General features: G+C 41.2%; 1 protein-coding gene across 1 annotated transcript; it reads left to right on the plus strand.

Annotated features, from left to right (window-relative positions):
- The first annotated feature begins 9,164 nt into the window (after nt 1-9,164).
- On the plus strand, nt 9,165-114,756 carry MBOAT2 (membrane bound O-acyltransferase domain containing 2). Its single transcript, XM_054978934.1, has 13 exons — nt 9,165-9,381; nt 33,168-33,313; nt 37,880-37,957; nt 80,939-81,034; nt 84,437-84,492; nt 85,312-85,366; nt 86,384-86,567; nt 99,538-99,730; nt 100,869-100,972; nt 102,262-102,326; nt 103,101-103,233; nt 106,771-106,922; nt 108,359-114,756. The coding sequence occupies exons 1-13, from the start codon at nt 9,310-9,312 to the stop codon at nt 108,582-108,584; spliced, it is 1,560 nt and encodes a 519-aa protein (XP_054834909.1). The 5' UTR covers nt 9,165-9,309; the 3' UTR covers nt 108,585-114,756.
- Nucleotides 114,757-141,003: the final 26,247 nt, after the last annotated feature.

Below are 141,003 nucleotides of genomic sequence, written 5' to 3' on the forward strand. Positions count from 1 at the left end.
GGGGCCCCTCCAAGCGTCCCCTCCCTCTCTGGGAAATACCGAGTGGTGCACCAGGACCTTCTCTCCAGCCTGGAAAGTCCTCATCCGTGCACCCCGGTCGTAGGCGGCTTTCTGCTTCGCCTGGGTGCGAGTCAGTCTGCGGTTCGCCTCGGCTTGGGACTGTTGCACCCGATCACGGAGCTGGCTCACGTACTCCTGTGGGGTGGGCGCAGGGTTGCTGGCCTGGGGCCCCCAGCGTTCTGTCAGCCGGGAGAGCATCCCTCGTGGCTTGCGCCCATATAGCAGCTCGAATGGGCTGAAGCCAGTGGAGGCCTGCGGGGTCTCCCTGAGGGCGAACATGAGCGGGTCGATGTACAGGTCCCACTGGTGAGGCTTGTCCCGTGTCATCTTCTTCAGGGCCTCCTTGACAGTCTGGTTCAGCCGCTCTGCCAAACCATCTGTTTGAGGGTGGTAAGCCGAGGTGAACACCTGCCGGATCCCCAAATTCCGGCAGAGTTGGCGCATGGCTGTGGCACGGAACGGGCCCCCTCGATCCGTCAGGATTTCATCTGGCAGCCCCACCATCGCGAAAAACTTGGACAGGGCCCGGACCACCCCCGGGGTCTGCATGGTTTTCAGCGGGATGACCTCGGGGAACCGCGTGGCATAGTCCACAATCACCAGGGCAAAGCGATGGCCCCGGGGTGTGCGTGGCAGCGGTCCAATGAAGTCCATCGCGATCCGTTGGAAGGGTGTCTCCATGACGGGTAGCGGGGAGAGGGGGGCCTTCGGTGGGCGGCGGGCTGCCACCCGCTGGCAGGTGGGACACGAGCGGCAGTGGGCCTTCACATCTGCATTCACGGAGGGCCAGAAGAACTGTTCAAGGATCTTCTTCAGGGTCTTGTGGTGCCCCAGATGCCCGGCCCACGCATGCTCATGGGCCGTGCGGAGGACTTCGGCCCGGTAGGCCGCCGGCACCAATAGCTGGCGGACCTCCCCCTGGCCACTTGGGGCACGAGCTAGGTGAACCCAAACCCCTCCTTGCTTCTCGATGCGAGGGAGCCGCTGGGACCTCCGTTCATCCCGCACCTGCTCCTCCTCACGAGCGGCTGTCTCTCGCAAGCGCTGCAAGGACTCATCTGCCCCTTGGGCATCGCGGAATGGGCGGTCTGCCGGGGGTCCCGTTGGGTCTTCAACCTGTGGTTCTGCCCCTGGTCTGACAGAGGGACCCTCGCCCGGGTCGTTGGCCTCCTCCACTTGCAGAGCGGTGGCAACTTGAGGGCCTGCCAATTCCCCTGCCGCCTCCAACAGCAGCCCGGCATTCCCGGGGGCGTCTCTTCCCAATTTCTCCATTGCCTGCTTGAGGAGCCTGAAGAACCCTGGGGCGTCTCTTCCCAGCAGCACTGGCACGGGTAGGTGGGCTACCCGGGCAACTTCCATTTGGTGGCAGACCCCTAGGTACTCTATTGTGATTAGGGCCGTAGGGTACGGCTGGGTGCGGCCCATCACGTCCGTCACCGGGATCCAGCGGTGCACTGGGGTGGCAGCTGGGAGAAGCTGGGGTTGAATTGCTGAGACTGCACTCCCGGAGTCCAATAGGGCTTGTAGGATCAGCCGGCCTATCCTCACGGTGGCGCATAGACTCTGCACCTGCTTGCCAGGCGGTGGGTTATTTTCCCAAACGAAGGCGCAAACCCTTGGCAAGGCCTCTGTGAGCGCGCCGGCTTGCATCTGCGTCTCTGCTGTCAGTGTTAGTTCCGCTGGAGCAGCTGGGTAGGCTGCCTCCAGCCTTCCCCACATCCTATCCTGGCGTTCCTCCAGCCACAGTCCGAGCTCCACTGGGGTGGCGGCCTTGGGAGGCCGCCCCTTGACTGGCGCCTGCGTCGGAACGTCTCTCCCCGTACGGGCCACCAACTTGTCAGGGCTTGCCGCAGCTGCCGCTGGGCGTGGCACTGGGCGGTCTGCTCCTGACGTCACAGGGGGGCCAGGGACTCTGCAGGACCCTGCTCTGTGGAAGGAGGGGCGGTATACCTCACCCAGACTCCCTCTCAGTCCACTCGCTGGCCTGCTCAACCTGGCCTGCTTACCCTCTGTGTCCTCCATCTCCTCCTTCCAGAACTCTCCTCCAAGCCTCCACCCTTGCATCCTACTGCTCTCACTCCACATCATCACTCCTCACTCACACCCACCACCGCAGAGCTCTTCCCAGCCACCCTTTATAGGGTTTCCTTTCTCCACCCCGCCCTCCTTCCAGGCTTGTTCCCTCTCCTGACTGGGCCCAGCTGTGCATTCCTCCAGGTGTTTCCCTCCAACCACTAATCCCTCCTGGGCCCTTTTGCCATGCCGGCAGGGTGGGGTTGAGTGCGAGCCATCCCCAGCTGAGGGCTCCTTGGCCTTGCTCACAAGGAGCTGCCCCAGCCAGCCCTTGTGCTATTGGGCTTGCCTGGCCTTGCTCCCGAGGAGCTGCCCCAGCCAGCCTCTGAGCTACTGAGCTTGCCTGGCCCTGCTCACGAGGAGCTGCCCCAGCCAGCCCTTGTGCTATTGAGCTTGCCTGGCCTTGCTCACGAGGAGCTGCCCCAGCCAGCCTCTGTGCTATTGGGCTTGCCTGGCCCTGCTCACGAGGAGCTGCCTTAGCCAGCTTCTGCGCTGCCTGCTCAGCAATGCTGGGCGGGGTTACCCATCTCTTCCCCCAGAATGCCTGTGGCAGCCCCCCCTGGAGAGGCTTGGCTTCTAGCAACTCCTGAGCCAGGCTGCTGTCTTCTAGCCATGGTGTGGCTCTGGGCTGCAGCGGCGGCGTCCTCTCCCTGCCAGGTAAGGGCTCTGCTTGGGTTGCTGCTGCTGCTGCTGGACCCACCTTCTCCCTGCTGTGTCCCTTTCCCTCCGGCCTGCTTAGCCCCCTCTCTTCCCCCTGGAGGGTGGGGCTGGCTGGTTTCTCCTTGCCCCCTCCACCCCTCTGAGGTACTGGCCTTTTGCCCCTTCCCCATGGAGTAGGTAGGTTCTGGCCCTGGTTGCCGGCTTGGGGGGTGGAGTTGCTGCCACCCTTTTGTCCCCTGCTGTTCCCTCTTGTCAAGTCTGGGGGCTGGGGCTCAGACCCCGGACAAACAGATTGGATTCTAAATCAGAACAGAAAACAGAACATTGGAGACAATTGATAACAAGGAAGGAATTCATAACTGTTTATGGGTTAAGAAATCACTAAAAACGATTCAAAGACAAAACGGCACTTATGTCTTGAGAGATGGACTATTAAGAATATGGTTTCAATATAGAAACAGACAAGTCCACCAACTTCACCAATGACATCACCAATAGACGCCTACTATGATATGACTACAAGAAATAGAATTGATCATATAAATTATGAATATATGATAAGACAAGAATGGAAAAATAAAAACATGGCAAGAAATTCAAGCTCAAGGGGAAAACACCCCATGGTTGATCAAGTGGTGTCCAAATTTAAAGAGCAACTATACAAAGAAGGTGGTCAACTAAGATTAAAAGCAGTATTTGAACAACTAATCAGCAGTGATCCAAAACACTTGTTATGAAAAGTATATAAAATCTTGTTGCAGTATGAAACACAATCAGAGCAAAATAAGAACTGTATGATAAAATGGATGCAAAACTTTGAAGAAAATATATCTATGAGCCAATAGGAATCTTTATGGACAAAAGAAATTAAATTTATGGATTGTCAAATATTAAGGGAGAATTGGTATGTTTTTTAGATAGTATATTACTCATAAGGAAATTGGAAAAACCAATAAGGACTATAGTGGAAAGTGCTGGTAATGTCAATGTATGGATGCAACATTCAATCACATGTGGTGGACATGTAAGAAAGCGAGAAGATATTGAATAAAAATACATGAAGAGATGCAAAAGTTCTTAAAGCTCCACTTCGTGCTAGACCCCCAAAATATGTTATTAAATATTTTACTAAGTTATATTGCAAAAGAACACAGTGAACTCTTTAAATATACAGTTACAACAGCAAGAGTAGTATATACAACAAAATGGAAGGCAGAATTTTGTACAGACATGATTGAATGGATGAATAAATTGTATGTTTATGTTATAATGTCTAAATTATATGCTTAACAGGCCAATTTCAGGAAAAATGGAAAGTCTTTTTTGACTATGTGGCTAAAAGATAAGTTTTTTCTTAATATTTTAACATAAATAAGCAAAGGAATGGAGAAATGTTATGCAGTTTTAATAATCTGCTACACATTGTTTTTGATATTATGTCTATTCTTTAATGTTACTTTCTGTTATATTTTGTAGTTATAATATTTGTTACATATTTTGTTTTGATATTATGTTCACTGTCTGTTACTTTCTGTTATATAATCTGCTTTTGATATTGTTTCTACAGTCCAATGCTATTTTCTGTTTTAATAAAATATATTTTTGAAAAAAATATATTTTGATATTGGACTCAGAAATGAAAACTCCATGCACAAACACCGCCCGAGTCCTGACTCACTTCCAAGCAGCTATTCACAAGCTGTGGCTGGAGCTGATCAGCAGGAAGCAGACACAAAGGATCCCTGGGCCTTGTAGTTTAAATACTTCACTGAAACACAATAATGCAAACAGAAATAGCCATGAATACCACAGAGAAGTTCAGCACGGTGTCCACTCTTCACAAAACTCTCCATTTCTGTTATTGCTTCAGTTAAAACTTTTCACATTTGTAGTAGCATAAAAATAAAATTGGTTATTTCTCTATTTAAATACCCTATAAGATACAGCAGCCCTATAAGACAGGCTGGTATCAGTCTCATACTGGAAATGGTGGGCTTCAGTTCAGCAAATAGTTACTTGACTATGGCCATCTAGTGCACTGGTGGCTGAAGTGATATTTGAATGAGGCACTTCTATCTTCCTCTTAGAGACAATGAATTGTGGTGATACTTCTTTCCCCTTATATCTCCAGAACAAAAGGGCTAGCGGATTGTTTTTTTTAAAAAAGAGAGCTGGGAAATTAGAACAACTAGTACACTTTGGCTATAGGTTGTAATAACATTTTAGAAATGTAACAAATACTAATTTTTTTAAACCTAAAAAAGCCCTCTGGTGGCATGGGGGTAAATGGTAGCCACAGTGGGGGGGGCTGAAGCAAGGAAATGGTGCCAATATGGATGGGACGTTCAAAAATATGTACCTTCCATAGCGTGTGCAAACGTGCTTTGACTGCAATCTTTATGGAACCTACTTTGGGAAAGAGCACAAAGGGGAACCCAGAAAATGTTCAGGTTGTGGATGTCCTCCTCCCTGACTAAATAACAAACCCTGGTTTTGATGCCAAACCAGACTAAAACCTACCTCATAGGGGTTGTTATGAGGATAACATGGGGGAGAATTATGTGAGCCACCTAGGTCTCCATTGGGGAGAAAGTAGGCCATAAATGAAGTAAATAAATCATACAGCAAATCCAAATGCTATATCAGCTGTCACTGATATTATTGCATGGACAGAAAGATGCATAGGATCCATGTTTTATTCCAATTACTAATGTGACTCAAAATCACTGATGCAGTGACATATAACTGATACCCTGTTTCTGGTGAGGCATATAGAAATAAGTGGATATATGAAAGCATCTGTAATGATTTTGCTTTGTTTTTATAACCTTTGTCTTTGGACCTTTAACTCAGCTCCCCTTTATGTTACTTTAAACCTTTACTTTGGGAGGGCTGTGATCACCACCGATACTCTTTTCCACTCACACAGAGCTTCAGGCTTTCTCTACCTTTTACCTTGAGAATACCTTCCCTTATTTGTTTCTGTGACCTATATATTGCTGCTTCCCTGACACCCTCAAAAGGTTTTAGCTGCCACCAAAGACTTTTTTGCCTTAGACCTCCTTGGTTTAACTGGTAATATAGGAAGGCTTGTTATAGATAGTAGTGTGACAAAACAGTGCGTGGAGGTGGATGTGAGACAAAAAAGAAATCCTTTTTTCTTAACCAAAAGTAGAATTTATTTATAAGACAATTAGCATGATGGTTACAGAGTTTTGATAAACATATTGGTTTCAGAATAGGTCTTAAGCTTGGTAGTTTTTTTAAAAAAGTATCTTCTTGAAAGTATTTTCACAGACTCAGTCACACAAAGTAATTTTCCACACAGGTCTTCACTAACAGAATAAACTCTTTTCACAGCCACACAGATAGTTTCACTCAGGCTTTTCTACACAGCTTGCCTGACCTAGATAGAGTAAGCCAGTTTGGTGTAGTGGTTAAGAGCGCAGGACTCTAATCTGGAGAGCCGAGTGTGATTCCTTACTCCTCCACGTGAAGCCAGCTGGGTGACCTTGGGTCAGTCACGGCTCTCTGGAGCTCTCTCAGCCCTACCCACCTCACAATGTGTTTTGTTGTGGGGATAATAATGACATACTTTGTGAACTGCTATGAGTGGGCATTAAGTTGTCCTGAAGGGCGGTATATAAATCAAATGTTGTTGTTGTTATTCTCTCTCGCTCAGATATACAGATTGCCCCAGGCACACACAGTTTGTCTGAAAGACAGAATTAGGCTGTCAGACTTCCATACCGTTTATCTGATTTAGCCAGGATAAAATCCCTTTCAGGCTTCCTCATAGGGTCAAGCTGAAAGAGACACCGGGCATGGGTTCAAACCTGTGGCTGATGATGCAATTTTACCTGGGAACTGTAGTTTTCAAAGACAGAGCCACATGCTGGCGGACAGGAGAGGAATTCCCACATAAGCTAGTAGAGGCAGCAGCCAAGCAGAGGGTTGTGAGGAAATCCCTCCCCTGACCCCAGCAAAACTATCCTAACCCCTAAGAGTTCCAGTGGTGCAGGATACCAATCTGAGCATATATAACATGTATTAATGGGAAACATGATGATCCAATGTCATTTCTATATTAATGGAATCCCTATTTAAATAATCCTTTTTACAGTCTGAATTTATTGGCATGCAAAATTGCCTAATACGTGGGCTATTTGTGACTTTCTGTACCATAGACTGATGATTCTGTGTGTGATATAATAATTAACAATCTAGTTTGATCAGAATGATTGAAAAGTATATTTAAACCTGGTTTCAGAATGTTGTGCTCTGAGGGCTGTTCAGAGAGATGTATTAAAAAAAGGATAGGGATTGCACACGATACTACTATGAACTGACTGCTGCTGTAATCTACTGCATCGTTTATAGGAAGTTTCAACCATAATTCATATTAATTTACACTATGTAATCTGTCTTGAATCTCACTGAGAAAGGTGGACTATAAATTAAAGTTTATAAAAATGCAAGAAATCATTGCCATTTTTAAAAAAATGCCATGAATGGTAATTTGTCTATGTTACTATGTATGTCACTTCTGTGTACTACAAGTATTATGTAGGACAGAATTTGTATATAGGACAAAACTAGAGAGCCAGTTTGGTATAGTGGTTAAGAGCAGCAGGACTCTAATCTGGAGAACTGGGTTTGATTTCCTGCTCCTCTGCTTGAAGCCAACTGAGTGACCATGGGTCAGTCACAGCTTCTAGGAGCTCTTAGCCCCACTCACCTCACAGGATGATTATTGTGGAGATAATAATAACCAGGGCTTTTTTTCAGGGGGAAAGCAGGGGAACAGAGTTCCGGAACCTCTTGAAAATGCTCACATGGCTGGTGGCCCCGCCCCCTGATCTCCAGACAGAGGGGAGTTTAGATTCCCCTCCAGGCTGCAGCAATCTAAACTCCCCTCTGTCTGGAGATCAGGGGGTGGGGCCACCAGCCATGTGACCATTTTCTCCAAGGGCAACCCACTGAGTTCCACCACCTCTTTTCCCAGAAAAAAGCCCTGATAATAACATACTTTGTAAACCACTCTGAGTGGGTGTAAAGCATATAAATTGAATGTTATATTATTATTACAGAGTTCCAAGGAGTATTCCAAATACAGTCCTCTGTTCTAAGTCATATCTCCCTAAGCACCCTTTCTCTTTAATAATGTGTGAAGTTTCTTTCATGTATTTTTACATGTAAAATTTAATTAAGACATTAACACCTGGAAGCAACCACACGTGAAGTTGCCATACGAGATATACCATATCAAGGTCTACATTGCCTCCTCTGCAGAGTCTCAGACAAAGAGAGGTCTTCCACATCACCTAATACCTGATCCTTTTAACAGCAGATGCTTGGCAGTGAATCTGTGACTTCTCTGTACAAGTATGTATTGCCATTGAGCCACCCCTCAGTATACCTCTCTGAAACAACCCTATTCCCTGGCAGATGTCGAGCTATGTTTCTGAGAACTTACAAGGTCACTTCAATATACGCATCATCAACTCACAGTGAAATTCTAAGCAGAGTTACTCCAGTCCAAATTTCAATGGACTTAGACTGGAGTAACTCTTCTTAGGATTTCACTGTCAGTCACCCTTAAAAAAAGATATATGGTGATGAGGATCAGAGAAGCATCAAGGTTCCATATATATAAATACGTGCATGACAACCGCAGAACCGTGAGATATTTATTTGGAAGGAAGTTGCACAGAATCCACGGGGGCTTACTCTCACGTAAATATACAGGCTTTGCCAGTGCAATCCTAAGGAAAGTTACTCCAGCCCAAGCCTATTGGGACAAGGGACAGACTATCTGAAAGAAAGACTGGTCGAATACCTCAAACTACTCTCGGCTTCTTCCAAAATGCACAATATTGAACATTTTAAGATCATTTCGCGCGCTCACTCGGTTGTAAATGATGCTGCTGAAAATGCACGCAGGCATCAAGCGGCGGGACAAAACTGTATACGGTTACAGGCATAGGAACGGTCCAGAGACATTTTTTTAAAAAAATTGAAGCCCCCAAACCCACCTTTTCTTCCCCTCTGCACCCCCCTCGGGAAACTGTCGCTGACACCCTCATCACCTCAGCCGCCTTCCCCGAGCCGCCCCAGCTCCACACCGAGAACGCGGGCCGCCACCTCAGCCGGGGCCGGCCGGCGATCTGCGCCCCTCCCTTCCCCTCTCGCCCGCCCCGGCCCAGCTTCGGCGGCGGCCTCAGTGGCCCCGCGATTGGGCTTTCCCCGCTTGTCACTCAGCGGCCGGAGGCGAGCGCCAATTGGGCAGGGCGGCTGTCGCTCACCGGGCCTCCTTGTTGTCACGACGCCGCGCAGGGCTGGGCTCCCCCCCCCCCTCCCAGCCGCCGCGGCCGCCGCCGCCGCTGCTGTGACTGATGCGCTGGGCATAAGGGCGGGCGAGCGGGAGGCGGCGGTGGCGGCTGGCCTCTCCCCGCTTTCCTCCTCCCCCCCATCCTCCTGGGCCGGCTCCAGAGTTGGGGAAGCGACTTCTTCGCCATGGCCACCAGCACCACCGGCTCCACGCTGCTGCAGCCCCTCAGCAACGCCGTGCGGCTGCCGATAGACCAGGTAGGAGCCCGGGGCGCCCGCAGCAGCCGCCCCTGCAATTGCGGAGAGGGGGGAGGAAGGAAGAGAGGGCGAGCGAGAAAAAGAACCGGGGGGGGGGCCTTCCTCGTGCCCTCTCTTATCCCCTCCCCCCTTCCGAGCAAGCGTCCCCTCCTCCCTGCCACCTCCTCACGACCCCACCCCACGATGCATCTGGAACATTTAATCCGCGGATTTGATGGGGGGGGGGAAGAAATGTGTGTGCAGAACTAGTTCTCGAGGGTGCGCGCGCGCTGAGGGGCTACCTTCTGCACAAAGGTCTGAGGAGGGCGTGTGTGGATGAACGGCAGGCGGTGGGGCTTTTCGCATCCACCCTTTTCTACGGGCGGTCATGTTCGTGAGGGTGTGTGTGTGTGGTGGCGTGCCTGTGAGCAGCCACCGGGGCTGAAAAACGCTATGTGGCAAGCGAGTGTGCTTTGAAACGTGCATTTGAGCACCTCGAGAGGCTATTGTGGCTTTTAAAAAATGGTAACAGGTGTGTTATAGTAATAAACAGTATATGTATATATATATATATATATATATATATATATATATATATATATAATATGCTGTTTCAGAAATCACAGTCAAGGTGTATGCAGACTTAAAGTAGTTAAAGTGCAAGCCAGTGCTTGCTCACAAGGAAGTATCATTTTATTTAGTGGGGCTTGCTCCTGGGTAAGTGGTTTTAGGATCGTGGCCTTAGTTGCTTCCTTTGTGCCTATCGTTTTAGAGTAGAAAATAGATTGGTAGCTAGAATCTCTGCCTGTAGTGAAATCTCTGGGTGAAACTCTTATCGATCTCCCTGGGGGACAAGGATTTCCTCTTTTCCAGTGTATCTTCAGGAAGGTGTAATACTGTCACCCTTTTTTTGCTAGCTGTAGGAGGGATTTTGGTATGCAGCGAAGCTTTAACAGTTTGCAGTTAATAGGTGAGGTATGCTGTGGACCAATAGCAAGTATTTATTTTATCTCTGTGTCTTAGTGAATACTGTGTATCGGGATAACTTTGTCTAAAAACAGTGTAGTACACAGCATTGTGTCTTGCCAGTAAAGCTGAAACTATTTTGAGTTATGTGAATGTTGTAAGTAAGGTACATATAACAGGAAGGTGCACAGTGCCTATGTAGAACCTTAAGTGTACAAATTAAATTATTTGCCTGCTATTTCTATATATAAAATATGAGTGGCAATATGGCTTCAGTGTACCAGCTGCCTGGTGAACATGCTTTCCTATATGTAACAATGTTAAAGACTTATTCAAACGGTACATCCCATCATACAGTAGGTGGATGAAGGCTTGGAACTAACTTGGTTGTTAGCCCCACCTAAGTGCCTTCAACATGCATCCCATTAAAATGCTGTAAGCAGGCTGTATAAACTTGCTTTTAATAGAAAATTAAGAAATAAAAAACTACCCAGTGCTGAAGTCAAGTCTTCACTATTACAGGGAAGTACCCCCCCCCCCCAGTGTTATAATATTTACTGAAGAGCAGTAGTAGTTTAAAACAACTTTTTATGATATCTTCTCTGTAGAGTTTCAGTAATTTGTAAATTCAATATAGGAGTAGGTCAGCATGATTACAAACAACATTTAATTAAGAGATCAAAGCTGGTGCTGTGAGCCTGATCCTATTATATGCAGCTCCTGCTTTGCTGGAAGGTGTTTGGATAGATCGAGGGCTTTGTATGGCTTTTTTGAATACTGCTCCCTCCTTTAGGGTCAGAGTAATTCTGTTCTGTGCTTGCATTATGGTTTTGCAAGGTCTTTTTAATTTCTGTTAATTTCAGTGGAAAAGAATTTTTTGCACTGGAACCAATGAGGCACAGGTGAATTAATTTATACCCCTGTCCTTCTCCTCAGTGGACACCCACAGTGGCTTATGTGGTTCTTCCCTTCTTCATTTTATCCTTACAACAACCCTGTGTGGTAGATTGGGCTGAGTGTGTCTGACTGGTCCAAGGTCACCCAGCAATCTTCTATGGCAGAGAGGGGATTCACCTGCCTCTCCCAGATATTACTTCAAGCACTCTTACTATTATGTATTGTCGAAGGCTTTCATGGCCAGAAAGTTTCTTGTCCAAGTTTCTTGGACTGGTGGCAAGTTACATCACTCTGGAATTGAATGGGGAACTTGGCAGTACTTAACTTTGTGTGAGTTGATATCACTAGGTGTAAGCTACAGTCCATTAACCCCCTTCAATAGTACTGGTGTTTAAGCAGCTGAATGCATATGGTCACTTCTCACTTTGTGCTGTGGGTATGTTAGTATTACACCAATGTGTTCTGAAGCAAACACATCAGTATAAAGGGCAAAATCCTGGTTGGCTGTTCTAACCTGTGCCTATTGAATGTTTAGGAGCATTTTTGCTGCAATAAATACTGGTGTAGCATATGTGTACCCACAGCAAATGTGGCTGCTATGTAGAAGTATGAAATCATTCCATCTGTGAAAGACAAGGAGGTTTCTTAGCAGAGGAGAGAAGGCTGGGCTTGTGACCTGTCATACTTCTGCATGAGAAATGCATAAGAAGTGCTAGTTCTGTTTTGTTTTTAAACTGAGGGCACAACTGTTTTCAGTCAAGAATTGTCAGCATAGCATTTTGAAATATTTACAGAGCGTACACAATTTCCCCCCCTGTTATTTGGACCATTCAGAAACATATTTCTTTTGTATTGGTGGTTGAGACAGAATTGTGCTCTTTGGATGCTGAGTGCAATACAGTACAGACAGAAGATTATCCAATTGAAACAGCTTTATTTTCAGAGTACCTCTAAAAGAAAACACTTAGAAGAGAAGATCTTACAGATAACTCTTGGATGGCAGAGTGCTGCAGATTTGGAACTATAAAAATAGAACTGAGTATGCTTGTAAATGGAAGTTCCTGAAGCATATTCCGCCTGCTTGGACTTTCATTGATAAATTGGTGCTCTGAGTGGATTAATAAGACAGCATAATGTTGTCCTGATGTTTCTTGGACTGGTGGCAAGTTTCATCTGTACCACAAGCCTTTGAATTAAGAGTGTGAAAGCTTTGCTGAATCAGACCATAGTCTATCTAGTCCAGTATCCCATTTCACATGCCCCAAGGCTAGGCAAAAAGGCAATGGCTGTCCCACCAGCGGGTGACCAGTAGCATAGTGCCTTTGAGCAAGTCCCCTACACTTCACTTCATTTTTGGTTCATCCAGGCCCCCCTATGGTGGTATCTGAGGGCCAAGCTACAAGTGATGAATGACACAAGTTGGACACTTGTCAGCTTCCCTCAAGTTTTGATGGGAAATGTAGGTGTCCTGGTCTTGCAGCTTGGCTCTCCGACTGCTGTCCAATGGACTTTTCAACTGTCACTTGTCCAACATTCCGCCAAGCTGCCTACATTTCCCATCAAAACTTGAGGGAAGCTGACAAGTGTCCAACTAGTGTCAGGCGTCACTTGTAGTTTGGCCCTCAGGCTCTTTTCTGGGGTCTTTCTATGAAATCATCCTTTACTGATTTCTATATGAACCTTAGATCCGGAGGAATTAGCTGTGTTAGTCTGTAGTAGCAAAATAGTAAAGAGTCCAGTAGAAACTTTAAGACTAACCGACTTGTGAACCTTGTGCCTCTGTGTGTGGGTGAGCAGCGGAGGCCCATACTTCAGACCCCTGATCTTGGGCCCACAGAACTTGGTCCGCATATCCTGCTTCAGGGAATCTCTTGAGTGTTGTGTGTTTACTCTTTGCTTTCCTTCTTATGAACAATTTCTTCACTATTTTTCTCTCCCTGCCTTCTCTGTTCTTAAGAATCAGAATCTCATGTATTGATGGAGTGATTGCAGCTGGTGTTGTAACTTGGGTGGTTGTGATTATTCTAGTCATATACTATAAAGTAAGAAAAGGACTTGTGTTGCTATTTCACATTCATCTCCAGATAGATAAAAATAACTTTTGCCATTCATTTGGTGAAAAACAAAGGTGTGTGCCTTATTATATTGTTTTCTGTGTTGTTTGACATATCATATCTTTTTTTTTTTGCTTTGTTTGTAATCCTAGTCTTACTACATTGCTGGTTCAATGCCTCATCCTGTCAATTGCATTGATTTATACTGTGTGATCCCCTTGAGCCTCAGTGAGAAAAGTGGACTATAAAATAAATTATGTTTAACCAGATGATTTTGGATGCCAGGACCATTCTGTGAATTCATATTTCCATTAAAAAAACCCTTTTCAACCCGTTTGGTTAGAGAACTCTAAAAATGCAGACAACATTGTATGCAGTTTGTCACAAATATGTAAACTTGTTCCTGCTTTTGATTGGCCAGTGAGTTCTGAGGCACACTTGGCACTTAATTTTTAACATTACTGCAATAAAATGTGGTTTGGGTGTTTTGTGTTAATTTGGTGTGTCCTCCATGTTAAAATTTCCAGCTACAACCCTGGGGCTTGAATTCATTGGCTGAAAATCAGAGCCCAGTAACACCTTAAAAGACCAACAAAATTTTCCATAGTAAGAGCTTTCCAGAGTAAAAGCTTGATTCATCATTGAGGAAAACAGCAGAAATACGAAAGTTTGTTAGAGTTGGTTTTGGAATGTGCATGGAATTGAAACAAGTTCTGAATTCATATTCCTCTTCCGCTATGAACTTCAGTTAGTACATTGCAATCTCACTAAAATGCAAATAAGAACAAATGACCACCTTTTCTAGGAGACTATGTGGATAGACAAAGTAAAGATTATAAAGCATATTTGCACACTAATAGCACTATATGGAACAGTCATCATATTGACCAGCAGTAAAGACACTGAAATTTTCATTGAATTGTTGGAATATAGTTTGAAGCGGGCACCTGAAATAATTTTTAATTCATATGGAACTGAATTGTCTGAAATTTCTTTTATTTGTATTGGTGACCAAGGGTCACATTCAAGAGTTGTCGCAGTGGCTAATTTTTTTAATACATGAACTGACTTGTCTTGGGTGTTGACTATTGGGAAATTTCCCACCTAGTATTCAGAGTTATCTCTGTTTGTTTTTTGCCCTCTTCCTGCCTTTTTCCTTTGGGTGGGGCTTCCCTGTTTGTTCAGAAGGATCCATAGCTTTTTGCTTTGCTCATGCTTAGTCTGACCATGATATCTGTGGAAGATGGAAATCCTTTTCAGTACTGCTCTTTTATGGTTGGCATAGAAATGGGCAACTAGTTGATATACAAGAGGTGTTGTATGGCTTCTAAGTGGAGAAGAAAAGCTGCCATGTTAGACTCAAGAGACCAGGCCAAAGTGGAGAGCAGTCTAAATCTTCAGCATCATGCCTGGAACAAATTGTTTTAATTCCATATCTGGAGACTTGGGAAAGCTTCCAGCCCCAGGTGACAGCAGCTGGCAATAACCAGGTGTAATAGCAGTCACTGGAGGGACAATTCTGTAAGGAATAAACATATCCCCTGTAATTAAAGGATTGAGCCTTCACTTTGGTAGATGCAAAGCAATAATAGGTGTATAAATACAGATGTGTGGTATGCCTGCAAGGAGGAGACAATTCAGAATGTAGGTTACTCAATGAAACATAGTAGATAGTTGTGATAACATATGCAAGATGCAAACTGTGTTGTAAGTTGGGTGTTTTTGTGGACCGCCTTCAATTTAATCGCTCTTTCTCTACTGAAAACAGATGAAAATCTCTGGCTATGTCCAAATGGCAGCCACTGCTGAGTTAAAACACAGTTGCTAATCCTGAACAGGGTCATCATGGAAGAAATGTAGTACAAAAGACAATGTCCCAACTGTCACAGTTTTGCGCCATCATATGGCCTTGCCTGTTTCACTTCACATTGCCACAATCCCCGAGTGACTTGCGGGTGCTGGGCTCATTGAACTGGCATGCCTGCTGCTCAAGAAGTCTGGCAGCACCTGTCTGGCTTTCCATTTGAAGGTCATATGTTCTGTTTATCTAAAGCCTAACAAGAGTCTCTTGAACCTCACTCAAGTGCATGGAATGTTGATCACTTAAGTGTTGGAAATCCTACCTTTCTTGCCATTCTAAGACATGCATTGTGATGCTGCGTGCAGCAGCCTATGCATCTTCTAAAAACATGTCTCATTGCTCGGCTGGGTGGCAATTCTTTTTCAAATACTTTTAAGTGCTGCCCTTTATATGGTGCCAACAACATGCAGTTTACAGAAGTATCATGATGGTGGTGGGGAGAGACTGACGCATAGGATGATGTGGATAATATGTTGAATGCTAACTTTTGCTGAAAACTGGCCATCGTTTTTTTTTTAATTGAAAGTAGTTTGAGAAGCTTTACATGGTGTGTTTATGTGTATTTCTTCCATTCTAAAGATGGCTTGGGTCAGGCAGGTTTTTGAAAGAATATGGGAACCTGCAGGGACTGTTCACTCTTTTAAATAGCCAGACTGAGTTTGGGAAGGGAGCGTAACAGATTCTGTGGAGCTGTTCTTCAATATAATATAAATCTGTTTTTGTACATTTTAAAGTTCAAAATAGGCAGCAACAAATTAGCATAGCATATTTAATTTACTTAATTCTTTGGTAACCATAGCAGTTCAGGAAGCAAGTTGAAATTTCAAAATTTAACACTGCTGCCCATTGTTATGAACTTATTTTGGGGGCTTATATGAAACCATTTAAAAGTTGCATTGGAAGGAAATATGGTGCTTAAAAATATTAGAATTGCGTAGTCTTCCAACGTCTAAAGCTCATTTTAAAATCTTTATCCTAATGAAATTTTATTTTCAAAAGCATATTTTTATTAATGTATCCTTAGAGAAGTTTAGAGACTGATGTCTTTGAGTTTGTCTTGAGAATGTTATCTACTACTTGGAGAAACAGTGAAGTATTCACTGCTTTGTGTATGAGGAAGACATGGAATGTGTTGGAGGCATGTCAATCCAAGAACTCAGAAAATGAGAAATTAAAAAACAACAACAACCCCACCTGTTCTAGGTAACACATAGTAAAACATTCCAAAATACATGGCACATGATAACAAATGCTGCTTTATGGGATTATTCAATGATTACATTATAATTGCACAATTTAAAAGTAAGGTGCAATCCTAGTTCACATGCCATCTGTGGTTTTGAATTGGAGGTCCAGGAATCAAGCAGGGTCTTGCATAGCAATCAATACTTTGGCTTATTTATTTATTGTCCCTAATTTTATATTTCACCTGTCTCCTCAGTGGGGATCTGGGGTGGCTTTTTCTTTTCCTCCAGTTTATCATTGTAACAATATTGTGAAGTAGCTTAGGCTGGCATTGTGTGATGACCCCAGGATCATCCAGCACTCTTCTGTGACAGAGTGGGCAATTCAAATCTGGGTCTTCCAGATCCTAGTCTTACTCTTTAACCACTTCACAATGCTGTCTTATGGTTCACTCTGTCGCATCAGTGGGCGTGAGTGTCAGTTATTTATTACGATATTTATAGTCTGCCTTTTTCTTCTTAACTTCAGTGTAACAACAGACCTCAGTCTAGCTGGACCCAAACTGTTCAGCTGCCTTCTTTGCTAATTCTGACTACATTTGTTACCTTTGTGAAGATTGCTCTTCCATTTTTTTTTCTGTTTAGATTATACTTACTGGAGGAAAGTAAAGGTTCAAAAGAAGGCAATTGAGAAGACCTATGTAGAGATATAGAGAGAGTCAGTTGTACATTCTCTGGGCTTGTTAATGAAGGGCACTGTTTGGTAGTAGATCCAGAGGAGCTAGCCATGTTAGTGTGTAGTAGCAAAATAGTAGAGTCCAGTAGCACCTTTAGAACCAACTTTATTGTAGCATACGTTTTTGAGAGCCACAGCTCTCTTCATCAGATGCATCTGACGAAGAGAGCTGTGGTTCTTGAAAACTTATGCTATAATAAAGTTGGTTAGTCTTAAAGGTGCTATTGAACTCTACTGTTTGGTAGTCAGCTTCTTGAGTTTGAAACTGCCATATTGCAATGCAGTTTATTGTGAAGTATGCATCTTGCATCACTTTTCTTCACAATGTTAAGGAACAGATGCCTGATTTCTCCCCCAGTGCCAGAATCCACAAGTGTGCGCTTTTCGTAATTGACAGATAAAATAATCGGTCAGGAACAACTCTAAGAAGCTCTGAGGACAGAAGCAAACTAGACTGCGGAGACAGAAGGCATACTTTAGTGCCCCCCCCCGCCGAACAGTTGTGAAGGTGGAATCTGGATTAATGTGGGCATATATATTTTAAAAAGCAAAATCATCTCAGTGGTTTGATCCAAAAGCAGTGTAGTAATAAACATGTACACAGACCTTGTAGTTTAAAGGGTCATATTTTTTCTTGTGCAAATAACACAGAATGTTGGTAGGGAATACACTTTGTCATTGCTTTTTTTAAACAAGTGCAGATGAGCGGTATTCAAATGGGTAGTACTACACTGCAGTCATTTAAGCTTAATATAATACACGTGCTTTTATGATGTTGCTGAACAGAGGAATGTTTTTGCACGGCAAGGTTTTCTCTCTGCAGCTTTTTTTATGTGCATGTGCACAAAAAATTCCAGTGCACCTGGTTATATGGGTGCTTAAAAATTTGTTGCTAGCCTAGAGGAACCTGGAAACACAGTCCCCCACTTTTTCACATATATTCAGACTTGTAAGGAACTGTACCAGTTCATTATAGGTAGTAAATTAGAGAGTGCAGTTGCAGCAGCAGATGTTGAAATGTACCTTGAAGCATGGGTGGCTGCTTGTTCTGTGGCTAGAGAATGGAATATTAAAACTACTTTGTGATTAGAAGAACATGTTGGACTTCAGTCTGAGATTGACTTGGGCATTCAGGAAATTAACATTTGAATTGAAACTAGAAAAGAGAAATAAAGCGCATTCGCTCTTCAGGACTGTGAAGCTCTGCAAATTCGTAACAAATATAGCCAGAGCAGTTTTACACTTTCCATAAACTGGGTTGATTTCATTGGGCAAGGTTGCCCCACTCCATCTAACTTGTGAATTTTTGCAAGAAGGATCAGTCTGTTTTAGAGTTTGGGCACAGCAGAGCTCCTGAATTGAGAGACTCAGTAGAGGAGAATGGCAAAGATTTGTACATGTTTGTAGAAGTTCATTGAACTCCAAAACTTAATCTTGGATGTATTCATGGTTAAGTAGCAAAAACTCCCACCTTTTAAAAATAATAAAACCATTTTTAAAAACTTAGCATTAAGAACACAAGAAAAGCATGCATATTGCCTCTTTTTTATTTTAAGAAAAGGGTTTTGTGTCCAGGCACATACCTTATAGAACCAGAGGAGTTAGCTGTGTTAGTCTGTAGTAGCGAAATCAAAAAGAGTCTAGTAGCACCTTTAAGATGAACCAATTTTATTGTAGCATAAGCTTTTGAGAATCATAGTTCTTTTCGTCAAATGAGAATGGTTACAGTAACTACTCAGTCACTACCATGCGGAAGCCAGTCAGAGAGATGTAAGGGACTCTGGATAGTACACATGCATTCATGCAACCCTTGTAATTGTGCATAAGTCTGTCCTGATTCATAATGTATTAATGATCTGAATTAAGGCGGGCTGATGTGTATGCCATTGGATATTTGGGGCCCTTTTAATGCAAGAAATGTCAACAGAATTATGATCTTTGTTTTACTAAGTCAAAATTTCTTCCTTTCCCCCTTCGCTTTGAGAATAAGAAGCAACCCTGTGGGAAATGGAATTGCTCTTATAAAATAGTTGTATTTTGATATCTGAATTTCCCCTCCTCGTACGGAAGTTCTGTGGATGTTCTCTGTCTTAAGCCAGTAGGAGGCAAAAGAGGAAGAGTTAGAAGGAAAACAGTGAGCTAGAGGATATCACCCCTTTCCTGTCTTAGATTCAGCCTGTATAAGAGAAGGAAGCAGACGTTATTCTGATCTACTATCCAGTTAACAAGAAGGCTTAGGGCTTTCATTGAGGAGGACAACCTACTTCACTTCCTGGTTTCATGATTTTTTTTCTAAAGGTTTCTTGGGGTTTTTTCATGGGCTGCGAGAGCAAACTCTGGGAGGAGAGGAGCTTTGAGAGTGCGGAGTAGTAGTGGTATAGCAGCATCGTGTTCACTTAATCAACAGGCCTATGTTCTAGCTTCAGGTCCTGCTTTTATTTTTCAATAACATTTTCAGTATTGGGTGTCCAATGGTGACACCCAATGGTTATTTTAAACAAGCTTTATGAATACGGATTCTTATCTATGACATAAATATGGCTTTGATTGCACTGATTAGTATTACTCGTGATGACTGTATAATCTGTTTTATAGTCCATGGATGCTGTCTCATGTACCATTTCTTGTGCAAGTAGTTCTTCTGAAACTACTGGAGCCATTTTAGTCAATTAACCACTGCAACATTTAATTTTATATAAACATCCAGCTAGGCATGTCAGTTTTAGAATTTTCAGATTTGTCAAGCTGAAGTCCATGAAGGTTCTCCAGGGGGTCCACAGGTCTCTTGGAAGGACAAGGGTGAGCCCTTTTCACATCCATTTAGCTAATGTGATTTTCTAGGAATAGTGGCAGGTACACCACTCTGCTGCAAGGGGCAGATTCTCTTTCCTCTAGTTTTGAAGGCTTGAAGGTCACAGAGTTGCTGCCCATAATCAGCTAGCTTCCAGATCACTTCATAGTACTAGCTGGGGAATGCACTGATTTATCACTGGGAAGCAAGAACTGCCTTCTAGAAAATCTGGCTAAGTGGCACAAAAGAGGTACAATCCTAATGCAGTCATTACTTCCAGTATAAAATTGAACTAATTTTCACCCTTTTTTCCAGCGCATGAGATTTTAGCCTAGATAATCACCATTCTTGGCAGGATCTTTTATAAATTGTTTTTACAATCTGGTTCTAGCCTGAGGACTGTTGAAGTTGCCAAATGCTTTATGACTGAGTTTAACTGGTTGGTGTTTAATGGCTATTAATTTGAATGATTTTATCTTGATCTGTGAACTGCCTTGAGCAGGTCTCTGGAGAGGCGGCATATAGACTCCGATTTCAAAGACAGTAATAACTAATCAGTTCTAAATTGAATATTAGAAATCCAGGATTTGTGTGACGTTTCTCTTTCGGTTTCTTTTGTTTTGAGTGCACAGGACTCCCTGCAGCGTGCCTTGCTTGTGGAAGGAGGGGTGGGTTTTGAAGTCCATGAAAAAGTAGGATGGGAGTGGGTGGGTTTCCTTAGGTTGCTAAAGTTTCCGAATCGCTCGTACTAATTCTGAATCACATGGGTACTGAACAAAGTATTTGGATAAAATGCACTTGAACAACAAAGTATAATTAATGTCATAGTTAAGCTATTTCAATAAACAGTAAATTCTAAATGTGTTACTCCTAGTCCTATTTCATTGCTGAGGCTTATGCTCTCCATTTTCTATATTATTTATAGTTTACCTGCCGTAGTTGTTTGGATTTTTCCTAGGCCTATTGCATTGTTCATTGGTTGTCTCATGCTGTCAATCATGCTGATTGTACTGTTTTTATCCTTTAATCCTTCATGAGTCTCACTGAGAAATGTGGACTATAAATAAAGTAATAATAATGATTTGAAGAAAACTTTCTTTTGCCAAGCAAAATACATAAAACAGCCTCAACAGAAGGGGGAAGAACTACAAAAGCGCAGAATAAAGACATTTATATCATTCCATTTTGAAACTTCCTTGAATGTAAACAGTGGGGTGAGAATTGTCTTAACGAGAATTGTCTTAACGAAAGTGAATCATCTTAGACAAAAACTAAATAAGGTAGCAGGAGATTTGCGATCAATCTTCAGGCTTTTTATGGGTGTCTGTATGCCCCCCTCAGCAAATGGCCCCTTTTGTGGAGGTGATAAAGATAGCAAAGAGAGGCAGAGAGAGATTTCTTTCATGTTACCAGTCTGATTTGTACCCGTTTAACTTTAAAAAGTAGCTTCAAACTCAGGTATTCTCTTGTCATCTAATTTAACCCTTAGAAAGGAGGCGGAGAAATAAATCATCTAATTTAGCTCTTAGGAAAGATGAGAAACAGAAGCTGGGTTGAGTGAAGTATGTCACTGTAATCCCTTAGATCTAGTAGAGAAAACTGCTTAACAGGTTTAGTCCCTGAGGGTGTTCAGACTATTTTGTCCTCATGATGTTTACCTTCAGAAAGGGCTAGTTAATTCTCTTCATTTGAAGGGCAGTAATTAGCTTCTCCACTGCTTTTTTTTTTAAAGTTTACTTTTGTAAGGTGCTGAGGACATGTAAGAAATTTGACTTTCATGGCAGCAACTGTCTTCCCCAATAGAAAAGCCTCCTTAAAAAAAAACTGTTAAAGTCTTTGTTTTCTGGCCTAAGGTGATAAAACATACAGAAGAAAAATAAAATTGACAACATAGGGGGAAATGCTGTGATTTTGAAGTTCAAAAGGTTCCTTTTCCTTCAGTATTTTTTAAAAAGTGGCTCTGGTTCAAGTCATTGGCCTGTAACCTGCTCAGACTAATCCAACCTGGGATTAAGGATTGTGCAACAGTTCCCCTGCCTTGAGGTCTTCAGGTACAGAACAAGTGACTCTATACAAAGTCAGTCTATGGGTCCATTTAGCTCAGTGCTGTCTATTTCTAGTGGCAATGACTTTTGAAAGAAGAGCTTCCCAGTACCCGCCACCAGAGGTTTTTTTAAATCACTAACAACAGAGATTGATTGTGGAGGGGAGGCTTTCAAATTAAAAGTTTGTATATTCCTGAGCCTCTGCCTTCCCTCCTAAACTCTAATCCAGCATTTCATGGCTAGTAAAATAACTGAAAATGCTCCTGCTGGCATGGAATATTAAAAGAGAAAGAGTTGAATGAGAAAGCTACCTGCTCAAATTCACAAGAGTTCAAAGAATTATTTCCAAGGTGCCTTTCTAATTGGTTCCCCCATTCTGCAGTTCCTTTTGGTTCTCTAGCTTGTAATATATGAGAGAAAAAATCCTTTTGGAAATCCTGTTGGTAAAAATGGTATGGAGCCAGTATGGTATTACCATTTGTGCTCCCTGTATGGCACAAATTTATATACGACCTTAGTAGAGCTGTAGCAGAACTGGGTCAAGTCTGGAATTAATGTCTTCCTATCCTACAGTTCGGCTTGAGATGGGAAAAGCACCTGGTGTATGGATTTGGGAGCAATTCTGAAGGGAACTTCTGTTCTTATTAATGGGAAAGCTATAGGAGTAAAGGCCAAAATCTAAGTATGTATTCAATGGTAAAATAATATAGCATTGTCATGAGAAGGTTTTATTTTTTATCTTACATTTTTTTAATTGATGGATGTAAAATTTCCCTATTGAGATGAGGTGGTCTTTTTAATATACTTATATTTTCTATCTCTGATTTCAGAGAATTTTTATTAGGAAGTCATATGTGGTTTTTCTTTGGCAGCTAGCATTTTACGAGGCTTCTCATTCAGTATCCTCAGTAAGTGTCATCTTTGAATTTTGCTGCTTTGCATATGTTTGTGCCACTGGAGATGCAAAAACAAGAACTGTCAAGATACCTGGGCTCAGTGGGATGTGATTAATTAAACAAGTTTCGTAAGAACAGCACTTGTTCTAGGAAACTGCTAGAATAGTTTTCTCACATTTATTAGGCAGACTGCTTTTGCAAGTAATTTGCAAACTATGTACAGCTTCATTTAAAGCAGACTTGGAATGTGCCAGACAAATTGGATTCAGTAGTTACAGCAGCCAATATTTCTGCTTCTATGCATAACACAGAAGTTTAAATAATGTATAATGTCTTTATTTTGATGCTGCATTTCTACAAAGGAGGTACTCCTTTGCTTGGTGCTCCTCTAATGCCACATTTCTGCCTTGTATTGTCGCTCTTAAGAGCACATGCAGTTTCCTCTGTGCTGCCTCTTCCAGTCTAGTTTATTGTGGATACCTTTAGGAAGTGAAATGGGTATCCATGGCACTGTTGGGATGGTAACTGAGGGTGCTATGCTAGTGTGATCCTCTGTCATCATTCACTGACATTTTGTTTCCTTCTAGACCTTAAAACAGCAGTTAAGAAATGTGGATCTTGGGCTGCAATGCCGGGCAAGGTTTCACATTGTTTTCCCCCTTCATCCTCGCCCACAAACCACTACCAATATAACAATAGTTGGCAAAAGTACAGAGTTTTAAGATGGTATGTACCCTTTCTTGGGTAGGTTGCAGACACTGCAGAAAACACATAAGCAGGATATTTTTTGCAGAAATTCAGTAGGACAAAGGGATGAGAAACCAAAAGCAACCCTTTTTTCCTGTCAAACCAGTTGCAATATTACTCCTTTGCCCAGGAGTTTCAGGGAAAGTGACATTTCTGAGAATTTATTTCCTTCCTCATGCGCCTTAAATAATCAGAATTTTCAAACAAGGGTGCTATCATTGGTGATGTTACAGCACCCCCATTTTTATTTTTTGCATGCTTATACTGCTATATCGATATAGGGCTGAATTTTAAAATAGATAAAAATGAACACACTGCCAGTCTTTTCATGGGGAAGCCTAGAAGGGGAGTGCCTCTGCCAGCCATACATAAGTGCCCCGCCTGCAGTCCAAACTGGAGCGCCCTACCTGGGCTGACTCAGAGCCTGGAGATGGCGGCTGGCACTGGTGGGATAAGCACTCTGTTGGGACAGAGCCTGGAGCAACAATGGCTATGTGCTTTTCAAACAGCACTACTTTTTCTGATGCTAGAAATGGCCACCAACGCTTTTGCATTTTTTAAAAAATTGTCAGTTTCATATCACTATTGCGACCTGCCATTGTAATAATGGGTGCAGCAGGTTCTCAGAATTCTGAGCTTTCATTTAAAAAATAAAGTAAGCCTCTAGCGCTTCCCTTGTGGAGATATAAAGAAAAATGCATATCTCCGCGTAGAAGACTGGAGACTTTTTAAAAAAGAAAGTGGATAATTCAGAGAACCTGCTGCAATTATTGTTACAATGTTAGGTCCATATATTGTTATTGAATTGACAAGTCTAAAAAGAGATCAAAAATGTGAACAGGAGGGAGGGAAATGAAGGTGAGGGAGAGGAGTGGTTCAATGGTGATCAGTATCCAATCATTGAAAAATGGGTTGGAGGTGGGTGGGAGTGAGCAGGACAAACAAAACAGAAATATTATGCCCAAGGGGGGAAAAAAAGTCTCAAAATTGGCTTCCTGAAAGATTGCGGTAAAGGGGAAGACAAGAAAACAAAAAATTGAAGTAAAAACTGACAACACAAAAGTGTGCAGAAATCAGGAAATAAACCGAAGCAGTACGGGGACAAAACTTATGCAGACATCCTGTACATTTCTCTCCCATGTTTTTCCACCTAAATACTTCAGCCCTGTTCACAAGTTACAATGAAGACACATACATCTGTGTACAAGGTACACTTATACGTGTATTGAGTAAGTATCATGTTACATTCAACACATGCACTGCTGAATGTGTTACTTAAACCCCAAATTTATCTAGGTACTGGTTCCAAGTTTCATTGGTCAAGTAAACATGCATTGGCTATTTCATAAAATCAAACGTTCACACAATTCAGCTTGTACGTGTGTAACATGTGAGCAGGAATAGCATCTTACTGATTTCAGTGGGAGAATTAAACATATGCTTAACTTGGTCTTAGAGTGGAACTACACGAGACGCGCAGGCACGTGTTGTCTCCCTCTCCCACGCACCCACCCACCACACAAGAAGGTATCATTTTCAATTTCCTACACTACCCCAACTCATTGCATAAGTTCAAGCCATCTCATTACACGTTTCCTATCTGTTATAAAGATTGCCAGGCTGTGGCTTGCAATCCCAGGAGAAATTGGGGGCAAGGCCTAATGTACTGCTGGCCTACTTACATCACTTCTGGTAAAAATCGAAAGTGATGTTTGTGGATGCTCTAGCACTTACTATGGTTTCATCATAGAGTTTTTGTAAAATGCTAAGGTGTCCCTATGTCACTTGTGCTTTTTAATGGAAGTGACATAAGTGTGTGCTGGCATGCAGTCCACTCTCCCATTTCCTCACTAGTTCCTGAGGTAGTGGTGGAAAGAGGTGGGAGGCCTGCTGTTTGTATCATCTATGTCAATGGTATTTGCTGGTAGGAAAACTTGTAACATAATAATCCCGCTTTCACGAGATGGGAAACTCATCATTTTGATGCTGACCTTTGTGGCAACTGTAATGTACAGAGCTGGTCAAAATGAAGGAGTTCTTGAGGGAAGATTTTTAGAAATGGTGACGATAAGCGGTACTCATTAACTAGTCTTTTTGGCAATTCCACCTGCTGTCCAATGTCTTGCTTACTTCAAAATTTGGATTGTAAACTGCATTGCTTCCTTATACAATTGTGTATATCACAGAATCACCGAGTTGGAAGGGGCCATACAGACCTTCTAGTCCAACCCCCTGCCCAATGCAGGATGAGCCTAAAGCATCCCTAACAAATATTCATCTAGCATCTTCTTGAAAACTGCCAGTGAAGGGGAGCTCATCACCTCCTTAGGCAGCTGATTCCACCTTTGAACTACTCTGACCGTGAAAAAGTTTTTCCTAATGTCCAGCCGGTACCTTTCTGCATGTAATTTAAGCCCATTGCTTCGAGTCCTATCCTCTGTTGCCCACTTCTCCAAACTAAACATTACCAAGGCCCTCGGCCTTTCCTCTTAAGGCTCAGTCTCCAGACCCCTGATCTTTCTCATCGCTCTCTTCTGCACCCTGCCAATTTTGTCCACATCCTTTTTGAAGTGAGGCCTCCAGAACTGCACACAGTACTCCAGGTGTGGCCTGACCAAGGCGGTATAGAGAGGGACTATGACCTTCTGCGATTTCGATGCAATGGCCCTTTTGATACAACCCAAGACTGAGTTTGCCTTTTTTTGCCACCACATCACACTGACTGCTCATATTTAGTTTACAGTTCCCTCTTACCCCAAGATCTCTTTTGCATACACTACCACCCAGAAGTGTATCCCCCGTCCTGTATTTGTGCATCACATTTTTGTTGCCCAGATGTAATACTGTGCACTTATCTATGTTGAATTGCATCCTGTTCACAACCATCCACTTCTCCAGAGTATTCAGGACTTGTTGAATTTTAACTCTTATCTTCTTGGGTGTTTGCCACTCCTCCCAATTTGGTATCATCAGCAAATTTAATGAGTAGCCCATTTATCCCTTCATCCAGATCATTGATAAAAATATTGAAAAGTACCGGGCCCGAAACCAAGTCCTGTGGCACCCCACTAGACACTGGACTTCTGATATATATTGACTTCTGATATATATTGACTTCTGAAAGTATTCCTCATCAGTTTATGTGAATTCTTCAGTCATGAAGAGAAAGGGAAAACGTAATTTTCTAAAGTTATACATCTCAAGGGAATTTTTTCTTTAATACAGGCAAAAGAGTTTTTGTGAAAATATACATTGAAACTCCAGTCCCATAAAATCACATTCATCAGCATCTAAAAGAAAGGACAGTTGTTTTCTAGTAATACAGTCTCTCATGTTCTATGTGCCTCTCCTAATTTTCATGTTCAAATGTTATCTTGTTCATCAGTAGATGTTGGTCCATTTAAGTTTATTTACTTTATAGCCTTTTTTTTTTTTTTGCTGAGACTAAAAGTGGATTACAAAACTGCAGTCAGACAGCTTGCAGCATCCGATAAACAGTGCAATAGTATGGTTTTTGTGGGTTTTCCGGGCTGTACTGCCGTGGTCTTGGCATTGTAGTTCCTGACGTTTCGCCAGCAGCTGTGGCTGGCATCTTCAGAGGTATAGCACCTCTGAAGATGCTGGTGCTACACCTCTGAAGATGCCAGCCACAGCTGCTGGCGAAACGTCAGGAACTACAATGCCAAGACCACGGCAATACAGCCCGGAAAACCCACAAAAACCATCGTTCTCGAAAGCCTTCGACAATACATAGTGCAATAGTACTTGGATTACAAAAAATTAGAAAACTGCAAAAATTATACAACATGATACATTAATAATTGAGAAAATAGAATTAAAAAATAGAAGACTATGCCCTAAGAACAAGATAATACATACAACAAACACTGGAATAGACTACAATCCTATTCTTTTCATAAAAGTGCCCTCCTGATTCTACCATCCTATTCTCTTTTATAACAAATTCCTCTTGAACAATTCTGTTTTACACAGTCTATGGGAAAATAGAAGTATAGGAGCCATTCTGACCTCCCGACAGGTCACAGTGGCATAGATCCACATGGCCAGATCAGCTGAGTCAGGGTAGGGGAATCCTTTTCCAAGCTAAATGAAGGTGGAAAACATTTTTTGCAGCTGCATCAACTTCCTTCTCCCGTAATAATACTGGGTTCAGTATAAACACAAGACTCTTAACCAAGTCTGGCGTGGTAAGCTTGCTCCCATCAAATGTGGAAAGCACATTGTCCTTCAAGACTCAAATCTTCCCAACCGACATTTCTTCTGTCTTGTCAGGATTCAGTTTCAACTTGTTCATTCCTAGCCATGGAAGCACAGACAGTGATTCAAGGTCTCTGCAGCGTCAGCGGGCAAGTTGGATAAAGAAATGTTGCCAGTAGTTCTCATAAGGGTTTAACAAACAGAATAACATGCGGGCTAGGACTAAGCCTTGTGGAACCTCACAGGACGAGTTCCACACAGATGATACATGCTGTTGGCTTACGCCTTTTGTAGATATTTGAGTTTCTAGCCTTTCCTACCGTGGATAGTGACGGCATATTACTAAAATTAATCATTGTGAATGAAAAGAAGCCCCTGTTACACCAGCTGGCAAATATATGTAGAAAGATAACTTTTCCACTTGTTTTGAAGCCTAGACCAGCTGTTCTCAAACAAAGGATCCCAGTTTTGATTTAACAAGTTTGGGATACCCTCTTTTAGGATGTTCACAGGAAGAAATGCGTGTGCCACATGGAGGCTTCCGTTCTCTCATGTGCTCCAAACAATACAACAGTAGCGGTTCCATTTCATCATCATCATTTTTATTACAGTACCAAGACCAATATACAAAAATTATGTTACCAAACCACTTGTCGAGCGGTTCCATTTGAAAAGCAAGTTTTAAGTAAAATGTTGGTATTTTCTGTATTTGGAAGTTACTTTGTGTGGCAGCAGTTCTGTGAGTTCCTGTCTTTCAAAAGAGGGAGATTTCTGTCTCTTTGCCCTAAGACAGACTAAAAATATATTTTTCAAGCTTTTGTCAACTTCAATGAACACCCTTTTAATACTAAAAAATGTATGTGGAAGAATACTTTTATATATGAATTAACTTTATTGTCAGTGATAGGTGACAGGGAAGGTAGTCGCCAAATGCCATATAATGAAATACTCCGCATTCTTCATACATTGTTGAGGAATGCAGAATTTTTTCAATAGGTATTAAGCGATGGAGGAATTGTAACTCTTCCTTTTTGATTTACTTTAGGGCTTTGCTGTTGTAAATTCCATTGTCTTGAAATAAATAGCAGCTTACAGTATTGCACTCACATTGAGCCAGCGCTAGCACTAAGTAGCATTTAGTCTTAGCCAGTGCCATTTCCGTGTGGTATCCTGAGCTTGGAAGGACAGGAATTTGTTTCTACCCTTAAACACTTTGCAAGAATAGATGCCACAGGAAATACTGTCTGTAGTTCTTTTAATGTAATTTAGAAATTATGTTGCTTGAGCATGTTGTTAGTCCTGAAAGAGGATATTAAAATAAAATGGTATAGGTAGTTTAAAAAGTGTTGTCTGTTTCTGCATCTAAATCAGTGGGAGAAAATAATTTGGCTGGAATCATTCTTGGGAAAATAGCTTCCTTTGGGTACAAAATTGTCTAGAGGATCAACAAATTCAGCTACCGCCCTGCAGTACTGAACAAGATGTTGAGTTCCACCTTGACACACCTAGGGATTACGGTTTTGGCTTCTTGTAGTCTTAGATGAATCATTTAAGAGGAAGAAGAAATCCTAAATAGCTCAATACCTGGGATGGGCCATAGGCTTATTCGGTTATCAGAGCAAGACATCAGTGTCATCCCGGGTAGGCTGTAGCGATTTTGATGTTTTTTCTGGATGCTCAGACTAGGAACTTTCATTCTTGTTTGTCCATATAGGTGGCAGTTGCAAGAGCTCATTGCTGAAATGCCTGACTCAGCAATGGGCCACTAGGGTACACATTATCTTTTTAATGCAACACCAGTTTACCACAGGTGACAATACGGTTAGTGTACACACCCCAAGCAACCGTCTCTTTCTGATTGCTTCCAACTCTTTGCAGGGTCAAATCCACATTCACCCATTACCTGCATGTTTATCGGATACCTTCCGTTTGCCTCCAATCTGCAATTTTTTCCTCTTCGTTCACACTCCTGCTTCCAATCTGTCTTTCTCACGCGTCCCTCCGGTCACACGGCCACTCGAAAACTGCTTTTTTGGGCGGGACCTTTTTTCCCCGCCCATTTTTTAAAAAAATTTTTGAGCGCACTTTTCCATTATTTCGATCTTGCCTTATAAAGAAACATCATTGAAGATAATGATGCCTCTCTTTCCCCCACTGACAGCACTGATGGCTCTCTCCCGTTTCTTTTTTGGAAATTTGGAAGCATGTGGGAAGCTTTCGTGGACATTTCCTATGCAGGACAGTTCAGTGCCTGAATTTTACTGAAGTTTCACTTCCTTGGAGTGTCATTATTTCGATATTTTGTAATTTTGATACTACAGTAATATAAAATAAAAAAAATAAAAAACAGTTAAAAAGGAAGTTTCGCGAGTCTGTTCTGAGGATGGATTCACCCGAAAATGATTTTTCAAACTACCAGATTTGATTCAGAAACAGCATAATCAATAAATCTAAGCCATGAAGTCAAAAACAGTCTTTTGCAGACTACGGAGCACTTGCAAGTTGAATCAGCCAATAGGAACTCTCGGAACGGCCGGAGAGACAGGAAGGGGGGTGGTTTTTAAAAAAACCGTGTAAATTGCGCATTGGCCCGTTCACGGCCACCGTGAAACTCCCGTTGAATACCTGTGACCACATATTCGGGAGAAATGCAAATGAAATGCGTCTGTTTAATGAGGTAATGTGACCGGCACTCGGGAATGCGGGGAACATGCGACTTAGAATGAGTAATGTGGATTTGCCCCAGAAAGCAAACAGATGACAGAGCTTAATTCTTAAATCTGTTAATTCTTAACAGATGACAGAGCTTAATTCTAGGTTTGTGCAGTACCAACAGGGGGACATTGCTGCTCACATAAGGAAGGGGACCTGTCCTGACCTGGATAGCCCAGGTGAGCCTGATCTCGTCAGATCTCAGAAGCTAAGCAGCGTTGTTGGCCTTGGTTAGTAATTGGATGAGAGACTTCCAACTAAGACCAGGGTTGCAGAGGTAGGCAATGGCAAACCACCTCTGTTAGTCTTTTGCCATGAAAACCCCACCAGGGTCGCCATAAGTCAGCTATGACTTGAGGGCACTCTCCACCAAGGAAGGGGACAATTTCTGGGCGTCATCCTGTATACAAATTTGGTAGCCAAGAGACAAAGCAGGCTCTTGAAGATTTCCTCCCAAATAGTTGGGCAAGGATAAATGGATCTAATCATGTTAGCTCATTTTCTGGGCCAAGATAAGGTGTATGTAGTAGTCCAAGTTTCATGCTGGGCTACAACAGAAGCTTTTCAAGAGAGATAAGTTTCTGGTACAGATTCCACCTATCACCTCTGCATGTCAAGATAGTACTTTGGTGGACTGCTTCTCACAAGGCACTTATAGGGAATCCTCCCAGGGTTCTTCTAAGTGCCACATCCAGGAAGGTCTAAAACCACTGTGGGTTAGCTTGAACCATCATATTTGGCTGAGACAGAGTGGGCCTTGCTTGTAAATTTCCTGTGTTTACTCATGGATATAGAGCAATCTGCACCACTTAGGGTATAGAATACTTGAGGAGCTATACTGATTCGGCGTGATCTAGGTATATGAGGCCACTCCTTGAAAATCCTTTTGTGGGCTGATTTCAATGAGCAGGCTACTTGATATCATGCCAGAAAGAAAAAGAAATCTACAGGTGAGGCCAGATTTCTAATATTGAAAAGGTGTCCTATCCTTTCTTGGAGATGTGGATATGAAGCAGTTCCCGTGTGTGTGCTTATGGAGGCACATTTATTTTTTTCTTGAGCTGAAATTTTCTCAGTAGAGGGAAGGTAGTCTAAGCAAATCACAACCACGTTAATTTGAACTGGGCTTTCTATAGTGCAACTGCTGTAGTCAATGCTAAAGTATTACTCCAGTGAATAAGATGCTGTTGTTAATTATGTCTGCTGTCATTAAGGAAAAGGGGAAGCAGAGGAGGCTGGAAAGAAACATTGCTCTTTTAAAACTCTCTTCTTCGGAGTCAAATGTGGCATTTATCTAAATTGGATGATTTATAGTGACTGGCACAGAACAATAGATAACTTTTTGTGAAGAAGGGAAGGAGATCTGGACTCAAATAATGATCTTAATCTCATGTTCATATTATTTTTTCCAATTTAGAACTCTCAGATTTTAAAATCCTAAGGAATGCCTTGTGTTTGTTCTAGAGTAGTAGCCATGTTATCATATTGTAAATGTATGAATCGGCTATAATTCATTGATTGCCAGCTGTTTTCATGAGTGACTGCGTATGCCTTTGCATCTTGATTCAGTACTGATGTGGGAGCCTAATCCAGAGCCTGGTGTTACTATCAGTGCACAGTTCAACTTTTTATCCTGCTCACTCAAGGACAAATTTTTGTGTGTGCTTGCAACTCCAGAAGCAGCTTCAGATTTAACTATTCAATTGTGTATGTCTAAATCAATATGTGCACTTAGCAGGATTTGTCAGAAATTATTTTGGCTTGCATACACAGTATATCTTGGACACAAGCTTTATATTTATCCAGTTTTGGAAATATTCCATATGCAGGTTGCAAGTGTTTCTCTACTGTCTAGATCTTAATTGCCCTTCAAAGGAAAGCTATTACTAGCAATCATTTTTATTACACTTCATATAAAGGTCTCTTCATTTGCACAATGTTTATCCTGTTTTGCCCTTACAAATAGCCCTGTGTGGGAAGTCCCTGTTAGCACTTTAGAATATGCATTTACTCATTCTTTCATGTATTTGTTTATGATAAATACGGGGGCATGCCACTAAATCTGTTGAACTGTGCAGGGTTTCCTTTCCTTGCTTCTTGCATTGCAGTATGCTAAAAGAAAACTTTACATTCTTTAGGTTTTGAGGTATTCTAATCATTTGAACCTCCTGTCAGTGTTCTTCCAGTTGTTTTTTTCTTAAAATGTTAGATTGTCATCCATTAGCTGAGGGGAATATTTTTTGAAGTGTTAAAGAGGTAATGGACATGTGATGGTTATGGATTATACCAGGGCTTTTTTTCTGGGAAAAGAGGTGGCGGAACTCAGTGGGTTGCCCTCGGAGAACATGATCACATGGCTGGTGGCCCCGCCCCCTGATCTCCAGACAGAGGGGAGTTTAGATTGCCCTCCATGCCACTCAGCGGCGCGGAGGGCAATCTAAACTCCCCTCTGTCTGGAGATCAGGGGGCGGGGCCTCCAGCCATGTGACCATTTTCAAGAGGTTCCGTAACTCCGTTCCCCCTGAAAAAAATCCCTGGATTATACCAACTTCCATGGCTCTCATGGTTGATTTTTAAAATGCTGAGGGCTCAGTTGGCTTACTGCCAAGCAAATGGAGAGAATGAAGCAAGTGAACATGATGTTGTATGGGGTGAGAATCTTACCTATCATGTGAATAATAGATTCTTCTTTCTCTACAGGTCAACTTTGTAGTGTGCCAACTGTTTGCCTTGCTTGCTGCTGTTTGGTTTCGAACTTATCTTCGTTCAAGCAAAGCTAGTCCATTTATAAGGCATGTTGTTGCCACCCTTTTGGGCCTTTATCTTGCACTTTTTTGTTTCGGATGGTAAGTAATTTGACACACACACCCCAGCAATATACAGCTTTTTTTCCCTCAAGTCAATTTGACCACTGAATTTTTATTACTACAGTGTTAGTAGATATATTTCTTGTTTAAGGAGTAGGTGGGTGTAGGGAGTATTTGAAGCCCTCAAATTACCACATTCAGAAGAATGATATGATGGATTCCAAACTGTAAAACAAATAAAGCCTTGAGTGTTTCTGTTACCTCATGCATCTGACGAAGAGAACTGTGGTTCTCGAATGCTTATGCTACATTAAAGTTGGTTAGTCTTAAAGGTGCTACTGGACCCTTTTCTGCTACTACAGACTAATGTGGCTAACTCCTCTGGATCTGTCACCTCAGCATACTGTAGGTAAAGGCATAAAATTATCCAAGCTGAAATGCAACATTTATTCATTCATGTTTTCTCTTGATCTCATTCCCCGCCCCCTTTCATTCAGAGATCTCAGTGCAGCATGGATAATACTCCTCTTCATTCTGTCCTCACAAAAGCCCTATAATGTAGATTCTCTGAGAGATATTAGTGTCTGGCTTGATAACTTTATGGCTGAATTGGAAATGTGAGCTATGAACAGAGATTACATGCTTTTAGTAAATTAGCATTTGGCTTCCTGGTCTGAAAGCGATTGTCTTCCATCTCTCTGCCCCTCACCTTTAGCAATGTGCTATCAGCCGTAGAGGTGTTTGTGCTTTCTCATAAATCTTGGTCCCTCATCCCTGCCCCCAGTGCAATATGAGGATGGTAATACTAACTTAAGGACTTGCACTCCTATTTTTAGTTCCCTAAAAACTTGCATGACATCATTTTACACATAATTACTGCTGCAAGAATAATTTTTGCAAGACATTGGAAACAAGGAATATTTCCTTGAGCTCAAGAATGGATTGATCAAAGTAAGGAGACTTATAAATTGATCCAATTTACAGGATTAAGAAATTGAAAAGATGTGCAGCAAATAGAGATGTTGTGGCAACCAGTTATTCAAAGATTGACTTAATATGCTGGTTAGGGCCATTTTTTCTGCATGTATAATCAGTGATAGAAATAAAAAATAATATTAAATACGTTAGTCCTTGTTAAAAGTGTAAATAAAAAGATAAAATGGGGGAAGAATAGCAGCTTGGACCCATTGGAACATGTCTGAGAATAGGATGAGTTCTGCTTGTAGAAAATGATTTCCTTAGAGCCGGTTTGGTGTAGTGATTAAGAACAGCAGGACTCTAATCTGGAGAGCCAGGTTTGATTCCAGACTCCTCCACTTGAAGCCAGCTGGGTGATCTTGGGTCAGTCACAGCTTTCTCAGAGCACTCTCAGCCCCACCCACAGGGTGATTGTTGTGGGGATAATAATAACACACTTTGTAAACCTCTCTGTGTGGCATTAAGTTGTCCTGAAGGGTGATATATAAATCAAATGTTGTTGTTGTTACCTTTCCCTTCCTGCTGAATCCCAAAATGTGCCCCCCCCGCAAGGCTGGGGGCCCTGTCCCCTTAGGAGCTGAGCTGAATTTTTGGGGTGGGCATTTTGCAGTTTGAGAGTGGAGGCAAGAAAATCACACTCTGCTAGTCAATGGAAACATTCCATTGGGTCCAAGACCCTAAAAGAACTCTTTTCCCCAATAGGCTGGATCTCCACATACATGATGTTCTTAATGTTTGAAAGTATTCAAATGTTTGTCTTAGTTTGCATGCTGAAGTGGTAGAATCTTGCTTATAGGACAAACTATATATTATATGAAAATGAGAGCTAACATTCCCCTGACTCTCTGGATAGCTGTGCTGGAAGCAGCTTTTTTTATGAGAGAGGTGGCGGAGTGTGGGGGTACTTAATTCTCTACCCACTCTAAATCACCCTATGTTGCTTTATCCCTGTGGAGTTCAAAGTGTGTGTGTGCCAGTTTGCCTGAATTTGGAACTCTGTGAGAAAAGCCCCTAGTGAGAGGAAATGAACTAATTATTCCCCTCCCACCCCCTTCTCCATTCCAAATTCACACACACTCATAGAACGCATGGATATGATTATTATATATAGTTTGGATCTTATCACACATAAACACAAGAAACTGCTTTGTGATTCACACCACTGATCCCTCAAGATCAGTATTGTCTGCTCAGACAGGTAGTGGCTCTCCAGAGTCTCTACCTTATCCTTTTAACTGGGAATGTTGGAAATTCCTGGGCTACATGCCAAGCAGGTGCTCTACCACTGAGACACACTTGATCCCTGTCAGTTTCCTCTCTGGTTTCTGGCATAAGTGGGGGTACACCTGAAAAGGCTATGCAAGGAACTGTGGGGCCCAAGTGCACAAAAAGCCACACAGAATGGTGATACAGTGAGACAGGGAATTGAGAGAGGGCTTCCTTTCTCCTTCTTGTGCCAACAGAAGGGCTAACAGGATCCAATGCTGCCTAACCAAAAGAGAGAGATCTCCGATACGCATTGTGCATAACATGTACTTACGTTACATACCTCGCACCTAGCAAGTAAACAAGCTACCCTGTTAAGGTGCTACAGACAGATGGTGCTAAACCTTGCTCAGAGCAGGCTAAAATGACATAATTAATACAGTGATTTATTCTCCAGAGCAGCATTTCTGATGCTGCTGTTGCTTAAGAAGCTACATGCATCTCAGCAGTGTAGAAAGGTTGGAATAAAAGCCTTGAATATAGAACTAAAAAGTTGTTTCCTTGCTTTTTTGTGGTCTAGAAGTTCATTTTTTTTTTAAACAAAGCTATCATCTGAAAATAGAGCTGCTTTCTCATATTGGGGTCATTGAGTCCACAAGTCCTTTGTAAGAATAGGGGACGATTCCTTTTCATGGCCCTCTGGCTAACGTGAAAATGGAGCCCAGGGGCTCTTTGCTTCAAGGAAAAGGGACAGAAACATCCTCCCCTTCTCTTTATTCATTAATTTATACCAAAGTGGACTGATTGGTTGCTGGGATTCAGTGGCTCAGAACTTGGAACTTCTAATTGGCTGACTGGCCAGTGCTCTAATTTTCAGTGGCAAGGACTTCACCATAGTGACAGACAGTAAAAGCCAATGGCTATTTTCAGTTAAATACCAGAAGTTGCTGTTTTGTAAAGCGCCGGTCTCTTTCTGTTTCCATAAGAAATTCTGATTTCCCCCCCCCCCCAAGCCTCATTTCCCCTTGTTTAGCTGCCCTTTAGACATTATTTATTTATCAATAAGAATATTTCTCCCTGTGCTTGGTGCAAAGTCTGTTCCAGTTTCAGGATGGGTTTGATTAGACCTTAGATCTTTTGTAGTACCTGGGCTCATAGTCTACATACAGACGACACACATGAATTCAGTTGTTTAAAATATAGTTCTTACTGTGTTTTATTTAAGGATAATGGAGGAAAGAGTCCTCCATAGGGTATGCACACAAACTTTGACAGGGTAGTAGTGAGGAAGGAGGGGGATGGGGAAAAAATCAAACTGTACATGGTTCCTCAACTTTCATTACGGGTCAGTGGAGTGATAAAATTGATGGACTAATTTTCAAGTAGCTTCTGGTTTTGGCAGTTCCACTAGAGAGGGAGGATTTTTTTAAAGGGACAGTATTTATGGAAAGAAACCATTTCTTCGTGTTCTTGAAACATGTTGTTGTTAAAAAAAAAACTTTTCAAAGAGTGTAGTGTGTGGGGGATGTTACCATGGGTGCTGTGCAATAGATATACAGAATCACAGAGATCTTTCTAACAGTACTGGTTGCAGTTTCAGCCTGGCCAGGATATGATTTGAATTATTACAAACATGGAAAACATGGAGTGTAACCAAGTACTGTGGCAAGGTACAGAATAAACCCGGGGCCTATAAAAGTTCAAAGCTGTATGGCACCTAGGGCTGCCAGACCCCCGGTGGGGGCGGTGGATCCCCCGCCCCTACTCTCCCACCCCCGCCCCCACTTACCTGGCCAGCGGAGGGGCGCGCACCTTCCATGCGCCCTTCCATGCGCTCCGCAGGGGCCCACAACGGGCCCAATCCACGCCCGTTTTGGCATGGATCGGGTCCGTTTTGGCGCGGATTGGGCCCGTTGTGGGCTCCTGTGGAGCACAGGAACGCTCCACAGGGGTCCAAAATGGGCCCAATCCGCATCAAAACAGACCCAATCCGTGCCAAAACGGGCACGGATTGGGCCTGTTTTGCCGCGGATTGGGCTTGTTGTTGGCCCCTCTGGGGCGTGGGAGCGTTCCTGCGCTCTGCAGGGGCCCACAACGGGCCCGATCAGCGCCCAAAAGGGGGCTGCATGATGACGTCACTCCCAGAAGTGACGTCATCACGCTTGCAGGAGCACGCGCGCACATGAACTCCTCCAAGGTAAGAGCCAGGCCCCAGTCTCCTGCTGGCAGATCAAGGGGGCCTGGCAACCCTAGTGGCACCACCTCCAAGTATCTAAAACTTTATACACAGACTTTGTAGAAATTAATGAATGAAGAGAATTTTACCATTTAGGAATGAATTAATCAGGAAAATATATTTTTATTGTTGAAAACCGAAGGACTACGTGTTCTAACAATATGTAACATTTTTGTCCCCTTTAGGTATGCCTTACATTTTGTTATACAAAGTGGAATTTCCTACTATATCATGATCATTATAGGAGTGGAAAATATGCACAAGTGAGTATGAGACTGCAATAAGTGTTCTAAGTGAACTTTACAGACAAACAAGTGGATCAAACTTTAGAAGATCAAATTGTCCGAATTGAGTGAAATAGTGTGACTGAAAGATGAGAGTCTTCTAGACCTGTTTTTCCAAGGAGTTGGAAAAGCCTTTGCTGACTTTTTTGGATGATAATGCTTTGTCTAAATAGAGAGATTCATAATTAATTTAGTGAAAATATGATTTGTTGTGATATTTATAGAAATGTATGGTCTAATTTGCATGTCTTGCATTAAGAAAGCCAATTGAATGAGATAAAATGGTAAATAGGTTTATCCTGGTACTCCACCAGTGTAATCCTAAACAGAGTTACATCCATTGAAGTCAGTGGGTTTATAGGAGTGTAACTCTGTGTAGCATTGCGCCATACAGATTTTATATCAAACTGAATATATTTTATTAAGTACCTTTTAGGATCGTTTCCAGTGTCTCAACTCACCTGAAGAGGGTAGTATCTGTATAAAAAACCCCGACCTAATACAATAAGTCTTCTCTACTGTTCAAAGTACCAAGGCTTGTTGCACCTATTGTTTACAAGAATGAGCCTTGGGGAGGATGCTGTAATTCTTAATATTTAGTGCTTAACATGTTTCCATTGCTTCATCATAAATTGTTTGATTTGAATGTTGTAATACATCTGAGTGCAGAGTTCTGTGACAGGTGAGCATGTAGTATTTTGTTTCCCTATCATGTTTTAAAGGAATAAAAAAAATTATAAGGCACTTCTCTTTATCCTTGAATAGTCATGGCATGCATGCTTTGATTTAACTGGGTTTGTTTTTATTCAGCCTGTTTGATACCATCAAGGGAATTCGTCGTGTGTGCTTGTCTTTTCCTTCCATTCTTTTTGTCACACTAGAATATGTATTGTCAGATCCTGGACTGTGTGCTTATATATGGCTGGATATGATTATGAACATTTGGGGGAAGCTGTCCTTGTGGAAGAGGATGTTTGAGGGTTCTGTATGCGGAGGGGAGAGGCAGGATGACACAGTCAATAAAAAAAAAACTGTAAATGTAGCATTATGTAGCTTTTGCCCATAATGGAGAGAATATTTACAGGAGAAATCACTTTTCTTTAAAAAATAAAATGGTTGATACTGGTCTGTAAAATCCACTAAATGGTTTTGGCTTGTCTGTTTACAGCAGATTTCTACAGTTATTGGTCTGAACAAAAATAATTGGTTTGAACAATTAGAACTATAAATGATATGGATGTTGAAGAAATTTTTAGGTAGTATAAATGTCAAACTATGTGGTTAAATATTTTTGTCTTGGCATGATTTCAGCATGCGAAGTCTAATTGCCAATTTGAACCTTAATTTTGCATGTTTTTGTGAGCCTGTAGGACAACACCATATGGACAAGATGCTAGACTACATCAGGGTCTTCTTAGACTGCTAGCTTGATTTTGTGGTGTTCAGAAACTTGTGCTTCTGTCTGTTAAAAACCCCAGGACCTATGTTAATCCCTAGATCATAGCATGGGAACTGCAACCACATGACAGGAAGTTGAGGAATTTGAGTCATATGACAGGAAGTGTGGAATACAGAGTTATAACCTCAGTTGTTTCAAGACTAGAACTGGGGGTATCAGACCAAGATGTCCAAAGACAGAAAGCACCAGAAAGAGCAAACCAAGGAGCGGAGCCATGGAAGAAATACTGTCCATCGGTGTGCTTCTTTCATCCTCCTCAGCATATCTGCAGGAAGAGGCAGGAGGCTCTGTGTATGCAGAGCAGAACCAGGGTTTTCCCCGTGTGTGTGTGTTGTGTGTGTTGTGGCATGAGGACCCACAGCTATGGAGAGCCCGTGGTGTAGGGCCATGGAAATTAATTCTGCTCATCTTAGAAGCCTCTGGCAGTCTGATGCTGCTAATTTTGCTGGCACAGCATTGCACCAATCCTGCAGAAATGGTTTTTCTGACTTTTGGAATACAACACGAGGCTTGTTTTTGTTTGCGTAATATTTTCTGGGATGGTTTTTATAACCATGGGAAAAAGCAATTAATCCTAGCCTAAGATATTAATACTTGCTTCAGTTGCGTTGCAAGTTGCAACATCATCACTGCATGATGGCAGTACTTTATGTGTAGTTTGTTGGAGAAGCCGAGTGAGAGATTTATGTGGGCTTGAAAGAAAGCAAGGAAGTATTGTCAACTTGCTGTGTATGAAAGGCCTGTCACGTGATGAGAGTTGGTATGCACAGTCATTGAAAGCAGCTTTCATATGGCAGCTTTGACATGTAGGTCAATTTTTAATAGAGTTTTTAACTTGGATGTACTCTGGGTATGTTTCACAGCACTGGCACCCAGTTTCATTGTGTCTTTTATTCTTATGTTAAATCCTGATAAGTTTTCTCTCTCTTCTGTCAAACTAATAGCGCTTGAAAGGTTGCAATTAACTTAAGAACGTTGCAAAAACATGAAGCTGCCATAATGGGGAGTAATTTTATATATTGTATTGATGCAAACCAACTTTCCTCCTAAACCATAGCTTGCATATCCAGTTAATGCTATGTTTGCTTTGACAAGGGAACTGACTTGGCCTCTTTACTATGATTAATATCTGAGAGGGTGAGAAATCATTTGGGAAAACGGAAGGGGAGGCAAGTCCCTCTAGTCATTTCTGATCCATTAAGTATAGTTTGTAGGGAGTGTTGTGTCTGCACTGGACCCAAGTAAGAGTAATTGAGACTGTGAGCAGAACCACAAGTGACAAAAGGCACAGATTGGACACTTTTCCGCTTCCCTCAAGTTTTGATGGGAAATGTAGGCATCCTGGTCTGGTGGCTTGGCTCTCTGACTGCTGTCCAATGGACTTTTCAACTGTCACTTGTCCAACATTCCGCCAAGCTGCCTACATTTCCCATCAAAACTTGAGGGAAGCTGACAAGTGTCCAATCTGTGCCTTTTGTCACTTGTGGTTCTGCTCTGTATTATGTGCAAACTATATTGACACCAGTAAGAGCCCCATGGTGCAGACTGGTAAGCTGCAGCACTGCAGCCCAAGCTCTGCTCATGATGACCTGAGTTCGATCCTGGTGGAAGCCGGGTTCAGGTAGCTGGCTCAAGGTTGACTCAGCCTTCTATCCCTCTGAGGTCGGTAAAATGAGTACCCACTTTCCTGGGGGTAAAGTGTAGATGACTGGGGAAGGCAATGGCAAACCACCCTGTAAAAAGTCTGCCAAGAAAACGTCGTGATGCAATGTCCCCCCATGGGTCAGTAATGACTCGGTACTTGCACCTTTACCTTTTTCAGCTGTGTGAAGATTTGGTATGCTTCATGGGGGTGGTGGAACGTTGATTGCCAATGCTGAAATGTGCACAGTTCTGATCTCTCACCTCCCTCCAATTTTTAATTCCTACATAGGAAAAACAAATTTGTAGCCACATAAAGTTTCCTAGGCAACTTTGCTTTCTTAATAATTATTCAGTTGGTGGTCACACTGCCTATTTCTGAGTAAAAGTGGTATTTTTTACTGCATAGGATCTGCTCTGTAAAAGACAAACAGTGACTGATGCTTATTTCAGTTTGGCCTTAGTGCTTTCTTGAAACGTATCATGTGAATTTGACTTGGAGTGGTCTTTAAAACTAAAAGTGCATTTTATTGATGAAGCTACACATTCAAAGTGGTGCTAGAAATAAGATTGCTAATAGTCATGTTATCTATGGATGCCAGATTTGCTGAGGTTTGATTTTGGCTGCTTGCTGTTCATGTATTCAGCCTTGCATTAAAAAGCAAAGCACAGCCCATGTAATGCCTTTACTGGGACCAGCTGCAATGACACAACAGTGTGTGCAAACTTTTGCGTGCACTTCCTCAGGCTAGACATTACAAAATAAAAAGGCACTGATGTATTTTTTTTCTAGCCCCAGCATTCAGCACAAAGATGCCATGGAACAAGGCTTTTAAAATCATGGCCCAGAATATCTTTTTCTTTCTCGCCTTCATTTTTATTTTGTAACATCTAGCCTGAGAAAGAGTTCTGCTGAACTTGAAAGTTTGCACATTCTTTTGTGTCATTGTAGCTGGTCCTAATAAAGATATTATGTGGATAGTGGTTTTTACTGGATTTTTGATTGCATGCCAGAATTTGGGTATGCTGTGTGAAATGTTGGACTATACCTGTCCAGGGTTACCATTTGGAACAAGTTAAAACCTTATTTGTCAGTTTTAGCAAAGCTCCCACTAAAGCGCTTTATTATATGTTGTGAGCTCAACAGTACAGAACTTTTAACAGTCCAGCAAAATGGAATTAGATGGCTGTGAAAGTCTGCTTGAGAATATTAATGATTGTTCAAAGGCGCTGCAGAATAGGTGATGCAAGCTTTCTTTTGGGAAATTAGAAACCACTCAACAAAATTGCTGACAACAAGGGAAACTCCTCTTCCTTAATGATATATATTAAAATCTTTTTTTTTTTGTATAATGTAGATATAACACAGCTAGATTGTGACTCACTCTGCTATGGAAGATTTTTTCAAAGTGTAGCACTTTGTAGATTTTCTGATTGCCTGGGATAAGGTTTGCATTAACATACTTAATGTGAACGCAGTAAATTTTGCTATTGAGTTCCCAGCACGCCATACAGACATGTGTCAAAGATGTCTGTTAAAGAGTGCTGGGGAGACATCCCAGCTTTTTTAAAAATGAAAAACAAGCTTGTGATCTTCAGCTGAGGAGTGAGGGAGGAGAGGCTTAAAGGTGCTTTTCCTTTGTAGAGTTTCCAGGTAACCATTTATAAGGGAAATTACAGATCCGGAACCCTGGGAAAATGGGGAAAGAAGCAGTTGGTAAACAGGTTGTGTGGAAAGGGTTAGCACTCCCAGTCCAGTTTCTCCCAAACCCTTTTCTATGGAGGAACCCCAAAATTCTTCAAATCCCAATGAACCCGTCCCTACAAAAAACGTTTACAGGCCAGAAAAAGTTGATGGCAGGGAGCACAATTCAGTTACTGCTAAATGGTTAAGAAAATTTATTTCTAAAGAGCCTGCCTCATAGACCCTTCATGCCACAGATGCATTAAAGTTCAGGTTGTACCCAGCCTCTCTCCTTGCCAGAATGCAATTGCTGAACTGAAATAAAGGCCATTTGCCTTGCCACTAAGCACAGGGTTCCTGTATGAGGGGAAGGGGAAGACTTCAGCGTCAGCGGATGAGCCGTACAACAGATTTACTGTGGCGGTCATTTTTTGTGTGGAAAAGACCCCACTTGCATCTAGTGAAGCAGGCTGTCGTCCCTGGAAGCTTGAGCCACAATAAATGTGTCTCTTTTTGGAGGCTCCAGAAGACTTTCTCCTATTTTTTGCTGCAACAGACTATCAGGGCTACCACTCTGAAACATGTCACAGGGGTCCCTCTAAGTTATCATTCCTTCTCTTTCTGCTCAAGGCATGACTGACCAAACAGCAGTAGAGGAGGCAGTGGGCTGCAGGTGGTGAGCAGGTGCATAGCCCTGAGGTAGAGCAGTGAAGCCTTGGGCACCTTGGCAGGGCCACCCCAGGCCCAGGTGCATGGCCCCAGAACCACAGCCAGAATGGGTAGAGTATGCAGAAGGGCAGCACGGTACCCCGCAGCAACCACAACCACTGCTAGTAGGGGATCTACACCAGATTGTCTGTGCTCTGGCATTGGCTTCCACTGCCACCATCTTATTTCCAGAAGCCCCTTCCCAGCTTCCACCAGTCAGTGCTGCTTCCAAGGCAGGCAGTGGTGTCGAACTCCTTGAAAGAGTAGGGGGGAGGGAAGGTGGTTGGGAGGCTGTGGGGGGGGGATTCCTATGAAACCCCTGTTTGATGGAACTCCAGGGTTCTGTGGAACACTGTTTTGGAGACTGGTTTTTTTCCAAGTTTTATTACAGTTGTATGGACTATATAGTTTGCTGCTTACTTATACTTGAAAAAATGTTGAAGAAGAATCAAGTACCATCCATTTCCTAATTGCAGGAAGTCTGAAAAGATGCTTCTAATCATTTAAAAGAAGTTGTCAATATTTGCCAAATATTCAGGTCTTTGAAATGATGAATAATAGAAACTTTTTTTTTTTTTTAGTCGAACATGTGAGACTAATAGGCTTCTGTGGCAGATCTCAGATATCCGTGTCACTAAAAGCTCTCAGATTTCCAGCCCTGGGAATTTCTAGACCCTTTTATTAATGGTTTGTATAGTACTACTTTATGGAGTATCACAGGCTTTGATAAACACTGATGGTAATGCTGAACTTTATATAGCAGTTGTGGTCTGCTGTAGGTGCACTGAGTGTTGACCTGAGCAAAAGTGAGAAAGGGAGTACCCTTAAAACCATGGCGAGTGTTGACCAAATTGCACTGGAAGCACCCAGTTGCATCTGCAACACATGTAACCACTGCCTTTATTTGTGCAAGTTCATGAGCATAAACGATGTACTTGAGAATTGACAGCATACGTAGATGTGCTCTCATGCACAGTGTCATTGCACCATCAGTGCTTTTCAGCTGAACCTTAAAATCTAAAATGTGACCTGTGGTTTCTCATAGGATATTCTGATGGAATCAGGGCATTGTTCAAGCTTTTTGGCTGGTGGGAAGCCAGTCGGTAACAGATGTGTGCCAGGTTCTTTAAACCCTGGCCCCAACTGTCAAAAGGAAGCTGGACGGCAAGTAGGAGTGGCGACGGCCTTGCTTTGCCAAGAGGAGGGTATCATGTATGCAAGCATCCATGCCATTGTGTTCTGCATCTTATGCTGAGTGCATCCATGTCATTGTTGTCAGCTTATACTGACAGTGATATAAGCATCAGTGCTTATATCAGTGCCATCATTGTGCTTTGCATCTTACACTACATCTCATTCTTATGCTGATATGATGCCAAAGTTAAATACTGTATTGTATGTATTTTATATAAATCGCCTGAGGGTGTCTACACTACTAATACTAATTTCCAAAGGAGCCAGTGGCCCCTTTGTTATCTCTAAGAAATACGCGCTTTCACTTCTGAGTGTCCTTGGGATGGAGCTGCAGCTGTGTACTGAAATATATCTTTTTTTCCACAGGAGGGAATGATTCCACTTTGTGCTTTGTCTAGACTAAACTAATTTGTTCCCATGTAACTTTTTAGGTTTTTGCGCCTGAATGCAAAGGGCGGGAGAATGTCCCCTATAATCAGTAGCCCTATTGTTTGAATAATCACTTCTGCCAACTTCTACCTATGAGTGAACACCTGAACTGAATAGAGCTCTAAATAAAATTTCTTCATCCATTGCACCTGCCTGCTTGTTGTGAGGGACTTGGGGATCTAACTGCCGGGGACTGCCACCCTAGGACTGACAGAGAGGGTAGGACTGCTGTCTCCTGGCTGGGGGAAACTGATGCCAAAAGGGCCACTCTTCCTTTTCAAAGGCCCATCACCATCAATAGCTGCAGGCAGTGGGATGATGTCACTTTTGGAAGTGATGTCATTGTGCCAGGACCAGGAGTGCATGCATGAAGATTGTTCCTCCTGGGAGTACTAGGGCCTCTCCTCTCCCCTGCCTTCAGTATTTTTCTGGAGATCATCTAGCAATCCTAAATCTGGGTTGGGAAATTCTTGGAGATTTAGGGATGGAGCTTGGAGAGGGAAGGGTTTGGAGGAGGGAAGAAACTTTAGTGGGGTATAATGCCATAGAGTCCCTCCTCCAAAGCAGCCATTTTATTTTTCTGCCTCTGCTGCCAGGCAATAGGACTTGCTAAGGGGGGGGGGCTCTTGCCATAGCAGGAGGCCTGGCAAGCCTAAATAACACCCATCTTGATAGTCTTACGAATATGGTATTTATTTTGTAATGTTTTGGTCACTGAAAAGGGATTGTCCTCTCAATGTCATTTAAAAAATTTCTGGAAGACCAATATGATTGAAAAGATTAGGCCAATTAAAGGTTTGTATTTCTGGCCTTTTCCACTACAAAATCATGAACTAGCATCCCTCCCCTCCTTGAGTTTCTCTTGCAAGTTCACACTTACTAGGCAAGATGGCTAGATGGCTTTAACTGTTCTTGTCCTGTTGTAGAATACCTGCAGTTTTTGACGAGTGCTAGTTTGCTGAAATGTCTTTCAGCTTCTTCCACAGCCACTGACGGTGTGTGAAGAACCTGTAGGGCAATATACACTTTTCTGAAAATTAGTTGCAACAGATTCAGTCTCTATATTAAAGTCATTTTCATCTTGATTTTATTCATCACCTTCCCTAGTTACTGTGTTATTTCCTAACTGCAGAAAGGTTTGAAAAATGGGAGAATAGATTGGTTTCCCTTAGCTTCTTTTTGTTCCTTTTATTTTACCTCCTTAGGTTTCCAACTGCCTAATTTGTATTTATAGCCACCCCCAAATATGTCAGCATGGAGTTTATCCTCAATACATTGTCTATATTTTATCCTCATTCCCCCCCCCCCCACACATGATACTGGGGATTATAGCCTGGATCTGGTCCCTCTAGACCTCTGGGTAGGGTTATCAGGTCTTTTTGGTGACTGGTGTGAGGGCTCAGGGTGTATGTGGGGGAACGGGACATTGCACTTACCTGCACCATCCTTGTGTATGCTCCCGGTCCCACATGATATGATGTCACTTCTGGAATTGACATCATCATGTGAGGCATGGGAGTGCACTTGCCTACTTTGCACAAAGGCCGATTCCAAAATGCTGTATGTGGGGCTTTGTGTAATGACACCACTTCTGGAAGTGACATCATCTCTCATGCCCCCATTTGCCTGGGCTGCCGGCTGGTGATCGCTAGGTGGTCTGCCTCCTCCCACTGATTGACAGCGGGCAAAGGGGAAAACTGCCAGGAGTTTGCCTGTCACTGGTGGCACCTGGCAACCCTACCTTCAGGCCCCAGTAAAGTGTACCCCTCCCCATGTGGGGGCCCTGGATGGAACTTGTGTATAAACAAACTTTTTTCATAGCATGAGTGTTTTTTTCTTTCTTAGCTAATGCTGGAGCATATATTCTACCCCTTTTGACAGGTTTTTTTTTTTAGTTTGTTATCGATGACTGAGATAGGACTTGTTGTCCATAAATAGGTTTTTCTCTCTCCCTCCTACTTCAAGTCTGTGCTTTGCTTTGTGAGGAATTTTGAGAAATGAAATCTGGCAAAACTCATACTACAGGTTTAAGTTGAAAACTACATCACCAGGACACTGAATGTGAATTCAAGGTAATTTCCCACTGTGAGGTATTTCTTTAAGCTCTTAAAATGAGATCCATGCTGAACAGGAAGGCTCAGCATGTTTCTAGTTTTCTTACTCAGTTTTGCTCAGCTTGAATTGGCTGCTTTATGATGCCCAAATCCACTGAGGTTCTAGATACACGAGAGGAAAAAATCATCTTAAAAGAGGGGAAATGGCCTTGTGATAGCTGGTGCTGCCATTACTGAAGCAGATATTGACATCAGTATTTGCCAGGGTTTTTTTGGTTGTTGTTAAATAAAAGAATGCAGTTAAGGACATGCTGGGGTGTGCATTTATTTCTTTAGTGTTTTTGTACACTGCCTTTCTATCAAAACATTCCTGGTGGTTTATAGTTTTAGCTCTTGTATATTGAATAGTAAACAGGAGAAACTCACAATGTTGCTTCTGGAGTTGATGGTTTCAACTCTCTGACTTGGGTCTTTGTCTCTTCCATCCCCTGGGAGGATACATGTCCTTTCTGTAGCCCCTGGCTGGAATTGCCTTTATTTGTATTCAGTTAGTTAACAAGTATTATTTGGCTCAACAAGAGTGCAGTTGGGGATGAAAAAAATCAGGTGTGGCCAATCCCGTTCCCTTTGAGAAGTATGTAAACATTCTTGAATTTACTTGAAAGAACAAAGGCTTGAACGAATAGGTCATGCGGCTTTCTCAAAAGACCATCGGTGAGGAACGCCTTCTGCTTGAAACCAAGAGGCACCTTCTTTATACTCGCCAATAAGTTTTTAAAAAAATCTGTTAGTAAAATAATTCTAAATATATCTTTTGCTTCTTCATGTGTTTCATAGCTTTGGTATGTACTGTGTCACTCTTTTGGTTTTGAAGGATTGCTGTTTATGTAGAAGATGTGCACTGTTCCAGAACAGAGATGCACCAGCTGGAAAGACTGATCCTAGGTAGGACGTAGATTGTCCCTGTACTTCCTCTTACGTAGCAGATCCTTTTGTGCCGCCTTTTAACTCCACCTGGAGGTTGTGGGACCTTAACGGACAAAAGTCACGTGTGTTAGAAAGCCGCATTAGTAGTAGCAAGAAGGGGGGGGGATTGGGCAAAACTACTCCTTCTTCTGCCAAGCAAGTAGGTGGCTGTACTGGAGGATTGCAACCCATTGAACGAGCTCCTGGGCATGGTTTGCTGTAGCAGGTATTCGCTGTGTTCATTTGGAAGGAACTTGAGTTTAAATATGCTGAAAGCATCTCTTTGATTAAACATCACTGATCTTTTATTAAACATTACTCTTCTGGCAGCTGTACTCTGCTAGTCAGACGCATTCTTTTTGTACAGCAGTGTTCTCGTCAGCTGTCTTGTCAGTCTGGTTTCAAACTGAAAAAAAAATGACAAGGCTGAGCAGGTTCTGAATTTCTATATTAAACTATTCTTCTCACTGACCTTCACCCAGCTAGAACATATTTAACTATAAACATCAGTTGAAGATGAGAGTTGTTTATCTCTGAAAAACAAGATACGCAAGCATTTTTCGCTTTTGTTAAATTATAAATAAGAAATAATTTTATTAATTAGTAAGAATTAAGCAGTGGTTTAGTTCTAGTAAGCAAGAATGGAAAATAGGGAGAATCTCCCCTTTTATTTTTTGTGCATGCTTAAAGACTAATTTTAAAAAAAAAATCAAAAAGGACCACAATGCCTGTCTTTGCATGGGGAAGCCTAAAATAGAGGGGGAGAGACCCTGCTATCCATCTTTAAGTCCCCCTGCCACAGTCCAAACCGGAGCACCTCACCTGAGCCCGATGACCTAGAGCAAGGATGTAGAAGGCATCAGCTGGCAATCTGACCTCTGTAGGGGTGGTGCCTGGAGTAGCAGGGACTATAAAACAGTACTACTTTTCCGAGCACTGGAAGTGCCTCCTCCCCACAACCAGGGCTTTTGCTATTAAAAAAAAACCTGTGCTGAATAATATAAATATACCATTGTAATGATAGGCTTAGTAGAATCTCTGAATTCCCAGTTTTCATTTTTAAAGAAAGTAAGACTCTAGCCTCTTTCTTTAATAACAACAACAATAAAAACAGCATTCAGTTTGTATACAGCCCTTCAAGACAATTTAACGCCCACTCAGAGCAGTTTATAAAGTGTATTGTTATTATCCTCATAACAACCACTCTGTGTGGTGGGTGGGCTGAGAGAGCTCCAAGAAGCTGTGACTGACCCAAGGTCACCCAGCTGGCTTCAAGCGGAGGAGTGGGAAATCAAACCCGGTTCTCTAAATTAGAGTCCTGCTGCTCTTAACCGCTACACCAAACTTGCATTTCTTTGCAAAGGAAGGGGCTAGAGACGTACTTTTTTTTTCCCTTTAACCGAAGCTGGGAATTCAGAGAACCTGCTAAACCAGTCAGTCTTTTTTGGTGCATGTTTATATGTCTGTTGATAAGGGCTGAATTTTTAAAAAAGATTGAAGATGAACACATGCTTGAGGATGAAGAGAAGGGGGGGCTTCATTGACACATGCAAGGCTGCCGATGGGGTGGGAAGCATAGCATTCCCAGGTGAGTGGGGGGTCTACAGGTGACTATTGGGGGGCTTGATGTGAGCCCCCTCATCCCAGCCTGTCATTGCATAGGGAAGCCTGAAAGGGGAGCGGCTCTGCCACCCATTTGTTAATCAACTGTGTGAGAAGCTTTATGCCCCTTTCAAATCAGTTTTTTTTTCCCTTCTGGCACCAGAAGTGCCAGATATGCCTTTTGCTTTACATCTCTGTGAGGAAAGGGGCCAGAGACTTAATGTTTAAAAACCAGTGCTGGGAATTCAGAGAACTTGCTACACCTAGCAATGGTTTTTGTGCATGCTTATATTGCTATATCAATATGTTAAATTAAAAAACAAGATTGAAAATGAAACTGCTCGTCTTCAGGGTGGAGGGGGGGATGTAAGGTGAAAGAGTGATTTGATGACGATGATATTCCATTCGTTACAAAGGGGGTTGGAGGTGGGTGAGAGTGGGTGGGACAAAGAACACTGAAAGAAACATTATGCACAAGAAAATCAGCTTTCAGAAAACAAACAGGGTAAAAGTAGTTTCAAAGAATCCAGAAAAAAAAAGCACGCGTGTGTGCACGCACGCGCGCGCGCGCGCACACACACACACACACACACACACGGCAAGTGAAAGCAAAAAACCAAAACTGCATGCAGAAAATGGGGGATAAACCAGGCAGTGCTCCCAGGGTTCGGGCTGGGCATGGTACAAAGCTCAGGAGCCCTCCCGGGACCTGCATGATGATGTCACTCCATGAAATGATGTCATTGTGCTATGTCGGGAGCATGTGCACATGTGCAAGGAAGTCGTAGAGGAGTGTCGGGTCGCTAACCTCCCGCTAGGAAGGTAAGGGGACCTGGCAACCCTAGGTTTCATGCAGAGGGATATTCTGTGTATATATAAATATTCTTCTACCATGCTGTTTGCAGTATCATTGTCATGTGAAAGCTTTTTTTGGCTGCTACTTGACTTGCATAATATATAATGCAATGTCAACATGACTAATGCTGGAATGCAGTTGGCCTGTAAACCTGTGGCAGATCTAGAGAAGTCACTTCCCTTATAAATGTAGTCATGTGCAGAAGACTCAGTGAAATCTCACAAATGTGTACGTTTGAGAGCACAAATAATGCTACAATTGCAAACTGATTAGAACAATGACAGTGCCTTATTGTCAAGGGCAGACATACAAATTGCTACTTTGGTTCTCATGGCGAGGTACTTGCTTGGTAGATTTTCCTTTAAAAAAAAAATTGATGCCTGTGCCATGTTGTGCAGTGCTTTTGAAATTAACACTATTTTCAAAATTATCTTGCCCTATAGCATGGAGTGAGTGTATGTGTTACGGTGAGACTTAAAAAAAAAAAGCGTATAGTCCTTTTGGTTTCATGGCTTCCCATCATTCTGTGGAAAAGAAACGTTGAACAAGATCCAAATAGTTTCTTACAGAGATTATATCTACTTCAAAGTACACTTTCATCTGCTGATATACATGAGCGAGTTAGGTTGATTAAATCAGCAGGCTAAGTGTTTCATAAATCTTGTATGGAGTACTGTACTGCTTTGTTCTTAAAATGAGAAAAATAAATGTCAGAAGATAAAATCATATATCTTTACCTCTTAACTCTTCAAATTTCTTTGAGGGCTAACTTCCTGATGTTTCTGTAATGCTTGTTACTCTACATGCCATGCTGCCAAGTGTTTTGGCTGAGAACAAATGAGCTCTGAATCAGTATTATTATTATTATTATGCTGTATAATCTCAGCAAAGCTACTGGTCAAATCAGGCTCTCCTGCCAAAGAAAGTGGTGAAATCTGATGCATCTAGAGAAAGTCAAATGTATGCTCCTTTTAACCATCCTCATTGTATAAAAAGGCTGCTCATAGGATAGGATTAAGAATTCTTGGTGTTGGGCAAGTTGTAAATGATCTTATTGTTCTTTGGAATGTTGATGTGTCGACTTTAATGTTCTTTCAATGAAAAGACTTGATTTGAGTGTTTAGACTCGGCTAATGCCAGCTAGAGTGGGTGTTGTGCATAGCTCTTAAAATATGCCTTTGTTGAGTAGCTTCTTATTAGGACAAGCTTAACATGACTGGCATGAGTCATCCAGTAAATATATTTACTACAGCTGTTTAATGTGAATATGCAAGAGTCTTGCGTTAAGGAAACAAGACAAACAAGGATGTGCAATAGGACATGAAAACACAGCATTCAATAGACATGTTTTTTTTCAAAAAAGAATAATTAGGGAGAGAGATCTCTGTCTTTTGGTGCTACACCTCTGAAGATGCCAGCCACAGCTGCTGGCGAAACGTCAGGAACTACAATGCCAAGACCACGGCAATACAGCCCGGAAAACCCACAACAACCATCGTTCTCCGGCCGTGAAAGCCTTCGACAATACATCAATTAGGGTATTTATTTATTTATGTCCCCTTTTTCTCCCAATGGGGACCCAAAGCAGCTTACATCATTCCCTTATCCACCATTTTATCCTCACAACTCTGTGAAGTAGGTTATGGTGAGAGTATGCGACTGGTCCAAGGGCACCCTGCGAGTGTCCATAGTAGAGAGGGGATTCTAACCTGGGTCTCCTTTGTCCAGCACTATAACTGCTACGTGACACTGGTTCTCAAGCATGGTGTTGCAGTAGTTGCTCTCAAGGGTAGACCATATTAGCACTCCTTTACGAGGATATCATCATCTTGATGCTCCATGTAAATGAATTTGTTTGTGAGTTTTGTTGTGAGATACTTTGAGCTCCTCTTGCAGTAGAGGAGTGGGATAAAAATATTTTGTGTAAATTGTGTTTACATTTTGAAGTAAACACTTTATACTCATTTTAGGAAATTAACGGGTCATAAATGCGAAACGGTTAACTAACTTGCATTTTAATCTGTGTTTTGGAACAGAATTGATCATTATGGAGTGTTGAAATGAACTGTGATTCCTTAGATTAAGCTAGGGGAGGTACAACCCCCCCCCCCCCAAAAAAACTAGATTCCATCTTAGCCATCATATAACTGATGTCTTCAGTGCTGGCACTGTCACAAAGATCTATATTTTATGGATACTTGAGGGATTGTTTCTAAATAAAACTGAGATCATAAAACAAACACCCGGATTTGAATATTCTTGTCTTTTTAAAACTAACGTGACACTATGCCAATAATCTTTGGCAATATTTTTAAAAGCTGTAACAATTATGGTGTAGCAAAATGGCATGTCAAGAACTGTTTCCCCTAAGTCTAAATGTATACATTCAATTCTATTACATTGTAAATCTCTCAGTTTTTTTAAAAAAATTACAAAATCATCTGTAAGCTTTGGCTTTTAAAAATTAATTTACTCATTTAGGATTCATTTTGTACTTCTTTTCCAGTTCTGTTTTTCAAGAATGTAAGTTGTATAAGCACAGTAAAATAAAAAGCATACAATCATGGAACAGCCCTGTTATACACAAGGTAAAAAAAAGCAACTCTTAGCAATAAAAGCCATTCACAATTAAATTTGGTAATTTAAAAATCAGAGTAGCAATCGAACAAGGTTAAACATCACGCAGGGATTAAAACTGTTCACATAAAACCAATAGATAAAACCAACCAAAGCTAACAACATAATAAAAAAGAGCTAAAAGTCTAAAAACCTTTCCTGAAAGAAAGCTGCCCCCAAATAACCTTTCCCAAAAGCCTCAGTACATTAAAAAAAAATGATTTCACCTGACATTGAAAAAATAACAAGCTTGGTGATAGGTGGAGAGCTAAGGAAAGGGAGTGATACACACCAGGCACCACAACAACGCCCCCCCCCCAGTACTCTTTGTGGCTTTAATGGTATGGGGCGGGCGGGCTGATAAATACCTTAGATCTCAAGCAGGCCTTCAGGTAGGGTTACCAATCTCACAGTGGGATCTAGAGTTCCTCTGGGATTACCAGTGATCTCTAGATCACAGAGATCAGTTCCCCTAAAGGAAATGGCAGTTTTGGAGGACAGACTCTATGCTATATCATATAGTCTAAGAAAAACCAAAGAACTAGAGTGACATCACATCCCTGTCAAACTTCCTTCCCTCTCCAAACTGTACCTTCTCCAGTCATTGCTGAAATTACCCCTACCTTCAGATTGTTTAGAGCTCTAAAGGCAAAAAATAAGTACCTTGAATTGGCTTGGAAATATAAATACTTACATTGTGAACATTTTGTATGAACTGGAGATCTGTGTTGACTAAAGCCTGTGGATGCTTAGTAGCTGCTGTAGTTTTGGAGTAGTTGAAGTGCTTGAATGATCTTCAAGGGCAGGCACCCCCATATAGAATGTGTTGCAGTAATCTAATCTGGAGGTGACTATGGCCAGATAAACCTGTTGGAGCTAAAAAAGGGCACCGTCCTGCAAATACCACCCAGGCCTCCATCTACAGAGGAGGATCTAAGAGCTCTTTTTATTTTTTTCTACTCTTGTTACAACATCCAGTGCACATTAATACACCTGTCCCTTTTAGGATACTTGCACATGGTGCCTGGGAAAGGTCAGACGTTGAAGGGGAAGGTTGTGAATGATATACACATGTACTCTTGGTGTGCTTAATATTGTACTTGGGGGATGGAAATGAGTGCAAAACATATGGTTAAAGAGCAGCTCTGAGAATTAGTGAGTCAGGGCCAGGGGCTTTAAAAAATTTTTTTTATTTAATTTAATTAACTGAACAACAATAATAATATAACATTGTAACAACATAGAACAAATTAACAAGCATATATACAGAATGCCTCTCATAAATATTAGAGATTTAACATGTTACAAGTGTTAATAAAGAATTATGTAACCTTTAAAACTAGAAAAACTTAACATTAGTTTAGGGTAACCGGAGAAATGATAGATATTTAGGAGGGCCAGGGGCTTTTGACCAAGAAGCAATATGGTCAAAAAATGTCTCGTGGGAAGATAAGGGTAAGCACATGTTGCAAAGAGAGAATTTATGATAATGTGGAGCTTTTAAGCTTGCTCCTTGATCCACTTGTCATACAAAAACCAAAAAAAAAGTTTGTGAATGGATGCAGTTGCTGCAATATTGTGAGCGTTTCATTTGCAGGTTAATCTTGGATGGTGTCCAAGTAGAGAAGCTCCAGTGAGAGCTGCTGTGTTGGCAACTAGAGACTGGACTCCTTGCATGCATATAGAGCTTGTTTGATCAGGGTATATATATTTTGGCCTCTAAACCACTAACGGAAAAAATTCTACCATTCAGACTGATACGGCACATCGCCTTATATTGTAGAGCATAATACAAAGTAATAATACAAGGCACAGTTGCCTTGCTGTTCTTGATTTTGAGGGTTTTTCTAATTGTAGTAGCGTTTGATATGCAACTTTTTAATATTCAAATGATTAATGTAAGATTGCAATACCTTTTGATATGTAGGTTTGGCAAAGTGGTTTCAGTTTTTTAAAAATGCTACTTGCAGCTTTGCTTTCCTAGCCAATTTTTGTTCTTGCAGAAATTTCAGCAGTTTTTCACTAAGTGATTTCTTTAATCAACTCTTTTAAGGCCAGTCAGAGGTAAGAAGTAATGTGTTCATGTTCACATTATACATAGTAACTTTTGCTTTGCTAATCAATATAGTCAACAATTAAATCTAGTTTTACACTTGGAAACCTTCAAAGATGTTCAGGGTTAGAAGTGTGCTTTTGGGTTGTCTTTGTGGATATATGGAGGTACGTTTCAGACATTAGGATAAATTTCAGGTGTATTAAGGGTATAATTCAATATGTGAATGATGGGATAACTTATGTTTGTAAGCACATGTGTTAAATGTGGATCCCTGATTAGTCACATATGGTTGTTTGACATCCTTCACTGCTGCTGTTTGCAATGTTAATAAACATGCCTGCTTACAAATCGAATTCAAGATCTGAATGAAATTTTTCTATCAAATCCAAATACACAAGCAGGGAAGCCTCAAGGACTAGTGGGGGGGGGTCACTTCATTTCCCCATGCATTCCCATCCCCACACCATGTTTTTCTTTCCTCTGGAAGCCCCTCTATCCTCCTTTCTAAGCTTCCTTCTCACTCACCAACCAACCTTTTTTTCCTGCTCTCACAAATCTTCAGCTTTCTTTAGAATTTATTTACTCCATTTATATCCCACCTTTCTCCCCAATAGGGAACCAGAGCAACTTACATCATTCTTCTCTCCTGTCCTCTATTTCACCCAGCAACCTTCTATGGCAGAGTGGGGATTTGAACCTGGGTCTCCCATATCCTACACTACACTAACCTTGAGTCTCCAGTGTTGTGCCCATGGGTACCATGGCACCCACTGACACCTTTCCTGGTCTCACAAGTGTTTCTAGAAAGTGGATGGGGCCAGCAGGATTTCTGATTAGCCAATGCAGATGTGATTGGCTGTGGAGATATTGAAAAAGTGGAGTGGTGGTGGTGGATCCAGCACTCACCTTTTGGATGTCCTTGCATGCGTACAAAGCACGTGTGTGCTCCTGGCGCAGGTGTGCTCCTGCGGTACCAGTGCCAATTTAACAAAGTAAATAATGGTATGGTTGTTGTGGATTTTCTGGGCTGTATAGCCATGGTCTTGGCATTGTAGCTCCTGACGTTTCGCCAGCAGCTGTGACTGGCATCTTCAGAGGTGTAGCACCAAAAGACACTAAGAGATCTCTGTCTTTTGGTGCTACACCTCTGAAGATGCCAGTCACAGCTGCTGGCGAAATGTCAGGAACTACAATGCCAAGACCATGGCTATACAGCCCGGAAAATCTACAACAACCATCGTTCTCTGGCCGTGAAAGCCTTCGACAATAAATAATGGTATATTTACAATAGTATGATACAAACAATTGATGACACAAACAGATGAAAATACGGCGGGCTTCCGATATTAATTCCATTTCTGAATTCAAACTCCTTCAAGTAAAGTGTAAAGAAATCTTCAACAGACGTTGCATTCATTTTTCACATGTAAATAGAGATGGTCATGAACAGGAAAAAACCCCCGAACACTATGTTCATTGTTCGTTGCCATCCACGAACAGGGATTCATGAACATCGATGGACATGACATGTTCACGAACATGTTTGTAGTTGGAGGTTCGTGGGAGCAAGAATGCCCCCTTGGGACTTAGCTGAACTTGAGCCAGGGAAAGGAGAGTCCATGGATTTCCCCCTTTCATGTCATTTTCTCTTCACAGTGACAAAAACGACTGTGTGTTAGAAGCTACTTTGAGGGGTTACAAACTGACCTTTCCAATGTCCAATACCCACCAAATTTGTAGGGGACATAGTCCTTGCTGTTTTCTGAAGACCCCCCAAGTTTCAGAGAGATTGCACCCTGGGAAAGCCATGATCCATGGGTCCCTCCTTGTCATTTTCTTTTCACAGTGGCAAAAACTGGACTGTCTGCTGGAAGCTACTTTGAGGGGTTACAAGCCAGAAGGAAAGCCAGAAGGAGTTCAGACAGAGTTCAGACAGTCCATGCCTATGTTGCCAGGGGAATTGATTGAAAGGTGCCAGACTGTCTGGCTTTACGAACGGCTTACGAATGCCATGAAGAGGGCTTGGAACGAACGTTTGCCAGGAATGGGGCCTCATGAACAGCTTGCTTGCGAACAGCTGATTGGGCTGTTTGTGGCTTTTTTCTGTTTGTATTGCTGTTTGTACCCATCTCTACATGTAAACATCTTCAGTCATTAATTGTTGCCAAAATACAAAGGGCAATACTATAACAAAATACCATATGCAGACACTCAGTAACAATATCATGTCAAAATGTAAATATAAATTAAATTAAATCCAAAAATTTCTTATCATGTCTACATATGTTAATACCAGTTAGAAAGTGTTCTCAGTTACACTGTAGCTTCTGAAATACAAAAAATATAAAGGACATCTCAAAGTCAAATGGTAATTAATAAAATCACATAGTCCCAACAAAAGCCAAAAGGAGATATCAAGTGTTAAATATCAAAAATTACTGCATAATGTCCCTATACATACCATTTTGCCAATATTGCCACTCTTAGTTAAATCAGCAAAAGCTTCATCAGTCTTTCCAAAGTGGGTGGCTGCAGACTACTGCAATCTGCAGGCGTATAAAGAGTTCACAATACAGCCAACATTTCTTAAAGGGGCAGATGTCAAGAGTTCAGATTCTCCGTAACAGGTCAGTTAATATAACATTTGGAGGGTGTTACAAAAAAGGCATAACAACCAGAGTAGTTGACCAAGCAGCTTTTTGTGTACGGAGTATCTTTTTTTATTTGAGAGCGGAACTACAAGTGACAAAAGGCACAGGTTGGACACTTGTCAGCTTCCCTCAAGTTTTGATGGGAAATGTAGGTATCCTAGTCTTGCAACTTGGCTCTCCGACTGCTGTCCAATGGACTTTTCAACTGTCACTTGTCCAACATTCCGCCAAGCTGCCTACATTTCCCATCAAAACTTGAGGGAAGCTGACAAGTGTCCAATCTGTGCCTTTTGTCACTTCCGCTCTGAGTCAAACCTCTTGATTCTTTCTTGCAGATTTCTCATGTGGTTGTTTCCCCATATCCAGATTTAGACAAACCTTCTGGTTTGAGTGTGACTGTTGAATTTCTGAGTATCTCTCTATTGTGGCTGGTGTTGTGAGTTTGAGTATATGGCAGATGTATCCAAATTACAGTTCTTAGCACAGTTACACAATGCAATAGTTTCAGGAGGGTAGATGTGTTGATCCACAGTAGAAGAGTAAGAATTGAGTCCGGTAGCGCTTTAAAGACCAGCAAGGATATAAACTTTTGACAGTCAAAGCTCCCTTCATCAGATACTGGTGAAGGGAGCTTTAACTCGCAAAAGTGCAAACCCTGGAAATTTTGTTGGTCTTTAATGGTATTGGATTCATGCTACTGGACATGAAACTTGCTCACGATGCAATCGTGTGTATGTGTGTGTTATGCCCCAGTAATGTGCATGCTCCAGTATGCAAGGACCAACCTCATTTTGTGATTTTTCTTACAGGACTCCGACTATCTAAAACGACTTTCTTCCCACAGCATCTGAAAAAGTAATCTCTGACTCACAAAAGCTCATACTGGAATAAATGTTAGTCTTTAGGGTGCTGCTGGATTCGTGCTGTTTTGCAGCAGTAGACTAAATGGCTACCACTCTGTTTCAGGAATAATTTCTCTGTCTGGTTCCATTCTTTCTCCATATTGTGGATAACTGCTTTTAGGTTTTGGATACTTACTCCAGGTTTCTTTGTGTGGCTTCCAGATAGCTGTCATGGATAGTTGAATGCAAGGTGTGATTTACTATTTTGTTCTTAGATCTATCTAATACTCTCTGTATTCTGTCATGTTTGAAACTGGCTGCTTTTCAAAAGCATGTATTTATGGAAAGGCAATAATAGAACACAGGAATTCCAGGTTGCTTTTGCAAAAACCCATTTAAAGCTGCAATAAACTTGAGCTCTGCTATTTTGGCTTTAGTACAACCATATTTATGTGACCGGGGCAAATCAGTTAATGACTTCAGTATTCTTGTTTTGTTTGAATAGCTGTAAGGATTAATTACTGTAGATGTGACTAATACCTTAAAAGATTAATACTTGCTTTGTGCACCATTTTACTAATCAGTTGAACTAGTTAGATTATATATGCCATATATTTATGTATATAAAAATGTTTGTGTATATATTTGTGCAAATATGTGTATGTTGGAATGTAGACAACACATTTTAAGAAAATTCTCCCATCCATGCCTGTGCAAATCATATGTGAAGTGAATTTTCTGACTCTTTGAAGCTCTGTTGTTTGATCCAAGATAGATTATTTTCAGGCTTTGGCCACAAAGAAATATTTTACCTGTACAGAGGAGGTCAAAAACAAGTGCTAAACTGATCCCATCACAAAGATGAAAGGAAACGATCAGATAATGCTGTAAGAAGTCTGCTATTATTTTCAGAAAGGGCTTGCTGTATTTTGGGCTCGTTTCCCAAGACTATTTTTCCTTCTGCAACTCTTTCTATAGCAAGGGTGGTGAGGTTAGTTTCTTCCCATTGCTGACAGAAATTGATTGGGGGACACAGAGACTCATCTGGAAGGATGGAAAGGAGTCAAGGCACCTTAAAGGCTTTTGGCATAAGCTTTTGTGACTTTGGCATTCTTCATGGTATCTAAGAAGTGTCTTACTCAGATGACTAACAGGCGTGTGGAAATGTGTGAAGAGTTACAAAAAGGTAGAAAGCCTAGCATGTGGTGTTTTGATTCTGCTTACTAGAAATTATTAATGGAGGGGTTTTTTAGGTACATATGTAATCCCTCTCCTGCACCCTTACATGGTACTTTCTGTTATATTTCCTCAGCATTCTATTTAGGGTTGCCAGGTCCCCCAACCCCGTGGGCAGGAGGTTGGAGGCCCAAGACCTACCTTAGGTATTACTCTCATGTGCTCGCAGAGCATGCATGCTTCTGATTTGTGTGATGATGTTACTTCTGGGAAGTGATGTCATCATGCAGCCCATGTGCCACCCAGGGAGTGCTTCTGTGTGCCGCAGGGGGGCTAAATCAGGCCCAAGTTGGATCATTGCACTGCCGAGGAGCGCATCCCAAGAGGCACGTTCCCCCTGCCAGCCAGGTAAGTAGGGGCTGGGGGGGGGGGGTCGTGGAGCAGGGATCCTCTGCCCCCAGCAGGGGACTGGCAACCCTAATTCTACTCCTTCATTATCACTTCCATTCTGCTGCATGTAGGGTTGGCTACCTCCAGATGGGACCTGAAGTGCTTCTGGATTTATAAATGATCTCCAGACAGCAGAGATTAGTTCCCTTGGTAGAATTATCTTCTCTGGAGAGCACAATCTATGGCATCACCTGAAGAAATGAGCTGTCTATCATGATAATTCATACTGGAATAAATGTTGTTAGTTTAAGGTGCCATTGAGCTTCTGTTTCATTTTTCCCCCTCCAAAACTCTGCCCTCCTCAGGCACTACCCCCAAATCTCCAGGGATTTCCCAAGCTGGAGTTGGCAACACTATCTGGATGACAAGACTAGCCCTGACAAACTGCTGTTAATGTTCTTGGTCTTCTGGAGTATTTAGTCCTCATCCAGCTGTGTGTGTGTGTGTGTGTATTTCTCCCCTCCCCCTTTACTTAAATCTTTTAACTGTTATAGGTGTAGAGGGGAAAATGTCAGCCATGAGGGAAAAATGTCAGCAGTAGGGTTAAAAGGCAATAAAATGCAAGTGGTGCAAAGAAGCTTATGTCATAGTAAATCTGTCAGCCTCTAAGGTGTCACAGTGTTTTTTGTAGGTTGGGGTTTTTTTTGTGGTAAAACACATGTCTACCTCTGCGGAAGCAGTTTCCAGTACCCTTTGGGAAAGAGCTGTGAAATATAAACATGTCGGGCCATTTCTGAGAACAAAACTAGTCTTCTGCAGCTCCTTCGGAGATTTTTCCTCTTGTTTTTTTGAGTATGTGGAGAAGAACCATGCTGTGTTATTGCAAAGGAGAACAGCAGCGTGTTCAACACTTTATAAGTTAGGATCAAGTTTTTCTTCCCTTACAAGTACAAAATTGAGAAGTATTTGGATGTGTAGGTAACTTTTGAAAAGGTATATTAAGCCTATGCTTTACATGGTAGAATAGCACTTCTAACAGAGGAGCCCATCTGTGTTAATCAGAGGTTCAACAACCCCCACTCTTTTTTGGATTACTGCCATAAGAGCCCCTCTAGCTCCTACTTAGAACGTTCTACGTTCTCTGGGCTGTTTTACACATGATAAGTTTCCTACATGAGTATTATTTACATGCAACCATCATCAGTTTCCACCATCCTAAATGTGAAAGATTCTGCTAATGTTGATAAAATCTTCCCGGTAGCAGGATATTTAGCAAAATTCTGGTCTTTGCTTTATTTAAAGAACTGTTGAAAGTGTTTTAGATTGATTAACAACGTGTTTTGCAGACAGCAGTATTATGAGCAGCTAGGCTCTTTCTGCTGTAAGACCAGTGAACCAATTGGATGCTTCCGTCAATTTTATGGAAGTTTTAAAAATATGACCCAGCTGTTTTATATGCAGTCAGCCTGGGGCCAAATTGTTTTTTTTTTTAAAAATGAGGACATTTTAAGCAGGTGGGTAGGAAAGCTGAGAGGAAACTAGGATGGAATGAATGGAGAGCTAGATAACTAAAATGGTAGGATCCTGTCTCATACCTCAAGTCTTGAACAGCACCTGTTCCTTTTAAGCAAAAATTGCTTAAATATTCAGCACCATGGCAATGACCCTTGGGAACATAGTCCAAGCACTGATGACATTTTAATTTAACAATAGTAGGTCCTGAACGTCCAACTGCAATTCTCCCAGCTCTCCTACGTTTCTCTTATCTCACTTAGCTGTCTGGATGTAAACAGTTTAGAGAACAACCAAGAAGGGGGAGCTATTCATTTGGGATGGAGAGATAAATTTTGAGGAGGTACAAAAAGGCCCAATACTGTTGGTTGGCATCCACTATGTTTTGAGTCAAGACTCTTCCTCTGGGAAAAGTTAGTGTGTTTCTTAAGAGCTGCTTGTAAAATAGTCACTCTGTAGGTTAAAATAACTTAGAAAACTGCTAAGGCAGAACAATGACCTCTGGGTCTATCCTGTGTAGGGCTCTCAGTGTGATGCAGGTTGTGCTGAATTTTTGGTCAGAACTTTTATACAATGCAAATGTGGCATTAATTGTCCCCCCAAAGGCTCAGACGTCTACACATCAGTTTCCTTAATTAGGTAAGGGCACTGTCTTTCCAGTCTGTACTGGAGTTTAATTTCCCTGTCACTGAAACAAGATGGATTGTTGGCCTACTTACTTTGGCAATAGACTTGTACATTCCCAAACAACCTCTTGCCTTTCATCTCTAAGATAATTGTCACCAAGGGGAGATACGGGCGTGAAAATACTTGCAGAAATCTGCAATTGAGGCTCAGTTGCTGTGATGCTATGACACAAGCTAACTCCAGTGGTAGCCAGTGGGATGGCAATGGTTCAGTCTGAAGACCCTTGTCCTTGTGAGAATATGGCACCATCGTTCAGAGAACTGTGGGAATTGGAAAGGAAAGACTGGAGAAGTCAGAGGGCAACAGAATGTGAGGTGAAAAATACAAATGTGACATATTGTTACTTTGCTTAGGAATGCGGAACTGAATTAATTCACTTGCTCATAAGTTGTAGAAAAGAATTATTTGAAGGATGAATGCAACAGGGAGTGAATTAGTCTCGGTTTTGGTTAGATTTGCTGCAGAAAGCATTCTTTTTAAAGGTAAAAAAGATAGATGAACAAATGAATAATCCAAACCTAAGTTTGGATTCTCATTTTCTTTTCTCATTGGTGAGAAACCGTGAAGAAAACAGGTGTGATTTTTTTTTTTGTAACTCAGATTCAGAAAATGATGGTGCAATTTAGGCTAGTCTGACAAGCACACATAATAAAGTTCCTTGTTTTCCCTTGGTGTTTCCTAAGGCAATAATAACAATGGTGCTCTGTTATTACTGCCATTATTGTTGCTCACTTGCTTTCCTCGAAGGCATAGAAAAGCTGAGGGCTTGCAAAGAAAGCAAAGCCTTGAAAACTGTACAATATGATAAGGAGAGGAATTCTCCAGATAAAAAATACTGCTCCAAAGAACCATTGTTGGCAAGTAGCTTAGCTGGGTGCGGCACTCAGGTCAGAGAGGAGGAGGTGCACCTGCCCCAGTCTAATTTTTTTCAGCAGGTAACAACCCATTAGCCTCTGTTTCCCCTTCTGTAGAATGGGGAAAGTAAGAATCACAGAGGTGTTGCAAGAGCAGCTTAATAGAAGGCGCTTTTGCAAACTGCTTGTGGTGCATAAATAAATAGTTCCACTTGTTAACACTGGCTCCAAAGAAGACTGGCAACCAGCACAAGATGCCACCTGATTTGTGTTTAATGCATACCGCTTAAAGTTATGCATAAAAACAGGAAAAGGCTGCTGAAACTCTTCTAGCATATACTGATTTTACTGGTGTAACTTGACAACATTTATTAATTCAATGCAAATGTGATAACTGAGGGTAGGAAACTGCCAAATAATCCTTTATTTATTGATTTTTATTTTATTTACAACATTTTTATCCTGCCTTTCTGCCCCATAAAGGTGATCATGGTGGCTATCAACACAGCATCATAAAATATATTATAACACCAATTAAAACACAGCTAAAATACATATACATAAAATAAAGAGGGCAGCAAATTTAAAATACAAGTTAGGAAGGGGAGAGAGGGTACAGCAGATGAAACAAAAACACCTTTACTCACTGACTGAAGACAATGATAGAGGGGACAAATGAAAGTAGCTCGTGTCTCCTTTGTGGCATTAGTTATTATGTCTTTTATAGGCTTTCTAAATTGCTTTTCTTCTAAAAAATAGTGTAAGAAAATAACAAACAAATTGACAATTCAACAACCCCATTAAAGCAAGTAATAAAAACATAGTGGTGGCAACTTATAGTCCACAAGCCAGTTGAAATATGCCATGTAATTACTGTTGAGAGAAGTTCTGTATTACTGTGGCACGTGGTCAGGCATTCATTCCCCTTTGGTGCAGTGTTCTTTTCAAAGACTTCATTCCAAGCGTGTCATGTATAATGGAGGCCAGAATGGTAATGGTCATGCCTTGTAACTTACCGAAAGGCGTTTTGAAAAGCTCAAGTGACTAAAAAGCTGTCGGCCCTTTATGCAGTGAAATGCCATTTCATGCTTATCCATTAGGTGAGCATGATACAGGCTAGATAACGAACCTGAGACTTTTATGAAGATGCTTTTCTCCAACAGGCTTTTTCTTCCAGTGAAAGGATTACGTGGAATTAATTGAAAACTGGAAATGTCTCTGTGGTTGGTAGTGTGCAGTCTTTTCTAAGACAGGGAAATAACTGGCATTTCCATTTCAGGGAGGTAGCCATGTTGGTCTGCAGCAGAACAGCAAGGTTTGAGTCCAGTGACACCTTAAAAAGACCAACAAGATTTTCAAAGTATACCTAGTTACACCTGGTATTTCCTGAAAATCTTGTTCTTTAAGGTGTCACTGAACTCGAATCTTGCTGACTTTCTTGTGGATCTCTACCTTCTCTGCTGCTAGTAGTAAAATATATATGTTACAACGTTAGATTCTTTAGGAAGAATACTTCAATGAACTATCTGCATTGTGACGTATGTATTACCTGAATTTTTAACTTATTATTGAAATACCTCTGATGCATAATTCTGCCTGAAAATAGCTCGAACATACTGCATTGAAATTACTTTCTAAAAAAACTCATGACTGTGCTTCTGTGGTATAACTTCACTGGTGGCTGCTTCCCTGTTCTAGCATACGCAAATACACATATGGGTGTGCAGACTAACATTGAGATTTTGATTATATTTTCCCTTACTTTATACCTAATGCTGACTGAGTGAGACATTACTTTATTTAGTACATTGTTATCCCACTGTTCCATCAAGCGAGCTCAGGGTGATATACTTGGTTCCTCCCCTTCCACTTTATCTTCCCAACAGCCCTGTGAGGTGGGTTAGGCTGAAAGAATAACTGACCCAGGGTCACCCAGAGAGACTCATGGTAATTAGGGTTTTGAACTGGGGTCCTGAAGTGTACACCGATTACACAGCATCCTTTGTAGTTGTAATGGAGTGAATTTAAAAAAAAATCCTGGCAGGGAGAACACTAGGAGTTAGTTTATTTGTGGTCAGTACAGTCTGTTTTAGCTCTCCTCCCTCAGAAACTATTGCTGAATCTTCCAGTGAGGAAATAAATAAGTTGATTGTTTGATGCAAGGCTATAGGTTGGATACAAAGAACTGCAACCTGTGCTTCTACTCCAGGAAATGTGTCTTTGCTTCCTACTCCAGCCACCTACCTATTCCTTCCACAAAGCTACTCTTGAGGGTCAAAGTGCTCTCATGAGCAATACGGGAGGCAGTAGGGGTGATGAATTGGCAGAAACCATCCTTGCCTGTTATGTGTGCATGTGGGAGTTTGGATTTAACCCAGCCCAGCAGGTTTTCCTTGCAAAACGTTGGTTTTGAACATCGTCTTTTTATTTCAATGCCAGATGTATTGTGCTTGCAGGCAGCCTTGCGAATAAGTTGAGAAAATTTATTGCTCGAAAAACATCACTGCCAGCACACGCAACTACTTAGACTAGTCATTTGGAGTCCACTTGCTTGGTAACAGTTCTTAACAAGTAGTAAGGTAACAAGTAGTCAGAGCTGCTTGCAGTTGTTCTGCATGGGGATTTTAAACAACGTTGCATTGCTGTTTCTCCCCAAAGGGGAAAAAACCACATCTATTTTATGTACATTGGTCATTTGTGTAAATGGACTAATTTAAAATACATAATAATAAAACCTTAAGAAGCCTATATTGTAGCCTTGGTATCAGAGTATCAAAGGATCTACCACCACACGATCTATTAATAGGAATATGATATGAAGAATCAGGATCGTTTGCTTTGTTCAGAAGCATCTCTTTTCTCCTGTGGTCCCTGTTTCTTTCCTGCCCAAGTTTTGCAATAGTTTCAAGTGAATCACTTGGTTTTTATTTGTAGGCTGCCTAATTGAGCTGCTTTGCAGAGCAACACAGAATACTGTATAATATCTGTGTATTTCTTAAGATCACTTCCTAGAAAATCTTAAGAACTTTTCACATAAGCCTTAATAGTTTCATTCAGCAATCTTCAAACTTTCCTCTGCTGCACTTTGGAGAAATGAGTCAAAGTTGACTAGGCTTTGTTTTCTTCTGTGCCAGCTGTGCTTTTCTTTACATTCATTCTGTAATATTGGGGCAGCTGTTGTCTAAACTATTAGATACTGATGAATTCTTTTAAAGTAATTATTAGAGGTTCGGTTCTCCAGTTTTGTCTTGATTTCCAAAAATGTGGAGCTGTGTGTTTATATAGAATAATTTTAAGGTACTGACTAGGCATGTCCTAAAAAGTTCCAAGATCAAGAACCTTTAGGCAAGTTGGGTAGAATGCACACAAGTTTTGTTTAGATTAGACTCAGGTTGGCTATGATACCTAGCTATATATTACCCTGAATAAGCCACCACATTCTGCTGTCTCTGTCTTGCCCAGTATCTGAATGTGTTAGTCAAGTGCCTGAGGGAGCAAACAAGTTGAATTCAGATAAGATGGAAGTGATACTGGCTGGAAGAGCCACTGCTTCAAATGAGATTGTTCTTCTTATCAAACATAGCATGCAGCTTTCAAGTGAAATACACTAACAGCTTGAGAGTCTTGCTGTATCCTGATCTCCTGTTTGAAGAAACAGGTGTCTATGACAGCTGAAGAGGCTTCCCCCCCCCTAGCTACACCTCATTAGGAAGATGGCCCCCTGTTTGCAGATATCTGGCCACATGGATCCATGTTTTAGTAACTTCAAGGCTTGAATACTGCAGCACCCTGTACATGCAGCCAATTTGGTATAGTAGTTAAGAGCAGCGGGACTCTTAACTACTACTGTTCTTAACTACTCTTAACTACTACTACTATGTGTGTCTACTGTTTTGTTACCTGCTTCACGTCTCAGGATATCTTAGGGGAAGGTGAGTATAAAATTACTTCAGATAAATATGGATGGCCTGTGGCTTCATTCTGTACCCCCAAGGGTTACCATCCGTTGGCCTCTAATATGTTTGCCATTGTTTTCTTTAGTTTCTGTTCTCACATCTTGAAATATCTCGAAGTATAGAAAGATGGATAAACCAGTAGCCAGGGAAAGGAATAAGGGGGCCATCTACAGATGGTAACGGTAAAGGTAGTTCCCTGTGCAAGCACGGAGTCATTACTGACCCATGGGGGGACGTCGCATCACGATGTTTTCTTGGCAGACTTTTTACGGTTTGCCATTGCCTTCCCCAGTCATGTATACGTTACCCCCAGGAAACTGGGTACAGATGACCAAAATGAAAAATAACATTTGCACTAAGTTTGTATATCAGCTTGAACATGGAGACATGAGAAGTTACGTTAATTAGAAAGACTTTACAGGTAATGTGCACATACACATAATATAAATGGAAGAACAATTTCCCATAGTGCTAGATGTCTGCTATGTAGATTCTAACTCTTAAAGGGAAGTTTGTCCCCTGCTTTCCTTTCCTACAGTTCATCGTGTTTAATTCAAGCCAAACTGCCTTTAGCAGCCCTTCTTCTAGCCATACTAGCTGCTCTGGAATCTAGTTTGGATATTCACTTCAGCTGACTTTAGTGAATGACAGTAGAACTTGGAAACACTAAAAAGTAGTGTTTCTCCTGCTCACAAAAATATGCATGTTGTCTGGGAATTAATGGGTGGCAGAGAGACCAAGGCTTCTTTCTTTCCTGCATAAATGAGACACTCGAACCCTCAGAAAGGGAAGCACTCCCTTGGCAGTAGTAACTAGGCATCAGTTCTACTGCTTGGCAGGCTGCCAGAGGCCTACATACTCTTGCTTCCCTCAAAGTGGTAAAATACTTGTTTGGAGTCTGCTACCTGCCCTGCTCAGCTGATCAGCCTCTGGGTGAATCCAGCCTCACCTCTATGGCTGAGCTGCTGATGGCTTGGAGTTGTGCATTTCCTGGTGCTGGCCAAGAATGCTCATCAAGCCTCACTACGGGGGGAGCAGGAGGCAAGCGGGAGAGGGCAGGCGCAGCCATAGCCTGGAGGATGACTGCAGCAAAAAGGGATGCCGAAGCCATATATTGGGTTAATCTCTGGGGAGCCAGAGGCAAGACAAGGCCAGGCAGCCTCACTATATTTCATTGCAGTGGTGGGGCTTAAGAAGGTCGCCTAGGGGTTTAACAGCACTGGGAGCCCAGAGCAGAGAAAGAGGCCTAGGTGGTCCCCGGAGCACCCAGCGTGAGAGGGGGGAGGAACTGGAAGGGGGAAAGGCAGAATTGAAGCCTGAGACTCGCGTCCTTCCCCCAACAGAGTTTTCTCAGAGAGTAGGCAGTAGTACAGGCTGTCACATTGCGCTCAATGCCAGTTTCTTAATATTAAACGTCACCTTTTTATACAGAACTATTATTTACACTCTGTGTATACTGATAACTTTCCATCCAGGATTTTAGCATTTTCTTTACAGGATGTAAAGGGATGTGTATGAGTTTATATTGCTGCATTGGTACTGGTTTAAGTACATTATTGTCCTTTCATATAATATCTTTGATAGTTGCACTCCTTTTTTTAAAAATAATATTTTATTAAAACTGTAAAACACAACTATAAACTGTTAAACAATAAGCACACAATTTAAAAACATGCATAAAGTCAAAGCAAGTAATAAGTAACAATTAAATATACAAAGATTTATAACTCACAAGAAGTCTATGTTAATAATGAGTAGTAATTATACTAAGTGATGCTTATTACAATATAAGGAATTATAGTTGATCTAGTAAAGAGAGGGAATTCTTACAAAGTACACCAGATATTCTATGAAACTAAGAGGTATTTTATATATTTGCATATGTATGAAAAAAATTTCGGCCGGGCACGGAGCTGTTATATTCCAGATATTCAAAAAATGGAAACCATTTCTCCTAATAAATAATTGAAACGTGATTACTCATTGTACCATCGGACTGCAATAGTCAGCAGAGGAGAGGAGAAGGAACCTTAGGAGGACATCATGTGGATAAGGGAACAGCAGTCAGAATCCGGCTGAAACTCATCATTTGCTTCGTGGGGCCAGTAGCAAGGATTCTTTTGACTATTCAACTCCTTGTATAAATTTTAATTCTGCCATAGCTCCATTGACAGACCTTATTCTTTATTATTTCTGTTTAACTCTCAGATATGCTTCTAGGCTTCAGGGGACCTTCTAAAATTTCTGAATAGTTGGGAACAGCCTTGCATATTTCTGTTTTATTGCCAAAATAATTTACTATAAACAAGAATTTTAATTAATGCAGCTTATTAATAACTGTTACAAGCAAGCAGATGCTCAGTGCTGCAACTGTGGATTTTTCATAAACCATGCTCTTCCATATTCATTGCTACAGCAGATTCTGCTGTGATAAGGGAATACTAATGACTGTGTAAAGTTTGTGCGTCAGATTATTATTATGCATGTTGTGCATGGATTCATTTTCTGTAGTGCTAATTATCTGAAATGCCATCTTCCGTTTATTATTTTCAGAGTTCTGTCCTAGCGGAAACAAGTTTTGTCAATATCAGTTTTTGTATTACTTGGTGAAACAAAGTGGGGAGGGAAAGGGGAGAGGGATGTGTGTGAAAAGGATTTAGTTGTAGATAGGGCTGCAGCGCAACTGTTACAGCTTCTCTCTTTTGCAAACCCAACCTGCAACGATGAATACTAGATCTCAGTTATTTTTCAAATAGTTCATTGTCCGTCTTCTGTTCAGTCCCACATGGATTTGCGCATGCGCAGGCCTGCAGATAAGGCAAGGATTCAAAGCTAAAATCTGCTAGGGGGCGCTCGGCCACCCAATGCGCATGCGTGGCATTTCCCACCGAACATGCCACTGGGAGGCGGCGCCCCTTCCACCCTCAGTTTGCTGCCAGCTAGGAAGGTTCACACTTTTTATTCGCTTTGTTCTGAAAGTGAAAGGAAAATAAGGATAAGTGTTAAAATGGCTGATAAAGCTTTATTTAAATGCTGTTCTACCTGTGCTACTAAAATGACCAGAACAGATAGCTATTCTGTCTGTCTGGAGTGCTTGGGGAAGCGCATAACGTTCAGACTTGCGAACATTGCCGCAAATTCACCCCAAAGGCCAAGAGGGCCACTAGGCTGAAGATGCTCTTCTGGGAGAAAGCTATGAGAGCCTCTGATATTCTGAAGACCTCTTTCCCTTCAGCGGGTAGTGGAGACCAGATGGTCCCACAAGTACAAACTTCGACCTCGACAATAGCAACCTCTTCTTGGTGAAGCCCCTTGAGCCACTCGGCTGTCTCTGTCCTTTTGACCTCGGATCCATCTCATACTTGACACCGATCACTTGAGACCCAAAGCCTCACTGGGGTCCCTTGGATTCGACATCCTCCTCCTAAATCACCTTCAAGATCAGAGCCTGCACCGACTCCGATAACGAAGTTGAAAAAGAAACGCCCAGATTTTGCTCAAGAGTAGGTGTGGGCAAAAACTCTCTAGGAGACACTTTTCAGCTGACTTGGAGAGGGAACCTCTTTTACGTCTTTCCCCTTATTCCCTTGTTTGCCAGAATCGTCAGCAAGATACAGAGAGACAGACCGGACTTAATCCTGATAACACCTTACTGGCCCAGGCAACCCTGGTTCAAGCATGTACTGCACCTCTCCAGAGGTTCTCTGTTTCATTTCAGGTTGGAGCCAGACCTTCTCAGCCACATGGGGATATGGTATCATGACCCACCAAGACTGATACTGGCTCATACTGGGACAGGACAACTCTCGGACAGAGTAGCAGAGATTATTTTCAACTCTAGATGTGAAAACACTAGAAAATACTATGGTTTTAAATGGGACAGATTTGCCAGATGGGCTACTCTAAAGGGGCTAGATCCTTTTGAATGCATGCTATCCCAAATTTTGGAATTCTTATTAGTATTCAGTTAATCAGTTAAGGTATATTTGGCAGCCATTTCTGCTTTTCGCTCTAGAATAGATGAGAAGACATCCATTTCTCACCATATCTCTAAGTCATTCCTTAGGGGGTTGCAGAATCTCTTTCCACCAGCCAAGCAAATTGTACATCAGTGGTCGCTTCAGTTAGTGCTAGCCAAACTTGCTAGTTGTTCTCTAAAAATTTTCTCTCTGAAAGTCTCCTTTTTTGGTAGCCATTACATCTACTAGAAGGATGAGTGAGATGGCGGCCCTCAGATCCGACCCTCCTTTTCTCAGAGTACATCAGGGCAAAGTGGAACTTCGCCCATGTACTAGGTTCAGAACTAAGGTTGCTATTTCTTTCCACCTAGATCAGGACATAGTGCTCCCCATGTTTTTTCCATCCCCTTCCAGCGATTCAGAAAAAGCACTACTCACGCTTGATGTATGCAGAGGATTGTTGTTTTACTTAAATCGTACATCTTCACTTAGAAAGGACAAACAGCAGTTTGTTTGCTATGTGGGCCCCAGGAAGGGCAAAGAGGCTACAGCTCAGTCTATAGCTATATGGGTCACACTTAGAATTAACGAATGTTATATAGCACTTGACAAGATCTCAGGCTTCTTCTGCAGCTTGGATGAGAGGAGTGCCTCTCCGTGATACCTGCAATGCAGCAACCTGGTTGTCCACAGACACCTTCACAAAACATTATGCCCTGGACGTAAGGGAGAGAAGACAGGCAGCAATAGGACAGGTGGTCCTCCACTCCCTCTTTCAGTAAGAGCACACCCATCTCCAGGTAAGAAGCTTGTTAGTCTCCTTTGTGGGATTGCACAGAAGACACACAATGAAAACAGAGTTGCATTTACCGTAACTGTTGTTCATTGACATCTTCTGTGCAGGCACACGTGCCCTCCCTCCTGCCCTGCTGTGCCTGAACTATACTTACTTTGGGTCTGCGACTCAGGAGAACTGAGGGTGAAAGGGGCTCCGCCTCCCAGTGGTGTGTTTGGTGGGACATATTGGGTAGGTAAGCACCCCCTAGCAGATTTTAGCTTTGAAACCTTGCTGTATTGGCAAGCCTGTGCGTGTGCAGTCCCATGTATGCCTGCATGGAAGACATCAATGAACAACAGCTATGGAACTTACGGTAAGTGCAACTCTGTTTTAATTTAGGTGGTAAAGGTTTCTCTCAAGACAACCAAAAATACTCCTGTACAAAGAAAATGGCACAGTTATGGTTATTTGGCCTTCTTAAGGTTTTAGTATGAAAACGGCAGCGTATCCAGTTGCATAACCCGAACAATTATTAGTCCCTCTAGAACTGATATGATGTATGTAGATGGTACAATGTATGTAGAATCACTGACAGTAAAATCCTAAACAGAGTTACTCCAGTCTAAGCCCATTGAAATCAGTGGGTTTAGACTGGTGTAACTCTGCTTAGGATTTCACTGCAAGTAGCCTGTCCTTTCAGACTACTTAAAATTGCCCCACAGACCTCTGCTCAGATAGAATAAGAAATATTGGCAATGGTATTTGGCTGCACCAAGTATCGTTCTTGAGGGGAGGGACAGTAAATGGAGGCATTTTCAAATGCAGCTTCAAGAAGCTGAAGACAAGTTGCTATTGCAATAATAAATATCAGCTAAAATGGTGCGTAGTGTGAAAGATTGTATTATATTATATTTGCCTGTAATATAGTGTTGCACTCACCAAATAAGGAATGATTTCTATATCTTGGAAGAACAGCCTTTAGTTGTTCGTGAAAGATAAGAATTCTAGAAACAAACCTCTCTAATTCTCAGTTTTCCATGTGATACTGGCACCTTACATTTGACCATGTCCAACATGTTTACTGTATCTCTTATTCCATCCTTTAAGGATAGCTTTTTCGGGGCTAAATTTGCCTTGATACTATACCATCTTCTTTTGTGGGTGGCAAACTTTTTAAAAAATCCCATTTGAACAATTCTTCTGAATTTGTGGCTAGATAAGAATAGACAGTGTTGAAGATTTGTCCATTATATGAGGATCCAAGAACCAGATGACTGTCCAAGCTGCCTTTGCTTAGATCTGTCTTATACTAACAGACCAAGATAAATATTATCTATTTTTGTCTGTATATGTTTAAGTAATAGGTCAAATAACAGTTCCTCTTGGAGACAAGATTGAGAAAATGGCGCAAGGGAAGGCTTGTGGCCCCAGTCTAAATCGGGTTCCTACATAACTGACTCTTATAGGAAAAAATGCTCGGAAATCTGTGTATGGTTTTCCCAGGATCTTTTACATCTGTGCCCCTTGTGTCTGTGAATGACCCTGTTCTCCTACAAGGAGAGATAATTTTTATGTTCCTGTAGCTTTTTGCTGATGGAATGAGTATCATGGAAGAGTTTTGAGGTGATGGAAAAGCAAGTTGAACCAATGATCTTAGACTGAGGTATTTTAGGTCCAAATAGTAAAGCAAATGTTTCTACTACGAGTCAGTCTGTTATGGGGGCTGAAAGGCTTACGACTCCACGACAAAGGGACAAACTAGAAAGTAAAGCTGATTATAAAAAGGGGAGAAAAGATTGAGCTGACCAATGTAGTGACTAACCAGATGTTCATTGCCTTGGGAAAAAAAATCTTGATCTAAGAGATTTAAAAATGAGACATGAAAACACCAGTATAGGTAGTGTAGACTAATACTGCATTTAGATTTTATTTTTATGATCTAGCTTTTATGTGTAACTTCTTTAATAATAACAACAACAATAATAGCATTATTTATATATACCACCCTTCAGGACAACTTAATGCCCTCTCAGATTGGTTTATAAAGTGTGTTATTATCATCATGATAATCACCCTATGAGGTGGGTGAGGCTGAGAGAGCTCTGAAAGAGCTGTAACTGACCCAAGGTCACCCAGCTGGCTTCAAGTGGAGGAGTGGGGAATCACTCTCCAAATGAGAATCCTGCTGTTCTTTTTTTTTTTTTTGACATTTCAAATAACATACAACAGATCAAATTATTGTTTCATATGTTTTACAGTATATTTGGGAAAAGATTACAGCCGCTTTTAACCACTACACCAAACTGGCTTTACTCAAAGCTTTAATTTATCCTTTTAAAAACTGGAATGAGTAGTTTTGGGGGACTTGTCAACATTATACCTATACCAATATTAGACCTGTAACTTCCAGCCATATAAAGATTAGCTCATATAAAGATTATCCACCACGTGGATCAGCTCCTCTGCGTCTCTCCAGGGTATGTTGGAATGAGTCAGCATCAGGTGAGCCACTAGTCCCTGAGGAAGTTGTCCTGACGAAAGCTGCCACTAAGCCAGTTGCAGTTAGGACTGTCAGTGGCTGTTTGACTTCTGTACCAGCTTTGGGAAGATTTTGTAAACATAAGAAACAACATGAATTACAGAAGACTTTTATGAATGCACTTACCATCATACCATCCTTTTCGCCCTTGGAGTACTTACCTTGCTCAAAGAAGAAACAGAGTGGGGTGTGGAGCCCCCTGTGATTAATGAACTGATTCAAAGAGTTCTGGAGATTCAATTAGTACTATGTACAATGATTGTATTTATGAGCATGATTGTATTGTTTGTATAAACAACATATTTGTATTTTGACATTGAAGAGAAATAGATATAGTAGTTTTGTTAGAAATTTGGGTGTTTTTCACTATGTGTATTGTAATAGAAAGATTATAGGCTGGGAAAATTCCAGAGTACCTAGGTAGAGCAAAGAAAGTTGACCTGTGTATAAACAATATAATTGGTGTGAGAGGCTGTTTTACATGATACCAAGCCTGAAGTGAGCTCAAACAGCTACTGCAATAAAGATTTTAAAAATGCAAAATGCTATTTTCCAAGGATGGCCAGTTAGAAGAGCGGATGGGCTAATAAAAAAAAATCACATTTTGAAATTACAGGAATACTTTAGTGAAACTGAGAATGAGTATTTGAATTACAGGGAAACTATCTTGGTTGATTGCTATTTAAAATATATGGAAGCATATTTGCTTAAGGACATCAAAGTAAATAAGTAATAAAATACTGCAAATCTGTGTTTGCAAAGCATGGAATATGTTTTTATCATCTACACTCTTGTGTATTAGGACAATTTATTTTATATAACATGAAAATTGTATTGAGTGTAGATCCTGCTGAGAATTTCTGCCCACAGAAGGATTTATGTCAACAGAACATAACCTTTTTGCCTCCTTCCCTCCTGCAACCCCAGATGCCCCAAATACTGTCCCCATCCCCTCCGGAACAGCGTGAGCTGAGAGTTTATTATTTATTTATTTATTTGATCACATTTCTAGACCGCCCTCCCCGTCAAACAGGCTCAGGGTGGTTTAACAACAGCTTGAAACAGTAAAAACATTATAAAAACATTAAAACATCATATCAAAACAATTAAAATTGGCAGGTATAAAATATTAAAATACAGCATTGTCCTGCATGGGTGGTCACCCCTCGCCCCTGCATGAGTTGGTCACCCCTCCCCCCTGTGCATGTGTGGAAATGATTGGTAGGCATTTCCTTGATTTTATCTTCCATTTTCCATTTTTGTATACCTTATTATCTGTTCCAGTGTAACTTTCTGTTAAATTAAAACTCATTTTTGCTTTTTTATGCATACTTAGCATCTTCCACCAAGCTAGTGAAAGCCTGTGTATAAAAGAAAAACTCTTGTTCTCATAATTGACTAAAGAACCTCGAAGGTTCCAGAATGATAGAGTATATATAACTTGAATGTCTTTAATACATGTCTAATGTTAATAATTTGGTTTTGAAAACGTAGTGGATATTACTCTGATAGCATTTAAAATGCTAAAAATAACATCACTGCCCACTGCCCACTGACAATGAAGCTGGCATTGCCTAGATTGCATTTGCCAAGAACGTTGACTTAAAAAACAACAACAACTGGTATATTGGAATAGCTCAGAAGAACAATACCCCTGCATTCATTATACCACTACCTGGCAGCAGCACTTCATTTTACATGTTCTTTAATTTGTTTCATGATAAACTTTAGCTTGAAATTGGTAGTGCAGAGTTTAATTGATTAAAAGCAGCTATTGTGAATTCATTGTACTTATAAAAAAAATGTAGTAATGTGAGTCAAAATGTTAAGATATTATGAACAATTATACACCAATGTGTTTTATGTTTGCTAATTTTGTTAGGGAAGTATTGTGTGAGAGAGGGTGAGATTTTGCTGTGGGGAAGCAATTTGGTGGAAGGGAAAAACGAAAATGGGGGCGCATTGGAAATAGATAATGTGTTAAAAGAAGTGCTAATAGTAGCCAAGGGAATGATACCTTCTGTAGTACCTTAAAGACTAATCAGCGCATACAAATCTATACATAAACATTGAGATGAAAAAGCCATAAAATACATGAGGCCATAGGTAAGTCTGTGACATTTTATGCCAAGCAAAAATACATACATGATGAGAACATTGACCCTGTCACAACCAGGAACTGGTATTACCCTCTTTCTAGATCTGCTATGATAATTTTATGCTTCAAATTGCAGAGAAACCAGTCCACATTGAATAGAATAAAATTTGCTGATAAATTCTAGTTCATTTCAAGTGTGGTTACGTTGAGGTCGGCAGTAGAATGTTCTGTGAGGTTGGAATGCTCTTCCAGTGACTTCTGAAAGCAGCAGTTTTTGAGTTCAGACTTGTGTCAAGTTTTCTCATCTATGGATTGACATTCATCCTGGCTAGACAATGGCAGGGTACATTGTTGGCAAAGGATGGCATTTAAGGATCAACTGGTGAATGAACTGCAGCTGCATATAGGTTTTGTAATAGTGTTTGCCAGAGCAGATATGGGGACAGTTGTTGGCATTGTTACAGAGCTTGGACCCTGTGTCTGTTAGATGGCCCATGACTACTGGTGAATAGCTGTTTCTGTAAATGAGAATAGGGCTACCATTCAAGGCCTGCAAAATGAGCATCTCTGTCTCTGCAATGGACTGTAGATCATTGCTAATGAGACGGATGTGTGATTTTGTGGGCAAATGTAGGTGACAAGTGGTGTTCTGTCTCTTTTTCTCCTGGTCTTTCTACAAAAAGCTGAACATTCTATCATGACAACATGCATACATAAAGATGGGAACGTCTCAGATTAGTAATGGATGCTGCAGATTATGGCATCGTATACAATGTGTATCCATCCTAACTTCAGTAATAATCTTTTCAAGTAACAGTTCTTTTGTAATAAATCTATTCCTTAAGCTGTTATAGGTAACATACTAATCTTGGATAGTATTAATTTGCTGTGAATGAACATAGTAACAGTTGCTCATATCATATACAGCTTGTTTCCTGCCAAGATAATTGCAGCGTTTCATAAAAGAAAGATGCAGAATCCAAATTACAGTTTGTAGCTATTCTTTAGTCATAAAGTACACTTTCCTATTTAAAGTTCTTCACTGGGTAATTGAATAGTTAAATCAGAAGAGCATTAAATATGTGCAGTTATAGTACGAACTGAATGTGTAGAAGATTATTTTTACAAGTAGTAACAGACTTCTAAAATACTGTGATGTTCATGCGCGCACCTGCCCATCCATACCATCCTATTTCGAATGGAGGTACTTCTGTCAGACTAATTTGGAGGGTATCCTCTGCATATTTAAATTTAGTTTGAAACTGACCCTATTGGCTCTTGTGCCATTGGGAATATAGTGGGATCTACAACTTTCTCCTGTCTGAGAACCCCTTTCCCAGACTTACTGACGTGATGAACAAGAATGGTTTTAGACCCCAAGTACTGGGTTGCATCCTCCTACAACTCTACTGAGTGAGGTTTGAAAACATCCTCTGGCCCATATAGCCTTCCTCTAACTTTGGTGGCTCTTCTGTTGGAGGGAGAATAATTGAAGTTGGAGGAAGATTTCTTAGATGGGAGGAGGGGCTCCTTGGAGGATGGATCCACCCCACAGATTGGGCATTATGGTTCCCAGTATCCCTCCATGTTGCTGCAACTGCTCATGACAACATCTAGGGCTTAAATCATGATGCCTTCCTTATTTTACCATTCCTAATGCCCAGAGTTTCTTCTGTCTCTTTCCCTCTTACACAGACTTGGGCAGCACAAGAACAATTCTATCTGGCCAAAAATCTTAGAAAACTGTGTTGGTGAGGGAAATCACTGGGTATCTGGGATTTTAAAAAACTTTCCGGCTGATGTTGCTTCAAGTTCAACCAGTATACTTTGCTGTGCAAAAGGGAAGCTCTGGCCATGTGTCCTACAACAGTGCATCATCTTCCAAGCATTTCCTTCCCAAGTTAGAAGATGGGGTTGGGAGGGTGACAAGAAAGCACAAAACTAGGACAGTATGTCTGTGATTATTGCTAGTAGAGAGAAGGAGGGCGCCCCTGAAAGGTGTAGCAGCTGTGCTACGTTGAGGATTTTTCTGAAGTGAAGTACCTAATGGTAGGGGGGAAAGGAAGTGAAGAAAGGAGACCTTTTGTGCTCAGTACAATGGTTTTGAACAAAACCTGACTCATATGAGGCTTTGAGATGAGGCGGTTAATAATATGGCAACATAAAAGTAAAAATGTATGTGTACATATTAACCCCTCCCCCCCAATATTTCAGGAGATGAGGTAGGCGAATCCGTCAGCACTCACCTGTTCCAAATCCTGGCTACAGTGTGTGAATTTCTATGTTATGCTATGCTACGTCTGTACCAGATAACATATGGCCATGCAAAAGCCCCTCGCCCCACTAAGCATCTAGTGGAATGCCACTCCTCTTCTCATACACACAATTTTCTGCAGCTTCGAATAGTCATAGCCAGACAGTCATGCTGGGGCCCTGGGGAATGCTGCTTAGACCTTCATTGCTGAAGGATACCAAAGAAAGTTGGTGGAATTGTTGTCTACCAGCTTGGTTCTGTAGTTCAAACATTGCCTGATGATACCTTCAGATTTGTTAATTGATTGATTTCACTTATATCCCATTTCTCTCCCCAGTGCGGAGCCAAAGTGGCTGACATTATTCTCCTCTCTTCCGTTTTATCCTCACAGCAACTGATGCTGGGTGATGGAATCACTGTAGGCTAACCTGCCTGCTTGTGCCCCCTTCCCTTGTTCCTACCTATGGGACTTGATTGTCTCCCCTTCATTCACCATTCATTAATGGACGTCTTTGCTTATGCTCTGATCTCTTCATGGAGCACTGGATTTGTCTTTAATAGACTGAACGTTGTAATATAAATCAAGAAACTTGGCAGGTGTTGCTCAGTTTTGCAAACAATATAATTTAAAAGGAAAAGATTTCAGTTCAGCTACACTTTTTTAAGTCACAGAAGTAGGAAATCAGTGAAAAGGGTAATTTTCAGCCATCCTTTGCGGGGGGTCTTTAATAGATTCTGATGAAATGTTATTCTCTAATAAAAGATGTACATGATTTTAGTCACTAACTTGTGACAAAAGTTTATATCAAATTACACTACTTATAATCAAGGCTGAAAGTATCAATCTGTCTAATTCGCAACACAGCCTGATCTGTGGATACTTAAATCCAGAGACTGGTGGCATTAATGGACATGACAGATTTTTCTCACAGTGAAAAAACACCTCAGAAAAATATGAAATCTTTAAAGAAAACCACCCCCAAATGATAAAAGCAGCGGCTGTAGCTTTAAAAAATGGACGCCTTCAGTGGTTGTTGCTAAGCCACAACCACAACAGTATTGCTAGCTGCAGCAATATTTGGTTTGTGTCAGTATAAGGCAGGGGGAGGGGCAGGGCCTTTTCCAGAACTGTTTTGGCTTTTGAGGGACGACACATCCTTGCCAGGTGTGGCAGCAACCGCCAGGTAACTTGATATCATGGAATTTGCATGATTCATCCAGGACTGGCTGCTTGCTACTGTTCAACAGCAGCTGCCCCACCAAAGCCAAACACCATCGAAATATCAGAGAACGTATGTAGGTTTTAGTTAAAAATGCTGAAAATGTTCAGAGAGGAAGGCACATTATCTGTGGAAAATGCCCAGTGGCCAAATGAAACAAAAAGTAATAGTGAAGTACATAATTAAGATGAGACTGTTGAATACTGTATTTTGTCTTTGATTTATATTGAAGAAGCAATATTGTTTTACAATATTTTCATTGAGTTTATGCAAGCAACTGTGGTAGCTATAAACGGTTATAAATACTATGTGAAACCAGTGAAACTATTCTTATTTCCAAAAAAGCAAACTGAAAGTAAATACGTTTCAGAATACATGGACTTCTTTTTATTTGAGACTGGAACAGCTGACTGAATGTGCATGAAGAGTTTAATTGGCTTAATATTGTAACTCATATTTTAGTGTTAAATATGCAGTTGAATCTGGATACGTTTATTTGGAACTAAGGGGCTTTGGGATTGGTGGATCTTGCTTCCAAATATAGTAGGGAGTAAGGCTGTTAAATTTGGCTGTATATCTAGAATCCTGAAGTTACTTATTGGAAATAAAACATGCATAAAATCTACAATGTATTAAAATAGGATTATAAAATAAATGCATGTAGTCTTGGTAATATTTGGAGGAAAGTGTGGTTTTAATGTCTTTATTCATTCAAGCTTACAAGAATGATGACTGGGCCTGTATGATGGATAATTTAACAACTTTTTTTCCTTTTTCAGATATTGTTTTGTTTTTGCTTTGGGATACCTCACTGTGTGCCAAATTTCTAGAGTCTATATCTTTGACTATGGACAGTACTCTGCTGATTTTTCTGGGTAAGAATAAACAATATTTCCTGAAACTCGAGCTAATTTTGCTGTTAAATATAATGGGCTTAAATAAACACTTCCTAGTAATTCATAGATATCTATATAAATGAAATATGTTTAATTAGTTCCTATAATTTATGTATTATAATAGCAGTGGAGTATTAAATAATTCCTTCCTCAGGGAAACCTGTGTGGAATGTATCCCCATGCCAGACTTCATCTTAGATACCTCATACCCTTTTTCTTATAACCTTGCATTTTAATTCTAAGAGTCTGAATAGACATTAGATTGGACATGGGTTTCAGTTTTGGATTTTGCTAGGGACCAATACAGTTATCAACTTTTTTTGTGTAGAGATTTCTTTTTGAAAAGCCCTTCTTCAGTTTTTCCCAAGTACTGCAGAGAACAGTGTTAGATTCTGAAACCATTCAATTCTGTGGTAGTGTTGTAAGCTAATGACATAGCAGTTGCTTGAATGGTGTCACATTTTGATTTTTCAGCACTATCCCACGTCACAGGCTGTCTGACACGAGTGATAATTGAATAGTAGGAAAAGATAGCATTCCTACTACAGCATGAAATAAAAGTGGAATGTAATGATAGATGGGTAATGAACATGGGCAATAATAACTGAGTTGATGTGCACAGGAAATATTTTCCACAGTATTATATCACCCCAGATACTGTACAAATAAATGACACAAATAAATGGGTCAGAGTTGTCTCTGCTTTAAGTAAAATTAGTCAATAAATTGTCAGAAGATTGATATGTCTATATATCCAGGGTCTTTTTGTGATGGTACTCACTGGTACCAAGTACTAGCACTTTGAGGAGTTGGGGGCTTTCCTAAATCTTGATCCTTGTTTACTGGCCTGTGGACCTTCTGAAGGAAAGGAGAATTGGTGGAAATTGGCATGACCTTATGTATGAATACTGGCACTTTTTTAATACAAAAAAGCTTTGTATAGATGTTATATGTGAATTGGGGGCGGGGGGAACTAACTACTGCACAAGTGTAAGGGAAGGAAATGTTGCCACAGCTTTGGATCCAAAGAACCATAAACAGCACCCTGCTTGCAGAATTAATTTTTCCTGTCTCCTTCCATAGCAGTTCCCTACACCTCCTAAAAAGACAGTATGGAGAGTTGAGAAACATGTGGGGTGTGGCATGGAGGCCTACAGTGGGAAAGGAAGATTGAAATCACAAGGAATTGTTCATTAGTGTAGTATAGCCTACTGTGAACTACCCCGGACATAAATGCAGAGAAGCAGTACATAAACATTATAATAATAAATAATTACTTATGTTTGTTGTTCTAGAGGCTTACCATAGAAGTATACTTAATGAGATTTTTTTTAAGATAACCAGATGAGAGAGACTTAAGTGTTTTTTTGTATGAACAGTAGTAAAATTGGACACCTACTACGGTAGAGATATTACTGGCTGGCTGTGTAGAAATTGATGGTTCAATTAATTTTTGAGTTGTGGGAAAGCTAAACAAACAGTAGATTGAATTGGGGAGGTGATACTTTTCATTCAAACATCTTAAGAAAATATAAATTTGAAGCATCTTCAGCCAGTCATCTTTTAAACAATACCAAATAATGCTTATAAATGTGTGGTATAAAAATGTATGTTATTTTTCTACTTTGAATTGTGTAATCAGGGAATGGTGTTCTCCTGGGTACTGATGAATCTTTGTTATATTGTCTTCTCTGTTATTATCGTTACCCATGTGTCTAAAAGGCAGCAAACAATGTTTTCAGTATCGTGCAGGAAAACGAATCTACTCCCTACAGGCTGGTTGCATAAAGACACTAATTGCTTTTATTACTTTTAAAAAATAAGTTCAATTTTTCAAAGTCAGCAATGTTTTAATGTGTATAGAGCAAATATGTGGTTGAAAATACACAGTTATTTCAATGGTGCCTGTCTACCTTTCCATGGTAAACAGCTCTGTCTTTGGGGAAGATTTTGGAAATTCATAAAAAAAATATTACTGCATGAGTTGCTATTTTTTTCAGATCTCAGTTCTTTTTCCTTTAAGATGCCTTGTTGTTTCCCATGCCCCACCTGGATTTATTTTATTTATTTATTTATTTATTTATTTATTTATTTATTTATTTATTTATTTATGTCATTTATAGTCTGCCTTTCTCACTGAGTCTCAAGGCGGATTACATAGTGTGAGATTAGTACAATCAGTATCAAGGACATTTCCATACAGTGTCAAAGACATGTCCATAAACAATGGCATAGGATAAATAAATACAAGTTCATAAAGACATAGCATTAGCAAGGATCCAATACAGAGTTGAAGAAATGCTGAAACAGAACATAATCTCTTCTAGGACTGACATTAGACAATATGAAGCATAGGTAGTATATAAGAGTACATATTTAAAGCAACAGATAATATGTTAGGCAACATAGTGGTGAAGTCTCTGGTTCCTAACTCATTAACGAAGCATCTGAGACCCCTTCCCTACAATACCACCCTCCTATCTAAGTAAAAAGCCTTTGTGAATAGTTTGGTTTTGCATTGTTTGCAGAAAGCCAGGAGAGTGGGGGTCCTCCTGACCTCCTCAGGCAGGCCGTTACAAAGGGTAGGGGCCACTACAGAGAGAGCCTGTGTATGGGCTGCTGCTGATTTTGCCCATGTGTAGGCCGGCACCTACAAGAGACCCTGTTCAGACGAGTGAAGCTGCTGTGAAGGGATATAGGGAAGGTGGTGGTCCCATAGGTATGCTGGGCCAAGGCTGTTACGTCATATTTAATATTGTCTTTGTCACTTTATTCTACAGTAACACTCAAAGCTAAATAAGCTCCCAAAATAAAGCACTCTCAGCACTTGCCTATTTAAAACTTACTCTTCCTTAATCAATTAAAAACTATCCATAGTTAGAAGACAAATGTAATAAAATAATATTTATAAAATTGCTGCCTTAGTATCAGTATTCAAACCATAGATGCAGAGGAGTTAGCCGTGTTAGTCTGTGGTAGCAAAATCAAAAAGAGTCCAGTAGCACCTTTAAGACTAACCAATTTTATTGTAGCATAAGCTTTCGAGAATCAAGTTCTCTTCGTCAGATGCATCTGATGAAGAGAACTTGATTCTCGAAAGCTTATGCTACAATAAAATTGGTTAGTCTTAAAGGTGCTACTGGACTCTTTTTGAGTATTCAAACCAGTGGTTTAATTTCCCAGCATGCCTGCTTGTACATGTGCTGCCTACCTTTGAAAAATACAGCTAGCCATGATTATAATTTAAGTTTTTAAAAAAAATAGTAGCAAAAAATGCCATCCCATTCAGGCTTATCTTCCAATAAGAAAGCAAGTCTTTTCAGAATGTGAAATCTCAGTTCTCTGCTTTTGAAGTTTTTCTTTATTCTTCCTTTGCTGCAGCCCAATGATGATAATTACACAGAAGATTACAAGCTTGGCTTATGAAATTCATGATGGTAAGAGAGGTTTTTTTTAGCCGAATTGTTGTTTTAATGGGTCCTCTTCAAACTTGAAAAATTAAGACATGTGGCCATATTTATTTACATGTCTTTCTGCAGTTTTTGTGTACATATACTAACCTGTCTGAGTAGCATGTTATGTGGTGGCTAATTAAATGAAGAAAATAAATACATAGGAATGACAACCTGAGTTTTTTTAGGGATTTTTTTTTACCCATCCTAAATGTGATGCAGACCTTTCCAAGATAATGTTTAGTTTCAATGTATGTACTGAAGGATCTTTGGGCTATAGGGCGTGTAGTGCCAAAACTGAACCTCTCCTAGCACATGGAAGACTGGATTCAAAAGTACTTTTACACTGGTAGAATAGCACTTCCATTGCTGGGAGTGACTTTTCTCCCTCCCCCACTATATTGTTCCAGAGAGTCCCTTGACTCCCTAAAAGCAAGACTTGGGGTGGGGGGGCATTGTGGTCTGCAGCAGGAGGGGTGGGTGGGGAAGTCTCACTTGGGTGGAAAGCCTGCCATCTCCAAGGAATTCAGAGGATGAATACTGGTTTGGTTTTTCTAACTTGTTCTGTGCCTAGTCAAACAGTTGTTAACTTAAATTTTGTATGTGGCAGTTTGTGGAGGTATATGGAATATTTGTCAGTATGCGTCTGTCCATATCTGCAACTGACATTATGATGTTTCATCTCTTCTGAAAGACACACTTGTAAAGAAGCATATTTTGAGATTACAGGATGTCCCTGGTTCTTCAGTTGCAAAATAAACTGGGAGCTAATGGGTTCCACTTCATTATTTTCCTCATCCACAGGAATGTTTCGAAAGGATGAAGAACTGACTCCATCTCAGCGGTGCTTGGCTGTGAGGTAAGCTTTTGTTTACTGCACTGTGAACTGATGTCAGACAGGCTGCAGCATAGCAGAAGGAGACCAAGAAGTGCCTTCTGTTGCCTTGCTTTCACCTTCTTTGTGTTTTGCACTTTGTCTTGAAATGCATTCACAAGGTAGTGATGATTTTCTGTTGCCACTGCAAATACAGAGGCTTTACAGTGGCCATAGAGTTGCCACACGAATGTTCGTCCAGCACTTTCCTTTCCCCAGCTCACCTCCCACATGGCTGCCAATTCCCCTAGTGATACTGTAGTGCTTTTTGGGTTTAAAGAACATTAATTGACCAGTTGCTGAAACCTTGGTGGTGGAGAGTGCCCTCTAGTCATAGCTGACTTATGGCAACTCCTGATGGGGTTTTCATGGCAAGAGACTATCAGAGATGGTTTGCCATTGCTTGCCTCTGCAACCCTGGTCTTTGTTGGAGGTCTCCTATCCAAGTACTAACCAGGCCAACCCTGCTTAGCTTCTGAGATCTGGCGAGATCAGGCTTATCTGGGCTATCCAGATCAGGGTGCTGTAGCCTTAATCTACAGAAATATGTTAATTATCAGATATAACCTATAGCAATAGGTCAATTGCACTCCATAATTGACATATCTCATCTCTATAGCATATAAAACAGCATAGTTTTGCCATGTGGTGCCCATGGACACCATAGCATCACCAATACATCCTCCTGGTGCCCACCAAACTTTTCAGAAAGTGGGTGGGGCCATTGTAAATCAGGGCTTGTCACTGGCTGCTTGTATTCAGATGAAAGGGTTTTCCATGGCTGCATTGTAAGCCCCTAGTGGGCGTAAGGCTTCTTGAATGTTGGCTGTATTATCTCTCTCTCCAGCTATATAGATAAAAATGCAGATCTTATCTCTTTGGTTTTTTTTCTTGATTTCAGTTAGATTATCATCACTGAACAATATTAATACTAGTCTTATAGTAGGTTTCTCTTTAAAAGCATCAGTAAAAACTCACCAGTTGCTTGTCTTTGAATTACAGACGCATGCCAAGTCTACTGGAGTATTTAAGTTACAACTGTAATTTCATGGGTATCCTGGCAGGCCCGTTATGCTCTTATAAAGACTATATTACTTTCATTGAAGGCAGATCATACCAACTGACACAGTCTGAAGCAAATGGAAAAGAAGAGATAAAATATGAACAAACAGACCCCTCTCCAAATGTAAGATCTATGACTTTTGCAGTGTTGCTAATTCTTATATTGTCTGTCATTGCATGAGAAGCTTGGTTTGTGTGACTTGTTCTACAGGCATAGTTCTCAAATTCTGTGTAGACCATGAATGGTGGTATCCATGAATGATGCAGCTGTTTTTTCAAAAAAGAAAACAGTACTTCTGTTTACAAGTAGATATTCTCCAAGGATGCTCATTCTATTGTTTTGGCTTTGTGAACTAATACTTAATAGCTTGAAAGCAGTTTCATATAGTAAAATACCCACCTTCTTTTGGAGCTTGCAGGATAAATGAGTTGAACAAAAATGAATGGAATTACCGAATACCATTTATTGCCTAAAGGAATATTACATTGTGGTTTTGAATCCAGTCAACCATGAGTGAAGTAATATCTGTGTAATGGCTCTTTTCAGCGCCCCTCCCCCCAGTTGCAGCAATTTACACATGCTAAAAGCTGTATGTACTTTCTCTTACATTTCATTCAACCTCTCTTCTCCCTAATTGATACTGAGCCTGCGTCGAATGCTTGATTCGCTTTTGTACTGCTCAGATAAACCCCCTTATCCTCTGGCCACATTTCCTTCCTTGTGCATGCACACTGTTCTCAGCTGTTGTTTTGTGTCCCTGGATTCCTCTAGCTCATTGTTTCCTATTTTAGCTTCTTAAAAATAATGCAGGGCTGTCTTTCTCCCTCAGTCCATACTTTTGATGTGTATTTAAGGGTCCCATTAGCAGAGACCCATTCTAGAGCTCCCATATCTCTGAGGCCATACAGAATGCTTGTCAGCCTAAACTCTTTCATTCGCAAAAACTATAAGCTGTTCACCCAATATTCCACCCCCTTGAATATTAAACCCTTCCAGAGACTCCTGTTCAATGCTCCTATAAAACAGGAGTCAAAGAACCCCAACATTAACAGAGAAACCAACCTTGTATTGTCACTACCACATAGATGGGCAGAGTATTAATACTGAAAATCCAGGCACAAACTCATAAAAACTTGAAGGAAATTACTATAGAAGGAATCCAAATAGTCATAGTAATTACAGATTTTTTTTAAAAAATCTAAGAACGGCCAAAAAAAACCCCTTATAAAATATGCAGGCGTAAATCTGGGAAGAGTTCTTGGCATACATGCATTGCAGGTTCTTCCTTTGTTCAAGGCTTAGTTCAAAGATAGTTTCTTCAGACATAGAAGGGGAAAGTTCAGCCCTGTTGGGTACTTACTCCCCCCTCCCCCCTTGTTCTAACTCAAGAGGCGGGCTCTTCCTGTTCAGCAGAGTAAAATGTTCTTTACTCAATGAGGAATTACCCAAATAGTCAGATGTAGAACATGTGAACAAGGTGTTGACACTAGACATGGGCATGAATCGGGGGGGGGAGGAAGAACCACGTGATTCGTGGTTCATTGTGTTCCATGAACCACGAACTTCCATGAACTTTCCCTGGTTCACGAATCGGTTTGTGGTTCATGGCATTTCAGATGCCCGGTGCTGGCTTCAGCCAATCGGCTGAAGCCAGCGTGGGATGTTTGAAACAGACAGCCCCCTTCTCCTGCTGCTTGTGGGCAGCAGGAGAACGGGGCTGTCGGTTTCACACACCCCATGTGGGAATTAATGGATCAGTGGTGCCAGCCTGTCTGGCTTCACAAACTGCTAATGACGCTCATGAACCGGGCAAAAAAGTCGTGGACCGACGAACCGCGTTTTCACAAATTGGACTGGTTCATGCATTTTTTTAATTCATATTATGATTCGTGCCTCCCTCTAGTTGACACCTGCTGGAAGATTACCTTTAAGTAAACCACCTGTGGAAAAATTGAGTCATTACTCTTGTAAGAGACTGATTATCAGCCATTTTACAACTAGGATTAATCTGGTAGGAAAGGGAAGATTCTACCAGCAGACCTTTTAACAATAATACAGTTAGTGTATCTCAGAAACTGCCAGCTTCTGCTGTGTGTGAGAGACAGGAGAATTTCCACATTTGTCTATAAAATAAAGGCAGGTTTAAAGTTGAAAAGGGATGGATGAAAAGCTTAGGCTTTCTAGAATCTAGCCAAGTAGGATTTTGAACATCTTGACCAAAACTGAAAAAGAGTAACCAATAAAGATGAGGGTTTGTGACACACATCCCTGCCCCTCCCCTTAGACCCTTTTAGTGCATCTATATGTGAGATGCATATTTCATTAATGGGGAAGTGATGGTAATTATAGTGCAGTCTACATGATGCTTTATGTAAGCAGAGAGATCCTCTGACTTTGCCTCCTTTCATTCACAAGCCCTTCCATGATGGCATGCCATGTGTTTAGCTTCAGTTTCAAAGCAAGCAACTGTGTATTAAAAACAGTTCTGTATACCCACATCTTTGTTCTCTCGCTGTCAGACATTGCTGTGAGATGTAGTATGAACCACACTGCAAAATAATAACGTGTGCACTTTTGCTCAAAATATTATTGCCTGGATTTTTAAAAATAGCATGCAGTGTTATAGCTGGCTTTCAGAGTTAGCTAAGGTTTTTATTTCAGCTTTGTAGTATTCACTCCCCCCACCCCCACAACATCTGAAGGATTTTATTTTCATGTTAAGAAGACTACTGATTATGTCAACCTGGACAGATGTGTCATTTCCATTTTTATTGGTTAGTGACTCTCCCCCAGTTAATAGATCTTGATGGATTGGGACTTGAAAACAGATAGTCTTGCTCTGCTTGAATATTAATTTAGCATCAAGCATGAGAATGTGTACATATATGAATTTAGTTCAAGATATCTGCTCTCAGCCAGACTTATTGAATAGCAGTGACCATTTAACAGGATGCTACCATATATTTGCTGTAGAACTTCTGCAGGAAATAGGGGTTAAGACTCTTGCTTTGCTGACAACTGCTAAGTAGCCTTCCCCCAACAAATGTACCTTCCTCGAAGGGAAGAGTCGTTTAACTTGGAGGAAGGCTGCCTAAGCTGAAGGAAGTCTTCAGACTTTGCTCATTAGAGTGGGAGTGTAGGGGTAGGTCCACCCCACTGATAGTAGCATTCCCACACCTTATTTCTCTCTTTCCCCCAGGAATTCAAAATGCGTTACATGACATTGTGCTGTGCATTTCTTTGTCCGCTCAAGCTACAGCCAAAGATGTGTGGCAACATGTTTCGTGTTTTGCATGACTCACCATAACAGGGGAAAAGAGATGACATGGGGCTATTCTTTTTGGCAGGAGCAGCACATCAGCCCTAACATACATATTGTCTTGGCCTGGCTTTCTTGCCTGCTGCTGAAGCATGTCTTATATCAGCAAAACATGGCATAATGAGTCCCCCCCCCCCACCCACATACACTGATGTGGGTAGGAATGTAATTATTTTTTTAAAAGCATGTGATCAGTGTACATCTTGGAAAGTATCAAGCAGTGGAACACCCCCCCCCCCCCCGCTTTTTATGATATTTTAGTACTATCAGGTGATTCAAAACATTTATATGGGCTTATGTAGTTGAAAAAAGGTGGTGTTTTACTGTATAAACTTGCTAGAAAGGGTCTGAAAAGTACAAGGCCAATGTGAGGATCTATAGAGAACCCACCTTCAAAATATCAAGTAATAACTTATTACAGGTAGGTTTCCTTTATTTGTATTGCTCCATATGCTTGTCATTTTATGTTGTTGCATTCAGCTTTTTGGCGTTACTGTTAAGAGGATGTGTGTATGATCTTGATATTCTACAGTTCCCAACTGGTGTTAAGAAAAATCTAGCTGCATTTTTAAAACACCAGTGAGTTTTGCGTGCTTTGGGGGAAATAATATGCATTGTGTAACTCTTCTTGCATTTGCTATATCAAGTTGCCACTACTTCAATTTGCTTTTTTACATAAAGAATCACTGTTCAGAGTTTGTCCTCTTGCTGAAATGCTTGTCATTTTTTTTTGCTGGATTCTCAAAGATTTTGTTCAATAAGTGAATGCATCATTAGATTAAGTTTAACTTTCGCAAGAAAGGAGGATCAGCAGATGTGAAGCTGTAGATGAAAGAACTCTGTTCTGCCTAATCTAATAAGCTTCCTTTCTTGTTTAAATTTCATTTCTGTAACATAAAATTAATGACAGCCCCTTCTCCTTCTGTTAACTTTGTTAGGCGCATGATGGTGAGCTTAATGTAGCAGTTTCTGCTGTGTTAATTGCATGTTAACTGAATATAGTCAACATTTCTTAAGTGATTTCTTTCATATCTCCCTCCTATTATGCCTTTTTACAAGCTATCATTTGTTGGGGCTCAAAGTGGTGTCAACTGTCTGAAATAAATGTCTATCTTCGTAAGTTTCTTTTTCTTATAGCTATTAGCTACCCTTTAAATCCCTGTGTTCTTGTAGAACAAATCCCCTTTTGCTTCTGGCTTCTCCTTAGGAATATTTTTAGATGCTGAACCCCTTGTTAATTGCCTGCAGTGTGTGCATAACTCAATGTGCGGCAATCCCAAATGCCACAAGCAGTCAAAAAGCTTCACTGAGCTAATTACAATTTGTGAAGCTGCCAGGAACGCATCAAACTGAACTCCTTCCAACAGGTATCTTAAAATAAAGTTGTCATCACGTAGGGCCTGATCTACTGAGATCAGTCAGTGTCTTTCTGTTGATTTTGGGCAAGAATTGAATTTAGGTATCAGATAATGATTTCCTAAGCAAAACTCAGTGAACTCTGTGTCACCTTTCAGTGTACAAAATATTTATTCTTCAGCAGCTTACAGTTATGCATTGGCAATATAGCATAGCTTGTGTAATATAATTGTTGAGAAAATGAGCTGAGAAGTCCTCAGCCATGAATTCACTGAGAGGGCTTAGGGTGAGATCTCTCAGCCTTAGATCTTAATTTGTTACTATATTTGTTCAGCACATTTCAATCCAGCCCTGTCTGTCAATGAGGGCACCCAAAGCACAATTAAAAACAAGGACAATAAATGTGTGTGTGGGGTGTGTGTGTGTGTTAAAAGCATTAACTATAGACCAGAAAATGGGGGCTGTGCTGAGCCCAACTGAGTCTTGTTTGTGGCACTGCTGGAGAACTGGAGGGGGAGGGGGAAAGGTTGGTAGAAGTCCTCATCTCAGCCTATTAGGCCAATGTCATCAATCCAAGATTGTGGATTAATAATGTGTGCGAAGTACTTTGTATATTATTCTTCCTCATCTTAAACTTATCACTATGTGCCCTGTACCATAATGACTTAACAGAGAAAAATGTTAACTGTGGTGTCATACCTTTTGCTGAACATTGCAGTTCTTGGTATAAAACTTCTGACTGAGAAAGCCTTAAAGAAGAGGCGGGGGGGTACAAGTACTGAAGTTAAAATCATAATTCAAATATTGGAGGAAACAAATAGGTGAAATAAGTGTATCCACTTCCTTGCGTGGCTTAATGATGTTTTAGATGGTGAGTTGGTTAGTCTATAGTTTCGTTCTGAGATCCCTAGAAAGCAATCCTAAATAGGTCTACTCAGAGTCCTATTCAGGTCTGTTAAATGAGGTGTAACTGTCAGGAAAACATTGGAGGATTGCGTTGTAGTTAATTTTTTTTTTACTTCACTGCTATGATACCACAGCACTATAATATTTTTATGGGTAACACCTTTGGCATGCAAGCACTGTCTTCTTAACCCTGAAGTGCCAGAGTTGATAACGTTTCCTCCCATGATAAACAATTTTTGAGATGTGGGGCTCCAGTTCACTACTGCTGTTTTGGTTTTCTGTATTGTATCCCTTCTCGGTAATTGTCAGTCATTTATTTTTATTCCACATTTAATATTATAAAGCTATGTTGTACTCTTTCTTGATTCAACTCCTATTTGTGAATGATTCGTTAGAGATGTCCCGAAGTAGAGTATTGTCATATTTGGGCTCAAGGCTACTTCTTTCTGTCAGTCAGAGAAGTCCCTGGCAGCACTCCATGAGGATCCCTAAGATCAAATATGCAATCTGAGTTCTCAGTAGGAAAGAAACAAAGACCCATATTGCCACAATCATGTCTGAAACGTGATACTTTCCTCTTCCTCTAGATATTGCATTTGGAATGCAAATAAAGGCTTTAAAAAATAAATTAACCTTCAGGCTGCTAAAAACTTCTGCTGTCTAGTAACTAAAATTCGTAGCTGATGTTTGAGAAGACTGGCCATAAAAGGGATTTCATATCAAGAGAAGCCATTAAACTGTAAAATGTTGGATTGTATATTAATGCAGGCATAATTCGAAGGACAGGATCTAGTAGTGTGCTTTTAAATACATCTGTCAGTGCTAAAAAATTATAAGAGAAGTTGTCTCCCTCTCCTATAATAATTCCTGCTTCATCTAATTAAATTAAAAAGAATACATTTCATGTATGTGCATTACTCAGCTAATGTAATATTATACTGAGTTTTGTTTAGCTCTATTGTTTAAGTTGCTCCTTGCATTCATCGTCATGCCTCTTCAAGCCTGTTCAGTGTAATTGTTAGAACAGTATCATTTTCACCTTCCCCAGCCTGGTGTAAGAACAGATTAGTTTGAATAGTTAGCATTGGTTACCCTCCCTCTGGCTTAATTACATTTCAGCAAACACCAATCTCCTTAGATAGTATGTAATTGGACTGTTTGGCAATAGCATAGTATATGCTGGTTATTGTTTCAGCACAATGCTTTAGTGCCAAATTAGGCCTTGGATTATGTTCTTTTGTGAGGTTTCTTAATGGAAAAATACTAAAGAACATAAGAAAAGCCCTGCTGGGTTCAGACCAGTGGCCCATCTAGTCCAGCATTCTGTCTCACACAGTGGCCAACTATTTCCTCTTGCGGGATTAGAACAGATAGGGTTGCCAGGCCCCCTCAATCTCCCAGCGGGAGATTGGGGCCTGGCTCTTACCGGGGGGGGTGCTCCTGCAAGCGTGATGATGTCACTTCTGTGAAGTGACATCATCACGCAGCCCCTGGATTGCGCCGTTGGGGGCTGCTGCGGAGTGCAGGAACACTCCTGCACTTCGCAGCAGCCCAAAACAGGCCCAATCTGCACCAAAACGGGCGTGGATCGGGCCTGTTTTGACGTGGATCGGAGGAGCATTCCAGTGCTCCACAGGGGTCCACAAAGGGCCCAATCCGCGCCAAAACGGGCCCGATCCGCGCCCTTTTTGGCGTGGATTGAGCCCATCGGATCGGGTCCATTGTGGGCCCCTGCGGAGCACAGGAATGCTCCCGTGCTCCACAGGGGCCCCGATCCAGGCCAAAACAGGCCTGATCCTGGTGGCTGCTGTGCACGGGGGCACGCATTACCGCAGGGGGGTGCGCATGGAAGGTGCACGCCCCCCCGCTGGCCAGGTAAGTAGGGGCGGGGGTGGGAGAGTGGGGACGGGGAATCCCCTGCCCCACCGGGGGTCTGGCAGCCCTAAGAACAGGTCATAGAGGCTGAAGTCTTCCCCTGGTGTAGCTTCCTGGTACTGGTGTTCAGAAGGCTATGGCCTACATCCTCCAGCAGTGAAGCCAACTTCAATCACTCATTGTGTAAAGAAGTATTTCCTTTAATTTGTACAGAATCTACAGCCCATCAACTTCATTGGATGCCCAGGAGTTCTAGTATTTTGGCAGAGGGAGAAAAAGGTCTCTCTGTCCACTCTCTCTAACCTATGCATGATTTTATAAACATATATCATGTTTCTCCTTAGTTGTTTTCTTTTCTAAACTGAGAAGTCTCCAATCCTTTAATCATCTTGGTTGCCCTTTTCTGTATTTTTCCCAGCTCTGCTTTTTCCTAGGTAATGTGGGTCTGCCATCAAGAGATGTTTGCTAAACTGTATGTTTTTATTTATGGTTCTAAATGTGATTTTATTCACTGTTGTTTGCTGTTTATCTGCTCTGAGCCCGCGTAAGCGGGGAGAGCAGAATACAAGATTAATAAATCAAATCAATCCTTCTGAGATACAGATATCAGAATTCAGAATTACACATAGTATTCCAAATGAAGCCACACCATAGATCTATAGAGGGACATTATAATATTGGCAGTTTTATTTTCAGTCCCTATCCTAATAATCTCTACATAGAGTTTGCCTTTTTCCACTGCTGTGGCACACGGGGTCAACATATTCATTGAGCTATCCATTGACCCCAAGGTGTCTTTCCCTATCAGTGTCAGCAACTTCAGATCTCATTAGCATGTACTTGAAGCTGGAATTTGTTTGTTCCAGTGTGCATCACCTTACACTTGCCTACATTAGACTTCATTAGCCACATTGTTGTCCACTTATCCAAACTGTGGAGATTTTCCTGGAGCTCTTCACTGTCAGCCTTGGTTTTCACCATCCTGAATAGTTTTGTGACATCTGCAAACTTGGCTGCTACAACATTCACCCCCAGTTCCAGATAATTTGTGAACAAATGAAATAGCACCAGCCCCTATACTGATCCTTGTGGGACCCCACTGCTTAATTCCCTCCACTGCAAGAATCGTTCGTTTATTCCTACTTTCTGCTTCCTGTCATTTAACAAATTTTTAATCCATAAGAGGATCCATCCTCTTATCCCATGACAGCTAAGCTTGCTCAGGAATCTTTGGTGAGGTAAGTTGTCAAAAGCCTTTCAAAAGTCCAAGTAGATAATGTCTACCAGGTCACCATTATTTATATGTTTGTGCACTTTGTCACTTTTGGTTTGGTTTTGTGAGGAGATGGTGGTCTTGCCCAGTTGAGCTGTGAACTGAGTTGTAAATTTCTCGGGGTGGGTTTTTTTTTAAAAAAAAATGAATAAATTACTAAATATAATGTTAATAATATCCTAAATTCTAAAACAAAAAACTAATGTTTGAGGGGAACTGACTAAAATGGGACTAAAATTTTCTTATAGATAATATAGTGCAATTCTGTGCCACAATAGGATTCTGTATGTACCGATCAATGTATGCATAATGCATTAATGATCCCCTCTGCCAATATAATCCACTTTATCTGGTCTCTAATGTGCTGAAAAAATACAAGTCAGCTAGGGAGTAAGTTGCTGTGTTAGTACTAGTGCTTCAGCTACAAATTCCAATCGTGTAACACTGAAGACACTGAGCTAAAATTTTGTATAAGAGATGATTGGGGTGGAGAGGGAAGAAAATGTTCAATCTGAAACATGGGATGGACAGGCACTCCATTTCACCAACCGGACAACACCGGTGATGCATTTATTAAAAGCAAGTGAACCGCATCCAAAAACTCTGAGGAAACAAGTATCCATCATTCTAGTTACGATCCATGCCATTAATCTGGAAGCAGTTTACATGTTCAACAGTGGCAATCTCTTTACTATGTACAAGGTTGGTGAGTGTTGCCTTGATGACCAAGTGGGTCTGCAAGGTCAGGACTGAGGGGGGAAGTAATCATGGAAGTGATGATCAGCAGTCCTCAGTCCACCAGAATACAGAAGGCAAAAACCAGAATTGATTATGATATCCAGACTGTGAGTTCTTAGTAAAGGTTCAGGGTGAATGTGCGCTCCCCTCAGGAGAACTTTGAAGACCTAGCGCTACTCAAGAGTGTCCCTGTGGAAGTAGCAGCTGGACCTTTGCAAAATCCTTTAAAAAAATTTCATTATAACCTGACACAAAATGTAATTTTCAACCTATAAACAACTGTAAAAATTGCCCCCCAAAACCCATCTCATTAAGTATCCAGAGGAGTTAGCCGTGTTAGTCTGTAGTAGCAAAATCAAAAAGAGTCCAGTAGCACCTTTAAGACTAACCAATTTTATTGTAGCATAAGCTTTCGAGAATCACGTTCTCTTCGTCAGATGCATGGAGGGCAGAAGGAAACTGGCCAAAGATAGAGGAGGAGAGGGGAGGGGGAGGAGGAGAGGGGGGATGTAAACAACTCCTTTGGTATGGAGATGCAGACAGCTCCTTTTGGTGTGGGGATCAGTTTGTTTGTGTAAAGGTTCAGTTTGTTTGTGTAAAGGTTCAAAGGAGTTTGCCGTGTTAGTTTGTAGTAGCAAAACCAAAAAGAGTTCAGCAGCACCACCTAGACTATCCAATTCCACTGCAGCACAAGCCTTCGATAACCACAGTCGTCCCCGCCAGATGCATCTGACAAAGAGAACCGTGGTCCTCGAAAGCCCACGCCAGGTGCCACTGGACTCCCCCTGACCCCGCCTCTGTAAAGGAAATCAGTTACCTGTGATAATGAGATAACCATTCATAGTCCCTATTCAGTCCCAGCTTGACAGAGTCAAATTTGCATATGAATTCCAATTCAGCAGCTTCCCGTTGAATTTTTTTTTGAAAGGTTTCTGTTGAACTACAGCGACCTTTAAGTCTTTGGTGGAATGTCCTGGTAGATTGAAGTGTTCTCCCACTGGTTTCTGGACGTTGCCATTTCTAATGTCAGATTTGTGTCCATTTATTCTTTTGCGTAGAGGTTGGCTGGTTTGTCCAATGTACATTCCATCAAAGACTTAAAGGTCGCTGTAGTTCAACAGAAACCTTTCAAAAACAAAGTGGGCTTTCAAGGACCACGGTTCTCTTTGTCAGATGCATCTGGCGGGAAGGACTGTGGTTATCGAGGGCTTGTGCTACAGTGCTGCTGAACTCTTTTTGATTTTGCTACTACAGACTAACACTGCAAACTCCTTTGAATCTTTACACAAGCAAACTGATCCCCACACCAAAAGGAGCTGTCTGCATCTCCATATCAAAGGAGTTGTTTACATCCCCCCTCTCCTCCTTCCCCCCTTCCCCCCCTCTCCTCCTCTATATTTGGCCAGTTTCCTTCTGCCCTCCATGCATCCGATGAAGAGAACGTGATTCTCGAGAGCTTATGCTACAATAAAATTGGTTAGTCTTAAAGGTGATACTGGTCTCTTTTTGATCTCATTAAGTATGGTTTACTTTTACAGAAATAGAATTTAATGCCTTAAGGTAGAAACATAAATTTGAAATTTAGGTTATAGACTTTCTGGTTGTATGTTACGATATTAGTTAAAATAATTTTCTCACTCTTACCATAAGACTAGGCAAAAGCAGCTCTGTGCTGAGATTGGTGCTGGTACAGCCTAGGAGTTTAAATCAGATGTTGTGAGCTAGAGTCAAAGATGTAGCCCTTCGGTGTGCCAGCTGAGATCAGAACACGAGTTTTATACAAGATGTTTGTATTCTCTAGAAAGCTGAACTGATTTATAAGGCCAACTTTGCCTTGTCACCATAGACTTCCTTGATGTGCTGTTGTGATACGTAGCAGGAATTATGATGGATGAGGCATTTTGTGAACGGATGGCTTAATAAACTCAGCAGAATTAAGCTTGTTAAAACATTGGTATCAGCTGTTGATATTGCCCCCCCCCCTGTGAAACCAAGGCAGTAGAGCAACATAAGCAAGTTATACCAAATGCATGTAGCATTCTTTCTCTGAGCAGTGGATAAACAGGGGAACTGGAAATAAAAGGCAGGTTGAAGCAGAGGAGGTGAAATGACAAAGCAGAAGTTGTGTGGGAAGCATGTGTAGCAGTAAATTTTTCCATTAGCTGATAGATAAGTTTCTAAACCATACAACATTGCATACCCAACTACATAAAACTACTGAGTTGAGAAAACAGGTTATAATGCTGTGCAGCAGATATTTGCGTTATGCTATTGGAGTACATTTTATTTCATTAGCTTAATAGTTTTTTAAATTACAATCACAACTGATGCTTAGCAGAGGCAGATACACTCCAAGGTGACTTCCATATGGCAATGATATTCTGGTTTTCTTGGTGGCACTGCAGCTGCTGACTCAGCACAGCGGCAATGGGGCATCCATATGGCTGATTTCCCTGCCCCACCAAATCCTTAGTTGTAGTGAAAGTACACCTATACTTATTGCATGAATATTCAATGGCAAGAGAGCTGTTTTTAACTGCAGGTGTTGCCAGTATGGCTTATTTCAGTGGACCAATTGCCTTTGTTGAGGCTGTTGTGGTAAGAATTCTGCTAGTTTCAAAAGCCAGTGCATCCTTTCTTCTGCAAGCAGATAAATTGAAAGATCATATTTTTGTATGTTATGATAGTCTGATCCTTTGATAGCTCACGATCATGCCATTACAAATTAAAAATGTATTTAAATCTGTTATCCATTCTTTGTATGCAATATAGTTGGCAAAACTGTTTGTATGCCATGTAGGCATCTCACAGCTTAAATCGAAGCAAAACTTTAAAAGGTGATGGGTAGGATTTGGAAAGAGCAAAAAAAAGAAACTTCAGTGAGGATTAATTCCTGCAGTGAAGGGTGGTGATTCTCTCTTCGGCTGTTGGCCATGTTACATGACTATATATTTCCTTGTTGCATTCTGTGTTGTGAAGAAGATTTAGCAAATTGTTTCAATCTTGCTGTCATAGTGGCAGTTGCCACAATGAGAAACCAGTTCCTATACAACAGGCTAAATGTTTCCTGCATCTAGTCCTTTGGGACTAGACTCATCGGAAGAGTGGAGTTAAAGAAACTACGCTTTCTAGTTTCACTCTGTTCCTCTTGCCTGGAATAAGGACCTTCAACTTTAAGTGCATAGGGCAGGGTGGAGGAAGAGAGAGTTGTCTCAGTATACCTAAAAATGGGCTGCATGCATGGACTCAGTGTGCACACAACTGATGCTCCAATATATATGTGAATGTCCATATAACTGAGACTTTTAGGTAGCTCTCAAACTCCTTCATGTGTTGTTAAGAACTTTGAAAAGTTTCCAAATGTGGTACTTGCACCATCCAAGTATATGAAGCCGTATGGTGGACTAGCTGGCCAGTGCACGTTACTTTTTGCCTCTCCCTTTGAGTCTTAAGAGATTTTAGTTGCCACTAAACAACCTGGAAGTTAGTGAGGTCATGCTGGGGCTGTAATACCCATTTTGAGCTAGCAAAAGCAATGGCTGAATGAAAAAACCCTGTTAAATCATTCCATTTGCAAGCTTGTTTTTAAAAGATGCTTACAAAGTCTTACATCTTGCATGTTTCAGACAGCTGTGGCGCAGAAACTCCTAGTGTGTGGACTATCCTTATTATTTCATATGACTGTTAGCAAAACTTTGCCTGTAGAATACAACATCGACGATCATTTTAGAGCGACAGCATCACTGCCTACGAGGATTATCTACCTGTACTTGTCTCTTATGGCTGCCAGACCCAAATACTATTTTGCATGGACTTTAGGTAAGCAGTTTCTTAGAATGTGTCTCTACATGCTGTTTAGTATTGTCCTAACTTAAAGGACATATTTGAGACAGTGCCCTCTTGTGGGTTGAGAAAGAACACTTTGCAAAAGTATTTGCAAATTACTGTAAAGTTTCATAAAGGAGATATAAATTGATATCTAGCTTACAATTTAATGTACCTGTGTTTAAATATTAAAATACTGCATGTGAATCTATACTGCTTGGTATTAAATGGCAGCTGTTATAAAAATATTGCTTTGGATGATGATAACATTATTACTTCTTAAACTTAGTTAAATGTTAGGCTCGAGCCAAACTATGGATTTGGATTCCAATGTGCTGTTCCACTTACAGAAGCATACCTTAAGCTGAACAGTATTCTCTGTGAGTGGAAAGAATCTTTCTGTGAGTTGAACCTTTGGATTTAAGTCCATGGTTTGGGTCCAACACATTCTGTTTAGTCATTTAGCTTAGAATTGTTATATTCTATGTTCTGTACCTGTTTTTCAAAAATTGCCAGGATCTCTGTGCACCTAATCGATACTTTTATGTATTCGTGTTTAGAGAGAATGGACTGAAAAGTGTAAATTAACATGCAATTAATTTCATGTGACCTTTTTGCTTTGCTTTTTTGTTTATCACCCTGACACTTCACTAAAATAAATGGTTTCCTGATATTTTTTCACTGTACTTAGATATACCTTGTTTGAATCCCGTAATATTTATGGTAGCTTTGCTTTTGCAGTTTATAGAGGATAGCAGTAGATCATTTCTGTAACTCTGATGGGGAAACATTTTTTTTGTGCATGCCTTTTTAAAAAGTGACTTCGCTTGATAGTATTGCATTTTAGGACACAAGGCCCTGTACAGGTTGCCTAGATTTAGGAGGTACAAGTTATGATGGCTAAGGAGTCATTTGGGATCTGTGGATTCCACAGTTTCAGGAAGTGTTCAGTGCTTTTGGTGACAATAACTGTAAAGGGACAAAGAAATGGTTTTCATCAACAATTGTGAACAATATTTCAAACCTCCCTAAACTGACAAGTGGGGGAAAACCCCCAAAATGCAAATAACTTTTATGTAGTTAATAATCTGGTCTCCAGTTATTTATATTCCCTTCATTTTTGTCTTTGCAGCTGATGCAATTAATAATGCAGCAGGGTTTGGTTTTAGAGGCTATGATAAAAATGGAGTCTCACATTGGGATTCGATTTCAAACCTGAGAATTCTGCATATAGAGGTTGGTACGCAGATATTTTGTGAATGTTCATGTAAATTAAATACACACCCCAGAATATAGCATGTGTGTCCGTCCATCTTTGATGTAATGTCTTGTTGGTTGTTGTGAGATGAACGTAACTTGAGGCAGGGGTTACAAAACTGAAGTTGCTACTGCTGAGTTAGACATTTTTATAATGGCAACTGGCATTCCGAATTGTTGAAGTGACCCCCCAAAGGGCTTGGTGCAGTTCCTTTGCATGTGCCACAGTTCAACCCTGACACTGTAAATTGACTTCAGGGATCAAATCTGGCAGGATATGTGTCAAACCAAGCTGTGGCTGGAGCCTTGGACTCTCTCTCTTTCAAAAAAAAAATACACAGGGATTTTGGTGTGGGAGACTTAAAAAAATTACTGCTAAGAAAGAAAAAGAGGCAATGGAAAGATCACAGTGTGCTAGCAAGATTTCTCTATGCCTTGGCATCCTTGGATCACAGTCTTTCCCTTTTTCCAAGTTGGCCCCTCCATTTTGCCAAAGCTTTTACATCCCAATGTGGTGGTGAAGCATGCAGCTTCTTCCATTTGGGATATTAAAGAGTTGGCAAGATCTGAGTTTTAAACTGTGAATGAATCGACAATTAGCTTACAGTCTACTACTTCAGATGCCAAAATGGAACAGCTGTCAACAACCAGAAATTAACAGAATGTGTTTCCCCTTACCCCCAATAGTATCTGTAACATTGTGGGGTGTGAGTGGGGAATTTTAATGGGGGGGGGGTAGCTGATTTTTTTTTGTTCGGCCACTGTTGATGGGGTCAGTATGGTGCAGGGATTAAGGCAAAGGCCTTCCTGAATGAAATGAGTGAGTGGTTAAGTTCTGTGTTATTCTGGATGCACTTTGGTATTGGTGCATGTGTGTGCTTATGTGTGCAACTTTCTGTACTAGAATCAGTACAACAGGTGGCTTCTGGCATGTTGGAGCATCTTTTGACTAGTGTGGCCCCAGGCCCACATACAGAGCCTAATCCCTGTTATGTAGGTGAACCTGCCATGCTCTGCCAGCAGGTGTCACTCATTGGCTCCGTTGGGGCTGTGCCGCTGTGGAAATTGAAACAGCCTGGCCAAGGCAAGCTTAAAATCGTATTCTCTCTCTCTCTTTTTTCCATCCTAAAAGAATGCTTCATCACTTAGTTGCCCATCACAATATGTTGAATAATTTGTTAATATGATTTCTTCTATAGTATAAATGACTGAATGGGGGCATCGCCTCTGCTCTACAGAAAATAAAATGTGCTTTGTTCATTTTACAGTTTTCAACGAGTTTCAAGATGTTTCTTGATAACTGGAATATCCAGACAGCTCTTTGGCTCAAAAGGTACAGTCTGTGATGTCCTTTGTCTTGCTAGCCTTCTTGGGCTGTGGGAGAGTACATTATGCCTGAAGGTAGTATGGCCTATTTCTACTCTGGCCAGCTGCCTTTCCTGTCTGTGTGCCAAGCAAGAATAGTTTTGCTACTCTTTAGTACATGGTCTCAGGTTTGGAGCTTTAGCAGTTACTTTGGAGTCTGCCTTTCTTGACCCTCCTTTCATAAAGGTGCTTATCTTGGAGATAGCAGTGTGATGCCATGCCTGTTTATTATTACTGAGACTCAAGATGCCAAAGGCCTGAGACAGTTGTTTGCTGGCTCTGATGAATGTATTAGAAAATGGCTGGAACTTCTAGTTCATGGTGACCAAAGATGGGTAGCACTGAAGGAGAATGATTCCTACTGTGTTTCATGTGGGTTACCTTGGCGTTTCTCATAGTAGGGTCTTGTCAGTTTCCAGCTGCTGGCATTGTACCTTTAAGGCAAGAAGCTAATTCCTAGAAGGCTTGTACTCGGAGCAGTAGAGGATTCAGGATCTCCACTAACCATTTCTCTTGTGGAAAAAATTCTTGTAAGCAAATTTCTTCTCGCTCAGCCTGGGCTATCAGTCTCTTAAAGGATTAGTGTTGGGTTGGGAATGATTAGGTGGAGTGGAATTTAGTAGATGAATATTTCCCTACTGTGTGAAATTTTAAATAAAATATAAATTGAATTGCTTTAGGTAGGCAGGTTTTTAAAAACAAATTTATTTTCTTTCTGTTCCTTTTTTTCTTGAACTTTTAGAGTATGCTATGAGCGAGCCACCTTCAGTCCAACAATACAGACTTTTATATTGTCAGCAATTTGGCATGGGGTATATCCAGGATATTATTTAACATTCTTAACAGGGGTGCTAATGACACTTGCAGCACGAACTGTAAGTACCACTGCAAGTATGCTTTTAATGATTATTAATAGTGTGAATACAAGGCCATATTATAAATTTTAAAGTGGTGCTTCACAAGAGGGTGAAAAAGAGTCTTAAGTGGTTTTGGAAAATGTCTTTTAAAAAATCCAGTACATTTGTGACAGGTGTCAAAACACCAGTCTTTAAATGTGTTGCACAGGTGAATAGCTGCAAATTGTTGACTTCTCAAAGTCTTTGAATCTTGCAGCTAAGTAGAATTACCAAAACATATATTTATTTTGAATATTTCTATGCGGCTTCTTCAGAGTCCACATTGAGGCAGTTTAAAATTAAAAACCACAATATAAAACAAAAGCAGCATAAAAACTATATATAAAACAGAGCAGACCATTTAAATACTGGTAAGGTAAACTCCTAATTAAAAGTATGAGTAAAAAGATCTGTTTTGACCTGGTATCTAAAAGTCGTTAAAGTAAGTTTCAGGAGAGCCTCAAGGGGGAGAGAATTCCAAGGGCAGGGTGCCACCACAGAAAACGCCCTGTCTTTAGTTGCCATGCGTCTCACCTCTGAAGGTAGGGGCACAGAGAGCAGGTCTTGAGAAGCAGTCTTAACTGGTGGGCTAGATAGTATGAGAGGAGATGGTTCTTTAGGTAACCTGGCCCCAAGCCATTCAGGGGCTTAAAGGTAAGAACCAGCACTTTGAATTGTGCTTGGAAATAAATGGGTCGCCACTGCAGATCTTTCAACCCAGAGGTGATTCGATCCTTTTAACCAACCCCTCACAATAGCCTGGCCACTGCATTTTGAACCAATTAATGTCCCTGAACCAATTTCAAAGGTAGTTCATTACAGTAATCGAACGGGATGTGATCAGAACATGGGTTGCTGAGGCCAGATTATGCTTTTTGAAGAATGGCCATAGCTGGCAGACTAGTCACAGCCGATAAAAGGCGCTGTGTGCCATGGAGGAGACCTGAGCCTCCAAGTGTAGGCCAAGAATAAGTAGCAACCCCCAAGCTAGAAACTTGCTCCTTAAGCGGGAGTGCCATTCTTCCAGGACAGGCCGACTTCTTAATCCTTGAGAAGCTTCTTCATTGACCAACAGCAATTCAGTCTTGTATGGATTGAGCTTCTGTTTACTGACCCTCATCCATCCCATTACCTTCTCCAGGCACTGATTCAGGATTTCCACAGACCGATCTGGCTTAGCTCATTGTCATCTGCATAGTGATGGCACTTCACTCCAAATCCCCAGATGACCTCTTCCAGCAGTTTCATATTGACATTAAGTAGCATGGGTGGCAGTAAGATGGAACCCTTTGGGACCCCATAGCATAAATACCATAGGCATAAGCAGTAGTCCCTCAGCACCACCTTCTAGAATCAGTTGATCAAGTAAGAGCAGATCCCCTGGGGTTCTGTGCCCCTTATTCACAACCTAGCCAGCCTCTGAACATGGAACAATGTTACTTCTGCTGTGTTTGCATCACTTGATGCAAAAAAAAAATCAATGAAGGATTAATTGGACGTGGTCTAGGACTTCCTTTACATGCCATCTTAGATATAGTTTTAAGTGGCTTGAGACGCGGCTATCTGCAAGAACATCATCTCCTACCATATGTGCCTACCTTACTTCTAAAATAAATCTCAGGGGCTGCTCTACTGTGCATTTCTTTGTCATCTGAGCTGCAACGAATTAGGACATGTGGTGGATTATACTTGGCAACGCTGCAGTTATGGGATGCTGTTTTGGAAGAAATCCACCTGTTGTCTTAGTGCATATTTTTTCTGGCTGTGAAGACCTGGCTCTTTAGGAAAGCCTGGGATTCCTCTCAGTTGATCTAACTTTTTGTTCTGCTCTAGGGTCTGATATTTGATGAATCCAGATTGAATGACATGATTTGTTATTTTTAGTGGTTTTTTGATTTTATGTAATTTTGGCTTTGCAAACTTTGGTTGAAAAGCATGATACAAAGACTTGGAATAAGTAGTCAGAAACATTAGATAGTTTTGCAAGAGCAGTCCGTTGCTTCGCTCAAAAATAGGCGAAGGTTAGTGTTAGAAAGCTGTCTAATTGGGTATTGGGATGAAGGCTCAGGAAGGTGGAGGCTAAGGAGGTAGTAGGGGCTGATGTTACAAGAAAGGGAACTTTGGGAGGGCTGGCTCATGTAGGTAATGGGAGTGTGGGCAGCCATGCAGCGTTCATAGATTTTACCTGTTCAGGCAAGGAATGATAGCTGTTTTTGGTAAGCTCTTGTAGCCAGCCAGGGCTTTGGGGAAGTAAAAGTGGACCAAAAATCAAGTCTTGCAGCCTACTGCTAATGCTTTCAATATGTTCAAGTGACTGGCTCTCTGCAGCAGATACTGGTGTAGAAGTTCAGAATGCTTCTGCTTTGGGGATCCGATGCTCCTCTCAGCCATTAGCCTTACCAGATGTTGGTATATTTCACTCTTAATGAAATCGAGGATATTTATTTTACCAGTACTCACACATTATATTCTGGTGGTGTTCATTTTTGCAAGGATTTTTTTCACCTGGGAGCACTAGTAAAGTAACCTGCTCTTCTTGTAGTAGTGTCCCCACATTTTAAAAAGACCCTTTCCTTACCTTCCCCAGTTAATTTCTCCTTTGATTTTTAGTGTTCCTTTGAGCTATTAATTCATCCTCCCCTTTCCTTTTTACATGCAGCATGAGGGTGATCAGTTACAAAAGATCTGTGCCTTTGCTTCTCTAGAGGGCCACAGCCACTCGTTATGTAGGTTATACTACAATGGGGTGTTCAAGATGAGAGAGAACAGCAACTATTTTGCTAGTCTGGAAAAGTCCTCAGTGTCAACAGGAAGCATTGCTTTGGGACCATTCCTTTTTTTTCAGCTGTGAGAGGGGAAAATTAGCATTGTTCCCCATCAGTTTCAATCTTTGATAGAAAGTAAGTGATGGAAACAAGCTTGAGACTGTCAGCTATTCCAACAATAGCCCTAGATCTGAGCTTGACGGAATATGTAATCAAATGTCTAATGGGAAAAGAAGGAAGAGAAGAACTAGGGCTTACTCATAGAGAGACAAGTTCAGCTTCCAGAAGTGCTATTAGTTTTTTTAGTTGTTTATGCATTTACATCGTTTATAGTCCGCCTTTCTCACTGAGACTCAAGGAGTCCTTCCTTATGAAAATATCTTGGATCAACAATAGAGCAGAACCACAAGTGACAAAAGGCACAGGTTGGACACTAGTCAGCTTCCCTCAAGTTTTGATGGGAAATGTAGGCATCCTGGTCTTGCATCTTGGCTCTCTGACTGCTGTCCAATGGACTTTTCAACTGTCACTTGTCCAACATTCCGCCAAGCTGCCTACATTTCCCATCAAAACTTGAGGGAAGCTGACAAGTGTCCAATCTGTGCCTTTTGTCACTTGTGGTTCTGCTCATATAGTGTCAAGATCATCTTGGCTGCATATAGATTGCTGTTTCCTGTAAGTGCTGTAAGGATGCTACATATTGCAAGGATGCTGTGGTTCTTCTAATTAAAGGTGTCACTTTTATGTTTAGATAAGAAAGAACATTAGGCACTACTTCGTCGGTTCTCCGGCCACTAAATTATGTTACGATATCGTGACATGGATGACAACTCAAGTAGCAATAAGTTATACAGTTGTACCATTTGTACTTCTCTCTGTAAAACCATCTATCAAGTTTTACAGGTAAGTGGACACTTCATTCACTTTTATAAAAAGGTTCTAGTAGCCCACTCTGTTTATGGCATATGCATAATGTGAGTTACTTCACTGACAACTGAGAAAGTAATAATAATTAATTCTTGATTTCATATGCATGGAATTTCAGGAGAGCTTTGGTGCTTGGAGGAGAATAAAGCAACTGGCAAGATATCCTTAGTCTTAGATTTCATTTTAACAAACAGCTCTTAATTATGGAGAGACAATGGAATATATGCAGACAATATCTGTAGAAGACCTCCAGTGTTCATGGGATAGGAATTTTCATGCCCTTCATGACTCCATGTATTTTCTTACTTTTTCAAGTCATTTTATTCTAAATCAAATAATTTATTATTTCTCCTATCCTACTGAGTACCAAATAGAGGCAGAACAATGTTTTCATGAACTTAAAAGCTGTGCATCAACGAAAAATGGTGTAAAGTCCACAGGACACACTAGGGTTGACAGCACTGGGTTTGGAAATTCCTGTAGATTTAGCGGGTGGAGCTTGGGGAGGGAAAGATCTCAACTGGGTATAATGCCATAGAGTCCACTTTCCAAGACAGACAGTTTCTCCAGAGGAATGGATCTTTATCACTTGGAGATCAATTATAATTCTGGGAGATCTCCAGCCACCACCTGGAGATTGGCAACTTCACAACACACACAGTATTAAAAACTTGCAACTTAGTGATTTTTTGTACTGAAATTCAGTCAGATGCTAAGGTGAAGAATCAGTTTACAGAAAAAACAAAAAAGATGGAGTTGAGCAGGAATCTCTGCCTTCAATTGTAAAATTGTTCCAGGAAGGAGGAATAAGGAATCTGTGGTACTGAATATAAGGCATATTTAAACATGCACAGTTGACCTCTCCTGTCTGTAATAGCTCCCATATAGACAGTGGTGTTGGGACTTTCCCTTCCTTCTCATCCCTGTGAGCCCCTACTTTGCAGCTTCAGAGATAGCCAAACTCCCTCAGTACCAGAGAATTGCTATGAGATAAGATTCCGGGGACGGAGAGTAGACTGCCACTCTTCCAAATACTAAGTTTCCCAAATGTATAAAAATACGCAAGTATACTTGAAGACCATGGTTAGTATAGCAGACCTTTTGAAGGTATTTCCTGAAGGGTAGCCATGTTAGTCTATTGTAGCAAAATAAAGCAGAAGTCCAGTGGCAGCTTACAAATTAACATTTATTTCATCATGAGCTTTTGTGACTCAGAGCTTACTTCTTCATGTGCTATGAAGAAGAAATTTTATTCCACATTCTTATAGGGAAAATTACAAAAGGGGAGGGGAAAAGGGGGGAGTTGGGGCAGAGAGAATCTTGATATGAATTTCTAAAGACAGATGTTAAACGTTAGTGTAAAATGCTAGAGATCTGATTGACTTAATATTTATTTTTATTTCTTTGTTCAGCTCCTGGTATTTCTGCCTCCACATTGTCTGCACCTTAGTGTTCTTAATATTTACAACAAAAAGAACTCAGAAAGGAAGTAGAGAGAAAGAAGGCATCCAGTCCCCTTGGTCCAAAAAGCAAGAAGAGGACGAAAAAAGCATAATGGGACATAATAATTATTCTACAACAAATAATTTCAATCAAAAACGAGAAATCACACGCAGAAATACAACAACGAAACAATGATTAGGAGATACAATGTTGGATATATTTTATATTTTCAGAACCCATTTATAGTACCTTTTAAAGGGGTTTGTATTTGTCTGAAAAGATTAGTTTAAAAATGCTATATCCCTAGGGAATATTGAATACACTAGTAAGGATGGAAACAAAGCAAATTAATCTCTCCCGTGCCATGTTCCTGTGGATCACGCCTTATAGAAAAAAAATTACCATTATTTCAATGGGCACACAGGACTTACGTCCATCGGGTCTTAGATGTGCCCTCCGCTGAATGTACGTTATTTATCCCAAGGCACTGATGGAGGTGATGAACAAATTGTGTCAATCCAGAATAACAGCAGGAAAAGAATTTTTTCAAGCAAATGCCTTGCCTTAAACCCTCTGTGTACTGGAATAATGTTTCTAAGGGGTATTTTCATGTTTAATATTAATATGGGAAGCATAATTAAAATGTAGGCTTTTGGGTGCTGAATGACAAACTAGGAAAATGGAAACAGAAAGTCATTAGCCTCTGAATCTTTAAAAGAAATTGCAATAAGCAGCTCAGTATTTGGAGGGTTTTCTTAGTTATCAGATTATCATACATGACTGCAGATGTTACCAATGCCAAATTATAGAAAGTTTTAGTTTGACAAACGTTCTCATTACAAGTTTTAGTTTGACAAACATTCTCATTACAAATATTTTCTGAACTTGAAAAATGTACCTTTTGTCCAGAGCAAAATGGTCTCGTTTTTAAAAAATTTATTTTGCTCCTTCAGTACACATGAATTTTGCTGTTAGGTACAAGATGGCACCTGCAGATCTGCACCCTTCCAATAAAATTCCTCCTTGTTGTTATATACAAAGGAGTGATCTTAAGATATAGTCACTTGGAAACTTTATCAGAAGTGTAAAGAATTAGTGTGAGAAAGTGCTTATGATATAAGTATAGCCAGATTATTTTATGGTTATAACTCAGTTTATATTAAACAAAAGATGAAATTGTTAAATAGGTATTGTGTAGTTCATCTTTGACATTACATGGCCTGTAACACTGGAAAGCCCATAGCTTAGGATATCCCTAAGCCAGCATTTTGGATATGCAGATCATACTGTACTTTTTTGATAAACGATTCCTGCCCATTCTGTTTTTTCACAGTTTTGTTTTAAAAAAATCTATCAAGGGAAATGATAAATACCGGTCATTTTATTGTGAATATAAATAATGCTAAAGTAATTAAGTACTAAAGGGCTATGATTTGCTTATTCTGCATAACTTCCTTTTCCTTTTAGTAAATGCTGCAGCAGCACTAATGAAAATCAGGATTGGATTATTTTAACCATAAGATTAATTTTATTTCTGATTATATTTTGTGCTTCAGTTGCTGTGAAGTTAATCATTGACTTTTTTAATTTTAAACGAGCATCAAAGGTAAGGTCAGGTCTTCTCTGGTGTTAGTGACATAGAGAACAAAGTATCTGGATATAGAAATGACATCTTAAACTCACAGAACTACTCTTGAATCAGGAATAAGGACACACTAATAATGTTCTAGGGTTTGTTTTTTTAATGATGTGCCCCATTAATATACTGGATATTTGGGGACAAATTAACTTCTGTTATGAAAGCTAATGTACTTTAATTACATTGTTAAAATGCAGAAAAGAGTATGCATTTGAAAAGCAGGTAGCTGTGCACATTGAGAAGGGCTTGAATATTGACTGTGTCATATAAAGTAGTAATAGTATTAAAAGAGGTTTGTATGTGTGTGAACTGGATAACCCATGTCAGAGGTTGAAGCATATTTTGCTCCATCTCTAAGTGTCCAAGGAGAGTGCTTTTCTTTTCCTGATTTAAGAGCAAATGAGAGGCAGCCATTCATTTTTCTATGGGGGGTGGGTGGGGGAAGAGGTGTACCCAGACAGAGCAGTGGTATGGTAATTAAACTTCACTTCAGTCTGTGCAGGTGTTGAGTTTCGGTTGGGAGAAGTTGCCTCCTCAACTGCTTACAGAGTTGCAGCCTAACTTTTTGTTCCCGTAAAACTTGGTGGCAACCATTGAGAGCTGAATGTTCTTGTGACTCACATCCCTGGCTTTAATATATCTCTATATGAAGGCCTGTCAAGTTCATTGATAGGGAGAAGAGATGGAGAGCTCCAGTCCCCAATGCCATTCATACCTGACCTCCCACCATTATATTCACGCCCCACGTCAGTTATCTGAACCTGCTCCTTTCTCTAGTCAGGTAATGAATGGGACTGGGAAAGTAAGAATGGGAATAGAATGCTCTTCCAGCTATGTCACCTACTATTCTTGTCCAGGGCTGTACTGTTCAAGGGAAGGGCCAGGCCTCACTGGGGTGGCAGAATGCCTGCTTTGCCTGCAGAAAGTTACAAGTTTAGACCTTGGCATCTGCAGTTAAAGGGATCAGGGAGGAGGTGATGTGAAAGCTCTCAGTCTGAGACTGGACAGCTGCTGCCAGTCTGAGTAGACAATACTGACTTTGCTAGACCAATGGTCTGACTCAGTATAAGGCAGCTTCGTGTATGTGTGTGTTCCTCATTGAGGCAGAGCAAGAACAGGATTGGTTTTTCAAATATGGCTTGTACCAGCCAAGGCCTGTAAAAAGAGATAAGAAATGACACCCCCCCCCCCCGTGCTCAAGGACAGGAGAGGTGGCAAGGAATGGAGCTTCCTTCAAACTCATGACTGTCTTTCTGCTCCCCGCTATGTTATTTTAGAATGAAATTTTATATTTGCATCATCTTAGAGTCAAATACATTGTTTTGCACATTTACTAGTTAGTTTTAACTTTTGTCCATAAAATATTTTGTGTGCCAAATTATGTTATCTGATGCAAACCACAAAACTGGCATGATTCTTTTATATATTTGGGCCTTGGCTTTATTATCTTTCATTTTATAGGTGATGAAAAATTCTGCACAAAATAGAATAATTGAATTTTTCTTCTGGAATGTAAAGAGAATTAGAAGTAGTCATCCTTTATAGCCAAAACCTGTAGGGGCTAAATTTCATTGAAAGCAGTGAAACTGAGGGTGCAGTTCTAAGATTACTTTCCTTGGAGTAAGCCCTGTTGAGTAAAATGGGACTTAATTCTGAATAGACCTGAATAGATCAGTTGGACTTGTGACTAACGTGTCGCATTGTTTTCAGTGGGATTCCAGCAAGACTGGCTTCAGGTGAATTTGGTTCAAGTAATATAGACAAAAATACTCTTATTTAAATATTATTTGATATTTTCAAATTATTTCATTTCTGAAGAAATCTCTTTACAATTTTAGAAACCCAAATTAGCCTCTTATTTGTTGTTTAACTTTTGACTGCCACTTTATAAATTGGGCAAAGATTTATTTTCATCTATGATGTTCCACATATCTCTGGTTAAACTGGATCTCCTATTTGTCTCTCATGTGGTGCTCACACAGTTCTCCATGTAGAAAATTATTTTAGTTACCTAAAACAAACTTTTACATAATGCCTAATATCAACTGCCGTCAGCTATTAAATTCTTCCCACGATATATTCACTAAGGAATTTACAGATACAGCAGCTCTATATTCAGGCAGTGGCTGAGTTTTATGTCTTAAGTGGAATCTCTTTAAACCTTGGCTTCATTTAGAAATTTGACACTTAAAAATTGTTTAAGTTGGTACCATTATTGTCATTATGTAAATGATCAATATCTCTTCAAGTTAAAAATCCTACTGTATGCTATTCAGATGATAAACAATGCACAGCAGGACTGTGAAGAGGAAGCATAGCAATATTTTACGCACGCATGCACGCGCACACATGCACACACAGGATGCAAAAGACTCTGTGCATCAAAGCTTTTCAGACCCTCCCTATTCCCATAGCTATTCCCTGAATCCACTCCAAAGGAGGCCTTGAAATCAAAGGACTTTCTGGAAAGGCTTTGATGGAAAGAAAAATAGAAACATTGTCCCTCCCGTCCCTCCCCTGCACACGGATAAACTTCTTTCCAAACATGCATGAGGCTCTTTGGTTTCTGACTTTAGTCTTTGACAGGGGAGTCCTAAGAAGAGTTACTCCAATCTAAGCCCACTGATTGCAGTTGGCTTAGACTGAAGTACTTACGATTGCACTGTTAAAGTGCCACAGAACTCTTCATTGTGCTTGCTGCAACACACTGCTGCTCTGGGACTTCTACCCTAGACACCCATAAAAGTCACATGCAGAACTGGAGGCAGGTAACTAGGGTTACCAACCTCCAGTTGGTGGCTGGCAATCTCCTGGAATTACAACTGATCTCCAGGCCACAGAGATCAGTTCCCCTGGAGAAAATGGCAGTTTCAGAGGATGAACTCTATGGCATTATATCCTACTAAGATCCCTTTCTCCCCAACCCCACCCTCTTCAGGCATCACTCTCTACATCTCCAGGAATTTCCATCTGGAGATGGCAACGCTACAGGTGACACAGGTGACACAGTTTTATGGTAGAGGCTCTCATTTCTTGGATGCTTCTAAGCTATGCCATGAAAGTAAACCTTGTCTTTTGTGGGCTAGAGCTAGAGTATACAGGTAAAGTGTTATCTAGGCTGTAAGTTCTTTGGTGGGAGCAATAGCAAATGGCACTTCTTTCACAGTACTGCTAAGGTAGCTAGCTGGTTTTTTTGCCCCACAGTCTAGTATGCAAGACACCATTTTAAAGTGGTGTAATTGATGATATATATGATATGATATATGATATGAATTGATCCTGCTAGCTTTCATCATATTTTCAGTAGGATTCTAGCAAGTGTTCTGTACCATCATCAATGCATTGCATTTGGACTTTCTACCCCAAAGGTCTATATTAACCAAACAAGTATACTTTTCCAAGTTAACGTTTTCCATTTCTCACTTTTTAAAAAAAATATGCATCTTAGATCTTTCTCTACAAACATGCTGTCCCCACATTAGAGCGGCTTCTGATCTGAGCAGCAATATAATGTTGGAATATCATAGCAAGGTGAAGAGTTCCTTCTAGTTGAGATTTTGATACTATCCGATACAGGCAGCTAGTTGCTCTTAAACCTCAAATGCAGAGAGCCAGGCTAGAAGATGGCTTCAATTCTAGACACACTTTAAAACACTGGAATCTCCCCCTCCCCCTTTTATCAGAGTGAAAATTTTAACTTTACTGCCATGCCAGGCTAAAAAATAATACATTTGTTACTTTTGGCACTTAATTGGAGGAGCTCCTTCGTTTACCGTCTGGCTCACTTAGTTATGATCAGACACTTCTGGCTCATCTTGATTTAAGGTCTTGGCTGTTGAATTTCTACTGCACTTAAAACAAATGAGATGAGCTGCTGTGTACAGGTTAGTAATCTGAAAGCATCATGTAGCAGTGCATATCAAAGGTACATCAAAGCTCTGGGCTTGAAGGGCGTTACAGAAGAACATTTGCCTAAACATTTTATTTTCTGTCTTTGTGTGTGTCACAAACCTTTTAAATGAATATTTTAATTGCTTACTCCTTTTCCATCTCCATTGATCTTGGCTATTTCAATGAAGTCTTTGGGTGTGTCTGACAGTGACACAAAGGTGTCATACAAATACAGTAGTAAGTAGTTATTCTTGAAACCAGACCTCAAGTGTATTCTAGTTCAGTTAGCGAGAGAACGATTTCCATATGTATTGAATGGAAACCTAGTATCCAAATTTGCGATGGATGCATATAAGATTGTTTTAAAACATTAAAATATTCCAGATAAGAGTGGGATTCTAGCTATTCCTACCTGCTGACACAACAAAAGGGTAGCTCAACGCAGTGGTAGTTACGCTCCTTGCCCTCTCAAACATCTGCTTTTTGAGATGAGAATATACATCGAAAGTGGATAGTTGCAGTATTTCCTCAATTTTGCCTTCCCTGGTTCAGAATATAAAGGCGTTATCCATGAATTTCATTTTTATTATTCCAATATATATATTTTTAAAGAATTGTTATTTTTCAACAGATCCATAAAACCTAGGTCTTGGTGTATGGTAATTAAAAATACCACTGTGTTAGTTTACACTGTGATGTGATATTTTAATAATTATTTCTAGTTTTGTCTCAGCAATGCTACACATCAGTAGCATACTGCTATGTTTTAAAAGTGTTTCTAACTTGCCTATAAATGTTTTTCTAATTTGTGTCTTTCAAATCTGATTAAACTGTAGTTTAAAAAAAGATGTGGAATTTTTGTTTTCTACTTGATGTCACAATGTAATTGCTACAATATAAACTGGAATGCCGTTTTTAATACCATAAGGTCCTGAACGAGGAGAGACACTGCTAAAGGGGGGGGGGGGGAAACCTTTTAAAACTAATATTTGTACAATAGATAATGCTGTGTGGTATGTGCTGTCAGGCTGCCTCCAACCTATGGTGACCCTATGAATGGAAAACCTCCAAAACGTCCTATCATTAACAGACTTGCTACAATTCACATAACGAGCAGTGGTCAGAAAAGAAAATGTTTAAGCGGGGCCGGTCAGTAAATTTAATACAAAAATTAAATAATTTAGAAATTAGATGTGTTCATGTCAATTTGGAGCTAATTCAACTTCATCTGCAAATACAAAAATATGAGACTTGAGGACTTTACCATACATAAAATCCTTCCCAAGCAGAATATCTAGCTTTCCAGGGCAGTGTGAATCCTGTTAACCAGATTAAGCAGTAACCTCATCTAGTAATGCAAGGGGCATGATGAAGCCAGCTGTTCTTCTAAGAGACAGCATTGTGTGTGTGTGGGGGGGGGGGGAGGTTCTAGGTAAAAGCCCTGAAAAGAAGCTGCATGCAATTTCAATTTTCAAATGCTTAAAGAGAAGCTGTTTTCAAATTAAAAGGAGGGTGAGATGAGGGATGGAATTGGCATGTGGCTTACAGTGAAGTAATGTAAAACATCAAATTAGAGGGTGACCTGGCAAGGAGTCATGGGATAATAGAAATCCAACCCTCCTGGCCACTGCTGTTTTCCTTCTTGTTCTGTTACATCTGTCCCTTAACCTGCCCAATTGCTTGGACAACCCCCCTTCACCATGTCTGTCCATGGTTTCTTCCCTGACTAATCCTCGCTTTATAAAACTTCACAGCATCACGAGTTTCTGGGCAACCCAAGATGTTGGCTCAGCTGTTTTTCACAATAACTGCACAAGTGTAGATGCTGCTGGATATAATGTGATTTAACCACAATTTTTTTCAACTTTTTTGCATATGGATGCTGCTATATATACACTAGCCTTGAGTATACTCAAGATACATACTAGCCTTGTATTGCCCCTTGTGGATTTTTTGGTCTGCACAATGAGGCCACTCAATGCTATTAGTAGATCAAATAATATGGCATACCTAGCTACCATTACAAAGTAAAACAGATGTGCCTTGCTCCTCAATGTCCAAGAGATGACTCAAGCTAGGAGTTCCTTTCACCAGTGAAATCTGATGTACCAAGCACATTTTTTTCTGGAAAAGTCTGATCTAGCCAGATATACATGCACGAGTGATTTATAACTCTTGCAACGTGCATAGCATGGGACTACCTTTGGGCTTGTTGAAGTTTGTAGGAACAGTTCAAGCTGTTTTGGTCCAGTTGTCCACTACTACTTTTTTGTTACATCTTCATTGTTTCTGGGAATAACTGTAAGGATGCCAAGTAACTCTCAAAAGACTTCACTGCAAGCAGTAAAAGCACTTCGTTGAAAAGCTACTAGTATCATGCACTTACTCCAACTTCGTCAGGAATAACGTTTACATGTAAGCATCAAGCAGATATAGATTCCCTAAAGGCAAGCAATTCTAAAATCGCCCCCCCCCAGGCTAACGGTCAGCTGAGCTCAGTGGGAAAACATCTAAGAGGGAAAACAGCAGAACTGATGTATGGGATTGTCAAGGACATGGTATCTGGTGCAGGCGCCTCTTCCCAGGGAAAAGAGCACTTGGTGCAGTTCAAAGGAGTATAGAGATGACAACAGGAACAAATGCCCCCCTTGCATAGTTTCACAAGGCGCCTGGACTCTGCCATCCAGTCACAGCATTTAACCAGCCCCAGACCACAAAGCATTAGACTACAATTATAATAGCAGGTTGCTAAATATGACAGGTGATGCATCTGACAATAACTCAAAAGTGCTATTGTTGACAGTTTAAAGGCCCTGAATAGTCGAACTGAGGTTTCACTAAGGACTGACATTCTAAAGATTTATAATTGGAAAGCTCCTGAAGACCAAATGTGGAGATCAAAATTAGATTTTACAATTGATATCTATAGGATATTTCAGCTCAACAATGGGGAGCGATATAGAGTAAGAAAGTGGGTTGGGCCAGGTGGTCTTTTGCTCAGCAGGACTGATTGGCCATTGGAGATTTGATTGGCTGAGCAGAATTCCAGTGCTAAAAATGTTGAAGATCCCTGTCCTAGAGTCTCCATGACATGGACTAACTTATTTGAAATCTCAAGTTAATTTTTAAATATGAAACGGCAAAAAAAAATGTTCTTGGCAAATGTTAAATTTTCATTCATGGAAAGAAGTACGATTTTTTTCTTTCCTCACCTGTTGCATCATACATAAGCCATTCTGAGTTACCCCATTCAAATGGGGTGATCTTTCCTTGCATATTATGTGTAGTGTAGCATATTATGCATGGTGTAGTGACAGACTAGGATCTGGGAGACCTATGTTCAAATCTCCACTCTGCCATGGAAGCTCGCAGGGTGACTTTAGGCCAATCACAAACTTTTAGCCTAACTTACTTCACGGGGTTGTTGGAAGAATGATGGAAGCTGCTTTGGGTCCCCACTGGGAATAAAGGTGGGGTATAAATGAAGTAAATAAATATTATGTTGAAAAGACTTCCATCAACAAGGGCTCCATAAACTGAAGTATATTTTATAGTACCAAATAGAAGGGGCTCTCAGTAGAATAACAACTATACATTTTGTCTTGGCAAGTTCTTGCTGCATCAGAATCTCCAAAAATGTTCAATCCCTTAAAAGGTTTTGCCCTTTCTTATAAGGCACACTGTAAAGTTCAAAGGAGTTGTCACATCTGACAGACTACTTCAGAGTTAACTATGTTCAGAAAAAAGGGCACAGTATTATTCTATCATGTGAAAAGCTGTCCTTGAATAATTACTCTTCTAATTTGGTGACCTTCAGCTAAGGTTTCTCCCGCCTCCCCCAGATGTATTTCATACTCATTGCTCCCCCCATCATGTTTTGATATTAAAGCATTTTTGTATGAGATGGTTCACAAGTGTGTATATTCCATATTAACTTGAAATAATGATTTTCACAATTTATTTCATTCTAAAACCTGATGCAAGAAATAAAGAAGTATCACTTTAAGGTGAGGATTCTATTGATGGGATTCTTTCTAAAATTTCAAACTGTCCTAAATTCATTTTAGCATTTGACAAAGGGGATGTAGCCTATTGAAGTGCTTGTCTTTAAAATGTTTCTAAGGACAAGACTCCCCTTTTAAAAAGCAACCACAGCTCTGAACCTGAAACAGTAGAAAAGGAAAATTTAAAGTGTTCTCATAAAATGTGGCACTCTGAAAATGCCATGCATTGAAAGGTATGTGTACCTGGCGATCACTTTGGCAAACAACCTTGCAAAAGAACAGACACGGGAGCGGGGGGAGAGCAGAGAAATCAGAAATGTTACTTTCCCCCCAAGCACTCAGTACAAAAAGAGACTGATTGTAGTGCTTATTTCTAAACCAATATTGATTAGTTGCCATAGAAACCTAGTGGCTTGCACAATTTTGGAAGCTATTTCCCAGCAATAGACTGAAAAATCATGATGCTCATAATTGGCTTGCTTAGATTTTCATTTGTTGGGATTAGTGAAAAAGGCAAAAAAGCTGGAACAGAAGACAACAAATTTTATTGGCTACAATGAAATGCCATGTTAAACTATAGCTTAATAAACTCTGGTTTCTGATTTTCGAATACAGGGTGCTCTATAAACTGTGGCTTGGTGGATGCTCTGCTAGGATTTTCCAAGTTCAAAAGCACTATCCTTTGCATCCTCTTGGATTCAGAGTTGGCTACACAGAGCAGATGGAAAACCCAATTAAATCCACTGTATTCAGCTATTATCATTGCCAACTACCTGGAGAAAAAACATTCTATTACTTTGGACGCTTAATGGGATGTTATTTATCTCCAAGCCTGGAAAAAGTTCAACTGTCCATTACCACAGATTAAGCCTCTATTAAAGGGGCAAGACTTTTTCCCCAGGCCTATTGGCAACCGTATGGACAATATAAGAGGGAATTTCCTTTCAAACAAGATGCAAAGCCGTTCTGCGAAGTGTTATTCAAGGGCAGTGTACAGTTAACTGTACAAATGAGTCATGGCTTACAGACGGATATAATTAGATCTGTATATGCTCTTTCCCTGAATCAGACTCTTCCCTACAATTTCTGACAGTAATAATTAACCTTACCGTTCTTAATTTGTGCCTTTAAAAGATACACCCTTCCATGCCTTCTTTTCAGCACTGTCTCAGCCTTCATTCCTATATATGGCTGTCGCCTTTTCAAATGAGACTGTACTGAAATGATTGCAAAATCAGTAGCTATTTCTATAAGCCAAGTCCAAATGCTAGTGTATTAGGCCTGGTCTGCACATGCATTGGAAAGAGGTGGTAAAATCTTGAGATGGTAGAATGGGCTTTAGATTGCCGGAAAAGAACTCCCTCAAAATGCTTAAACACCCTAACTCACAGAGCAGCTATAGGGGATTTCCTCCCCCAAGATTAATTAAGGAAGAAAGTGATATTGGAAATTTAGGAAGGGCCACTGTCAGTTTGGTGTGGTTAAGAGCGGGGGGCTCTGATCTGGAGAACTGGGTTTGATTCCCCACTCCTCCACTTGAAGCCAGCTGGGTAACCTTGGGTCAGTCACAGCTTCTAGGAGCTCTCTCAGCCTCACTCACCTCACAGGGTGTTTTGTTGTGGGGATAATAACAACATATTTTGTAAACTACTCTGAGTGGGTGTTAAGTCATCCTGAAGGGCAGTATATAAATCGGATGTTGTTGTTGTTAGGTGGAAAGAGCTGGGAGGGTGAAAGGGATAAATTTTGGAAACACAAATGCAACCTCAATTTTTTAAAAAAATGTTTTTCTATTATAAAGCATCTTTTAAACTGGAAGCAGTCATACCAGAAATTAATCCCCTCCAACAACATTCTGATGTTGATTAATCCGTTTCCCTAAAAGGACAGCACCCCTCTACTTGCCATACTCAGTCTGAAAGACTAGTATGTCTTTTAAAAAATATTCAGTACACCCACTCACTGTTTCACTGTAGTTGAAAAATAAGGCCCGATTTATAGACTAAGATGGGAAGCATTAAAAGAATGCAGAGGTGGTAGACTGTGGGCATTTTCACCCTTGCTGAATAATGCACTTTCAATACGCTTTAGCAATCATTTGCAATTGGGTTTTGCTCTTTCACTCAAAAATCCAGCTGTAAAGTCGATTGAAAGGGCATTATCCAGTGTGTGTATGGGTGGCGGAATCATACTCTGGAATGCTCCCTTATGTTAAAAGAAAACCCAACAAATTGCAAATAGAAACCTGAGTAGAAAACAAAGAGGGGTGCAGCTTCTTTATTTTCATGGAACTTTTGTTGTGTTTGTTGTAAAACTATTCAACAATTCTGCAGTGGGGGCGTTCCAGTTTACCATCTCCCTCTCCAGTACTTGTGAACTAGTCTTCTGTTCTTATGAGAAGTTATGCAACAACAACAACCGGAGGACGCCACAACAGTAATAGTTATATAATAATTTATAATAAAGTGCAAAGGTGCAATAGTGTATAAACAAGGTACAAAAATTCCAAAGATACAATAACTACAATAAATACAAAACAGCGGTCTGTCGCCAAGGTAATTAATTTTACAACCATACAATGATGGGCTCAACTGGAGGTGGAGAGTGCAGTAAGGAAGGGTTGGAGAGAAACAGTCCAGAAGATCACACAAGGAGTAAAAGGGACCACGCTAGCCGACGGGCTAAAGCTTCCATTTACAATTCCCGTTTCGGAGCTTCTTCTTCCAGGGCTAGTCTCTAAGGGTTGTTAAATACAATATAATAATAAATAATCACTGGTAAACCACATTCCTACATGTACCCCCCAACTATAAACATATACAACAATAAATACTCACTATCCGTAACCAACACTCCTCACACACCCACCAGTACAGAGCAGAAATTCAATCGACAGATGTAAGAGCTCAACGACACACCCCACCATTTATACTCACTCGCCTGGATCACCGAGTCATACAGAATTAAAGGGCTCGTACTACACTGGACTGCAAGTATACAACCATACAACGAAAATAACAAAAATAAAGCTAGACACGCACAAAACTGGACCACCGGTAATTCATTAGCCAAGAAAGCAGGTATAGTCAATAGAGAGGTTCAAACCCCCTGGGCTCATACTCTGGAGGGCGAAGATCCATTTCGACTCGGATCGTAAAAGGTTGGTGGTACAACCAGCATCCAGCACCTCCAATACCGAGACAGACAACTCCCTGGGATCATTATGGCAAGATATAAAATGTTCAACCAAGGGGGCCTCCCTAACTTGATTTTTAATTCTAGACAGGTGTTCCTGTATCCGGACACGTAGCTGCCGTGTGGTGCTGCCAACATAATTGAGGCCACACCCACATTGAATGATGTATACCACATTGGGAGATTTGCATGTGGAAAATTTAATCGGGGAAGTTCTCCTGGGGGTTATTAAACTCGATAAGTCCACCATCAAATTACAAACTGAACAGTCGCCACAAGGAAAATGTCCAGATGGAAGGGAACGACCAGGAGTTGGTCTACTAAACTCCGATCTAACCAGAATGTCTTTGAGGCTTCTAGTTCTCCTAAGACCCGCTAGGGGGTATTGCTCACAGCCTGGGATCCCGCTCACCAAATGCCAGTGTCTCCTAATGATTTTATTTATGGCCCCCGTCATAGAAGTATATTCCATGGACCACTTAATTCTAGGGTCCCGCTGGCGGGGTCTCGGCTGTAAGAGTAATTCACGCGGAGTAGAAGCCGCTCTCCTGATGGCTGGTCGTGTAACCGCTGCTGGGTAGCCTCTTGAAGCAAAACAAGCATCCATTGCTCGGCTATGCAGATTAAAGTCGAAGAGATTGGTGGAATTCCGTCTGACTCTTAAAAATTGACCAATGGGGATATTATTTTTCAAACGTCTAGGATGGAACGAGTCATAATGTAAATAGGAATTCCTATCTGTTGGTTTTACAAAAGGCCGCACCCCAAGCGAGCCAGGTGTGCGTTTGTATATGGTGACATCTAAGTAATTAATACAACTCATACTCCCAGCCCAGGAAAACTCAATGTCCGGGTCAAGAGTATTAAGCCAATGACCGAATTCTTCCGCGGGGGAGGGGGAATCAAGAATGGCTATGACGTCATCAATGTATCGTTTGTAGAAAACAATGAACTTCTTAAAGGGGTTGGACTCAGAAAAAACATGTTGCTGTTCCAAACGTGACATATAAAGATTGGCAATGCTAGGGGCCGCAGCGCACCCCATTGCCACGCCTTTGACCTGGTAATAATATGTATGGTCAAACCTAAAATAATTTTTTTCGAGAATAATATCCAAAAGGCTAAGCAAAAATGGGGTGGAGGGACTCTGTACAGTCCGTGACCAAAGTGCGGTTTCTACCACGGCTCTAGCGCCCTCGTGCGGTATAGATGTATACAGGGACCTGACGTCTAGGGTCATCAAATATGCTGTCTCGGGCACCTTCAAAGGTTCCAAAAGGGATATAAGGGACATGGTGTCCTTAAGGTAAGCCGCAGTTTCAATTACCAAAGGCTGAAGGAAAAAATCAATGTAAATAGATAGAGGCTCCAAAACGGAATTGGACCCTGATATTATTGGTCTGCCGGGAGGCGGACGCCCCAGTTTGTGTACCTTAGGTAGAATGTAAAAAACCGGGGTACGGGGTTGTTTATTAATTAAAGCTTCATAGGTTTTTTGATCGATCTCATTCGAGAGTAACCCTTCGTCCAACACAATCCTTATGATCCGTTGGATATGCGCTAAGGGGTTGCTAGGGATCCGTTGGTAATCAGTGTGGATGTTAAGCTGACGTTCAGCCTCCTGCACGTAATGGACGGTATCTTGAACTACCACACCGCCCCCCTTATCGGCAGCCTTAATTATAATGCCATCGTCGTCCCTCAGGGACTGTAGGGCAAGCCATTCCTGTTTGGTCAAGTTATGATTACAATGAATTTTATTCTGTTCCATGCGGCCAATATCCCTGAGGACAACCTGTTCAAAAGAGTCGATTAATGGGTCCGAAATGGACGGACAGAACGTAGATCTGACCCTAATCCCGGTGGTAGGTGCCGGGTCCCCAACATTGTCGAAAAACCTTCTTAATTTAATAAGTCTGATCAATTTAAAGAAATCTACACGTGTATGGAAAGCATCATAGCGTGGAGCTGGAACGAAGCCCAGCCCCTTATTTAGAACAGTTTTCTCAACGTCTGTCAAAACTCTCGATGACAAGTTAAATATCAAGTCCGGGTTCTGTTGTTCCGTTTGAACCGGGACGAAGGCTTCCCTAAAAAATGACCCCCCCCGACTGGCGACTACCGTCCATTACGTGCAGGAGGCTGAACGTCAGCTTAACATCCACACTGATTACCAACGGATCCCTAGCAACCCCTTAGCGCATATCCAACGGATCATAAGGATTGTGTTGGACGAAGGGTTACTCTCGAATGAGATCGATCAAAAAACCTATGAAGCTTTAATTAATAAACAACCCCGTACCCCGGTTTTTTACATTCTACCTAAGGTACACAAACCGGGGCATCCGCCTCCCGGCAGACCAATAATATCAGGGTCCAATTCCGTTTTGGAGCCTCTATCTATTTACATTGATTTTTCCCTTCAGCCTTTGGTAATTGAAACTGCGGCTTACCTTAAGGACACCATGTCCCTTATATCCCTTTTGGAACCTTTGAAGGTGCCCGAGACAGCATATTTGATGACCCTAGACGTCAGGTCCCTGTATACATCTATACCGCACGAGGGCGCTAGAGCCGTGGTAGAAACCGCACTTTGGTCACGGACTGTACAGAGTCCCTCCACCCCATTTTTGCTTAGCCTTTTGGATATTATTCTCGAAAAAAATTATTTTAGGTTTGACCATACATATTATTACCAGGTCAAAGGCGTGGCAATGGGGTGCGCTGCGGCCCCTAGCATTGCCAATCTTTATATGTCACGTTTGGAACAGCAACATGTTTTTTCTGAGTCCAACCCCTTTAAGAAGTTCATTGTTTTCTACAAACGATACATTGATGACGTCATAGCCATTCTTGATTCCCCCTCCCCCGCGGAAGAATTCGGTCATTGGCTTAATACTCTTGACCCGGACATTGAGTTTTCCTGGGCTGGGAGTATGAGTTGTATTAATTACTTAGATGTCACCATATACAAACGCACACCTGGCTCGCTTGGGGTGCGGCCTTTTGTAAAACCAACGGATAGGAATTCCTATTTACATTATGACTCGTTCCATCCTAGACGTTTGAAAAATAATATCCCCATTGGTCAATTTTTAAGAGTCAGACGGAATTCCACCAATCTCTTCGACTTTAATCTGCATAGCCGAGCAATGGATGCTTGTTTTGCTTCAAGAGGCTACCCAGCAGCGGTTACACGACCAGCCATCAGGAGAGCGGCTTCTACTCCGCGTGAATTACTCTTACAGCCGAGACCCCGCCAGCGGGACCCTAGAATTAAGTGGTCCATGGAATATACTTCTATGACGGGGGCCATAAATAAAATCATTAGGAGACACTGGCATTTGGTGAGCGGGATCCCAGGCTGTGAGCAATACCCCCTAGCGGGTCTTAGGAGAACTAGAAGCCTCAAAGACATTCTGGTTAGATCGGAGTTTAGTAGACCAACTCCTGGTCGTTCCCTTCCATCTGGACATTTTCCTTGTGGCGACTGTTCAGTTTGTAATTTGATGGTGGACTTATCGAGTTTAATAACCCCCAGGAGAACTTCCCCGATTAAATTTTCCACATGCAAATCTCCCAATGTGGTATACATCATTCAATGTGGGTGTGGCCTCAATTATGTTGGCAGCACCACACGGCAGCTACGTGTCCGGATACAGGAACACCTGTCTAGAATTAAAAATCAAGTTAGGGAGGCCCCCTTGGTTGAACGTTTTATATCTTGCCATAATGATCCCAGGGAGTTGTCTGTCTCGGTATTGGAGGTGCTGGATGCTGGTTGTACCACCAACCTTTTACGATCCGAGTCGAAATGGATCTTCGCCCTCCAGAGTATGAGCCCAGGGGGTTTGAACCTCTCTATTGACTATACCTGCTTTCTTGGCTAATGAATTACCGGTGGTCCAGTTTTGTGCGTGTCTAGCTTTATTTTTGTTATTTTCGTTGTATGGTTGTATACTTGCAGTCCAGTGTAGTACGAGCCCTTTAATTCTGTATGACTCGGTGATCCAGGCGAGTGAGTATAAATGGTGGGGTGTGTCGTTGAGCTCTTACATCTGTCGATTGAATTTCTGCTCTGTACTGGTGGGTGTGTGAGGAGTGTTGGTTACGGATAGTGAGTATTTATTGTTGTATATGTTTATAGTTGGGGGGTACATGTAGGAATGTGGTTTACCAGTGATTATTTATTATTATATTGTATTTAACAACCCTTAGAGACTAGCCCTGGAAGAAGAAGCTCCGAAACGGGAATTGTAAATGGAAGCTTTAGCCCGTCGGCTAGCGTGGTCCCTTTTACTCCTTGTGTGATCTTCTGGACTGTTTCTCTCCAACCCTTCCTTACTGCACTCTCCACCTCCAGTTGAGCCCATCATTGTATGGTTGTAAAATTAATTACCTTGGCGACAGACCGCTGTTTTGTATTTATTGTAGTTATTGTATCTTTGGAATTTTTGTACCTTGTTTATACACTATTGCACCTTTGCACTTTATTATAAATTATTATATAACTATTACTGTTGTGGCGTCCTCCGGTTGTTGTTGTTGCATGCCTTTTAGCCCCCGGGGGCTTCCCTTTTGGCTTTCCTTATGAGAAGTTAGGCAACTCTTTATAATCAACAGTGCCTCGAAACTCTGCTTAGCTTCAGGCTTGGGATGGTTCACGCAGTGCTGGATATCTGCCGTTTCCCCACACTTTGAATAATGCACTTTCAATGGGGAGTGGGTAAAAGCAGGATCCAGATGATTTTAAACGGATCCTCATGAATTCATATGATTTTTATGTTGAAACAAAACAAAAAGGCTGTCATATTATATATCATGTCCTAGTCTACAAACAGCAACAAAACAATCATGCATCCACCAATTCGTGGTGCCACCACGTCACAAAAACATGCTAAAAAGGCACGGATCCACATGGATCCTCTTGATTTTTACATGGGGCCACCCAAAACACACCATACAATACTAGATCATATCCATTGACACAAATTGGACCAAAAAACCCAGCCGTCCACTGCTTTGTGGCACCACCACGGGGCAAAAACATGCTTCAACAGCACAGATCCTCACGGATCCTCTTGATTTTTACATGGGGTTACCCAATATGCACCATACATTACTACAGCATGTCCATTGCCACAAATGGGATCAAAAATTGAGCCATCGAGGGGCGTGGCGTCGGAGCCTTCGGGTATGGACGCACATTGAAAGATCTCTGTCTCCTTCCTCCCTGTAAACCCTGGAAAACAGCTGATATCGCTTACCCTGCATTATATATTTGAGAAAGCAGACGCAGAGGGAAAAGAAGATCTATCTAAAATCAGCAAGAAATTTGCAGCAGCTCTTTTACAGCACAACTCAAACTATGCCTCAGGAACGCAGCAAGGCCGAGCTATCCAAAATGGCCGACAGGAAACTTGTAGAAACAAATGCAGCAGCAAAAACTAATAACCACTCCCTTGAGGCACAGTTTGCAAAATTTGAAGAGAACCTGCTCAAGCAAATGACGCTGCTCATCCAACCGCTATCTACACAATTAACAGAAATCAAATTAGAACTTCAAAAGACAAATCAAACAGCTGAAAGTGCTATGGAACTTAGTATCATGACTCAAAGAGACGTAAGAGAAATATATAATAAACTAGAACAGCAGGAGGAAAGAATTCTTCACTTGGAAGTATCAGCTCGTTACAGAAATCTCAAGCTCCGTGGGATTGAAGTGTCCCTTATAGAAAATGAAAATATAATCAGAACATTAACACCTTGGCTATCTAAGCTGCTGGGCATTAAGGAAGGCACAAGCCAACTCATAACAAAAGCTTATCGCATCGGATCTTTAAGCCAGCAGAAAAAAAGAAATATGCCGAGAGATATCATTATTGAAGTACCAGATACTAACATCAGGAAGAAAATAATCAATGAAGCAAGATCCAAAGGCTTTCTATTATTCAATAACACCCAGATACAAGTATACAGTGACCTGCCTAATGAAGTTCTCTTAAAGAGAAAAGAACTTAAACCCACAACCGAGACTTTGAGGAGAGCAAAAGTACAATACAAATGGTGGAATTACACGAAACTACTGGTCTATCACAAAGGACATCGTCTTATTGCTTCGGACTACGACTCTGCAGCATCAATGTTAAATGAACTGAACTTAGAAGAACCGATGGAAACAAGCAAACCAAGTCAAAAAAGAAAATTTTCTCAGTCAACATCTTCATCCCCTTAGAAGGGAAGTAAAATTTCAGTAAGAGACAATTGATTTAGACACTTAGCCACAATGCTAAAATTTAAGGGAAGCGTTATCATAATACTCTTTATTGAAGATTCAAAACGGGGTAAGAAAGGGAGGGGGGAGTTCGGTCCTTTCAATGTAACTCCTTTTTTAGTTAAGCCCGGTAAGTTTTGGTATATACCAAACTAGTGTGTGAATAGAACACACTAGCTAAAAGGGCTTTGGGGAACAAATCTATTATTTTTGTGCAGTTTGTAACAACTGGCCAGGGGATTTGTGGGAGGGAAAGGATTAGAAATAGATCTCCCATTATTGTGATCTTAGAGCTAATCAACCAAGAGTTCCGTGGGAGGGAAAGATAAGATAACTAGGGAAAGGGGAAAGGGAAACATCAAGGGAGGGGGAGAAATTTGTAAAGCTCATTTGTATTGCTAATTCAGACTTAAAGGGCAAAGTTGGGTGGGTTAGGGAGGAGGAGGGAATAGAAAGGAAGAGAGAGGTGGGAAAGGAGGGGGGAAAGGGGGAAAATTAAACGAAATAAGTTGATTTATCTAAACAAAGGATATAAGAAAATAGAACAGAGTAAGGAGTTAGAGAAAAGGAGTGGACAGCTAGGGAAAATCAAATAAATCCTTCTATATTACATTCAAACTACTTAGTGTGAAACTACAACACTGCAAAAAAGAGGGAAAGAAAAGGGTAAGAGGTCAGTGGAAAGGAAATCAAACAATTTATTTTCAATAACTATTTGAAGTGTGAATAAAACACTTCACTAATAGAATCATTTCTCTTATTTTATTTTGGCCTATTTTTGTCTTAAAATAAACAAAAGAGAGAAAAGAGAAAGAGGCAAAGCTTAGAAACGTTCAAGGGTAATTGCTAAGTTATATAAAGCTGAATTCATTGTTCAAGTTAATAAAAATCTCCATAAGTTATAAACACAGAAAATCAAAAAAAAAAAAATTGAGCCATCCACCGCTTCATGGCACTGCCACAGGGCAAAAACATGGTTCAAAAGTACGGATCCTCACGGATCCTCTTGATTTTTAAGTGGTGTCATTCAAAATCCACCATAGAATATTTGATCATGTCCATTGTCACAAATGGGACCCAAAGATTAAGCCGTCCACCGCTTCGTGGCACCACCACGGGGCAAAAACATGGTTCAAAAGCACGGATCCTCACGGATACTCTTGATTTTTAAATGGGGCCATGCAAAATCCACCATACAATACTAGATCAATGTATTGTCGAAGGCTTTCACGGCCGGAGAACGATGGTTGTTGTGGGTTTTCCGGGCTGTATTGCCATGGTCTTGGCATTGTAGTTCCTGACGTTTCGCCAGCAGCTGTGGCTGGCATCTTCAGAGGTGTAGCACCAAAAGACAGAGATCTCTCAGTGTCACAGTGTGGAAAAGATGTAGGTCATTTGTATCTACTCAGGAGGGGTGGGGTTGAGCTGAGTCATCCTGTAAGAGTTTCCCAGGGTGTGGAATGCTAATGGCGGGAGGCTTCACTGTATCCTGAGGAAAATCAAAAAGAGTCCAGTAGCACCTTTAAGACTAACCAATTTTATTATAGCATAAGCTTTCGAGAATCAAGTTCTCTTCATCAGATGCCTGATCAAAACTGGTTACAAACCAGTTTTGATCAGGCATCTGATGAAGAGAACTTGATTCTCGAAAGCTTATGCTATAATAAAATTGGTTAGTCTTAAAGGTGCTACTGGACTCTTTTTGATTTTGCTACTACAGACTAACACGGCTAACTCCTCTGGATCTGTATCCTGAGGAGGTTCTTTTGCATATGGATTGGTGCTTGATGTGCTAATCTCCGCAGGGCTATTGTCGGGTGTAGAGTGTTTTGTTAGCCTGGTGTTTTTCAGAACTGGAAACCATGCTCTGTTCATTCTTAAGGTTTCTTCTTTCCTGTTGAAGTTTTGCTTATGCTTGTGAATTTCAATGGCTTCCCTGTGCAGTCTGACAAAGTAGTTGGAAGTGTTGTCCAGTATTTTGGTGTCCTGGAATAAGATGAAACCTGAAAAATCAGCAGTGGCTGAACATAGCCTAACGCAAATGGGGCACAGTATCTTATTCGCGTTTTCTGCGCGACGACGCACGACAACGCGCGACGTTTCGCGAGGCGGGGGGCCGTCTGGAATTGGCCCAGGAGAGCACAAAAGGAGGAGCTCATCTGGTAGAAAGCAAGTCGCTCTTCTCCGGGGCTGCTCCTCGCCTGCGCGGAGCAAGTTTGCAAACTGCAGCAGAAGAGGGAGTAAAAGCGGACCCAGCAGGAAAATACTCGGGGGAAGTAGCAAAAATAAAATAAAATCTGTAATAATAAAAAAAAATCACAAGGCTGCAGAGAAGCGCCACCCAAGCTGCTAGAAGACTTTTCCGCATTGCAAATTAACCCACGGTACTGATTGCAGCACCGGGGAGGAGAAGAGGGAAGTTTCCAGCAAAGCGCCATTCCTTTTTGAGAAGTTGCTGCAGGTGCTGTCGGCAAGAGCAGCCTCAACTTTCTGCAATCCAAGCAAGAGGGGAACCGAAAAGTTTAGAGAACTTTCCCAAGGGCCGCTTGTTTGTCACCCATTTGCTCCCACAGAAAAACGCGGGAATTCTTTTCTGGAAGAAGGGTAGAAAAGAAGGGAGGGGCGGGAGTGCACCATGTGACACCACTAACCAATCAGAGTTGGCGTCGTGGAGCTTCCCCCTCCCCCTTTAACCAGGCTCCTCAGGGCAGCAGTAGCCATTTTGTGTAGTGAATGTTAGCAGGGAGGATCTTGAACTTGCCTCTCCTTCTGTTTGATTTTTCTTGGCACCTTCTCTGGCTAGGGTGGCCAGGTCTCTGAAACTGAGGGGGAGAATTTGAGAAGAAGGAGGCAGAGATTAGTGCGGGGCAGGGGAGAGTAGCACCTGCTTGGTTGTGGGGCAGAAAAGGATGAGAGTGGAGTCGCTTTTCCTCTGTGGAGACCTGCAGAAGGAAGTGAGAACAAACTCTTGAAATCTTTGAGTCGGGTTGGAAATCCTGCAGCCTAGTGTTTGAAGAAGGAGCTCTGGCTCGCCAAACCACTGAACTCCCAATCCTGCTGCAGCCAAGTGGTTTCATAGGTAGAAGCTTGCCCATAAAATGCAGATTTGCATTTGTGAATGGCGTCCATGGGCGGGAGGAGGTCTGCTTGTTAGGGGGATGGAACGTGATCAAGCTGCTGAACTGATCTTTTTCATGTTTCTCACGTTTTTATGCATGCAATGAGCATAGCCTTGAATAATTTTTTATTTTAAGTTTATAACATAAGGAGCGACAACTCTCTTGTTGAAAGGAGCAAGAGAGTCCAGTAGCTCATATAACACTTTAACAAAATTTGTGGTAGGGTATGAGCGTTCATAAGCCACAGCTCACTTTTTCAGATACTAATACAGACAAACACGGCTACTCATCTTGATCTCTCTTTTGTTGAAAGTATTGCAGAAGTTGGCTTAGATTTGGGATGGCAGATTGTCTGGGGGGGGGGGGGTTTCTATCATTTTACTAGATTTTTTATAAATTTATTTTGAGAATTTCCCTTTCCAGTTGAGGCAAACTCTTTGTATCTATCCACAGAGGCATTAAAATAATTGGTTTAGTAATGGTTCACATAAAATCTTAGGTTAAGAAGAGCAGAAAGTGTTTGGAGCTTGGAGGAGCAGAATGGGAAGGAGTTTTAGAAGGAAAAGTGTAGGTAGGTAGCAAATTACACACCCGGATAATTTCTCCATGCCAAATTCCCTGTTCCCAAACCAGCTTTTTTTCTTCAATTTTTTAAAAATGAGGCTTTGTAACTTGAAGCTAGACCCTCATGCTTCTATAAATCTCTGCCTTTTCTTCAAGATGATAGAGGAGGCACTGCAAGCCTGAATTTTAGAAAGATCCCATCTTGTATGATTTTGCAGCTGAGGTCGTGTGTGTGTGTTTTTTATATGCTATCAAGTAGTTTCTGATTCATGGCGACCTCATGAATTAATGATCTCCAAATAACATCCTATCACTTATAGCATTGTTCAGATCTCTAAATCATACAAAAGAAACAAAACAAACTATTTAAATAATATAGGCACTTTTATTTGTCTTTATTCTACCTTTTTTGCCTATTTTTGCATCTAATAATTTTATTAGAAATATACATTGCCAATCTTTTTTTACTTTCCCCCCTTTGTCTCTTGTAATACTTTTTGCTTTAAATTTAAATTCGTAATTTTCAGCTATAGAATCAAAATACCCTCAATTTGTTTTTGAAATTCTGAGATTGTGCTATTGCGTATATAGGATGTTACTTTTGCTATTGTCACATATTTGGATAATTTATTCTTCCATATCTTCAGATCCAGACATCATTCTGCCTTACATTTTGTTGCAAATACTACTCTTGCTGCTGTCGCCATGCTCTTAAATAATTCACAATGTGTTTTTGTAATACAACTTTAGAAAATACTTAAACATAGTTTGGAGATTCATCACAATGTCTTTTGCGTTTCATATATTTTATCCAATATTTTCTTGCTTTCTTGTATGTCCGCTACATGTGGTAAAATGTGGTTTCCTTATTCTGACATTTCCACCACTTTCTGTTATACTCTTTATTAGTTTTCGCAATGTTTTGGGGAGTAATATACCATCTGAAAAATATTTTATACCAGTTCTTCCTTAACATTTGACATACTGTAAATTTAATTTCTTTAGCCATAGGTTTTCCCATTGGCTCATGCCAATATTTTCCTCCAAAGTTTACATCCTTTTTATCATGCAATTTTTTTATTTCCTCTATTGTGTATTGTGTTACAATGTTTTATATATTTTTCCTAATAGGTGCTTTGAATCTCCCAATGATTAATTGTTCAAAAACGGGTTTCTCTCTTAACTGGCCTCCTCCATTGGCTATTCTTTAAATTTAGACACCATTTGATAATACAGAAACTATGGAATGTTTTTTCTATCTTGGATTTCTTGCCATTATTTTTTTTTTTGCTTAGCCATCATATATGTATAATTTATACAAACAATTTTGGTTTTTATACTAATGTAGTAGGCATCAATTGGAGATACCCACAACTCGGTTGGCAGACTTATTGTATTTTTACATTGAAACCATATTCTTAATAATTCCTCAGTATATGAATGCCATCTTCTTTTTGAATAGTTTTTGATGTTTTTTAAATTATAATTAATTACATAATTCCTTTAGTATCACTTATTTCCATCTTGATATTTTTTTTCTATTTGGGTTTATAATCCAATCTGATACCCATACAAGTGATTGCTTGGCAGTATAATTTAATATTTGGTACAGCTAAACCTCTTTTTTCTCATCCTGTAGTACTTTAAGTCTTATTTTTGGTTTCTTCCCACTCCATACAAAATTATTTATCATTTTTCATTGTTAGGGAACATTCTTTCAAAAGTACTCTGCTTTAATTTTGTTTTCCATAACAGCCGTTACTCTCTCATTATTCAAGAAACCAAACTGTGATCAATGAAAAAGTATGAGTTTTATTACATTTATTTAATAATAAAGCTCAGATGCAATTTTTTTAAAATTTAATTTGATTTATATCCTGCCCTCCCCACAAATGGGCTCAGGGTGGCTCACATCATAATTAAAACACAAACATGAGCAATACACATAGACTATAAAAACTAACACACTTGGTATAAAAATAACAAAACGAAAGCAAGCAGTGCAAGCAGACCCCTGGCAGCAGCCTTGTAGGCTGGAGCAGGCAACGGGCGGGGCCGGGCAGATGGAAAAGCCCAGCCCTTGATGGAAGAAGCTCCCTTGGCAGCAGCAACAGTGCAGACAGACCTCTGGCAGCAGCCTTTGTAGGCAGAAGCAGGCAACGGGCAGGGCAGGGCAGATGGAAAAGCCCAGCCCTTGATGGAAGAAGCTGCCTTGGCAGCAGCAGCAGCAACAGTGCAGGCAGACCTCTGGCAGCAGCCTTTGTAGGCAGAAGCAGGCAACGGGTGGGGCGGGGCAGATGGAAAAGCCCTGCCCTTGATGGAAGAAGCTGCCTTGGCAGCAGCAGCAATAGTGCAGGCAGACCTATGGCAGCAGTCTTTGTAGGCTGGAGCAGGCAAGGGGTGGGGCTGGGAAGATGGAAAAGCCCAGCCCTTGATGGAAGAAGCTGCCTTGGCGGCGGCAGCAACAGTACAGGCAAAGCTCCAGCAGCAGCCTTTGTAGGCAGAAGCAGGCAACGGGTGGGGCTGGGCAGATGGAAAAGCCCAGCCCTTGATGGAAGAAGCTCCCTTTGTGGCGGCAGCAACAGTGCAGGCAGACCTCTGGCAGCAGCCTTTGTAGGCTGGAGCAGGCAAGGGGTGGGGCTGGGAAGATGGAAAAGCCCAGCCCTTGATGGAAGAAGCTGCCTTAGCAGCAGCAGTGCTCTCATACTTTCGTTGTGACATATGCATAAAGATCAACCATAGCAGAGAATCTTAACATCCTTTCCAAAGTTAATTGTTTACAGAAAAGAGATAAAATTGTTATACAAAACTAGATGCGAACCTTCAGAATCAAATTCTTCAGGAGACATAGCACAAAAGAGGCCTGACTGACAAGACAATAAACTCTCTCTGTAATATAAACATGCTACATGCCTGGTGCCACATAGGAATTTTGGGTGTCTTCCTGAGAGGGTGCTTGTTATGATCCTTACTCTCTCTTGGGTAGATTTTGCCTTTTATCTTTCCCTTTGGGTAGTTTGCTGCCACCAGGAATATTATATTCCAAGATACTTTATTAAAATTTTCCCTTTGGTAACGTGCCTAAGCGTCAGGCTCCTTCGTGGTTCTATGGGGCCCTGAGGATAGGAATGGGATATAGCAATGACAGCTACTCTGGGATATAATAAAAACAAAATAAACTTATTTTTTCAAGAAGCGTATCAGTGTCATAAAGTAGATCTTGGTTCTTAAAGTTACTTCATTTAAACTCACACAGATCTCTTCTAAGGCTTCACACACAGCCTCTTTCTCTGACTCAATATTTCTCTCGCAGATTTGCTTAGCTACTCAGGCAGCACAGTTAGCCTCTTTCTCTGACTCAATAGTTCTCTCACAGACGTGCTTAAAATTACTCAGGCAGCACACAGTTAGCCTCTTTCTCTGGCTCAGTATTTCTCTCACAGACATGCTTAAAGTTACTCAGGCAGCACACAGCTAGCCTGCTTTCTTTTAACTATTATTCACAGAAATATTAAACTTGCTCAGGCAGCATACAGCTGGCCTCTCTTTCCCTGACTGAATGTTCTTCCACAAACATGCTCAGTTCAGGTTCCATACAGGTTATATTTCTCTCATAAATACTTCAACATACTCATGGAGCACACTGCTAGCCTGGTTTCTTCTGACTAAAACTTGTGTCCCTACTCCCAGTCTAAACTGCATTCACTCCGCCCACATTCTCAGTCATCAACCAATCATATCCCTCTTTCACCCCCACTCTTCACCTATCTCACACCAAGCATTTAAAGATACATGTACACATTTACTTGAAATCATTACAGCGCTTATCCAAGGTAAATTCTTGAATACAAAGTCAAAACTAGAGATACTGTCCTTGCAATAGGGCTTTCTAACTTAACTACAGTGTTTGAAACTGTGTTAGAAGGAATTTGCTTACAAGAAAAAGCTTTTCCCTTCTTTGCGAAAGGTCAATTCCATTAAATGCTCATACATAGGTCTTTTAGAATAGGGGTCATAGAAATTCCCTATCTTTCGTCTATATGGATTAGTAGCTTTTGAAACAGAAAATTCAACCTTTGGTAATAACCCAGTTTTTCTTATGGTATCTTTTGCATATAGGTTGTACAGATTAGGGAGATTTTATATACACCCTTGTCTGACACCTTTCCCAATTGGAAGCCATTCTGTTTCACCATATTCTGTCCTAACAGTACTCTCTTGTGTGGAGTACTGGTTGCATATACCCTTTCCCTTTTTAACACCGTCCATAGTTTTTCATGAGTAACACAGTTGAAAGTTTCACTGTTATCTATAAAGTATAAGCTGATTTCCGTATGAAATTCTCTGGTGCACCGTTCACCGTTGTAATTTGCAATATGAACTCTAGTTTTTACAGTTCTCTTGGTTTTTACATGGAGTCATTCAAGATCTACCATACAATCCCAGATCATGTCTAATGCCCAAATGGGACCAAAATTCAGCCACCCACTGCTTCGTAGCACCGCCACGGTGCAAAAACATAAAACCTATGGATCCTCATGGATCTTCTTGATTTTTACATGGGGCCACCCACAATCCACCGTACAATCCCAGATCATGTCCATGGCCACAAATGGCACAAAAGAATCAGACACCCATTGCTTCATGGCACCGCTATGGCGCAAAAACCTGTTCCAAAAGCACAGATCCTTATGCATCCTATGCCTTTTTATACGAGCTCACCCAAAACTCAGCATGCAGTCCCAAAACATGTCCGTAACCACAGACTGAACCTCAAAAATAATCCATCCACCTCTTGATTGCACCATTGTGCCTCAAAACCCACGTTGGAATGCATGTATCCTCATGGATATTGTGGATTTTTATATGGGGTCACCCCATCACATAACATGTTCAGAGCCACAGACTGAACCCCAGAAGTACTCACCCATTACTTTTTGGCTGTGCCACATTGCAAAAACGTGGTTGGAAAGGATGGATCCTCATGGAGCCTCTGGATTTTTACATGAGATCCCCCAAACTCACCATACAATCTAATACCATATCCATACCCACAAACTGAACCACAAAAATCTCCCACTCCCTATTTGAGGGCACCACCACACTGCAAAAGGTGGTTCCCAGCCATGGATCCTCTGAATTTTACACTGGGTCACCCAAAATTAAGCATACAATACCATATCATGCCTGTAGCCTCAGACTAAACCACAAACATCATCCATTCACCACTTCGTGGCGCTACCATGCCACAAAAACATGGTTTGAAAGCAGTGAGCCTCATGAATTTTGTGGATATTTATATGGAGTCAGCAAAAGTTCACCATTCAATACATATTATGTTTATAGCCACAGATTGAACCACAAAAATCACTGACCCACTTTTTTGCCACAGCGCCATGGTGCAAAAACTTGGTTGGAAAGCATGGATCCCCATGGATCTTGTGTATTTGTACTTATGGTCACCTTAAAGTCACCATATGATCCCTTCCAAACTTGGTTCCTAGGCATGAATTCTCGTGGATACCCTAGATTTTTACAGGGGTCATCCAAAACTCACCATCAAATCCTTCATCATGCCCCTGGCCCATGGCCGCAGACCACACCACAAATACTGGCTCCAGTAACTCTGCGTTACCACCAAAGCCATAAAACATGAATCCAATGTATTAAACTTGGGTGACAGTCAGAAGTAGGTTCCCTGCAAATTTGGTGAAGTTTGTTTGAAATGCCACCCACCCACCCCTTGGATAGCCCCCCCAGATAGGGAAAAATTGCCAAATTAACTGAGATTTTCTCTGATCTGTCTGAACTGGATCAGAGAATGTTTCCCAGATTTGGCGAATTTGATTTTTCTGGGATCCCTGAATTCTGGATCTGGATTGTCTCTATTTTTTTTCTGTGCTTACCCACCTAACCAGCATCAGGCAAGGTGAGATGGAGGGGCACTAGGTCAGATACTGCAAGACTTTGCTCCATGCTGCATTGCACATTGCAGAAAACATTGCTGCCGCCATCAAGGTGGCAATTAGTTCAATGGGTAAGGATGTCACCACAGGATTCATGGTGACCAGTGGTGGCAAAATCATCCTGACAGTGGCAGACCAAGTGGGCTATAAGCATATTTACTGTGTGGCCCACAAACGTCACCTTGTGATGAAGGACACACTGAGTCTGGATTGTTCTGAGGAACCTTGAACAGACTCTCCAAATCGTGAATTCCAGTGTCTCATCATGAGATGCCTGCAGATCACACATCTCATGTAGTGTGAAAGCTACTCACCAATTGCTCCAGAAGCAGACCTGGCAAGCATGCCGAAGTATCACCGGATCAGCAATCTTAGCACATGTTTAATTCCACCCATGCCAAGCTCAAGTGTTTGGTGGAGTAGAAGGCCACTCTCAGTATATGGCTCTTGGAGAGCAACACTGGGATAGAGAAGAGTCAGTTCAGCCAAGAGGACTGTCTGACCATCACTATCTTGTTTGACGTGACATTGATTATATGGTGGATTTTTGGTGGCCACACCAAAAATCAAGAGGATCCATGAGGATCTGTGGTTTTTAAGCATGTTTTTGACCCGTGGTGGTGCCGTGAAGTGGTGGGTGCCTGATTTTTTTGGTTCCATTTGTGGCAATAGACATTATATGGGATTGTATGGTGGATTTTGGGTGGCCCCATGTAAAAATCAAGAGCATCCATGAGAATCCATGCTTTTGAACCATGTTTTTGCTCCATGGCGATGCCACGAAGTGGTGTATGACTGATTTTTTTGATAATATTTCTGGAAATGGACATGATCTCGGATTGTATGGCGGAGTTTGGTTGGCCCCATGTAAAAATCAAGAAGATCCATGATGATCTGTGCTTTTGAACCATGTTTTTGTCCCATGGAGGTACCAGAAAGCTGTGGATGGCTGGATTTTTTGCTTCCATTTGTGGCAATGGACATGATCTTGGACTGTATGGTGCATTTTGGATGGTCCCATGTAAAAATCAAGAGGATACATGAGGATCCGTGCTTGTTAGCCATGTTTTGCGCTGTGGCGGTGCCACAAAGCAGTGGATGGCTGAAATTTTTGGTTCCATTTGTGGCAATGGATATGATCTGGGAGTGTATGGTGGATTTTGGGTGGCCTCATGTAAAAATCAAGAGGATCCATGAGGATCCGTGCTTTTGAATTAACTTTTTGCACCGTGGCGGTGCCACAAAGGAGTTAGATAGCTAGATTTTTTGGTGCCATTTGTGGCAATGATAATGATCTTGGACTGTATGGTGGATTTTGGGTGGTCTCATGTAAAAGTCAAGAGGATCCATCCTTTTGAATAATGTTTTGTGCTGTGGCAGTGCTACAAAGCAGTGGATGGCTTAATTTTTTGCTGCCAGTTGTGGCAATCGACATCTGGGATTGTATGGTGGATTTTGGTTGGCTCCATGTAAAAATCAGGAGGATCCACGGGGATCCGTGCTTTTTATGCTTGATTTTGCTCCATGGCCATGCCACGAAGTGGTTGGTGGCTCAATTTTTTGGTGCCATTTATGGCAATGGACATGATCTGGGATTATATGGTGGATTTTGGGTGGCCCCATGTAAAAATCAAGAGGATGCATCAGGATTCATGTTTTTGAAACAAGTTTTTGCTCTGTGGTGGTTCCACAAAGCAGTGGATTGCAGATTTTTTTCATGCCATTTGAAGCAATGGACATGATTTGGAATTTTATGGTGGATTTTGTGTGTCCTCATGTAAAATTCATGAGGATTCGTGCTTTTTGAGCTTGTTTTTGTGCCGTGACACTGCCACGAAGCAGTGAATGGCTGAATTTTGGGTTGCCATTTGTGGCAGTGGACATGATCTGGGATTGTAGGGTGGATTTTGGGAGGACCCTTGTAAAAATCAAGAGGTTCCATGAGGATCTGTGCCTTTTTAGCATGTTTTTGCTTTGTGGTGGTGCCACGAAGCAGTGGATGGCTGAATTTTTGGGTCCCATTTGTGGCAATGGACATGATCTGGGAGTGTATGGTGGATTTTGGGTGGCCCCATGTAAAAATCAAGTGAATCCTTGAGAATCCGTGCTTTTTAGCATGTTTTTGCCCCGTGGCGGTGCAATGAAGCGGTGGACGGCTGAATTTTTGGGTTTCATTTGTGTTAGTGGACATGATCTAGTATTGTATGGTGGATTTTGGGTGGCCCCATGTAAAAATCAAGAGAATCCTTGAGGATCTGTACTTTTGAGCCATGTTTTTGCCCCGTGGTGGTGCCACGAAGCTGTGGATGGCTGAATTTTTGGGTCCCATTCGTGGCAATGGACCTGATCTAGTATTGTATGGTGGATTTTGTGTGGCCCCATTTAAAAATCAAGAGGATCCGTGAGGATCCGTGCTTTTGAACCATGTTTTTGCCCCGTGGCGGTGCCACGAAGGGGTAGACAGCTTAATCTTTGGGTCCCATTTTTGGCAATGGACATGATCGAGTATTGTATAGTGGATTTTGGATGACCCCACGTAAAAATCAAGAGGATCTGTGAGGATCCGTATTTCTGAACCATGTTTTTGCCCCGTGGCAGTGTCACGAAGCGGTGGATGGCTGAATTTTTGGTCCCATTTATGGCAATGGACATGATCTAGTATTGTATGGTGGATTTTGTATGGCCCCATTTAAAAATCAAGAGGATCCGTGAGCATCCGTACTTTTGAACCACGTTTTTGCCCCGAGGCGGTGCCACGCAGCCGTGGATGGCTGATTTTTTGGGTCTCTTTTGTGGCAGTGGGCATGACTGAGTAGTACATGATGGATTTTGGGTGACCCCATGTAAAAATCAAGATGATCCATGAGGACCCGTACTTTTGAACCACATTTTTGCCCCGTGGCAGTGCCACGAAGCAGTGATGGCTGAATTTTTGGTCCCATTTGTGGCAATGGACATGGTCTAGTATTGTATGGTGGATTTTGCGTGGGCCCATTTAAAAATCAAGAGGATCCATGAGGATCCATGCTTTTTGAGCTTGTTTTTGTGCTGTGGCAGCACCACGAATTCATGAATGTGTGATTGTTTTGTTGCTCTCTGTAGCCTGGGACAGGATCTAAAATATGACAGCCTTTTTGTTTTGTTTCAATGTAAATATCATATGAATTCATGAGGATCCGTGTCTCAGATTCATGTTTTTTCACCGTGGCAGGGCCAAATATTTTTGGATCTGTGTTTTTTATATTTCAGTCTGTGGACCTGGCTGTGATATGTGATTTGATGTTTCATTTGTGTATTTCCTATTTAAAAAACCATAGGATCTGTGGGGATCCGTGTGGATCCTGGTTTTACTTTCTTCCCTTTCAATGCACTTTCACAATCCTTTGGAAATGGATTTTTTGTTCCACACATGGAAAATCAGTTTCAAATGTTCACTAAAGAGTATTGAAAGTGGATTATCCAACGTGTGTGGAAGCAGCTATCGTCCAATAGCCACTGTTCTTTTCCTGGTCTGGATAATGTTGCCTACACACGTTAAAACAGTGATTTTGTGTAGCGAAATTAAACGAGTTCTGTAGCAGCAGTGTACAAACAGCACCAAAAATCCAGCGTTAAGTTTTCATGCATCAGAGGCAGAGCCCGTGTGCATAAAACCTAACACAGCAAAATGTATTTAGAATTAAAGCAACAGTAAAACGAGAGGGGAGGGGTGGGAGACCTGAGCAAAACAAGAACCCACCAAAGAGCACCGAGTGTTTGAGGCCGGCTCCCACCCGTTGTTATAGCTAGGCAGGGTCAGCCTAACCTATTGCGGAAAGTACACCATGGACGAATTCAGTAAGGCAGCACAGAGACCGTGAGACCCAGCTCAGCTTATCCATCAATCGCCTTTAAAGGAATGTCGGTGCTGAGGCACAGTGATGAGGCCCTTCGTTGAGTGGGGGGAAGTAGATAGTGTGAGG

This window comes from Eublepharis macularius, chromosome 1, assembly GCF_028583425.1.
Source record: "Eublepharis macularius isolate TG4126 chromosome 1, MPM_Emac_v1.0, whole genome shotgun sequence".
NCBI lineage: Eukaryota > Metazoa > Chordata > Lepidosauria > Squamata > Eublepharidae > Eublepharis > Eublepharis macularius.

Bases quoted from the DNA above. Each gene is read 5' to 3' on its own strand.
- MBOAT2 (XM_054978934.1), top strand. From the start codon at position 9,310: ATGGCCACCAGCACCACCGGCTCCACGCTGCTGCAGCCCCTCAGCAAC. The intron at 9,382-33,167 runs GTAGGAGCCCGG...CTTTCTCTACAG, and splicing joins TGCGGCTGCCGATAGACCAG to GTCAACTTTGTAGTGTGCCA. The intron at 106,923-108,358 runs GTAAGTGGACAC...TTCTTTGTTCAG, and splicing joins CCATCTATCAAGTTTTACAG to CTCCTGGTATTTCTGCCTCC.